Genomic DNA, 142,776 nt, shown 5'->3' with positions numbered 1-142,776 from the left:
AGCAATACCACTCCTGGGAATATACCCAAGAGAGGCCTTATCACACAACAAAAGTATATGCTCTACTATGTTTATAGCAGCATTGTTTGTAATAGCCAGAACCTGGAAACAACCTAGATGCCCTTCAATTGAAGAATGGATGAAGAAAGTATGAAATATATACATATTAGTGTACTACTCAGCAGTAAAAAACAAGGACTTCTTGAAGTTTGCAGGCAAATGGATGGAAATAGAAAACACCATCCTGAGTGAGGTAAGCCAGACCCAAAAAGAGGAACATGGGATGTTCTCACTCATATTTGGTTTCTAGCCATAAATAAAGGACATTGAACCTATAATTCGGGTTCTTAGAGAAGCTAAATAAGAAGGCGAACCCAAAGAAAATCATATAGGCTTCCTCCTGAATATTAACCTTCATCAGGCGATGAAAGGAGACAGAGACAGAGACCCACATTGGAGCACCGGACTGAAATCTCAAGGTCCAAATCAGGAGCAGAAGGAGAGAGAGCACAAGCAAGGAACTCAGGACCTCGAGGGGTGCACCCATACACTGAGACAATGGGGATGTTCTATTAGGAACTCACCAAGGCCAGCTGGCCTGGGTCTGAAAAAGCCTGAGTCAAAACTGGTCTCGCTGAACATAGCGGACAAGGAGGACTACTGAGACCTCAAGAACAATGGCAACGGGTTTTTGATTCTACTGGACCTATTGGTTTCGTGGGAGCCTAGGCAGTTTCGTGGATGCTCACCTTACTAGACCTGGATGGAGGTGGGTGGTCCTTGGACTTCTCACCGGGCAGAGAACCCTGATTGCTTTTTGGGCTGACGAGGGAGGGGGGTTTGATTGGGGGAGGGGGAGGGAAAGGGGAGGCGGCGGTGGGGAAGAGACAGAAATCTTTAATAAATAAATAAATTAATAAAAAAAAAAGATGAGGAGTGGCTGAGGGCAGCACCTGATGTTGACTTTTGGCCTCCACATGCACTGTGTGTGTGTCCCCAGAAATAAACTAGTAACAGTAAGAAATAAATAATGCACACACCCACACTTCTCAGTTTAGAGTTTGAAAACGTAGCCCTTCTGGCTGTTACAGAGGCTCAGGAACGTTATGGGCTGTGCTGCTCTTCAGAAGCCTGGTGTCCGCTGTGCAGTTGAGGGCCTTGGCATGCCTGGGCTAGAAGTGGATGATCTCAGAAGATAACGGCAGTGAGCTGACTGATTTGCTATAGACAAAAGGAAGACTCACAGATCTTTGAAAAGAACAAGCAAGTGACTCCCAGGCACTTGACATTATTGTCAGGGCAGTAACTTTCATAGAACCCAAATCTCACATAGGATAGACCCTAGGTATCATGGGATTTTCACAGCAAAGGAGCTCAGCGGTGAAAGGGGATTTTCTCAATGAGAAACAGAAGCTACCCTGACTTGCCTAAGGTCACAGTTAGTATTGGTGCTAGGATTTCTGCCTTTGCTTTTTTTTTTTTTTTTTTTTGTCTGCCACTATGATTCAGACTGCCCTGTAGGGTTGTGTCCTGCCCTCCTGCACCGTTTTGCTCAGTTGGTATATGCCACTCCAGCAACACATCCGTGCTTGCAGCTGCTGTATGGCATTTGTGACTCTGCACTCTGCTACCAAGGGGTGTCTCAGCCTGCTGACTTGTGTAATTTGCACAGATTTTGCACACATTTTCTTTTGAGTAGCATACACTGTGATAAGGCTTCCAAGGTCCTCTTCCACTGCATGGTTCATTTTAGCAAGATTGGAGACCAGTGCTGTGCACCGGTGCCTTGGGTATGCAGACAGCTGTGCAGGTAGGAAGGAGGGTCCCTGGCAGCCTGACAGCTGCCTCCACTTGTGGTCTTTCTAAAATGTGGATCTAGTGTTCCTAGACTTTATAAAAAATCAAAAACATAGATTTTGGTAATATATTTAAAGATGTTTTATGACACTGTAAAGACCAAATAAAGCACGAGTTAGTCCAGGGTGTCACAGCTTGAGTCAGTTTATGAGTAAAATAGTCGTTACAATTTTTTGAAAGGTGGGACTATTAAGATTACAGTTCTAAATTTTGGTGATACAATTAGTGAATTTTTTTCTCTCTCCTCTCTACCTCTGTCCACTTCACTCATTCACACACACACAATGAGAGGAAAATAGAATTGTGAGCTCTTATTAGTTATTTTTCCTTGACACCCTTTCTTGTAAGAGTCCCAATTTTAGGCTGAGGAGATGGCTCAGCACTTTCCCCACAAGCATGAGGACCGAAGAGATTGCCAGAATCCATGTACAACCCAAGCCAGCATGGTGGTCGCCTGTAATCCCAGAACTTGGGGAGCAGAGGTGGGAGATCTCCAGGGCAACCTTAGCTAGACTGGCCAGAATTGGTGAGCTCTCTGTTCAAGATCCAGTCTCCGTAAACTGAGTAATCAAGGCAGATACTCAGCGTCTTCACAGGCACACACATGCACAAGCAAAAGCAGAAAACTTGAGTAAATTTGTGCATGTTTAAGACATGCGTTCCACCCCCAACTCACTCAACTGCGGTGCAGAGCTGTTGTAGGAAAGGTCAGATAGGTGCAGAAGCTGCTGGAAAGATGGCCTAGCTGCAGATCCTGGAGGACACTGAATCTTTTCAGTGATTCTTCACCAGGAGCAACTTGCTCCACTTTTCTAATCTTCCCTGGCTCCCTTGACTCTAGCTGTGCCTGAAACAGGCTCATTTCCTGCCTAAACTTACCCACCTGTCTCCATCTGCTGGCGGCAGAAGCAGGGAAGACTCATCTGTGGCTTGTTGACTACTTAAACAGCGCCACTAAAGTGCACTTTGTCCCAGAAGTAGCCCCCTGTAGCTTCCAGCCTTTAAATAGGTGAGCAAATAAGGTTGCTCTAGGGGCGGTTTTATCACTTTCCAGGGCAGGGGGACCCCAAGACTTTGCACATGTTAAGCAGGTGCTCTTCCACTTAGTTTAAGTTTACTCTTAATTAGTCATTACTATTAATAGTAATGACTGGTTTGTAGTGTGCCCTCCTTTATAAAACTTTATAGGTTTCTTGTATTGGTTCTTCAGTTTCCACTTCAGTCTAGGAATACTTGATAACATTTCTTCCTGCAATGGAGATTCAAGCCTGCATTCTCAGCCTCTTTCCCACACCTCTGTAGGAAGTCTCTTAGGAGAGTCCAAAGAAAACAGTCTTATCACCCAGCCCCAGGGACTCAGGGGCCTCATCTTCCCTGTGTTGAGGATGACGTCATGTCACATCCTAGTGGCTCCGTCAGGCAATTTTAAACCAGCAGTAGTGATTGCCACAGCTAAGGATGAAAGGATTGATGTTCCCTAGCCAGAAGCCCCCAGGGTCTCTTGATTGGATCAGACAGTGCAGTGACTGTTGGGTGTGGGCTTACCACAAGCATGAGGCAAGAGGAGGGGCTTCTTGAACCAGAGGCGTCTGTAGAGCCAGAGCTGTGTAGAGAACTTCCCAGCACTGAGCTTTACATGGACATTCTTCTGTGGTGACTGCAGGAAGATTGCCTGCATGTACAGGACTAGAAAGACATCTGCTTGGCCTCTTCAGAGTGGGGGCAAGCAACCTAGAGCAGAAGGAAAGTGGGATCTGGGGCCTGCAGTCTTCCAGGAAGCAGTGTTCAGAAAGCAGGGAGGAGCAGGAGGCTGCCTGCTTCCCTGCATTCTCTGCCTAGTCTTCAGTTTTAAAGTAGCTACTCAAAGTGACCTATATTCCTTTCCGTGAATTTTCTATATGTAAATATAGTTTAGTACTTATATAAAATGAAAAGCACCATCCATAAAAATGTGAATGTACTTTTGTGAGTGTGTGTGTGTGTGTGTGTGTGTATCAGGATATATTGTATAGTTTTATATTCTTTTATGTAATCAATTTCTTTAAAAATAAGAGCTGGTTTTTAGTTTTGATTTTTTTTTCTATTTTTTTTGTCCTAGGGATTCTTTTCCATTTGATCAACAATTCAACATTTTAATGAGATTTATTGTGGATCAGACTCAAACTCCAAACCTCAAGGTCAGTGGATGATTATCTTGCTTTTCTTGTTCCCTTTTCCCTGTGTGCCTTGTGATGTGTCAGATTCTGCATAACTGGGAGCATCTCTGTTCAGCTCTCTGTTGACATGCTCTCGTTTCTCTTGGTCCCAAATGACTAGTTCCTTGCGTAGGCAGATGCCTAACTCTTGTGCCATATTCTGTTCTTGCCAACAGTGTCGTCACCAACAATTGTGCATCAGCCTTTACACAGTTGATGCTGTGACTAGGGGATCAGTGCCTTGTTAGAATACCTTCAATAGAATGTTCTTAACATTCATAACCCTTGGTCTCTCAGGTCAAAGTCGCAATCCTGAAATACATCGAGTCTCTGGCCAGGCAGATGGATCCCACAGATTTTGTAAACTCCAGCGAAACAAGGCTTGCTGTTTCTAGAATCATAACATGGACTACAGAACCAAAGAGTTCAGACGTGAGAAAGGTATGTTCACAGAGCTGCAGCAAGACTGCAGACTCTTCTGCCCCATACACCTGCGTCACCAAAGCTGTGCTGTTTCTGCTTCTCTGTCCTCTGCCCATCCTGGTCTGATGGATCAACCGTGGCGGTAACAAAGCACTGATGGTTCTGTGTCTGCTGGTAGGTGCTCTGATGAGGGACCGTGATCTGGGCTCACTGGCTTTAAAGGAGCCTGGGAGGGAATGTAACTGAAACATTTAAAAGACACAGCAGACTCCTGACCTAGAGCATACCCTCTTTGATTTGGAAGTAGAATGGGATTCAGGTAGAATTCAGATTATGTGTGTGTACATGCTTGTTATAATGAGGCCAATAGTTTGTTTCCGGGACACCCAGCTGCTAAGCCCCAAAATAATCACACAGAAACCATATTATTTAAATCACTGCTTGGCCCATTAGCTCTAGATTATTGTTGGCTAACTTTTATATCTTAATTTAACCCATTTTCATTAATCTGTGTATCGCCACGTGGCTGTGGCTCCCTGGCTAAAATTCTGGTGTCTCACTGTCCCTGACTTCTGGCTCACGGGCCCCAGCTTTGAGGAAGCTTCACTGTCTCTGAGCCAGCAAAGAGCCCTGAGTGACCCCTCCCACTTTCTAATATGCCCTGTCCTCTTCTACTCGCCAGTCCCAGCGTCAGCGTCAGCGTAGTCGAGCAGGGGAGGATGCCCCTACTAGGTCAGTTCCTACCTGCTCTGGGCCTGGAGAAGGAAACTGGGAAGAAGGTTGTAAACAGGTAGATGGAGCCCATGTACTAATTCCAAGCTCACCCTCCTGTCTGCCTTTACATTGTCCATACCAGTCACTCTTGTGAGGCCACTGAAAATAATGGAATGATGTGTGTGCCTGTGTCTAACCATCTTCCCAGTGAAATGGTTTCCGAGTGTAGCTCACTGCCGTATTTAATAGAATAGCAAGGGAAAAGAAAGACAAAATCATAAATATCCAGGTCTTAGAGATATTCATCTGAGCTAGGACCCAGTTAGATTGTTCCCTGGATTATGGTGTTTGCTGCCATGCAGAGGAGGTGAGACAAGAAGCTTCCCTAGACAGCCAACCTAACCTGCTTGGTAAACTCCAGTTCACTGAGTGACCCTGTCCAAAAAGCAAGGTAGACAGCACCTGCAAAACCTGGTGGTAGTCCTCTGGCCTTCACATGGCACACAACACACGCACGCACACACACGTACACACATGTACATACACGCACACACACAAAAATTGAAGATTTCACAATACTTTGTCTTGAGTTGTTTTGTAAAAGCATGTTTACTGTTCTCAGTAAATGAGAAAACTCTGTGTCCTTCTCTCCCCATCTGAAGTTTTACAACCGAGCATCAACACTGAACATTTGCCAAGGTTTAATTTGTGTCTGCCAGCTTGGCAGAATTCCTTCCTCTGTGAGGTGTACAGCTATAACAGCCTTATGATAAAACTTAGATTTGAAATCTTTTTAAAAGCATATACTTAAGTTATATTTTTAATTTCTGCCGTTTTGATCTGGTTGTAAGAAGACTGTACTTTGTAAGCCTCTTTAAGCCAAAGTTTGACTTTTGAGCCCCGGAGATGTGGCTTGGTAGCTGAGAGCACTCGCCGCTCTTGCAGAGGACCAGAGTTCAGTTTCCAAGTACAGCATCAGGTGGTTTACAATACCTGTAACTCCAGCTCCAGGAGACACAGCATCCCACACCATACCAGTGCCTTCTTCTGATTTCTACAGACATATGCACACTTGTGTACATGTGTATACACACAGATAAATAATAAAAATAAATTTGTTCTTAAAAGTAAAAGGGGCTGGAGAAATGACTCAGCAGTTAAGAGCACTTACTCTTCTTGCAGAGGACCCCACTTTAGATCCCAGCACCTACATTAGGTGGATCACAACTACTTGTAATTCTAGGAATACAATAATAGTAATCTAACACCCTATTCTGGCCTCTGTAAGTACACGCACATACATTTGCACACTCACCAACTAAATCTGTACATGTACATATAGTTTTAATTTATATGATATATATTAAATTTAGCATTGGGATTATTTGGAAAAAGAGGCTAATGGGTTAGAACTTAAATTATTGTGTACTTTCTTTCCTCAGATAAATATATTCATGTTACAAAGCCAAGGATTTGCACATTGTCTAGGGCTGCAGGCCTGTTGTTCTTAAAAGATGCTGCTTTTTAATCGGCATCATGAAGAACTCATTCATTGGTGGTGTTATGTGACATCATCCCAGGAGGAAATACGGTCTCCTAAAGAAAGTGGCGCATTTCACAAGAAGATAGACAGTTCAGGGATAGTAGGGCTGGGGCTGTAGCGCAGCCAGTAAGTCTCAGAGTGCTTGCTTAGCATGCACAAGGCCTGTGCCTTGTGTGGTTCCATCCACAGCTCCTCAACGTCTGGGCATGGTAGTGCACAGCTGTTCCCTTGCTATCCTGGCACTTGGGAGACGGGGGCAGGGAAAGGAGAAGTTCACAGTCGTTGTTGAGTGCATGTGGCAGGTTCAGAGCAGACTTGAGGCCAACTCCAGAACCAAGAGTGGGATGCAGCAGTAGATCCGTGCAGTTCCCGCACGTGAAACCCGCATCTCTGCCTGCTTGCTGCCGTGCCACGCTGTATTTGCTTGCTGAAATCCCTGTCTCCTGCCTGCTTTGCTCCTTTTTCTGCATGTGTGTTTTTCCCTAATACCTCATTGAAGGTTTTCAACAGTACAAGTTAATTTGCACACTATTTGAAGTTGGTTTTGTTATACGAATCGCCTTAACAGTGCCTTCATTTGTTGGGAAACAGATAATTTTGGATGATGCTTAAATCCAGGAAAGTATGTTTTACTGTAGGGCAATCAGTAATGATGTTTCTCATTCGTGGCTACAGTAAGTACAATGGCCACTGTGGTCTGGATAGAAAGGCTGACTGATTTCAAGATCAGGAGAGGAAATGCTGCCCGGTATATTTCTAAATGAATGGTTCTAGAAAGTTGGAAAATATTTTTTTTGTCCCACAAAGAATATCATTCTACTTAGTTTTTATTTGAAAAATAAAAATATAGTCTCTGAAAAACTGTCATATAGTTAGTTAGAATAAAATAGAAATCATTTCTCAAAAGCTTAAACAAACTTGTATCTTTAGAAACAGTTTTGCATAATATCTTTTCCTTTCTCTTGACTCTTAGAAATTAATAAGAAATGACCATTGGCATTTACCAGAAGTATCATTCCACTTAGTTGTGGGTTTTTGTTTGGTTGTTGTACTTTAATACAAAGTCTCTTACTTTACCCTTGACTGGCCCGGAACTCACTATGGTAGACCAGGCTGCCCCGAACTCAGAGATCTGCCTCTGCCTGGAGTCTTGGGATTAAAGGTGTGGCCACCAGGTCCGCGTTAGCAGTTATAAGTCAGCATCCTTATTGGTTCCTGAGTCTTTAGGTTTTAAGTTCAATTGCACATGGCTCACTTCCGTAGGAGCACTTTGCTTCTGGGGAAGCCCCTGTCTCTTGTTCTAGCTCATTGCTTTCCCATGTGCCACCATCATTGTAAATGTCCCTGCATTGTTACCTCAGTTAATAAAACCCTTCCCCAAAGGTAATAGCGGCTGCTTTTGTCTACCATCAGTATCCCATTGGTTTCCCCAAAGTCTCTTTATTTGGGGGGTTGGGTTTTTTTGTTTTGTTTTGTTTTGTTGGGGTTTTTGTTGGTTTGTTTGTTTGTTTTTTTTTTCAGACAAGGTTTTTCTCTATGCAGCATTGGAGCCTATTTTGGAACTCACTCGTAGACCAGGCTGGCCTTGAACTCAGAGATCCCCCTGCCTCTGCCTTCTGAGAGCTGGGATTAAAGGCGTGTGCCACACTGTATTCATGTGTATTTCATGTGTATTTAAAATGTGTAGTTTCTTAGTCAGGTACAGTGGGTGAAGTGTCCCAAGATAAACCCAGCAGTGGTTTACCTGGAAGCTCCCTCTTTCCAGGGTGCACTGCGGGGCATTGCTAAGCTGTCCAGCTCTCCCTATAGTAAGAGCAATCTTAAGTATTTAGTGTGTTTTTATTGTTCTTTTTGCTGGCTTCCTTCCTAGTACTAGACAACCAAAGAAATGTGTTGGGCCAGGGCATTAAAACAGAAGCAGGGAATGTTCCAGATTAAAACTGGGCTCTCTGTGCTGCCATTTTCTCCAGATTTCAGTTAAACAGAAGTTCTTGAGAAAGAACGTCAGGGAACTCTCTGTTGAGACGTGGTGACAGACGTTTCTGAGCTGTGCTTCTCTTTCCAGGCAGCACAGATTGTGCTCATCTCTCTGTTTGAATTGAACACTCCTGAATTTACCATGTTACTTGGTGCCTTGCCAAAAACATTCCAGGATGGTGCCACCAAACTCCTGCATAACCACCTCAAGAACTCCAGTAACACCGGTGTGGTAAGTGCCCTGGTTGTGGTTTGGTCATGACCTGCCAAGTGACCCTCACAGCTGCAAAGCTGATGGACAACAGCTTTGGTTAATAGCCTGTGAGCCTATGAAGGCTGGGGTCCTTTCTGATGCTGGCATACGCCCTGGAGGGGAATGGACTTGGTGCTCATCTGTGGCCTTTTTTTTAGGGTGAGGTCGTTGAGTCAGTGCATTGTTTACAAGTTGTCTTCCTATTTCGTTCGTTCATTGGATCTGTCTCAGATATTTTAACTCTGTAATAAGAGAAATGCTTAATTCTGTATATGACTCTAGCCCAGCTCTATTAGCCCCTTTTTTGTTGCTCTGACGAGAGGAACTGAAGGAAGGGAGGATTTGTTTTGGCTCACATTTCCAGGGTGGTGCAGTCATCGTAACAAGGATGGCAAAAGCGGCAGGCCTGAGGGGCAGCTGGTCACGCTGTGTCTGTAGTTGAGGAGCAGAAAGTGGTGACTGCTGCTGATGCTCAGCTCACTGTCCTGCTTTTGTCCAGCCTGGCAACCCAACCTGTGGGATGATACTGCCGGCACTCGGGGTGGATCTTTTCTCCTCAGTTAATCCAGTCTTGAAAGTTTCTCACATGTCTAGTGATTTGTCTTCTATGTGGTTCTGGATCTGGTCACTTTGGCAGTCAGTGTTGGCTGCCGTAAGCTGACAGTTGTCAGTAAGCTCCAAGGATTCCTACAGAACAATTATCCATCCATGCAACTAATGATCTGTGGAGGTGAGGGTGGGGGTCCTACCCGTTTACATACGGCTTAAGAGACAACAAGTGGAGTTGGATTTGAATTTTTAAGAAAGCCTTCGGACAATGATGCCTACACTCCTTTGCTCTAGGGATCCCCAAGCAATACAATTGGCCGGACGCCTTCCCGACACCCCAGCAGCAGGACCAGCCCCCTGACCTCACCCACCAACTGTTCCCATGGGGGACTGTCTCCAAGGTAAGGTCATTCCACAAGTGAAGAATGAAGATGCCCTGCTTTCTGTGCAGCCTGGCTCAGACTTAAGCTTGAGAGCAAAGTGCCAGGAGTCAGGGGGAAGTTCCGCTCTTCCCTCTGCCTGTGACTCTGTGGTCTTCGGCAGTGGACAGCTGTGTTCCGTGTTCTCTGAACACTGAACCTGGTACCTCATAGATTGTAAGACTGAGGTCGTATGAGTTCCCGAGGAAACCTGTCAGCTGTCCTCCAAGAGACAGAAAACCCTAATGGTATTTATGGAGTTATTGATAAACTTTTTAGAGTCTGCACCAAGCCTGGTGTAGTTTTCCAGTCAGGAAGCCGCTCCTCTTTAAAGCAGATGCTGCTCTGATAGACAGTACCTGGGGACCTGAGCATCACAAGGTCCAGCATGTGCAGATTCCTGTTAATCCTTACAGAGTCAGGGGCCTAATCTCTTACTTATTTGTTTCTATTTTTGTTTTTGAGACAGGGTCTACTAGGTGGTCCTGGTTGGCCGGGAACTTTCCATATATATCTTTTCTCAGCCTCCAGGTTGCTGAGATTACAGTCATCCACCACCATGCCCAACAGTGGGGTATGACTTCAAAGGAGAGCATGTTCTATCTCAGGCTTTGTTAGACTCCCTCACGTGGGTTGGCATTACCTGGCCCCAGAGTGGTGCCTCTATGAGGCCCCAAATTTTCTAGCCCAGCAAGGGCCACAGTTGCTGAGTTTTGCCTGTGAGAAGTCAAGATCTTTAGGCTCTGAGAATCTCGAAGACTTTTCCTGAAGGTGCTGTCACAAGGTCTTAAAACGCAATGCGAGCCGGGCGATGGTGGCGCACGCCTGTAATCCCAGCACTCGGGAGGCAGAGGCAGGCGGATCTCTGTGAGTTCGAGACCAGCCTGGTCTACAAGAGCTAGTTCCAGGACAGGCTCCAAAACCACAGAGAAACCCTGTCTCGAAAAACCAAAAAAAAAAAAAAAAAAAAAAAAAAACGCAATGCGAGTGTGCCAGATGGGCCCCTCCTTCCTGGTAAAGGTCTCCATCTGCTGGAAAGATGGCCAAGTTTATTTTTGTTTGCAACTTTTGTCTTGGTTTTCATTTTGAGACAGTGTCTCAGCCAGGTTGTCTACTTGCAGAAGATAGCCTTGAACTCGTGATCCTGTGCCTTTACTTCCCCTGATGCTGGGGTTACAGGCATGTGAGACCAAGCCTGGCACATTAGTGCTTTTAAATGTAACTTTTTATGAATTCCTTTCTCAGCACTAGAGTTCTCTTCAGGCCCCAGTTGTACAGCAGTATTATGGAACAAAAGAAGTCTTTTCTCTTGGGGAGAGTGGTTTTTGTTTGTTTGTTTTTTGAAAGCATGTGTGAGTTGTTTCAGCACCTTGCTGGTTTTGGACTGCTTTGTATGTACTCCCTGACCTGTAGTATCTAGTCTGATGTCACATCTCCAGATTCAATCTGTGTTGTCAGGTTCTCAGTGTGTTGTTAGACAGTTGTGACAGAAGCTGATGCTAGGATGTCTGCCCCTCTTAGTGTGATTGAATACTAAGATCTCTGAAATCTATGTTTTGTCCTGAGTGACCAGGTTTCGATCCAGACAGTGTTCTCTCCAAGTGTTTGTTTATCTAGACACGATGCTCTGCACTGTAGTTAGGAAACCTGCTCTTCCACAGTGCGCAGTTCATATGTATCTTTTAGCTATTGTATATTAGCTAATAAGAAAGAGTGCGCCTCAAACTAATATTTTATTACTTTATTAAATGCCTAAGTTTAAAAAATGGGTGGGAAAAATTAAAAAAAAAAACGGGTGGGTGGGTGTCCTAGTAGTATCTGTCAAAGAGCTGGCTAGAAATTAATCTTCGCAGATCTATTAATTCATAACCATAGCTCTTTTTTTAACTCCTAGGTAAAAGAAGTGAAGAGATTTTTTTTTTTCAGTACCAAAAGGTCTGGCTGTGGCCGACACATTTTCCTGTGGCCAAATCTTCTTTAGGGAATACTTAGTTAATGTAGTTTCTTTCTTTCAAAAAAAAAAGTGTGGAAAAATTAAAACCCAGGATTGGGTTCTAAAAGTCTTGATCCAGTCAACAAAAACTGCCCCTGTTTAGTGCTCAGCTAGTTGACCAGCCTGAGCCCACGAGGAGAGAGGGTTTGTCCCCTGGTGAAAACTGCCCTGCCTGGGAAGTGTGTCTTCTGCTGGGGAAATTATAAAAGAAATGCAGTGTTCACCTAAGCGGCTGAGGTCCACAGCTTGCACCCCCCCCCCCCAGCGCAGCCTCCCAGTTGCCAGGTGCTGCCCTTTGAGCATGACCTTGACTATAAAGTGTTAGCTTTTCATTCTGGAGACGGAAAAAGTGAGAGGATCTAGGACTTTTAAAAATTTTTTTGTCTAAAAGTTCATGGCAATAATAAGGGTCGGTTTAGAAGTGGCGACAGCTCTGACATGACGGTAGCTTTAGATCTGTCCAGTGAGGAGGCTCTTTCCATCAACCCAGTGGGGTCAGAGATGCCAGCAGACTAACACCTTGTGAGAGTGGGATGGCTGACAGCTATATTTGAACATAGATTTATGACCTATGTTTTTTTCCATCGTTTAACACTTATATTTTAGTTCATTCTACCCATTATGATTTTGTGGTAGAGAATGAACTGCAGTTCCAAGTGTCTGGGGTATTGCTGCAGTCTGGTGGGTGCTCCTGGTGAACTGCATGGTCACCTCTGGTGCCATGGCAAAGTCGCCCTGCAGATGGCGCTTGTGTTTCTCCTATCAGAGTGAAGCAGCACCTATAGAATATTGCAAGGATTCACAAGCCCGGCCCCACCCGGACCCAGCCTGAGTATCACCTCTATTCCTTTACCCCTTCCCCCAGCCCTGAATGTGGCTTGAAAGTCTTTAGACCCTGTACCACGATGCCCTCTCATCTCCAAGATGTTTTTTCCCTACAGAATGGGTTCTGTGACCCTCCTCACGGGCACTAACACCTAGGGACACCTACTGTGAAAGCTGTGTTGGTGGGCACTGAAGGTCAACCTTGTGCTTTTTAAGCATGAGGACTTGAGTTCAGAACCTGTTTTTAAACTTTCCTAAAAAGGCCAGGCACATGGCGCACACATGTACTCCCAGCAATAATGAGATGAGGGTAAACACGAATTCCCAGCACGTGCATGCCAGCTAGCCTACCTAGCCTGCTTGGTGAGGCTCCAGACTAGGGGGAGGTCTTGTCTCATACAAAAAAAAATAGAAGGCACCTAAGTACTGGTGCCCCCTGAGGCTGTGCTCTGACCCCGTACATACACACATGTTCAGACTGCAGCAGCAGCAGCAGCAGCAGCAGCAGCAGCAGCAGCAGGATGCTGCGAACTCTGCCTCGTGTTCTCACTCCATCCTCTGCTCTTGTAGCACAAGTTAGAACTTTCCCTGAGGACCTCCGCAAGCCCAGGCCAGGTAGTGACACTGTGGCAAGCAAGTGGACACCTGTGTTCCCACATGTATTTTAGTTTCCTTTAGATGGTATAGAAGCAGAGGAAGCCATTTCATTCCTTTATTCTATTTTCTCCCCTGGGACTTACTGCTCCCATGTACCACCCTCCAGTGGTCCTCTGCCCTCTGAACTCTCACCAGATCCCCGGCCCAGGAGCACGGTCTGTCTCTGGAGTGCTGAGGCATAGCAGTGTGCTCTTGGAGCATGTCCTCGCTTCTGTCCCACTTGAATTAAGTCTTGAGAGCACCACCTCTGGTCCTTTCTGAAATAACCTCTAGGGTGGTAAACTGAGCATCCTTAGTTTCTCCTCAGTCTTCCAGTTGCATGTCCAGCCCAGGCAGACAGGTGCGCCCTCTCACAGGTATGTACACAGCTAAACTTGGGATCTCAGTCGACTCCTGATGACGTCAGCTTAGCCCATGGTTGGGATGGAAAAGAATGAAGCCAGTCTTACTGAGGAGCAAAGTGTAAAATGAACCTGTTCTTTTCTTCTATGTATGAAGCTCTAAATGTTGCTCCAGCTAATTTGATGGGCTCTATGGAGTGTCTTCCTCTTCCCCTCCCCTTTGCTTCTGTGTTTCTCTCTCTGATTTTCCTCTTCTGATCACTGCAGTCGGTTGTGGGGTTGGAGTGCCGATGGGCTATCGAAGCCCCCACCTCCCTTTTCTCAGCCTAACTCCATTCCCACCGCTCCCTCCCACAAGACTCTCAGGCGCTCTTACTCTCCCAGGTAACATGCTCCTGTTAAATTTGTTCAAAATGTCACAATATTATTGTGTTTCCAAGGTTGCCCTGGGTCTTTTGAAAAGCATCTGAGCTCCTCTGGTGTAATTCCTGCTTCCGTTTAGCCTTGCAGGATTGGAGCCAGGGTGAGCTGTGTGAGCAGAAACAGGCTCGGGAGCCAGACTGCTGCTCTGTCTAAGGACAGTAACTTCTTTAACCACCCAGCCAAACCCATCACCATTTACCCTCATGGGCTGTTTGGCCTGGTGTGGCATTCAGAACTCATCATGATGTCCAGATAGCAATGGAGATTGCAGTTCCCCTCATAGGAGTGCCAGGTACAGAAGAGCTGGCGTCTTAGTGTGCTTTTCACCGCTGTGATAAAGCGCCATGGCCAAAAGCAGTTTGGGTAGGAAAGGTGTTGTTTCCGCTTATAGCTTGTAATCCATCTTCCAGAGAAATCAGGGCAGGAGCTCCAGGCAGGAGCCTGGCTATGGGAACTGCAGCAGAAGTCATAGAGGATGCTGCTTACTGGCTGTTCTCATGGCTTGCTCAGCCTGCTCTCTTATACCCCTGAGGACCCCCTGCCGAGGACATGACACTGGTGGGGGTCATAGTGGGGGGCCTCCTACATTGATCACTGGTCAAGAAAATGCCCTACAGAGCTGCCTACAGGCGTGTGATGGAAGCATTTTCTCAGTTGAGCTTCCTCTTCTCAGATAATTCTAGCTTAAGTCAAGTTGACAAAAACAAACAAAACTACCAGGATAGGTAACTTCATTGTCCCATCTCCCTTCAGATGCCCTACCTAGGGCTGAAATGAAAGTTTCGTGGTGAACCTAGCATGCCTGAGGCCTTGGGTGCAGTCTCCAGTACTGCTAAACAGACAAATGCATTAGTTGGGAAAGATGCTGTCCTTTCAGACCAGGCATTATTTGTCCCTAGCAAGCATCGTCTGTTGGTGGGAAATGCTGCCCAGCACTGTGACCTTGTACAAGTCTAGAAGGACATGGTTTCCATCAGGTTTTAAGGCAGTTACGCTTGTGAGCCCAAGAAAGTTCTATGTATTCCTCCAGACACCTGTTCCAGGCCTCTTGAACACTGTCGTAAAGATCCGAAGCTAAGAGCATGCTTTTCCTAGAAGCCTGTCATCTCATGGGCAGAACACGGGAGGCCCGGCTGTCACTGGGCTCTGTAAGAGGAGTGTGTAGCCAACTGTGTAGAAGAATAAGAGATTTTAAAGAGAAGAGAAAGAAAACCCGAGGGCCTGCAAGGTGATATGCCCCTGCCCGACCACCTGAGCTCAGTCCCTGAAACCCGCATAAAGGTGAAGGTGAAACCCACTTCACAGAGTTTCCCTCCGACCTCCACGCGTGCATAATGGTGCCTGTACACACACGCATGATAATACATTTTAAGAATTTAAAAAACGGGGCTGGAGAGATGGCTCAGTGGTTAAGAGCATTGCCTGTTCTTCCAAAGGTCCTGAGTTCAAATCCCAGCAACCACATGGTGGCTCACAACCATCTGTAATGAGGTCTGGTGCCCTCTTCTGGCCTGCAGACAGAATATTGTATACATAACAAAGAAAGAAAGAAAGAAAGAAAGAAAGAAAGAAGAAAGAAAGAAAGAATTTAAAAAACGAGCCTGGAAAACAAGGCGGCGGCAGCCATGGGTTCCTGTGACAGCTGAGGCACAGACTTGTGTGGTCATGTTAGCCTTGTCAGCGGTGTAGATCTGCGTCATCCACTGTCCCCCAGAATGCTGGCCTGCGTGCCTCATTCCAGCCATCTTCCAGCTGGCCACCAAGATTGCCATCCAGAAGATTCCCTCTCCAGAATCCTCTTTCCCACAGCACATTCTAACTCACCCACTGACAACAGTTAATACACACTTAAACTGGGAGGGTAGAGTGCTTCCCTCTGCTGCACAAGGCCCTGGGTTCAAGGTCCAGTATTGGGGGGGGGTGCACATAAGAACTTGTGGTAAGCAGCCGAGGAGAGAAAAATGAGTGAAAACAGGTCTCTTTCTCTATATGGTATTCATCTCCTAAAACAACAGAAAAATAGTTTCAGAGGGCAGGCTTTCTCTCTGTTTGGTTTCCTCTTGGCATCCTGACCCCGTGTCCCTTCCACCACCTGGTTCTCCGCAGGCCAGTCACTGTGGAGTGGCTGCAGTGGACTGTTGACTGACGGAGTTACTCTTCCTAGACTCTCAGGAAGCCCTCCGAGTGTAATCCGAATGTTTACAGGTGATCAAGGCCTGGCCTTTAACCCAGAAGATTATGTCCTAGGATGGTCTCCAATCTAAAACAATGCATTATGGGTCACAGCCTCTTCACAGTCTACTTTTAGGCCCTCCCCCTAGTCCCACTGTGCCATCTTTCAAGTCTCAGGGTTGGGGGTTCTATCAGTTTGAAGCCTAGTGCCTACTTCAGGTGGCTCACAAATGCCTGTGACTTTAGCTCTAAGGAGCTGACACCCATTCTGGCCTCTGTGAGTACCTGTGCAAGCATGTATATGCACATGCATATACATACTCAAAGTTTTTAAAAAGTCTTTTTAAAAAATAGTTTTAGGGTTGTTTGTCCAACCTACTTCCTAATGACAGCCTTCCTGGGAAATTCTATTTCCCCTAAGAAGTGAAGGCTTAAAGGGTATTGATCTTAAAAAGGACTGAGCCATAGAGATCCTGGAGAAAGCAAACGGGAAAGCTCTCACACCTCGCACTCATGATGCCGGCTTCACTCTGAGGGCACCTGAACAGGTGACCTTCGGGGATGGCCGCAGTGGGTATGGACACGTGCTGCTCCCAGTTGGCAGCTAGAGTCAGGGAGAAGGGAGAGCAACAGCTGGCAGAGCCTTCATTTTCTTATCTTCAAAAGAGGCCATTGTGATGGCGCAGTCGTTTGAACTGAAATGAAAAAATTTAAGAGCCTTTGGGTAGAAAATCATGGGGTGAATTTATCTGAAAGCCAACATTCTCTGAAGCAACACATGGAACATAATATTGTGACATACCGTAAAAGATTGAACATCCCTCCAGACCACCTCTTGTCCATACATCACTCTTTCAATCTGTTGGTTTTTATTTTCTTTTGCATGGGCTATGCTATTATCTTTGGTTGTTGTGATTAAAAGTATTTAAGGCATTCTTTTACATCTTGTATATATATTTATTTGAGTCATAATACTCAGCTTTCTGTATAAAAACAGTGTACTGGTCAGATGTATAAACACTTCTGAAGGTAAGCTGGAGTTGCAGAGTGCCGAGGAAAGGGACATGGACTCCCTCTCCAGTCGTGCTTTCAACACTTCCGGAGAGTTGCCTTGGGGACAGCCTGTGAGCCGAGAATGCTCTGAATTAACCTCTCTCAAAAAAAAAAAAAAAAAAAAAATTAGTTGGTGGTGGTGCATGCCCTTAAATTCCAGCATTCGGGAGGCAGAGGCAGGCGGATCTCTGTGAATTTCGAGGCCAGCCTGGTCTACAAGAGCTAGTTCCAGGACAGGTTCCAAAGCTACAGAGAAACCCTGTCCTGAAAAACAAAACAAAAAAAAAAAAAAAAAAAAAAGTTCTCATGAGTACAGACATTGAGTTTCAGCTGCAGATGTGTTCAGGGTTCGTGTTTCTTTTCACTGAGTGCCAAGGCCAGTCTTTGAGTTGGCGTGTGTTGTCTGAACTCTTCTAACACAGCTGATGTGTGTGTGCTTTCTTCCGTTTAGCAGGAAAGAAGGATTCTGTCTGGACCAGTGCTAGGCTAGTAGCTTCCACCCACGGGAGTGAACTCAGGACTGTTGCTGTAGCCAATCTTAGAAAATACCCTCCAGCAGGCCACTCCGTGACAGGCCCTGGGGGAGGAGCTTAGTCAGTTCTGATTGTGTTTAACTTAAAGGAAATTTATTTCTTGTGCTGGGCATGGCTTGGTGGTGTTGCCATTGGAACAGATTTCACCAGGGGAAGAACTGACAATACTGCTTGCTTGTTCCTGCACAGCCAAGGGTTGCCAAGTGCACCAGCTCCTCAGCTTGCTCAGGATTTTCTGTATGTGAAATTAGCTTACAGCATCTCATCCTTTCTTGATACTGTGTTAGTTGCCTTTTAATTGCTGTGATAAAGTATCATAACCGAGCACTTGGAGAAAGAAGGGTTAATTTGGTGCTGTGGTTCCAAAGGGATGGTGGCAGAGGAAGCACGGAAGCAAGTAGCGGTCATGGCGGCAGAAGCAGAGAGAACAAACTGGAACAAGACTAGCCTACCCCCTAGTGATGTGCTTTTTCCAAGAAGAACACAACTTCTAAACCTCCAAGTGGTGCTACTAACTGGGGATCAAATGTCCAAATATCAGAGCCGATGAGGGACATTCTCATTTAAACTATTAAATTCCACTCCTGGCCCTTATAGGCTTGTTGCCATATGGTGATACAAAATGTATTTAGTCCAACTTCAAAAGTTCTTGTAGTCTTTCATAAAGCCCAAAGACTCTTCAGAGACTGTAGGCAATCTCTTAATTGTAGCCCCCTGTAAAACCAAGACAAGGTACATATTTCTAATATATAATGGCACAGAAGAGATACTACCATTCCAGGAGAAAGGAACAGTTAAAAATACTGAACCAAAACGAGACTGAAACCATCAGAGCAAATGCTAAATCCTCTAACTCTTATGTCCGTGTTTGGGGTTTTCATTTCAAAGGATTTGGATGGCTTTGCCTCTATGGCTTTGCTGCCTGTGATGTATGTCTCTTCCTTAGGCTGATTCTTCCCCCTGTGTGCTGATCTGGGTGGGTCTTGACTGAGGGCATCCTTCTCGTTGTCTCTGTGCAGAGCAGGGGCTCTCCTTACCTGCTACAGTCCCCCACCCCCACCCCCACCCCCGTAGCACGAGTCTCAACTACAGCATGACGGCAGTAGCCCAGTTCTGGCACCAACTTCTGTTTTAGTTACTTTCTGTTGTTGTGATGAAATGCCATGACCTAGGGAGCTAGAAGAAAGTTTATGTGGGTTTACAGCTCCAGAGGGAGGGGAGTCCGCCATAGCAGGGAAGCGTGGTGGCAGGAGCAGGAGACTGAGTACACATCTGCAGAGGCAGGCCTGCTGCAGAGGGCAAACTGGAAGGTAGGAAGACTTTGATTCTCAAGGTCTATAGCCAGTGACACCGTTCCTCCAGTAAGGCCACACCTGACAAACTGTGGACCATTTATTCAAATACCAGAGCTTCTGGGAGACAGTCTCATTTAAGCTCCTACAAATGCTGTAGTGTTTAAAAGCAAGCAGTGTTTAAACTGTCCTTAGTCGATTGTCCCACCATGCTTTGCTCTCACTGTTGTCTGCCCATCCTGTGCTTCGTGGTCTCTCTAACTCTCAGTGAGGAGGGGTGTGACCCTCTGGTCAGCCTCTTCTCACACATCTAAAGAGCATTTACCGACAAACTACAGGACACCAAAAGGCTTTCTCTTTTTCTTTTTTCAAACCATTTCTGTTTCATGTTTTATTATTAGTGTCTCGGAGGATAGCAGTTGACATCACTTTCCCATGAAGGACAAGTATTGTTTCTAGAAGTGTTTTTACCTGCTCATCCAGGAAGGTGGCTCTTTAAGATTTGCTTTAAAAAAGAATTTCATATTCCCAGCAAGCTCCTGGGTTAGACCAGTGGGAAGTGGAGCTCCAGAAGCCTTGTGAGGGTAGATCCAACTCTGACTCCCAAGCTGGTGTCTTATGTTTTTTGAGGGAGAGTCTTAATTATTTCTCTGTATTGGATTCTGGGGTGCATAGCCAGTCTTGTAAAGTCTCTCTGTAATCCGAGCTTATTTCCATGTGCCTGTTCCTCTAAGAGTTTGTACATTTGAGACCAGTAACAACCAAACTACCTTTTTCATCTCTAGGATGAGAACGTTACTTTTCCACCGCCATCACCTGTGCGTTCCGTCACCAGTGTCACTCCTGAGTTCTCCCATTCTTGTGCTCTTGTCGTCCTCACTGGCTCCCGGTGCTGTGGGATGTGTCTGGGGCAGCTCTGACTGGAAGGTGGACAGTGGCCGTGCCCTGACAGTAGCTGTCCCCTTCCCGTCTCAACTAACCAAAGACCCCAAGTACAATTAGTCTCTCTCTAAATTACTAAATCATTTAGGCCTGTGTCTTGGTTTTATGCACACCTCAGTTTTTCAAAAGCTGCTTTTTTGTTTCCTTTTAAATCATAGCATGCTGGACTATGATACAGAAAACCTGAACTCTGAAGAAATCTACAGCTCTTTGCGTGGAGTTACAGAAGCCATCGAAAAGTTCAGCTTCCGAAGCCAAGAGGACCTAAACGAGCCGATTAAGCGAGATGGCAAGAAGGACTGTGATATCGTGAGTATCCTGGGCCAGCGGACAACTATGTCAGCAGACTTGAGTCTCTCCCACACTGAACTCCCTGGTGACAGCGTCTTCTACTCTGGTGTTAAAATAATAGTACTTTTAGGGGCGAACATAACCCCAGTGTGGATCAGCAGGTGCAGGGGTGAAGATGTGACAGGCAGCCTTCCAAAGGGCAGAAGTCTGACCCATGCTAGACCCTAGAAGAACTTTAAGTGCATAATGCCAGTTGAAACAAGCCAGCTGCAGAGGGGCTAGTATGCTTTTATTTCCTTTGCCTGAGATGCCTGGCATAGGCAGATTAGTAGAAAATAGAATCAAGGTTTGTGGGGGCAGGGGGAGTGTTATTTATTGTGTGTGGGTTTGGGGGGAGAAGGGATAATGTGAAAGACTGGAGTATACATGATGTTGTTGGTTACACAAAATAGCGAATGTATATAATGTCACTGAACCATATGATTATGGATGGTTGAAATGATAGGGTATGTGTATTTACCACAACTTTTAAAACCATATAAACATAGAGTAAGAGTTGTATCTTGTTAGCAGCACAAAACATCATCAGTATGTTCCAGATTCCTGGGACTCATGTCCAGGTGAGGAAACAGGCCGCCCACTGCCAGTACCTGGCCCAGATTTGTCCCCGTAGTGCTGTCCTGTAGGGGCTGCCCAGGCTAATATGGCCAAGGTGAAGGTCTAGTACTGGGTTTGGTTGCATTTCTATTGCTCTGATAGGACACCATGAGCAGAAGTAGCTCGAGGAGGAAAAGGTTTGTTTCTGCTCGCAGTTCATGTCACAGTCCGTCCCAAGGGAAGTCAAGGAAGCCAGCTGATGCAGGGCCATGGCGGAGTGCTGCTTACTGACTTACTTCTCATGGCTGGCTCTGCCTTCTTATAATACTCAGGGCCACCAGCCCAGAGGTGGCACCACCTGCGATTGGCTGGGCACTCCCATATTAATTAAGAAAATTTACCGCAGGCCAGTCTTCTAGGGGTACTTTTGTTTTCAGTTGAGGTTCCCTCTTCCCAAATGACTCTAGATTGTGTCAAGTTGACATAAAACTAGCCAGCAGTGCAAAACTATCAAAACCTGCCCGAGACCATTGAAAGACCACTGTGAAGACAGACGTAGGAGAAAAAAGTTCAGTACTAGGTATCCAAAGAGTGGAGAGTGGTTGTGGCCTGGGAGACACTTACTATGTCTCTCAAGGTTAGAGGTAATTTTAGGATAATCTGGCTAAACCTCATTATTATCTCAAAAAAAAAAAAATCAAGAGGCTGATTTGTGGATATTTAGACTGCTTTAGGCTCTGAGCAGTACTTTAAGGTGTCATTGAGAAGTCCTTGCTATTGGCATTAGAGCCAGAGGCCACAGTGGTCTGAAGCAGGCTTCTCAAGCATGGGGACAATGAAGGACATATTCCTCCATTTCCAAGAAGCGCTTGAGACTGCATGGTAGTGATCCTTCAGAAACCTTGTGAGTACAGTGAATCACCAAATAACAAAGAAAAATAGGCTAAATATATACTCAGATGTAGGAACGTTCTATTCAGATGGAAAACCAATAGCCCGGAGCTGGACAGATGGCTCCATGCTTAAGAGCACTTGCTGTGCTCCCAGAGTTCAGTTCCTAACACCTATATCAGGCAGCTCACAACTACTTGTAACTTCAAGAAGAGCACCCTGATGAGGCTTCTATGGGTACAGACAGACAGACACACATATACACTTTTTTTTAGTAAAATTAAATCTCAATAGCTGTTGTTGGGTCAGTGGCCAGCTTGCAAATGGAAACCCCTGACCCCTCTAAAAAAATTCCTAAGCATTAAAGAAAAAGTGTGGCCAAGTGTGGTAGCACATGCCTTTAATCCTAGCACTGGGAAGACAGCCTGCTATGTGGGTTTCTGAGTTCAAGGCCAGACTGGTCTATGTAGTGAACTCCGGACTAGCCAGAACTACATAGTGAGACCCTGTGACAAAAAGAGGCAAAGGGAGGGAAAGAAGAGAGAGAGAGAAAGAGGAGGGGAAGGAAGGAGGGATGGAAGACAGACAAATGAGCAGGTGTGTCAGGAGGTCCCTGAGTGACTGTGCTGTGTTCCAGGTGTCCCGAGATGGGGGAGCAGCCTCACCTGCCACCGAGGGCCGGGGAGGTGGTGAGATGGAAGGAGGAAGGATGGCTTTGGACAACAAGACCTCCCTGCTCAACACGCAGCCTCCACGTGCCTTCCCGGGGCCGCGAGCACGGGAGTATAACCCATATCCCTACTCGGACACCATCAACACCTACGACAAGACAGCGCTGAAGGAGGCGGTGTTTGATGACGACATGGAGCAGCTCCGAGACGGTCTGTCTGCCTGCCCACCTCTTTATGTCCCCTACACCTTCCCTCAGTCACCCTGCCTGTGGTCCATGGACACAAACAGAAACATGGGGTCTCCTGGTCCATCATTTGCTCAGACCTGCCTATTGAGTCCCTGCTATGTGCTTAGTCCTGAGAAGCCCCCTGTGAGTAGAAGCCTATTTGTTTTTACCCTCTGAGAGCCTGCAGTCTGTCCATGAAGTCTCTGCTACTGGGGCTTCCTGGAATGCTCCCTGAGGGGAGTGGTTGACCAGGACGTGCAGCAGGGCTCAGGCACTAATAGTTGCTTCTGTGAAGACCTTGGCCCACACTGCCCCAGCTCTCTTAGCCGTGAAGGTGAGGTCCCAAAGCCATGCCCTCTTAAGCAGTGTGGCACCCGGGGTCTTCTCTGGCTGTGCCCTGCTGTGCCAGAGGAAGGAGGCAGGGCATCTGATGGTAGCTACTTGCCTATCTCATGCTTGGGGCTTTGCTGAGACCCATATGCCCATTAGCTCCTAAAATTAGAGTTAGCAAAAAGATTCAGAAAGATTAAGATACTTGCCCCAAAGAATAACTTAGGGATGTGTCTGGGGATTTCTTCTGAGTCACGTCAAGACCAGTATCCAGAGCCTGTGAATATGGCTCAGGGATTGAGTTGTGCTTAGCACATGTGACGCCCTGGATATAATCTGCACGGCCAAAGCAAAATCCAAGCCCAGTGTCCACTAGCAGGTGGCCAGTGAGTGACTCTGCATGGGTTTGACGGTGTTTGGAACAGCAGCTTAAGTTTTTCTTTTCCCGCCTCACTGCTTACATCGACCTGCTTTGTTCTCTTGCAATTTCGTGTGACTTTGCAGCTTATAGTAGATCTGTTTTGTTTAAATAGAGTGGAGAATTGTGTAAATTATAATTAAATAATTAATGACTGCTTGAGTACTTTCTGTAATCATGGAATAATCAGCTTGTTCTGCTGGAAGGAAAGGAAGGCACACTTCCTGGCATGAATGCTCCAGCCTGTGGGTTACAGACTCAGAATGAGCACACTTCGGAGGGGGCTGCCACATGAGGCAGGGGGCTTATGCATGAGGCAGGGGCAGGTTCAAGGCATAGAAAGCAGAAGGGCCTGGCGCTGTGCAGTGCTGTGGCAGAAGACAGTTCTGCAGGTGTTCAGCACAGAGGGGGCATCAGTGGTCAGAAAAGAGCCCTGGAACTGTCGTTCCCCTGGATTTGCCGAGTGCCAGTCGTGCCCCCAGTCTGGAGTGGCCGGTGTTTGCTGTGACCCAGGCTTTCTGGAGAAGTGGGTGATTTTTCCCTTGCATGTGGGGTTGTTTCACCACTTCCCCTTTATTTCTCGTGCCCAGAGAAAGAAGTGTCAGTTCTTTCTTATCCACTGCCTGTGTACTGAAAGCTTATGGAGAAAGGAGGGATGGCAAGGGGAAATGGCAAGTGTGCAGGGTCTTGAACTTCCTGTGTGCTCACCCCCTGATCTCAGAAGCTAAAGAAGTTTGTAAATGTGCCTCAGGAGAGTGCTGGTCATGGCTTGTCTCCACAGCTGGTTCCCATGCTCCCTGTTGAGAGCGGAGTTTTCAGGGTTGAGGGTTCTCAGTGAGCATGGGCAGGGCGAGAGGGACCTTCAGGCCATCTGATGTAGTTCAGACCCTGCTGGTACCCATGCGAGTAGAGGTGAGCAAGCTTTCCAGTTTTTGGATGGCATCCATACCAGTCACTTTGATTGGCATCAGTACTGTGTTGGTTCCCAAGCCCTGCACATCCAAGAATGGACCAGATATTAGTCAGTATGATAGTCTTGAGGGGATGTTTACGGTTGGAATGGAACAGATGTTAGTCAGTAAGACGATGGGAGTGCCTTGGGGAAATCCAATTTGTGCACAGAGTGGTTCTCCTACCAGCAGGAGGCTGTCCAGTAGAAAGCCTGGCTCAAGACTGTGGAAGTAGAAGAGAGTTTGGGAAAAAATGGGGCTTAAGTACTTGGATGTTTTTTAACCTCTGTGTAAAAATAGAAAGGGGAGGATGGTAAGAAGGGAGGACACACGGCACACTGGCGTTGTGCAGCTGGCCTGGCACTCTGTTCTCACAGCATGGTAAGAACGTCAGGAGTACACAGGGGAGGCTGGCAGCCAGGCAGGGCAGAGGAGGAGGGGAACTCATAGCACCCATCACTCAAAGAGTCGTGGTAGGAAAGGAACATGGCAGGAACCTATGGCCCTCGCCTCCTGAGGTTGCATGTGTGTCTCCCCAGTGCCCATTGACCACTCGGACCTGGTGGCTGACTTGCTGAAAGAGCTATCCAACCACAACGAGCGTGTGGAGGAGCGGAAGGGTGCGCTGCTGGAGTTGCTCAAGATCACCAGGGAGGACAGCCTGGGCGTGTGGGAGGAGCACTTCAAGACCATCCTGCTGCTGCTGCTGGAAACTCTAGGGGACAAGGACGTAAGCACTCTCACGGCCCTTCTGCATGATGCCTTTCCTGAGCAGGGCTGAGAGCTCTCCTTTGTGGCGTCTGCGCCTGACTTATGTGCAGACCCCGGTCTCCCTGTCACTGTGTGTACCCTTCCTGAGCCTAGATACTTTACACAGGAGTTGCCCAAACCCATTAGTGTAGACAATAGCCTGCCAGGCTTCATCTCCGCATGAGTTTCACTTTTATCTCATGTGAAATAAGGTAATAGAAAAGTTTATTTCCACATTTTTTAACTAATTTGCCAGGTGATGGTGGTGCACACCTTTAATCCCAGCACTTGGGAGGCAGAGGCAGGTGGATCTCTGTGAGTTTGAGGCCAGCCTGGTCTATAGAGAGTTCCAGGACACTAAGGGCTACACAGAGAAACTCTCTCAGAAAACAAAACAAAAACAAAAAACAAAATAAAAAAACTAATTCATGTGGTCACACAGTACATGTGTGGAGGTCAGAGGACAACTTTCAGGGGTCACTTTTTTCCTGCCTCCATGTGAGTTTTTGGGATTAAACTCAGGTCATTGAGCCCTCTTGCCTATCCAGAGTTTATTTTTTTTAAAGGCCTTATTAAGTGTTGCATTTCATGAAATTCCATCTTGATTCATCCTGTGCCTGTGTTAGAGCTAATGTTTGCTAGCATGGCAGACAACAGGTTCCCATGGTGTATTCGTGGTTATAAAACAAAACCTTCATGCTGGGACATTTGAATGTGACAGACCAGGCTTTGTAGCATGCATGGGCTGTGACTACCCCTGATATGCTTAGTTGCTAATATCAGTGGAGGTGAGTACAGTTGGGGGAGGTGATCCAGTCCCAGTCTTGCCTCCAACCTGTGGAGCAGGCCCGCAACACAGAATTGGGAGGGAACAGCTGGGATTAAGCTTCCTAAGTAATGGTCCATCTTTCCACATTGGTTTTGCATGGCCTAGCAGACACAGCTGAGAGGAGTTCCAAGAAGCTAGCACAGTGTGAGGTCACAGGCCAGACCCAGGGTCACAGAGGTGGTGACTGAAGGCAGCAGCAGGGAGTGGGGGAAGGAGAAGCAGTAAATGCTGCCCTAGAATTGTTTTCTGACTCTCGGGGTCAAAGTCTGGTTTAGGGGTAAGTAAAGATTAGGAATGTTAACAAAAGGCCCACATTAACTTTTCTTCAAAGTCCTGTGCCTATGGAGGCAGTTACACTTGGCTGAGCTCCGCGGGGAGATGGGGTGATGTCACACGGAGGGCAGGTGCTTTCTGTGTGCGTTTGCACAGTGCACAGTTGAGTGACAAGGAATCAGGATGTGCTTCTTGGCTCTGTTTGCAGTAAACTCCGCTCTCTCTTCTTGAGATTAGGCGTCTGTTTGGAATGGCTTTTCTCCAGACACATGACTTGGGCTTTAACAGCTTGAGGCCTATTGCATGGGTGACCTCATCACCCAGAAGGTCAGGAACAGACGCAGGTCTCCAGCAGACCTCAGAGAGTTCACAGCCTGGCAGGCCTCTGTCCATGACAGGGTCCCTGTGTGTGTCTCACAGAAAGGTGACTCAGGAACCCAAGCTTCCTTTAAGTCTAGAACATGTAGAGAACTGACCTTGAACTTAGGTCTGCAGTACAGAGTTCATTCTAGAAGCCTTTGCCAACCTCTCCATGTGGTGGGTCCTGAAGATGACACCGTGCATCAGTGCCTGCCCTCTTGAGGTTGACTGTCTAGGAAACATGTGTTGAGTAGACTTGTTATCCATGGAGAGGGGCCCAAAAGAGGCCAGGCCACCTGGAACAGGTTTAGCCTGTGGGCCCATGCACTCTGTAGGCATGAACAAGGGCATGTACTGTTCGGTGACATTTCTTTTCCGCTCACACCTAGCATTCCATTCGAGCTCTGGCACTGAGAGTTTTACGGGAGATTCTGAGAAACCAACCAGCAAGATTCAAAAACTACGCAGAACTGACGATCATGAAGACCCTGGAAGCCCACAAAGACTCCCACAAAGAGGTTGGTTTAGCCCTGTGACCATGCACAACAGAACTGGGTGGAGGAGGGCAGAACCCAAAATGAATGTTGAAGCTTATGAGTCTTTCCCTTGTGAACTGGCCTGGGTTGTACTGAGTAAGATTCCTACTGCTGACATCAGAGCTAAGGAACTGCATGTCTAAAATGCTTACAAAGTGCATCTGTGGTTCCCAGGTCCCAGCATCTCCATTGTCCTCAAGCGAGCAGGCAGGCTATATCTCTGTGCCTCGTACATGTGGTATAGATGATGGGCTCTCAGCAGTCACTGGCCAGTTACTTGGTGGTGTGTTGAGCCCCTGTGATTTGTACTCTGTGGATAGGCTAGAGACCTCCAGAGTCTAGTCCAGGGCTGGGTACATGGCCTAATGACTTGGGAAAGTGTCTGTTATACAAGGATGAGTACCTAGGCCATCTCCAGAATCCACATTAAAAGCAGATAACCCAGTACCGGGTAGAAGGAGACAGGTATATCCATGGCATTGCTAGCCTACTCAGAAAGCTGGAGCAAACGAGACCCTGTCTTGGGAAAGAGGGAGGAGGGGAGAAAAGATGGACAGCTCATGAGGATTGACAACGGAGATGGCCCTCTGGCCTGTGTGCACTCTCACACAAGCAACAACCTCCATCAACACACACGTGGAAACCAGAATGGCAGACTTAGAACTGGAGCAAACTCAAGATGACAAAGAGTAGGTATGAGCCCACCAAGCCATGACTGCTTTTCCAGTGCAGCCTCTTGGTTCTGCATAACTATTGTGAGAATGCTCTGGATGAGGACTTAAGTAGGGCAGTTCTTATACCAGCAAGGGAATGAGACCCTGAGGGTAGTTTTCCTCCTGGCCATGGATTGACTGCTTGGGCCGTTGCTGCTTTGACCTCCTCAGATCGTCATCTGGAGGAGGGGTCTCTGTCTCTCTCTGCATATAGGCTCTAGGAACATTTCCAACAAGGGACTGAGTCTCTAAAACCTGGCTCGGTGGCATGATGGTGACACTCATGTTTGAACAGAAGGTGCTTCGCTTACAACAGCTCACTTGAGCGTGTAAAGCAGACAGGCTCATATGGTCAACTTCATTGTTCCCAGATGAAGAAGAAAGGGCCCAAAAAGTCTGCCCAGTAGTTCAGAGCAGAACAAGTAAGGACCAGGCCTTGGCTCTCTTAGGAGGGACAAATTATCTTGCAACAACTTTGTTTTTTAAATAGCTTGTCCTTAAAATCAATGATAAAAAATTGAAGTGAACTAGGATTCAGGTGTGTCCAACCAGCAGTTTGGATTCCAGACTAGCTATAAATGCAGTGTAATTCACACAAAATTGTAAGCTTACTTAAAAGACTGGAAGAGGCACACACGCGTGTGTGCATGCGTGCGTGTGTGTGTGTATGTGTGTTTGATGTTTTTCTTTAGTTATACTATGTTCTGTGTATACACGTGTGTATGATGCACATATTGGAAACCAGTTCCTTTCCTGCTCTCATGTAGAATCCAGTGGTTCAAACTCAGACCATCAAGCTTCAGCAAGCACCTCTACCTGCTGGACCTCACTCTTCTTTAAAACGCAACTGTGCCATTCTCAAGCATGTGCTTTGTAGATAGCAGTGTTAAATATGGCAATGTCAAAAAGTTTGGCTATTTGGTGACAAAGGACAGGCTTGAAATGAGATTAAAGTGAACTTAAAGGGGCTGGAAAGATGGCTCTGTGGTTAAGAGACTTGGCTGCTCTTCCATATGACACAGGTTAGACTCGTAGCATCTATATGACAGCTCTCAACCAAATCTGCAGTTTCTGTGCCATGGGATCTGTGACCCTCTTCTGGCCTGTGGGGCCCTAGGCATGGCGTGGTACACATGCATATGTGCAGGCAAAATACCATACACGTATTTATTTATTATTGAACATTTAATTAACTAAGTTAATGTGATATTTGAGTACTTATTATCCAGCTAGAAGCTATCTCTTTAAACTGAGCATCCAGTTTAAATATTGAAAACCTTTACAGTGGACTCTTAAATATAAATTAAAAATTCACTATTTTCTTTTCCTTGAACATGGTTTAGTAAGTATGAGGTTCTCTTAAATTGCCCAGGAAAAGCGTGAAAAGATCTCCTGTTTCAGATACATTTCCCAGTATTCTGTCGGCATGGGCGTCCTGTCACCAGAAGGTGCCACACTGCCATCACAGTGACCTGAGGGTGCCAGCGGGACATAGTGTTCTGAGGTCTGTTGGCAGGCTCTCTCTGCTTTGCATGTCTGGGCTCACCTTGACTCTATGTCCTTGCCACTTCCTCCTGCAGCTCAGACTGCCACATGCCCAGGAGCGGCTCGGGAGCACCTGTATGTTTAGGTTTGGGGTTTGGTTTTTATTTTTCTTGAAAATTCTTCAACTCTCTCTCTCTTCCCCTCTCTCCCTCTCTCTGACACTTACGTATGTGCACATATAAATGTGTAGGCAAATCAGCCTTAGATGTCCTCAAGTACACCTTTAATTTTGAGGCAGAATCTCTCACTGGCCTGGAACTTGACCGGTAGTCTATGCTGACTGACAAGATGCCTGCCAGCATCTCCCTAGTCCTGTGACTGAAAGTGCCACTGCACCTGGTTTTTATTATTGTTGTTGTTGTTATTATTATTTTTATTTTATTTTATTTTCAATAAGTGTGTATGGGTGTGAGTGTGCTCATGCCTCTGGGTACATGCAGGTGGAGGTCTAGGACAGTTTCAGAGGTCACTTCTCTCCTTTCACTCTGGGCTCCAGGCATCAAATCCAGGTCATTGAGGTTGTACAGCAAGTGCTTTTACTTGTTGGAGCCATCTTGCCAGCCTGGCTTTTATGTGGGTTCTGGAGATTGAAGCTAAGTCCTGCGCGAGGTGTTACCAACTGAGTGCCCTACACCCCTCCCCCTCCCCCCCGCCAGACACACACTTGTTTTAACCAACTTGTCTCCATCCCTGGTCTCTGGTTCTCAGCATTCTTCGAGATAGTTAGCTGAACATGCAGTTGCTGTGGTGGCCATGCTGGTGGCTTCATTTTTGTCTATTGTATTGTCTTACATTTAGTACTTAGGACTCCAGCCATGCTTAGATGGGATCAATGGTGCTTTTAGGTTTCTGTGTCCATCATCCAAAGGCAGAGTCTGTTTTCCTGTCTGATCAACACTTCCAAAGTGTGCGCATCCCAGGGGGCCTCTCTTAGAACTACTCTCTCCTAAAATGGAAGTGATTTTACCTTCCCCAACAAAGCCCGGCCTTAGGAGGAGATGAACACGCATCCTGGCTGGCTCACACAGAACTGCTCCAAGAGATGGAACACCAGCCATCTTCCCTGTCACCTGTGGATGTAAGGCAGAGACCAGAGAATCTCTGTAAGCTCACAAGCCAGTTAGGCTAGCTCACAAACAGCAAGCTTAAGAGAAACCCTGGTGGGAACAAGGTAGGAGGTGGGCATGATGCCTGGAAGTTGTCCTCAAGCTCCCTGTGATCACTGTGACACACACACACACACACACACACACACACACACACACACACACAAGTGGGGGATGGACACAGAGAGAGGCAGAGCAACACACGCACAGTGCTTATGTATTAGTGTTTAAGGTGGGGATGCTGGAGAGATGGCTCAGCAGTCAAGAATACTTGCTGCTCTCGCTGTAGAGGACTGAGTTTCTTTCTCAGCATCCATACCACCATCAGTAGCTCCAGTTCCCGGGGACCCGATGGCTTCTTCTGCTGAGGATACTGCATACATATGGTGCACATATATACCTGCAGGCAAAATGTTCATACACATACTTTCTTTAAGAGTTAAGAAAAGGCTGCTATTCAACATTGGAAAGGTAGGACTGGCAGCAAGATGGCTGGTTTCCTTATCCATGAGCTGAAGTCAGCTGTCGTAGGTTCCTAGAAGAGCTGTGATAGCCGAACATGGTTCTGACACACACACTGAAAATGCATGTAGTAACTTCTCTGAAAGCCACCATCCACAGCGAATGACAAACTACAGAGACCAGACACAGGTGGGTTCAGAGCCCAGCTTACAGCTGTATTTTAAAGGCTGGTGTTGGTCATCTTAGACATAGTTCTTTCATAGTCCTATCTGAGTAAGGCATTCTCTGCCAGGATCTCGGCTGTCTGTGTAGTAGATACTGCTGAGTTTTTGTCCCTGTCACATTCGTGGAGTTCCTGAGTGCTGTGTTGGCGGCCGAGCCTGATGCAGCGGGCTCTGTGCTAATTTCACTCCTGTGAGCACTCTTCTCCCTTTACATCTGTAATCTGACAGGGAGCTGACTGCGAATCTCTTCTTCGTCAGTCAGTGAGGGTTTGATAAGAGAACGAACAGCCAGGCATGCTTCTGAGGCCTGCGTCTCAGTAGAACCTGCTGCACCCTGCTCCAAGGATAGGTAGGACCTATTCCTTCCTATACAACCTGCATATACAGGACCATATGAAGTCAGAGCAGTCTGTCTGTCTGAATGTTTTATTTTGTTTTGAGCACCTTCTGTTCAAACATGAGTGTCACCATCATGCCACCGAGCCAGGTTTTAGAGACTCAGTCCCTTGTTGGAAATGTTCCTAGAGCCTATATGCAGAGAGAGACAGAGACCCCTCCTCCAGATGAAGAAAAACAAAATCAGACCAAAGTCACTTGAAAATAGAAGGTAAAAAAAAAAAAAAGCTCCTCAGCTGCCTGGCCTTCCCCAGAAGTAGGGTGCACTTGATCAGTCCTTTGAACAGATAGCTGTGGCCAGAGGAAGCTTGTTCTGAGGGGGGTCCTCCTTGAGGTACCTATTAAAATTCCCAACCAGCCCCATCTCCATGGCCATCTGCAACCTCCAGGGTAGCAGAGCCTAGAAGTCACTACCCCTCTGTGGACCTTGCTTTGTCTTAGCTGGTAGCCCCAGGCCCAATCAGAGGGTTATCGCTGTCTCTTCCAGTTCCAGGATATCAAAACATCAATAACAGCATCGGCTGTTGAGTAACAAACCGAAATCCTCACAGATTCTAAGTCTCTTATGTTTTCCATGAGTCCAATGTTGGGATTTGACCAGAAGCCCCATTTCTTTTGGATATTCTTGCTTTTTAATGAACAGACAGAGTCAGAAACCTAGATAGCATTGTTGTGCGGTCCCTAGTTGCCAAGCCAGCAGTCTCCTCAGTGACACCCACCCCTCTAGGCACCTAGCCAGGGCCGGGGTGGGGGAGGGGGGCAGTACAGCCTTCAAGTCTGTGGTTAGTCTTAGTTTTTTACAGCAGAGATCATTCTGTGGTCACTAGCAAGGGACCCTGGGGATGGAGCTGACTAGCAAGGTCAGGGTGGACAGCCTGGACAGCAAGAAGGACAAGGAGAGAGAAAACTGGAGCTGGGAGCACAGTCTGGGATGTACACCCAGGCCAAATCCCACTTATGGGGACTGCAGGAGTGCTCCCCATCAGGGAGTCAGTGCAGTTTCCATGGGGACATAACCTTTTCTACCTCCAGGACTGTCAGAATGGGCCAGGCCCAGGTGGCATGGCTTCTGAAGGCTGCTGCTGTCGAGGACAGAGTAAGTCTTCACTGGCCCCTCGAGAGCCGTGACACCTGCCCCTTAGCTGACACCTGCCCCTTAGCTGACACCTGCCCTTGAGCTACACGGCTGCTGAAGGCCGCTGCTGTTGGGTGATAGATGGTTTTGCACACTGCTCAGGGGCTGTGCCTAGACAAGTCACCAAGGCTCTGATGTCCAGGGTATGACATGGGGAGAAGCTGCCTTGGGCCCCTCCCTGTGGTGAGGTGAGGTGACTGGCCCAAGCCCCCCACCCCCATCTTCTGTTGAAGAAAATATGCTCATTTAAAAGAAAATAGAAGAAAGGTTATTACATTTGTTTATTTTCTTATTTTGTGTGTGACACACACAATAAAGTAAAATATAATTTACCTCATTTCATTGGCTAGATCCAAGAGGACATTTAAATTCAACTTCAACAAAGCCTCTATCTAAATCACAGTAAAAATGACTTAGTCCCTGAGGGGCTGCCTGCTTTCAGTCTGTTCTGCTATGCCAGCCTTGCCAGGCCAGTGTCAGGGCTGGCACTGTAGCCTTTTAGAGATGGACAGTGGAGTTAGGGTTGCAAAGAGGGGTTCGCTTCTCAGTTACTTCCCTGTGCAGCAACTTTGGGGTGGTCTTGTACCCTGCCAGTCCCCACTTTACCCTCCCATTCCACAGCATTGCCCCTGATGACCCCAGGCTACCCAATGAGTAGGTAGCTCTCTTGTTTATTATTAGTGAGAATGTGAGTGTGGGGGGAGGGGCATGTGCACTCATCACTGACTATGTAGAGGTCAGAGGACAAAGGGTAGGAGTCATTTTTCTCCACCAAGTGGGCCCCAGGAGCTAACTCAGGTCATCAAGTTTAGCAGTAAGTGCTGTTACCCACTGAGCTGCCTCCCTGGTCGTGAGTACACTGCTTTTGGCTTCCTCCCCTCGGAGGGTTCTGAAGCCCTTACTTGTCTGTGTTTTTCAAGGAGAAGCACCCATCAGGTTGTGGTGAGTGATAAGATTACATAGTCCCAGATAACATAACAATGTTCCAGTCAGTCCTTCCGATAGCTTTCCTGGGGAGAACAGGCATGGACATGGGAAGGGTTCTACCTCAGCCTCTATTAGCTGCTGGGTAACAGAATTCACTCCAGCTGGAGCCTCCAGAGCCTGAGCTTGCTTTGTCTCTCCCTCTTGATCTTGGCTTGTCTAGATGACACCATGTTAGGGTGGACCCATAGTTACACTCCACTCTTGGTTACTCTAAGTCTCAGCTCCTAGCTGTGCCATTTTGCCTCATTATTATTAGTAGTAGTACTAGCATTAGCATTAGTATTAGTAGGGTGTCTCTATGTAGCTCTGAACTGGAGCTCCGCATGTAGAGCTGGCTGGCCTCAAATGCACAGAGATTTGTCTGCCTCTGCCTTGAGTGCTGGGATTAAAGACACATGTGACCACGCCCAGCTCTGACCATATGTCTAATGGACACCTAGACGCCATGTCGGCTGTGTTTGTTGTGAGGCTTTCTGACCACCCAGAAGGTGGCATCAACATCTTTTTAGCTTCTAAATGCTCCAGGAGCTAAACTCCGAGTGCCTTGGGGAAGAGCTCTTGGATTCTTGCCATCGTTGTTTTTGGATGTCTGCTTTTTTTTTTTCTTTTCTTTTTTGTTAAACCGCTCTCAGTTGTTCCCATGCATCTGAGACAGGGCCAACTCAAACTTGGTGCACTCCAAACCCGCAGTCCAAATGTCGAGAACTTCTGTGCCTTAGAATTAAGAAACCTAATCCTTAAGCAAACATTCATCAGTATTTCGAGTCATGATCCCATTTCCTTAAAAAGCTAGGAGCACAGGGGGATGAAGAGATCGAGGCCAGCCTGGGCCTGGAGCTAGACCTCACTGCGCAAACCAGCTACTGTGACAGCCTTTCCCTAGCCAGGCACTTAACATCCTTAACAATGGACAGGACGAGTTCCTGTGTTTCTACAGACAGAAGCAAAATCAAAATACAGATGTGAGCTTGCTCCTGCTGTGAGCTTGCTCCTGCTGACGTGCGTGTCTTCCCCCCACACCCTTTTTAAAGCACACTCAGCACTGGAAGCCACCTTGTACGCGGAGCATGCTGCCTCCTTTCCCTCTGTTACTTGTGTTTCCTTTTGTTCTCTATTTGCTTACATTATAATCTCACGTCTTATGTTACAGAGAACATAGGGCAGAACCTAAAGTTCACCCTGATACAGGCAGCCTGCCAAAGCCAGGGTTTGGCATATGGAGGGAAGTCAGAACACTACCTTCTCTGCCAAAACCAGTGTCTGTCTGTCTTGAGGAACTTGCTCTCACCCTGGGGGAAGAGAGGGCCTTCAGCGGCTCATCTTGATGTGCAGTCCCTGGCAGTGGCTTTCCAGATGGTCTCCAGAAACCTGGTGCACATGATATGGTTGTTGAAGTGCTTCATGCCTGCGCCCTCTAGAGCCCCTGATGTCCCTAGAGGACACACTGCTGGAGTGGGCTCCCTGCAGCTTCATGCCTGCGCCCTCTAGAGCCCCTGATGTCCCTAGAGGACACACTGCTGGAGTGGGCTCCCTGCAGCTTCATGCCTGTGCCCTCTAGAGCCCCTGATGTCCCTAGAGGACACACTGCTGGAGTGGGCTCCCTGCAGCAGACCTGACAGGGTGTCTTCCCAGCAGCGCACTGTATGGCAGCTCACTTGAATCTCATAGCAGCAGCCTGAGAGACGGTCTTCCCGCTGGAGGCACTAGAGGCTGGCGTCTTTGGGCCTGACTGGCAGAGACTGGGACCTGACTTTCTCTCTGTCTACAAGTCTCTGTTTATTCTACTCTCTACTCCTGGTGAGGTCTTCAGTTCTGCTCACCACACGGCTGTGTTTCTTAGACAGCTCAACCATGTGTATGTCTGAAACTTGGTTTCGGTGCTGGTGATGTTACCTGTGGTCGAGTGCTTCCTGGGCATGTGTAAGGCCCCTGGCTCAATCCTCTGCACCACCACCACCACCACCACCACCACCACCACAGCAATAAAGACAACAGTGGGGCTACAGAGTCCCGCCTCGTGCCCGCCCTCTGGTGTGCTGTGGTTGCTCTTCAAAGCGTAGAATTAGGTCTCCACAGCAGCCTTGCTGCTGGGTCAAATCGGAAAGAGAAGCCTGCTTCCTGCCACAAGCCTCTAGCCCAGTTCTCCACAGTGAACTCCTGCACGTTGGTCTTAAAGCAACCCCATGGCTAGAGGGAAACTGAGGGATGATGGATCCCTCTCTCCTTTCAGGCAACTGGTTGTTGGGGAAATGACCTGGGATTAGTCTCTCCTAAGAAGTAATTTACTTTTGGTGTTGGCCTAGAATGCATTTCCTGGACCTTCTTCTTGTTGTTGTTGTTTACAGTGTGTGTGTATGTGCACATGTGGGGGGGTGCATGTGTATGTGTGTGGTGTGTGTGCTGCGTGTGTACATGTATGTGGTGTGTATGCTGTGTGTGCGTGCTGCATGTGTATATATCTGTGTACATGTGTGTGGTGTGTATGTGGTGTGTGTGTGTGCGCTGCATGTGTATATATCTGTGTACATGTGTGTGCGTGCGCGCCATGATGTACTTGTAGTAGAGATCAGAAGACAACTTTGAGGAGTGAGCTCTTGCCTTCCACCATGGAGGTCCTGGGGATTGGATTCAGACTGTTATTCTCAGCAGCACAATTCTAACCCCTGGAGCCATCTCTCTAGTGCCCTCCTCAGAGGTTCTGTGACTCGTTTTCATAAGGCCATTGAAATCGAGGCTTGTGTCCTGCTTGCTCCACATGTGCAGGCTGGTTCCTCACTGGAAATGTAAGCAGTCAGAGGTGAAGGCACCTAAGGTGACGTGTGCACTCTGGGAAGAAAAACTTGTATATTACAGAAAGATGAATATGGCAAACATTCTGACTGTGTGTACACGGAACTTTGTACCCAGCCTGGGCTACAGAGAGATGGCAGAGTTGGGATCTCGCCTTCAGGAAACTCTTTGTCTAGTAGGAGAGACATATCAGCAAGAAGATTGCATGGGCCTCACAGACTTCTCCAGAGCCATGAGTCTCAGAAGATGACTTGCCCAGTTGGGTCAGGGATATGAGAGACAGACAGGGGTGTACAGGGAGGCAGCTGGCCAGGAAGACCCAGCCCCTGCCACAGGTTGATATTTTAGAGGTCTGGGGAAAGCTAACCCTGTCTTGATATAGCCCCGGAGTGTGCTTCCCACTCAGGATACTGGGTGGAGCACATGTCCTTTGGTAGTCGGGACAGTGGGGAGACAGGAGCCTGAGCTCCGCTTGCTAGCACCCAGTAGCTACAGATCAGTTCTTGGATGTATGTTGGTTGCTTTTCTTGTTGCTCTGACAGATGCCTGGAAAAAGCTACTTAGGGGAGGAAGGGCTTCTTGGCTCTCAGTTTGGGGTACACAGTTTATTATGACAGCAAGAGAGTAAGGGGTGGGGCGCACTGCACCTGCTGTTAGAAGTCAAACACATGAGCCTGCGCTCAGCTCCGTCTTTCCATTCGGTCCAGGATGCCAGCCCATGGGCTGGTGCTGCCCACATTTAGAGTGGGTCTTCCCGTTTCAATTAGCCAGTCCAGAAACTCTCAGACTCAGACATGCCTAGAGGCTTTTATCCTAGATGATTCTAGATCTGTCAGGTTCCCTGTATTAACTAGCAGACTGCCAGGTCACTTCACCTGGACCCCAGCTATGGCATGTTCCAGAGCTAGTTACATGATGTTCACACAGCTGAACATAGGGAGTTTTTAATCCCAACACTGAGTTTGAGACAGTTGAGACTGACTGAATAAGTATCTTTTATTTATTTATTTATTTATTAAAGATTACTGTCTCATCCCCACCGCCGCCTCCCATTTCCCTCCCCCTCCCCCAATCAAGTTCCCCTCCCTCTAAGCTGAATAAGTATCTTGACAGCTAAGGCCTGTCTTCCACACCGCTCACCCCTCTGTAGGCCTTTCTGGAACAAGGAGCCATACAGCTTACAGAACGCCCATGAATATCTTTTCTACTTCCCAACCCTTGGCAGCCGCCTCCAAACCCCGCCCTGTGCCACCACTGCCTGGCTAAAAGTAACTTTTAAAATATATTTTTAAAGGCTATATATTTTTTAACTGGGTAGGGTAGAGCACTTGGGAGGCAGAGGCAGGCAGATCTCTATGGGTTCAAGGCCAGCCTGGTCTGCAGAGTGAGTTCCAGGACAGGCTCCATAGAAAGACTCTGTCTCAACAAACAAAAATTCATGGTTGGCAGGATAGTTCAGCAGATAAAAGGGCCTACTGACCTGAGTTGTCCTGTGGCCTTTATACACATAGCATGTCCATGCCCACTGCCCCAAAATATGTGTGTGTGTGCACATGAGTGCGTGCACGTGTGTGTGTGTGTGTGTGTGAGAGAGAGAGAGAGAGAGAGAGAGGGGAGAGAGAGAGAGATCATCAGAAGGGTGAAGATGATCCAAGCTTCAGGGTGTCGGCTTGTCTTGTTACTGTGTAAAGATTGGACTGAAGAATTAGTTGCAGAGGAGGAGGGTTGAAGATGAATGTGCAGTCCAGGACTGGGTCAGGGGAGAGCAGCAGATTCTCACTGTACTCCCTAGGAGAGCCCTTGCCTGTGTGCAGCCTGCTGTCTTTGTTTACATAGCATTTACCTAAGGTGCTTCCTTGTTGTGAGTCATCCCATTTTACAGATGAGGAAGTAGAATACTAGTTTTCACAAGGGTGTGCATAAGAGCTTTCCAGAAGTCAGAGCTGCTCCTCAGTCATGTGGCAGTCACTTATGCACTTCCTAAGAAGTGCACGGAGGGAGCTGAGAATGTAGTCACTCAGTCGGGATGTTTGCCTGATGCAGTCCTGGGCTCCATCTCCAGCACTGTGCAAACTGGGCTGGTGATACCTGTGTGAAATCCCAGCACTTGGGAGGTAGACACAGGGATCAGAAGTTCAAGGTCATCCCCAGCTATTTAATGCGTTAAAGCTCAATCTGGGAGACAGACTTTTTCTTAAATAGGTGTATGGATATAATTAGTTAATTAAAAATTAAAAATTCAATGTAAAGAGCATCATGAGCACAGATTTCTGGTCACCAGCTTCCACAAGAGATTCCCTAGGGGGCTGGAGAGATGGCTCAGAGGTTAAGAGCACTGTCTGCTCTTCCATAGGACCTGAGTTCAATTCCCAGCAACCACATGGTGGCTCACAACCATCTGTGATGGGATCTGGTGCCCTCTTCTGGCCTGCAGGCAGACACACAGACAGAATATTGTATACATAATAAATAAATATCTTAGAAAAAAAAAAAAGAGATTCCCTAGGAAGACAGCCTTCTCCCAGATCCAGCCCCTCCCAGGGACACCAGTCTAGAAGACTGATTTTCTCCAGGCTTTGTGTCAGAGGGTCCCATTGGCCATTGGAAAGTATTGACTTTCAGGTCCTAATCTCCCAGGGTAGAGATTCTCTACTGCTATGGTAAGAATTGTCCAAGGGGTCCTTCTCTGAGACAGCACCCTAGGGAAGGCTGAGAAGCCACGTTGCTAAGGAGATGTCAAGGTGGTGGGGCAGCTGTGAATACATGTGCAGTTGCTGCTACGTGAGTGGGGACACATTTGGAGACCACCCTGCTGAAGTTTTGACCCCAACCCCCAGGCCTGTACTTCCTTTTTCCACACAACAACCCAGGTTGTTTTAATTTTCCTTAGCAGTATTGGAGGAAGTGGGTCATTGTATCTGAGTTCTGGAGTGGTGTTGGTCTTTTTCAAAACTCTCGAGGCAGGCCCCACTCACTCTGTGGTCCCCTTTCAGGTGGTGAGGGCTGCCGAGGAGGCTGCATCCACACTAGCCAGCTCCATTCACCCCGAGCAGTGCATCAAAGTTCTGTGCCCAATCATCCAGACGGCCGACTACCCCATCAACCTGGCTGCCATCAAGATGCAGACAAAAGTGGTGGAGAGGATCACCAAGGAGTCCTTGTTGCAGCTCCTTGTCGACATCATCCCAGGCCTGCTGCAGGTACGCATCCCAGTGAGGTCCAAGTCAGCATGTTCAGCAAGAAGAGGGGCAGACGGAAGCCCCAAGTGATGACACTGTCCTTGGGACCTACAGGTTCTATTTGCAAAGGGTTTTGTTTGCATATTTTTAATAATGAGTTTCATTGTGGCCTTTTCATGCTGTGCATTTTGTCGTGTCTCCCCCATGTCCTTCTCCTGTCTCCTGAGGATCCCTTCCCTCATCTGCTCTCATGTCTTTATTTCCTTTTTTGCTAGTTTGTTTGATTTTAAAAACTCAGGTTTTACACAAGAGAATATTCTCTAGCTGATGCTTATTCTAACTTATTAAAATCAAGCAAAGCCCATTTAGACATAGTGTCCTTTGGTAACGAGGCAGAGGGTCTCAAGAGCACGCGTCCACTGATGACTAGACAACCTGGCGCGTTTCCTACGGGTTTCTTCCAGGAGTGTGGGTGAGGGGTTATTCACAGGAAGATGAGTCCCTGCCAGTGCTGCACTAATGGAAAAGATGTCTCTCCCTTCTCCTACCCCCGTGACAGGAGTTGACAGGCCCAGTTTTGCACAAACACCATCTTAGCCTACGTGCTCCTCCATGCAGCAGAGGAGAACTGACAGTCCACATCACCCTGTAGCTCCAGGAATGAGCCTTCTGTTTAGTGTAAACATGTGCTGTGCATGGCTTCTACAAATGCCTTTTGCATACCTTGTGTGGCTCAGCCCTGGGCCAAAGGGGCACAGGGAGTATTTATCATGCATGCTTTGCTCTCCTGTCTGTGTTTGATGGAGCTCTCCTGCTCCAGCGGCTTCCTAGCCTTTCATGAGACATGGCGGGACCACATAGCAGCTGAAGCGACAGTGTCACATACAGAGCAGGCATCAGTGGAGAAAAGTAGAGAAGCCAGCTTCCCGTTTCGTGCATGCTGCTGTCTGCAAGGGTTTGCTTGGACTTAGTGTCAAGTAAGATTTTAAAAATAAATAAATAGCCCTCCCAAGGCTATCTTTCTCTGTGTAAAAAAAAAAAAAAAAGACTAGATTGTCCCAGGAGGAGGAAAGACGCAAAGGCCGTGCAGGGCTATCTGCAGAAAAGCACATGGCTCCCGTTTTAGGTAGGACATGAGGGACACAGGAAGTCCCTGCAGTCCCTGGACAGTAGAGAAATATTGCTTTTAGGTGGTATTTTTTAAAGTGTGTGTGTGTGTGTATGCGTGTGCACACACACGTGTTGGTTGGTCAGAGAACAGCTTGGGGGCACTCTGTTTTCCCCTTCCACCCTGCGAGTCCTGGCACCAGGCTTGGCAGTACATGCCTTTGCCTCCTGGGCTTACCCCCAGCCCTCTCTTTTCTTTAAGCCATTTCCTCAGGCAGTTTGCTCCACTACCAGGAGGAATCTGGATGAGGTATTTGTGTCTCCACCGCTCCTCCCTCTGCCATCTGTAGTGTCGGCACCCTGTAACAAAGCAGCCAAGCTGGCACCCACGTCCCTGCCCCTGTGTGCCACTCCTGCAGCCAGTCACTTTGACACTGCACGGCCAGAGCTCTCTGGATTCACGCGCAAGTCTGACAAGTTCAGGGTTGCACTGAGGGCGTCTGGATGCTGAAGCACTGGTGGGAGGCACAGCTTTGATCTTACTCTGTCCCCTCCACTCTCTAGGGTTACGACAACACTGAGAGCAGTGTACGGAAGGCCAGCGTGTTTTGCTTAGTGGCAATCTATTCCGTAATCGGAGAAGATCTGAAACCTCACCTTGCACAGCTCACAGGGAGCAAGGTATGTATAGTATTACCTGCTGTTGCCTGCACCTGGGCCACCAGCTCATCATGAGCCCCTTGGTGGCAGCTCTTTTTGTCGGGTGTGTTTAGCTGTGTGACTTCTCTGAGGTGAAAAGGACTGGCTATGAGGTAAAGCCATGGGAAGGTGGTGCTGAATGACATACCACAGGCCATTCTAACCGATTTTAAAAAGACAACTAGGGGGCTGGAGAGATGGCTCAGTGGTTAAGAGCATTACCTGCTCTTCCAAAGGTCCTGAGTTCAATTCCCAGCAACCACATGGTGGCTCACAACCATCAGGAATGAGGTCTGGTGCTCTTTTCTGGCCTGCAGACATACACACAAACAGAATATTGTATACATAATAAATAAATATTTTAATTTTTAAAAATCTAAAAAAAAAAAAAAAAAAAGTAAAAAGACAACCTAACTTTCAGTGTATTTACTGAAGGAAGACAACCTTGCTCAGAAACAGGTTTCCCCTACTCTCTTCCCCCATGGAATTATTAAAGAAATTTACCTCAGGGTGGGCAAGTCATTTCAGTAGGTAGAAGTGTTTGCCATGAAGCCTGATCCCAGGAACTCACATAAAGGTGGAAGGCCCTATCCAGCTGCCACACACATTCTGTGGCATGCACATGTGACGCTGTAATAAATTATTTTAAGATTACCTCATCCTTGAACAAATTGCTGAACTGGAGTTGAGTGCCTTGTGGCCATCAGCAGCAAGAATGAGAGCCTTGCCCTGGGCCTGCTGCACCTCAGACCCTGCTCCATACACTTGGCATGCCAGTAGAGAGCAGAATCCAGGGGCACAGGGCCCTGCTCCTTCTCAGAGGAATCTTCTAGTGAGATGCCTTTAGAGTTGGGCTGCCACTTTGACACAGCTGGGGAGCACCATAGCCAGAGCCTCACTGCCCCAGAATGTGGACAGCTCCAAGCCCTACTACAAGACAGGATTCCCTCAGGGGCAAGAATAGTTAGTTATTCAGACCCTCCAGCCTGCCTGAGGGTGCACACTACTGCCTGAGAAGAAATATGTGGGCAGTGGTTCCTTCCAGTTCACTGCTGACAAGCATCATAGCCAGGTCTCTTCCCACCACCCTGGGGCCTTGCTTATGGAACTCACCTGTACAGTGTCAGAAGTTCCATGGCTAGCAACCCCAGCCACCATCTACATGCCTGTAGCTCTCCCTCTGATTGTAAGGTCATTACCCTTACTGGCTCTACACATGGTCAGATGTCCCCCGAGAGCAAAACTAGCTGAAGTTGAAAACCACTAGTCCAGAGGGCATACTTGAAGACAGATGGAAAGAGGCAACAGAAGCACGTGGGGTAAGTTAGGACGAAGCTGGGGAGTGTTGCCTAGCGGAACAAAGCCCTGGGTTCCACCCCACATTGCACAAACTGGATTTGGTGGTTTTCATCTGTAATCCCAGTGCTCAGGTGGAGGCAGAAGGATCAGAAATTCAAGATCATGTTCAGCTACATGATTAAAGGCTAGCCTGAGTTACATGAGACTGGATGGATGGATGGATGGATGGATGGATGGATGGATGGATGGATGGATGGAGTTAAAGGCTAGTCTGAGCTATATGAGAAGATAGATAGATAGATAGATAGATAGATAGATAGATAGATAGATAATAGATACATGGATGGATGGATGGATAGATAGATAGATAGATAGATTGATTGATTTGCCTTACCTGACCCAGTCTCCATGTCTTCCACCTTCTTTCTGTTCTGCCAAGACTCTGATCAGATCACTTTTTTCCCCCAAGACAGGATTTCTCTGTATAACCCTGCCTTTCCTGAAACTCACTCTGTAGACCAGGCTAGATCTCAAACTCAGACTTGCCCCTGCCTCCCAAGTGCTGGAAGTAAAGGTGTGCAACACAACACCTTGCTCCGATTGCTCTTTTCACTGTTAATGAAATTGGTAGCCGTAGTCACACAGCTTTCCCTTCCTCCTCACCTCCTATGCCTCCTCCACAGGGATTCAGGGGTGACTTGGCTACAGTGGCCACCATCAAGGCCCGATTTATAAACTGGATTGGACTTACAAATAAATTAATCTAAAAATATTCCCAAGCCTTTTCTGATATATATGATTTGTGCATGTCTCTTCCCTCATGTGGGTTAGATTCTTGCTCTGTTAATTGTACGTTGGTGCACACAATTTTAATTTTAAGGAATAAATTTGTCTGTTTTTTTTTTTTTTTTTGTTTCCTGGGCCTTGGGAGTCCATTCGAGAAATCATTGCCACATCCACTGTCACGAAGCTGTTGTCCAGCTTCCGTGTGAGTGTCAGGTGTTACGCTCTTCCATCTCTTAGATTCAGGTTTGTCATTCGCTTGGGTTGTGTTTTCCTCTGCCCCTTTCCATCCTGTTTGTTTTGTCCTCCCTCCCTGGCAGCTTTGCTTCTGCCTCACTGTCATGCCATGGGCACATGATTTCATACTCCCATGTAAGGTCCAGGAACCCCATATGAGAGAGAGGTGTTTGTCTTTCTGAGACGGGCTTAATTCCCTTAATATGATTACCTCCAGTTGCATCCATTTTCCTGAAAATGACATAACTTTGTTATTCTTTATGGCTGAAAAAATTCCATTGTGTATGTGAACCACGTTTTCTTTATGATTCCTCTGCTATTGGCTACTTAGTTGGCTCCATTTGGGTTAATTTTTGTCTGTGGTGTTAGGTAAGATTAAACTTGATTCTGTTGCAGATAGCTGTCCATCTCTCAGGATCATCAGTTTGCTGTAAAGATAATCTTTCTATCACAGTCTTGATACCATTGTCAAAATATCTGTGGGAAGGGTTCCTTCTGCATAAGTCCTTAGGCTCGGCCCACATGCTTGGCTTTGCCATTCTTTGTGTAGGTTTTGCTTTGTGTGTGTGTGTGTATGTGTGTGTGTGAGCCGTCCTGCATGTGACCTGGTACCTGTGTAAAAATCAGGACAACTTGCCATTTGGTTCTCTCCTTCCACCATATGGGCCCTAAAAACCAAACTCAGCTCATCCAGCTCAGGAAAAGTGCTTTTTCCACTGCGCCATCTCACTGGCCCCGGTGTTTTGGGATGCTTGCGATAAGGTCTGACTCTGCGATAAGGTCTGACTCTGCGATAAGGTCTGACCAGCCCAGACTGGCTTCAAACTGGTCCTTCTGCCACAGGCATGAGCCACCATACTAAACTTAATTTTCCCTTTTTTTTCTTTTTCTTTTTGCAGTTCTGGGGAAAATCAAAACCAAGGCCAGCATAGGTTTCGTGGGACCAAGCACACTAATCTCAGATGTGGCTGGCATCAGCAGGTGTCTGTAGGAAGGGCACAGGGGCAGAGGCATCCATCTAGGTCTTTGTCTGGGCTGTGTTGGCCCTGCCCCTATGCGCCTTCCTCAGCAGCTCTGACAGCCCAAGCTTCAGGTCACTTGTTCTCTGAGCTAGTCAAAGGCAGAGCATCTGGAAACCAACTGTCTTTAAGCACCGGCCTGCTGACCTCTTCCCTGCTTCTAGCCCATCTCCCCTGCTCACTCGTCTCTGTTTTCTTCTCTTTGCAGATGAAGCTACTCAACCTTTATATCAAGAGGGCCCAGACCACCAACAGCAACAGCAGCTCCTCCTCCGATGTGTCCACACACAGCTAGTGGCTGTGCCGGTCTGTGCAGACCCACATGGTGGCGCCTCTGAGAAGCCATCAGCCGTCTAGTCCTTCAGGGGCCGCACATAATTTATTACAATCAGTATTTTGGTCCCTTCCAGCTTTTGTGTAGATTTCGCTGGTATTGAATGTAACGGGAGCGAGGCCTGTTATGCAATCTCCCTAGAAACAAAAGGACTGAGAACAGAGCCACACTCACACGTGTCTTGCACCGCCTGCTGACATCACCAAACCATGGAGGGCACAGTTCTTAGAACCCAGAGCTCTCCAGCCCGTGCTTGGAACACAGTAGAGTATTTTTTCATCCCACACAGACCTGGGGTGGTTTGGGGTGTTGCTGTGTTCTTTATGCCTATGTTCCTAGAGCGTGGTCAGATGGGACCAGACCCCCCACCTGTGGTCCACCTGACCCTGAGAGAGGCTGGGTGTGTCTTTAGGTTTTATCTTAAGAGAACTTGTCAGAGTGGGACTGCAGTCTGGGCACAGAAAGAACAACAGCCTGGAGCTGGCCTCATGACAAACAAGTCTGCCTTTGGGGACAGAATCAGTAATGCCACCAAAATTTTCATGGTTGCATTAAATAAAAGGTGACTGTAGAATGTCAAGATTGGAAACAGGCTTCCATCGTGATTCCTGCCCAGGGAATCACTGGCCTAACCTCTTGAAGGTCTTTTGACCCAGCAACTAATGTAGAGTCTGGCTAAATATATTTTGATTAAAATCCTTAAGCCAAATGACAATTCTTAATGCAATCATGCAAACTTTTTTAGGCTGGCCTTGGACTTGGTATCCTCCTGCCTTTAGCCTCCCAAATATTGGGTTTATAGACATGGGCTAGCAAAAGATTCTTTGGGGGTGTTAATTCTAGCAGAGCGTGCACCCCTCCAGTGCAGAGCCCACTTCAGCTACCAGAGATGAAAGGAGAGGTTGGGCACTTGAGTTCTCAGCCCTGATTCCAGCCCTGCTCTCTGACCCGCCAAATGACTTGGTTGGCCATGGTGGTGCACACCTTTAATCCCAGCACTTGGAAGGCAGAGGCAGGTGGATTTCTGTGAGTTCTAGTCCAGCCTGGTCTAGAATCAGTTCCAGGACAGCTGGGGCTGTATAGACTCTGTCTCAAGAAACAATCAAAAAGAGGTAGGGAGGTTGAGAAAGACCTATGCTGTATTTAGAAATACACTGAAAATGAAGGCCGTGTGTGTGTGTGTGTGTGTGTGTGTGTGTGTGTGTGTGTGTGGAGTGGCTCACACATGTAACTGCCCCCACTGCTGCTGTCCGGAGAACTCAGGGGTGCATTTTAAGGATTTACTATTATTGACTGGTCTGAAATCAAAATATAGCAAGACCAGACCTTCGTTTTAGTTAAAAACAAACAACAACAACAAAAAATCCTGTCTGTTAAGAGTTTATTAATGAAATTCCTTCTCACCCTCCACCAGGGTCCCTGTGTTGTAGCCACTGCCTTGTAGAATTGTGCATCTCGGCCTGGTTACTTAGGAGTTGTCTTATGTCTGATGCAGTTAGAAGGGCCCTTCTCTGGAGGTCTCTGCCCCACAGATGGTCTCCATGTCCCCACCGTAACTGGACAGTTCCAGAATATTGCCTGATTTCCTCATGGCACTTGCGAAGGGCTAGCCTCGAATGTCACGTGCCCTCTTCCCCCTGAGTAGAAAGAATGCAGTCATTTCACAGGTCTCTTGGGCTCCATCTGAAGACTGCTGCCCGCAATGCTGAGGAGACTCGCATGCCACCACCACCTCACGGAGGGCGACAGCGCCGCTCTGGAACCCTGACAGCTACTGCTGCCTTGCCTTGCCTCCACCTCCCCAAAGGACTCTGCTGGAAGCACCTAGTCCCTGAAGGACTCTTGACGACTCCCAGAACTGTGTTTGCCTCCCCATCTATCTTGACTATCCAGGGCCTTGAAACCCCCTACCCTGTATCCAGGGGGACTGCTCATCTGACTTCCTGCTTCCTGGCAAGCTGCCCCTCCCTTACTGGACAGGCACTCTCCAGGTGCACTCGTGTGCTGTGCGGCCCTGGTGCCCACAGATGGCCTGGGCCCGCCCGCCGTATCTATGGCTCACAATAGCTTTTCACCACCTGTACAGCTCACGCAGCAGGTTTGTCTCAGACGTCTTCTGTTTCTTTCTCTGCCACCCTTACGGAAACTCACACTTTAAAAGACAGATTAGAACTTCGTAGACCCCCAACCAGGACTCTGCTAACAATGTTTGGAAGAAATAAATGCTCTGAAAACAATCAGCCACCAAAATAGCTCACACGCATGGTCCCTGCGCCCCCAGAATGGGTGTTGTTTGTTTTGGGTTTTTGGGGGGCTTTTTCATGTTACATCCATAATCTGTATTTATATCTTATTGTTTCACCTTCCAAGTGTATCATGGCAAATGTACAGATTTTTTTTGTTGTTGTTAATAATGTGCTAGGATTTGCTAAAAAAGAAAATTAAAAAAAAAAAAAAGACGTCGAGTTTGCCCTGGAATATGCGACAATCCAGTTAAAACTGTGTGTGTGGTGCTGTGAGAACCCTCGGGTGACCTGCAGTTTCTTGTCAGATTGTCATCATCCTGCTGTGTTCACAGAGACACTGAGAGCACACGTCTTTGTGACAGTAAAGGGTCAAACTTAGTAGTGCAGCCAGTAATGGCACTTGCTTTGTTTCCTGACAACCTGAGTTTGATCCCCAAACCCATGTAAATGTAGGAGAGCGCCTGCTGCATCCAGCTGCCCTCCAGTCTGCACATGACGGCCACAGTGTGAATCTCCTCCTCACGTAATCATACAATAATAATAGATTTAAAAAAGAAAAAAAGGTCAGGCATGCCTTAATCTCAGCACTCTCTGAGGTTTTCTCTCTGCATGAGTTCAAGGCCATCCTGAGCCAAGTAGTGAGTTCCAGGAGAGCCACAAGCTGTCAACAAAACAAAAGACCAAGTATTGGCTTGATGGTGCACAACTTTAATCCCAGCACTCGGGCAGATGGATCTCCGTGAACGACCATGTGGGTCTACAGCTTGGTCTACATAGCAAGTTCTATACTAGCCAGAGCTACATAGGCAGACCCCCTATCTCAAAAAAAAAAAAAAAAAAAAAAGCCAGGTAATGGTGGTGCGTGCCTTTGATCCCAGAATTTGGGAGGCAGAGCCAGGTAGATCTCTGAGTTCAAGGCTAGCTTGGTCTACAAAGGAGTTCTAGGACAGCCAGGGCTACACAGACCCTGTCTCAAAATTAAGAGAAGTCCAACTGTCCGGAAACCCCCCCTCCATCCAGTGTCCCGTCAGCCCCTGCTGTGTGATGAGACAGGAAACTGGGGGCACATGGGGTATGAGTCCCCAGCCCTTCTCCAGAACAGCTACCTGAGTGAGTTCCTGTCTGAACCCCATTTTCCCAGCCAAGCAACAGCACTCTTCTAGAAGAGCTCAAAGCAGGGAGGAAACTGACCCTGGCTCCGAGACTGGACCAGACCTGGTGAGAGCGAGTGCTGGTCTGTGCTGCTTGGCTCTGTAGGCCTGGCACTGACTGCTGGATGCCAGCAGTAGTGTGGCCCTAGAAGTGGGCACAGTGGAGTGACTCCACAGCCTCCTCGAAGCCTGGTAATGTAACATTTCCCGTGTTGGCACCCACTACCACTGAGCAGTTCCCATCCCTGCTCTCCCTGAGGGCCATGTGTGGTATGCATGCAGGCCAATGGACAGCCACAGGTGGTCGTCCTCGAGGGCTGGCCATTTCATTGTTTGAGAGAGGGCCTCTCACTGGTTGGATTTCACCAAGTAGGCTAGGCTAGCTAGTCATTTGCCTGTCCCCACTTCCCCTGCACTCGGATTACAAGTACACAGTTCTGTGTTTGACTTTTTAATGTGCGTTCTGGGAACAAACGCAGGTACTTACGCTTGCAAGGCAAGAACTTTATCACCTAAGTGGTGACTCTGCCCTGACTCTGAATGTAGCTTCTACATTATATGTAACTCTGAGAAATAGTCAAACATAGAATTCCACCTTTTTATATAACTGCCCTAATTTATTTGATTGGTCACAATGTCCTCACAGTTCTTCCATGATATAGCAAGTGTCACAATTCCCTTTTAGAAGGCTGAATAACACCAATCTTGGGGTCTCACAGAGGATTTTGAGGGCCCAGTTTTGAGAAGCTGGGGTAGAATTGTGAGCTCAAGTCCAGTCTAGGCTATGTAGTAGGCACCCATCTCAAAGAACAAGACAGAAAGGAACTGCTTGACAGAAGCGCTGTGTGAATTTAGAGGTGATGTCAAGCAATTCTTGGCTGCTGGTCACCTGCTCTGCTCCCTCCATGGCCTGGAGTATACAGGGTGGAGACATCGCCCACACCCCTCCGCACATACTCAGGTTCAAGCATGGAAAACCTTGAAAGAAGGACGGACTCAATGTCCTCTGTTTGGTTCTCTAAGCCCAGCGCCACTGCTGTTTTTCCAGTGGGCAGCCGGGCAGTGCTTACTATGCCAGGAAGATGTCAGGCTGGCAGCAGGCACAGAACCTCCAGCCGTTCCTGGTTCTGGGAGTTAAACTTGCTGTCTGCTCGGCTTTGAAGGAAGTCATAGAAGGGATCTGAACCCTGTAAAACTGCTGAGGGTCTCAAGATGAGAATCTCTGGTATAAAGTCCCTTCGTGGTTATGACAGTCTCCCATTAGCAGGAAGGGTGACTGAGAACTCAACGTCCTTTGTGAGGTGTTTGGTGCTTTTCAAAAGGTTTAAATTAGGGCCAATGAGATAACTCGGCCAATGAAGGGGTTTTCCACAAATCCTGGGACCCCCAAGGTAGAAGGCGACGACTGACTCAAATGTTATCATTTGACTTTCACACACACACACACACACACACACACACACACACACACACTCGAGAGACGGACAGACAGACACAGAGAAGACACAGAGAGTGACAAACACACACACAATTTTTTTTTTTTTTTTTTTTTTGTTTTTTCAAGACAGGGTTTCTCTGTGGTTTTGGAGCCTGTCCTGGAACTAGCTCTGTAGACCAGGCTGGTCTCGAACTCACAGAGATCCACCCGTCTCTGCCTCCCGAGTGCTGGGATTAAAGGTGTGCGCCACCACCGCCCGGCCTCACACACAAATTTTTAAATGTAAGCAAGGGACTGGAGAAATGGCTATTGGCAGTTAAGAACACTGGATGCTCTTTCAGAAAACCCGAATTCAATTCCCAGCATCCACACTGCAGCTCACAGCCATCTCTAACTCCAGTTCCAGGGGGTCAGATGCCCTCTTCTGACTGTCCGGGTACCAACCACGCATGTGATGCTACATATATGCATGCAAACACTTATGCACATAAAATATAAATCTAAAAAAAAAACTTTACAAAATAGAAATGGAAATAAGGCCCCTTTTGTTTCTGTCATTGAATGGCACAAGCAAGTTCCCAGCCAGGTGTCCTGCCTCTGGCTCCCATCTTGCCATAGGAGTGCTGGGATGAAAGGCTACCAACTGACTTTTTACTTGGATCCAGGAGTTGAACTCAGGCCGTCTGGCTTTTGCAGCAAGTATGTTTTACCAGCTGAGCCATCTCACCAATCCATACAATGTTTTTGAAGAATTCTCATCTGTGACTTATTACAGATGTGCAGATACTAGAACTGCTGTCCTCCAGTTCCAGATGAGGAAACTGAGGCACAGGAAACACCCCAGCTAGAGAGTGACAAATGGAGCCAGGACCGGTCCCAGGCTCCTCCCTGCCAGCTTAGTGGCTTCCTTTACTCCTCACTGGGCCATTCACTTTCCCTGCAGTTGTGGAGATATCTGGGTCCTTGCATACATCAGAACCCTATGGAGCTCCAGCCCCCTAGAGCAGTGGTGAGCCTGAGAATGGATTCCTAGCAAGTGCCCAGGTGATGCTGAGTCCGCTGGCCTGTTTCTCAATGAACCTTCCTGGACCTTCTAGAGTCTAGAATCTAGACTGTGGCAGAAAATCTAGATGAAGCCTCAGGAAACTTAGCCTAGAGGGCCGCCTTGCCTGATGCTATGGGTAACTATAGCAACAGCCAACAACACCGTAACTAGGACCACGGAAAGTGAAATAGGCTGGGGAGAGATAGCTCAGCTGGTAAAGTGCTTGTCAAGTTCAATGCCCAGAACCTAGACGTAAAATGTCAGGTGTGGTGGCACACCCTTGCAACGCCATCACTGGAGAGGATGCCTCGGGCTTGCTGGGCAGCCAGTCTTACCTAATGTGTTAGCTCCAGACCAATGAGAGACCCTGTCCCAAAAGGATGGTGGGGAGCAATCCTGAGGTTCTCTTCTGGTCTTCACAAATGTGCGCACATGCATGTACACACACACACACACACACACACACACACACACACGCACAAATTTTAACTGAAAGAGGTAAATGTTAGAGCCCAGGCAGACGTGTCCAGGCATGCTGGGCACAAAGCTGTCTGTTCAGGGATGGACTTCCTCCATGAGCTCAGCCCAAACCTCCCTGCCCCTCTGGTTCCTCCTGTATTTATTAACTCACACTTTGGAGGCTCCAGGCAAGAGCGGACAAAGGTCATGGGAATGGGGATCTAATGCTGGGTTACGTATTGAAAGGCTCTGAAAGGCAGCCCCTCCACGTCCTCTTCTGATGAGTCCAGAGGGACTGACTAGTCAGGGAGGTGTGGGATGAAGCACGAAGGCATCTGGTTCAGGCTCTGAACCTCTTCGGCCTCTCCCCAGAAGAGCCTAGAGAGCTCCTGAACCTGTCTGATGCCTACCTAGTCAGTGCCTATTGGTCCTCCATTCCTGGCCTATGCCTGGACACCTCAGGTTGCAGTCTCAGTGATGAGAGTTTGCTGTCTGTCAGGCTTTGGTTCAGAGAACCATCTGTAATCAGGAGCCTGATCACTCCTATTTCATAGACTGGAAACAGGCACAGCAAGTTCAGGTAGCCTGCTTGGGGTCACATAGCTAGTGAGAAACACAGCTGGGATTCAAATGCAGGAAGTCAGGCCAGTGAGCAAGGGTTCTTGCTGCCAAACCTCACCTCATGGCCTGTGTTCTATCTATCCCTGGAACCCATAGTGGGAGAGAACTCCTGCTAATTGTCCTCTGGCCTCCAGATGTGTACTGTGGCATGCGCACGCGCGCGCACACACACACACACACACACACACACACACACACACGTGCGCACACACAGAGGCCTCCTCTCACTTTCTCTGACATACCAGTCCATTTCATCCCTGACTCTTGTTAGCAAATTCTTGGGCCCTGGCTGGTCTCAAATGAGCTCAGTTGGTCAGGCCACCAAACTCACAACCTCCTGCAGAACCTCTTAGGAATCTCTAGCAGCCAGGCTCTGGCTGGAAAAGGGGAGCACTCACTAGTTTGGAAGAGGATGGGGGTGGAGAGAAGGAAAGGTCAATTGATTTCACTGATCGCTTTAAGCCTGTGTGTAGAAGGAACAGCAGGCTGCATTCCTGCCGCCCTGCTCCCTGCCGCCCTGCTCCCTGCCGCCTGGCTAGCTTATGCCCCAAAATAACAACACACAAATTGTATTCTTTTAAACACTTCCTGGCCCATTAGCTCTAGCCTCTTATCGGCTAATTCTCACATCTTGATTAACCCATTTCTAATAATCTGTGTAGCACCATGAGGTGGCTTACTAGGAAAGATCCCAACCTGTGTTAGTCTCAGGTTGGAGAATCATGGCGTCTGACCTCACTTCCTTCTACCCAGCATCCTGTTCTGTTTACTCCGCCTACCTAATTTTCTGTCCTATCAAAGGACAATTCATTAACCAATGAAAGTAACACATAGACAGATAACCCTCCTCCATCACCTGGGTCTCTTGTATCTCAGGAGTCTAGAACTTAATACCTAGAGTAAGATGACCTTGAACCTCTGGGCCTCTTTCTTCTACCTCAAGTGCTTTCATTACAGATGTGCTCTGCCACGTCCTGTTTATTTGTGTTGTGCTGGAACCTAGGGCCTTATATATCCTAGGCAAACACTCTATGCAGTCTTAACTCTAGCTGCAATTTCACTGATGTTGATGGGCAGCTTCCTAATTTGGTTTCAACAGGTATTTATTTATTTACCTACTTATTTATTTATTTATTTATTTTGAGGCAGGGTTTCTCTGTGTAACAGTCCTAACTGTCTTGGAACTCAATCTGTAGACAAGGCTGACCTTGAACTCACAGAGATCCACTTGCCTCTGCCTCCCAAGTGCTGGGATTAAAGGTGTGCGCCACCATCGCCCAGTAGTACTTTTTTTTTATTATTATATATACAGTGTTCTGCCTGCATGTATGCTTGCAAGCCAGAAGAGGGCACCATATCTCATTATAGGTGGCTTTGAACCACCATGTGAGTGGTAAGAACTGAACTCAGGCCATCTGGAAGAGCAGTCAGTGGTCTTATCCTCAGAGCCATCTCTCCAACCCAGCTCATGAATATTTTATGACTGCCTGTAATAACTGTATCGTTTTCTTTTGCATATTATAATTTTTTACAATTTAGTCATCATAAATTATTATTAGTGTGTGGTGTATATATATATACATACATGGGGGTGCCCCCATCCACGACATCTTCCACAAGAAGACATTTGGTGTCATGCCTTATTATCCTCTCCCTTATTCCTTGAGACAAGGTCTCACACTTAACCTTGAGCTAGGCTAGCAACCGTCAGGCTCCAGATCTCGGGCATCTCGAGAGTGGGCTCCTGGGCTGGAGGGATAGCTCAGTGGTCAAGAGCTCTTATACTACTCATGCAGAGAGCCCTGGCTTGGTTCCCAATGCCAACATGGTGACTTACAACCACCTATAGTTCCAGTTCCAGGGGGCCTAAAGCTCATTTCACCACCTCCTACACACATGTGACACACATAAACTCATGGAGGCATGCACACATACACATAAATAAATAATAAATCATCTTAAAGAATGGGATCCTGGGAAGAGGGTGGATTTGGCTAGCTGTCTGCCTCTTGCTTCCAGCTTGCTGTCTGGTGCAGCTTGCCATGTAGCATCTCCACATGTTATGACGCAGCTGTCTCCTGCCAGAGCAGATACCATGTTCTTGACTCCCCAGCCTCCAGAACTAAATCTCTATTTGCTGTAGGGGTGCACACACACAAGTGCACGTGATTAGAGGCTAGAGGTCAACTTCTGGTGTCGTTCCTCAGGATAGTATCTACCTGGTTTGGGTTTGCTTTTGGAACAGGGTCTCTTAATGGCCTGGATCCCACCAAGTAGGTTAAGCTGGCTTGTAGTGAGAGCTACAGGCATGCCTGCTTTTTGTTCCACCTGGCTCCCGCACAGCTAGCTTTACACCAGAAATAACAACACACAAATTGTGTTCTTTTAAACTCTGCTTGGCCCATTAGCTCTAGCCTCTTCTTGGCTAATTCTCACATCTTGCTTAACCCATTTCTAATAATCTGTGTAGCACCACGAAGTGGTGGCTTACTGTGAAAGTTTCAGCATGTCTGACCTGGTGGCTGGCTCCATTGCATCTGCCTCACTGCCTTCTTTTCTCCCAGCATTCTGTTCTGTTTACTTCACCTACCTAATTTTCTGTCCTATCAAAGGGCCAAAGCAGTTTCTTTATTAACCAATGAAAGTAACACATAGACAGATGACCCTCCTCCATCATTGGCTGGCCAGGGAGTCCCCAGGAATCTGTCTGTCTCCATCTCCCCAGTGCTAGGATTACAAGCACATATGCACAACACCTGGCTTTTTTTAAAGTAATTATTTTTCACTATGCATGTATATCTCTGTGTAGGCGTGTGCACATGAGTACAGGTACCCAAGGAGGCCAGAAGAAGGCTTCGGAGACCGTGGAGCTCGAGTTACAGGAGGCTGTGAGTTGCCAGTCCCGGGTGCTGGGAACTGAGCTCAGTTCTCTGTAAGAGTGTTATGCACTCCTAACCGCTGAGCCACCTCTCCAGCCCCAGTCCTGGCTTTCTCTACACAGGGCTTCTAGGTATCAAGCCCTGGTCCTTACACATACACTGCCAGCACTTTACCAGCTGAATCATCTCCCCAGCCTGAATTTCTGTTACAGTGACAGAAAACAGACAGGACAGCCCTGCACGGCAGTGGCTTGCCAACTCGTCCCCTGTAGCTCCTGTTCCTATCAGCCTGTTTCTCTCCCACATGATTTTGCTTCCTAATAACAGCCAGGGGTTCCAGGCAGTGGAGTGGTACACACCGTTAATCCCAGCACTCGGGAGGCAGAGGTGGGCAGATCTCTGTGAGTTCGAGGCCTGCCTGGTCTATAGAGCCAGTTCCAGGGCAGGCTCCAAAGGTACAGAGAAACCCTCTCTCAAAGAACAAACAACAAAACAAACAAAAAGTAAAAAAATAAAGTAAAGGCCATGGGGAAACAGTCCCGTTGTCCAAGCTGTTACCAGTCACAGAGGCTTTTCCAGCCAAGTCTGAGGTAGAGGAAAGAGGACCCACGAGAGACCCACTGAAACAGAAACTCACCAGCTCTTGGAAGTAACCAGAAGCACAGGGAGGGACTGAGGAGACGCAGCTTGCTCGATGTCCTTCCCAGTCAGGCTGCTTCCCTACCACTCAGCCCAGTCAGCTAAGCTAGTGGCACGTTTGAGAAGAAAGCCACGTTCACAACTACAGCATCCCTACCTAAACTCTACTCCTGACCCACTGCCTTAACTCTTTAAGTGTTTCCTAACTGAGGTCTGAGGAGGCTCAGTGGTAGACTCTTGCCTAGCCCACATCTGAGTTCAATCTCCAACACCACCGAGGGGCAGGTAGGGCAGCGGCGGGGGAATCCAATGCCAGGGCCAGTGGAATATCAGGGCACCACATCCAGTGTGTAACAAGCACCCGTTCACCGAAACAGCACTGACACAGAGGTGACTTGCCTGTGTGTTTATCTACTTAGTTAGTTTGCAGTACTGGGGATGTAACCTGGGACCTTGTGCACCTGGGCACGTGTTCCATCACTGAGAAGTCACACACACCTGCAGTCAAAGCAAACGGTAAAGGAGGCCGGACAGAAGAGGTGAGGACTGATTCCCAGGACCCACAAGAGGTAGCTCCAGGGGATCTGATACCCTCTTCTGCCTCTGTAGGCACCTGCACTCACTCCTACATGCTCATGGCCACACATATCCACACGTAGTTACAGTAAAATATAGCCTTTTTAAATGTTTAAAAAAGGAGTTATTGAAAGCTTCCTGGGGTAATATTATTCTGAATTTTATTAATTTATTTACTTACTGTGTGTGTGCACGCATTTGGGTGTACACACTATGGGATGTTTGTAGAGGTTGGAATACAACTTGCTAAAGTTGGTTCTTTTCTTCTACCCTGAGGGTCCCCGCTTCAAAGTCTGGTCATTGGGGCTGGTGGCACTTTTACCTGCTGAGCCATCTTGCAAGCCCTGATGATTCCATCTTAAGGCACTGCAACAGGGCCACTTTGAAATGCAAGTTCAACTTTTGAGGGGATCTAGAGGGACCAGGGACCACCATAACAAATGTTGTCACTTGTTAAGTTATGAACACAAGTTTGCTATAAGGTCAATGCCAATTCTTGAAAATATAAAGCTAGTTATGATCGTTCCCACCTATGATCTTAGTTCTTGGGAGGCTGAGGCAGGAGGATCTCTAGTTTAAGGACAGCCTGAGCTACACAACAAGACTGAGTCAAAAAGAAATAAAGGGGCTGGAGAGAGGTCTTGGTGGTAAAAAGCACTTGCTGCTCTTGCACAGGACCCAAACTTGGTTCCCAGACCCGCATCTGGTGGTTCACAACATGGTAATCCAGCTGCGGGCGCTGACACTGTCTTCTGGCCCGTGTCGGCTCCTACATAAACATGTGCACATATACTCACACACACACACACAACAATAATAACAACAACATAATGATGATGATGTTAGTGATGAATGTTTTTTAAAAAGAAAGAAAATATAAAGTAAAACTCCAGTCAATGATCATGTCTTTCAGATTTTCCCTCCTAAAGAGCAGAACAACAGCTATGAGGGTCATCTTGAGCTATTTTCAGCCCTAACCTCTGCAGAGGCACTGGCCAATGAGTGCTCAGACCACTGGCCCTGCAGAGAGTAGCAGAGCAGAGCCAAGGGCCCCTTCATGCCCTGAAAACAGTTCACATGCTGCATGGAGGCTAAGGGTTCCTACAGTTGTGCCCACTATCTCCAAATTTCTGTTTCAGGGTGTGATTGTGTGTGTGTGTTTCAGGCATGAGTGTGTGTATTTCAGGTATGATTGTGTGCATTTCAGGTGTGATTCTTGCGTATTTCAGGTGAGATTGTGAATATTTCAGGTGTGATTTTTGTGTTTCAGGTGTGATTCTTGTGTATTTCAGGTGTTATTGTGTTATTTCAGATGTGATTCTTGTGTATTTCAGATGTGATTGTGTGTATTTCAGGTGTGATTGTGTGAATTTCAGGTGTGATTCTTGTGTATTTCAGGTGTTATTGTGTTATTTCAGATGTGATTCTTGTGTATTTCAGATGTGATTGTGTATATTTCAAGTGTGCTTGTATGTATTTCAGGTGTGATTGTGTGCATTTTGGGGTGTGAGTTTGTTTTTAAAGCTCCTTCCCTGAATACATGCCTCCTGGGTACAGTGAACAAGAATACGTTGAAATTCTAGCTGTGGGAAGTAGTCCACACAGTGCCCGCCCGTGAGAGGCCTTGCTTTGGAGGACACACTGAGTCAGCTCACCTTCAGTGGGATTCTCCCATAACCTCTACCATCCATGACACGGAGGTCAGAATTGCCTTATATACTTGTTCTGAGCAGGTCCGGTGAATGTAGTTTTGGTTTTTTAGTTTATTTTTTAATCTAGGTGAATATTGCTTACACCTCAAGATCAGGATTCTCAACTGGGGATGCAGCTCTGTGGTAGAGAGCTTCCTTAGCAGGGGCCGGGCCTTGGACTCTGGGAGCTCTATCCACGTGGCAAGAATTCCTTCTGGGAAGACGTGATGTCTACACCTACCCCATAAGGTCATAAAGACAAATGAAAGTACAATCCCACCACAGTCACCCTGGGGAATTGATGCATTTATTGGGCGTCCTCACGAGCACAGGTGGGTCACCATCGTGAGTGTGGGGGTCCCCAGAGCAGGGCCAATGGAAAGTTTTCACTCAGCATGGATGCTGGCTTCCCCTCAGGTACACAGAGGAGTCCGTCAACCTTCCCGGCATACCTGCCCTAAGACCTCCGGGCTAATTAGTCAAGAATGCATACAAATGGCTGGGAAGAGTGACCCGAGAATCTCAGGTGAAAGCCCAACAACCATCCCGGCCCCACCCCCTTCAACGAGAAAATGTCAACAAGTTCCTTGAGCCTGATTAGGATGGACTCTTTGGGGCAGCACTGGTGAATGTGGAGGGTTTTTCAGAAAGGTCCTTGCTATATAACCACACCCCAAAGAAAAATCAAATGACACATAAAACGGGCAAATAAATAAATAAATGAATAAATAAAAATTAAAAAAAAAACAAGAGAGAGGTCTTCTGGGGACCTCTAACCTCCCCAAAAGACTTTTATCTCCTACAGAATTTCTAGAAAGAGAAAGATGGTCCATCATGGAAGCCAGGGTGCTTCCCTCAGCAAAGCAGAATGGGAAATGTAGCGGGTTTTGGTTTTTGTTTGTTTTGGTTTTTGGTTTTTGGTTGGTTTTTGTTGCTTTGGCTTCTTCTTCGTCATCGTCTTCCTCCTCCTCCTTCTTCTTCTCCTTCTTCTCCTTTTTTTCATTTATTTTTAAATTCAGGTTGAGGACCAAGGTGTACAAATCCCTGGGTTCAGTCCCCAGTGTCACATAGTCAGACATGGTGATGAACCCCTCCAGTCCCAGTGCTTGGGAGATGGAGACGGGAGGATCCTGAGCCCAAGGTTGTTGTTAGCCTGAGTTTGAGGCCAGCCTGAGCTACATGAAACCCGTAAATCAGATTCTAAGGGGGCAATCTGCCCCACCTCATCCCCACCCCCGACACACACACACACACACACACACACACACACACACACACACACAATTGAGTCAGTATAGCTCATTGATTCTCAGACATGAGGTTTTTCCCCCCCCGCATTTCCTATTTCCACAGTCAGATGTTGCAGCTGACATCTGGCAAAACTTTGTTGGTGGGTTGTTTTGTGATATGCTTGGGTGTTGTCTGCAAACTCATAAAATTTCCTTGGAGGACTGAGGGAGTCCATCCTCAGTCCTGAGGAGAAAGGATGGTATTAACAACTTCAAAGAAACTGCCAACCGTAACCAAAGCCAACAGTGAAGCTCTGTCTGTGTGTGATGGCCACACAGTGCTTGCTCTTCTGGAGGGTTTGCAGTTAAGATGCCCTGTAAGGACCTTAACTAGAGATCCTTCTGCCTCAGCTTACTGAATGCCTACCTGTGTTGGCATCTTATCCCGTGATTTAATTTAGAAGAAAAAGGGGTTTTTTTTAGAATATCTTTTTATTTATTAGTTGTATACAGTTTCACACCTGTATACAATGCACATGGACCCTACCACCCCAATTCCCCTTCCACTCCCAGGCTCCCCCAGCACCCCCACTTCAGAAACTCTCCCTTTTTGTTGCTAACCCACTGAGTTCAGCAAGTGCTGCCTGCTGGAATGTTGATTGATCGCACTGGCTGGGTCTAGTGCCGGGAATAACAGCTGCTGTGAGTTCATGGGCACAATGGCCACGCTGCGTCCAGAAGACGGCATTTCCCAGCCTTCCTGCCATCCTCTGGCTCTTACGTCCTTTCTGCCTCCTCCTCCATAGTGTTCTCCTCTCTGAGACTGGGAGAGGGTGTTGATACAGAGGACGGATTTAGGGTTGAGCACGTGACAGTTATTTGTTCTTAGCACTTTGGCCAATTAGGAGTCTCCATATTAGTGCTGTTCGCTGTACCCCTTGGGTTTTGGTTTTGTTGTTTTGTTTTTTGAGGGGGTCTTATTTAGCCCATGGTGACCTCTATCTTAATTCACTATGCTGTAGCCACAACTAGCCCTAGACTTCTGATTCTTCCATCTCTTCCAGTGTTGGGGTCACAGGAATGTGTTATCGTGTCTCTGTCTCTTATCTCTTTTTCCTCTTTCTCATTCTTTCTTTCTGTGCTGAGATACAGGGTCTCATTCTGTAGCCCAGGCTAGGCTGAACCCACAGTGAGCTCCATGGCTCAGCAGCTTCCTAAATGCTGAGATTACAAGAGTGAGCCATCATACTTGGCTCCCCCATGCTCTTGGTGGCCCAAAGCAGAGCCCAATTTCCAAAACCAGCAACATGCACAAACTGCATTAACATTGGGAAGAGCCGGGCACTGATCTGGGACCTCTGGGATTGCTACAAATGCCATTAACCACTGAGCTATCTCTGTAGCCCATAAATGATATCTTTTAAACATTTATTTATTAATTTATTAAATATACAGTGTTCTGCCTGCATGCAAGCCTGCAGGCCAGAAGAGGGCACCAGTTCTCATCACAGATGGTTGTGAGCCATCATGTGATTGCTGGGAATTGAATTCAAGACCTTTGGAAGACCAAGCAGTGCTCTTAACCTCTGAGCCATCTTCCAGCCCCATCCATGATATCTCTTAATACGAACAAGATGCTGGGCCAGGCAAGTCTCCCAGTGGGCGGAGTGCTTGCTAAGTCTGCACTAAGCCCTGAGTTCCATCTCCAGCACTGCACAAACTGGATGCAGCACCCTCAACCCCAGCACTCAGGATTTGGAGGCCCAAGGATCAGAAGTTCTAAGTCATCCTTGGCTATACAATAGAGTTCAAGGACAGTGTGGGTTCAACTTGGCCTCAGTGAGAATTCACAGTGGGGAGGAGGGGTGGGCAGAGAAGAGGCACATTTAATACGAGAGTGTCTTTATGTTCCTCAAGCCTTGCAGGTCTGGACAAGCCGAGCTTCTTCAGAGTTTGGGATTTCTCATCAGTGACATGGGACAGTGATACCCTCGGGTATGTGAGGAGGTGCCAGGGAAGTTCGTGCCTTCCATCCCTCCTCCTGTGACCTGGGGAGGGGTTCCTACTGTTTCCCCAGACTTCCTTCCCACTGCCCTGTCCCTGAGGAAGAGATGCTGCTCGTGGTCTCTCTCAGAGGCTGGCACTTGCAGCTAGGGACATTTGTAGGGGATGTGAAGTTGATAACAGGCTTCTTGTTCGGCCCCAGAGGGGAGGCACTGTGCCAAAGTGCAAGTGGCCAACTCACCCAGGACTGTTTGCTGGGTCTGCTCAAGAGGGCATAGCAGCCCTATGAGTATGAGGAGTTCTGGGGCTAGGGTGCAACTCAGCCGGTAGAGTGACGGTCTTGTATGCTTGAGGCCTGGGCTTCATTTCCACTCTGTAAATGTGGTGGTGGCAGTTGTCTGTGGCAGTGGGAGGTGAGGCAGGAGGAGGTGGAGGCAGAAGGTCAGGATGATCATCAGCTCTATAAGAACTCAAGGCAAGCCTTGGCTACATGCGACCCTTTTCCAAAAATAATCATCTCTTCTATGATTGGCATATGAGTTATTCATCGATTGTGGTATAGTTTTGTGGGGTTTGTTTTGTTTTTGTCAGGCTGGGGGTGGACTCAGGGCCCTGTGCATTCTAGGCTCGCGCTATCCAAGTGGGCTATATCTTAGCCTGTTTCTTTATTCACGTCTTTGCAGTTTGTGTGGACTTCACATTCCCAGTATGGGTCGGTGGCCCTTTGTGGCTAGTGGGTACCATGGTGAGTGGTTCTGACTATTGACTTCTAAAACTTGGTGAAGGGATACCTTTCTCTGCCATTTAAACTATTGTCTATTTTGAAGTAGTGTCTCATGTATCCCAGGATGGCCTCGAACTCTCTGAGGGTGACCTTGAACTTCTGATACCCAGAGTTCTGGGACTATAGCCATGCATCATTGGCTGGTTCTGAGGATTGGATCCAGGGCTTTGTGCACGCGGGGCAAGTGTCCTACCAACTGTGCTACATTAAAAGCAAGTGGAACACAGAAAGTCCCTTTTTTGTACACAAATAAGTTCCTTATACTTATTGATGGTTTCTTTCTTATTAAATTTTATGATTTATTGTGTGCCAAAATGCCCATCTGACGTGTTTCATCCAGGACAGGGCACTTGGCGCCCTGCTGCCATTTGGTCTCTGGGGTCCCCAAGGCATCCACTAGGAGGCCTTTATGTCTTGACTGGACCCCCTGCCCACTGCTTTCCCGACTCCTTCACTGCTGCAGGCCCATGAGCACCTGATACCTCCATAAAAATGCCTGGTCTAGAGAGCTAGTTCCAGGACAGGCTCCAAAGCCACAGAGAAACCCTGTCTCGAAAAACCAAAAAAAAAAAAAAAAAAAAAAATGCTTACACATTTTTCCTCCAGTTCAGTCCCAGCCCCTTCCCAGGCCTCCATGAACTCCCAGCACCCAGTCAAATCATATTCTTAGGGTACAAGCTTCAGAGTCATGGTGGTGTCCAAGAAAAGCTAGGAGACCCTTGGGAAATGTTAAATGGGTGACCATAGGGACTCTGCAGGAAATGGAGGGCTTATTTTTGTTTTTAAAGGACTCTGGGGTTGATTCTCGGAGCAGACAGACACGTTGATCATAACAAGTTTTTCCCAGTACCAGGTGAAGACAGGAACTCAGGGCATGAGGACAGGGACTGCAGGACCGCGGGTGCACAGGCCAGTCCCAAGTGCCAGCAGGACCGCGGTGCACAGGCCAGTCCCAAGTGCCAGCAGGACCGCGGTGCACAGGCCAGTCCCAAGTGCCAGCAGGACCGCGGTGCACAGGCCAGTCCCAAGTGCCAGCAGGACCGCGGTGCACAGGCCAGTCCCAAGTGCCAGCAGGACCGCGGTGCACAGGCCAGTCCCAAGTGCCAGCAGGGACCTGGGTGCACCACTGTGGGATCCACCTCCTGAACCTCATCAGATTCTTTGTTAAGATGAGAGAATGTGTCAAGAAGATCCCAGCCATTGGACTGGTGAGATGGCTCAGTGGGTAGGGTGCCTGCCTCCAAGCCTAACAACCTGTGCTAGAGCCCTGGGACCCACGTGCTGGAAGGAGAGAATTGACTCTAAGCAAGCTGCCCTCTGACGTCAAGTGAGGGCTGTGCCACGCCCCCTCCCACAAATAAATTAATTTTACAAAAGCAATCAAAAGTCAATATTCCGATCATATGCAAATCGCATACATTTACAAAGTAAAGACAGGAAAAGATGGTTCATCTGCATATCGGTCCTCTCTATAGCAGACTAATTGTGTCCCAAAAGACTGAAAAGTTAAAAGCTCAGAAATTCATTATCCTCCCAGCAGGAATCAAAAGGCTGCCTCTGCCCTCCGGAGAGGTTTTGCGGTCACCTGCCATACACTAGGACAATAGTATCTACATTTCTTTTCCCGTTAGTTCGGCCCAGAAAGAAAGCCAATTTTAGGTTCTCAGGGCCAGTATTTGGCAAGCCACCCTAGCCTGCAGTTGGGGAGTGTTAACATGACCTTTGTGTTTGCTGGAGTACCGAGGGGCCGGGATGCCTGAAGGCAGGTGAACGCCCCTCTCCCGTGAACTTACTGTTGTTTCAGAGCTGGGGCAGAGGAAGACGTTTCATGGTACCCTAGGGATGTGGTCGGACCTAGTCTAACATTACTTCCATAAGGCGTAGGGGCCCAGTTGAAAGGGAAAGAGAGAGAACCAACAGGGAAGTACGGTACAAACAATCTGGGGTGTATTAACCCCCCACGGGCCACACCTCACAACTCAGCAGTGAAGTCTGAGCCCTGGCCACGTGCTTGCCTTTTTGAATTCCCTTTCTCCGAGTCTTAGCACGTGATGTGTGCTCACCTGGAGGCCTTCCTCTGCGCATTGATACTACAGCCCATTGCTGCTGAGCCGTTTGCTGCTGACACCCTGGAAGCTCCAAAGTCAGACTGTCTCCCCCCCCCCCACACACACACCGTTCCCATAATAGTTTTTGCTTCTTGGAATTTTTTTGTTTGTTTCATCGTTCTGTTGTTGTTTTTTTTTTTCGAGACAGGATTTCTCTGTCTATTTCTAACTGTCCTGGAACTCGCTCTACAGACTAGGCTGGCCTCAAACTCACAGAGCTCTGCCTGCCTCCGCACCCTGAGTGCTGGGATTAAAGGCGTACGCCACCATGCATGGCTATTTTGTACTTTCTGCTCACCCACTGGCCTTGCTAGGGTGACAGGAGCCTCTGGAAGGCCTGGCTCGTTGGCATTTTCCTAGAGTGCTCTCCTCTTGAACACATGGAACTGTCATGGCCCCTAATGGGGCACTTAGTGGTCAGGATTTTCAATACACATTCTTTAGTGTCAGTATGAGGGAGAGTGGGAACAGCAGACAGAGGTGATGGCTTCTTCGATTCTTACAGTTTCTCCACGGGACCTCTGGGGCCAAAATGGCCTCTGCATTGTCAAACATCCAAAGAGATGGGTGTGATAGCCACAGGAATGCTGACCACCCTCTGGAGACACGTGACTTCCAGGAGCCGACAGCGCAGCAGAGGTGGTCCCTGAAAAGGCAGGCAGGGAGTGACGGTTCCTCACAGAGCAGCAGGAGAGACAGCAGGCCAGCACGGAAAGGAGGACTTGTGTATCTGTGCAGTCCCAGGTAGTGAAGGGCTCAGGTCTCCAAAGTCTCATAAGCCTTGGTGAGGTCCTAGGGTCCAGAGACCTGTGGGTCTAGCTCCAGGGACTGAACACCTTCCTACCTGCCCACCTGCCCCGGCCTTGGTTTACACTCAGCCAGAATATAAACATCAAAACCTCCTTTAAGATGGCACTTCAGTAAAGGTGCTTGCTGCCTATCCCCAAGACTTTAGTTCAATCCCCAGGCCCACGTGGTAGAGGGAGAAGTGCCTACTACCTTCTGAACTCCATACACACCAAGGTACAATGCTGCTACCGCCCCCTGCGCGCGTGTACACACACACATACAGACACACACACACACACACACACACACACACACACACACACACACACGAGAGAGAGAGAGAGAGAGAGAGAGAGAGAGAGAGAGAGAGAGAGAGAGAGAGAGAGAGAGAGAGAGAGACGGATGGGGTGGGAACAGAGAATTGTAAGCTAAAAGGCAATCCTGAAAGAAGGGGAGGGAGACAGTGGAAAGACCCCTGCCTCCTGTGGCTGCTTCTTCACCCTATTTCCTAAGCTTTTCTGTGGGTCACACAAGTCCAGGTTGTCAAAGCAGGGTTGTCACAAGCCCTGTGGGCTCTGTAACTCCTGTGTTTTCAGATTCTTCCCCGGCACATCTGAACTCCGACTGAGGAGTAACTGGCCTCTGAATAGCAGTCCCAGGTGTCTATTTTCTTTCCTTTTTTTTTTTTTTTTTATTTTACAGAAAGCTCTCCTGCTTTTCCGTCACTTACTGTGTAGCAGAAAATGACCTTGAACTTGTAGTCTTTCTGCACCCACCAAGGCAGGGATTTCAGGTCTGTTTTTACCCCACCTGGGCTTAGAACCTAGGGCTTTGTGTATGTTAGGCGAGCAGTGAACCACATAGATGCCTAGCAATGGGATTAAAGACAAGAAAAAGCAAAGGAGGAGAAAAAAATAAAAGGCCAGACCATCAGTGTTCAGTTCAAGGAAAAACAAAAGCAACATTAACGCGATCCAGAGTGCCTAGGTACTCCTGCCACTGACAAGCGCCCCGTGTCTCTAGGGATCTGCCCTGGGCTCAGAGTCGGGACTGAGAGGTCAGTAGGCCGCAATGGGGGTGGCCGTGTCCCCAGGGGCAGTGGCCAGGAGCGAGCTCCCGGAAAGGCACGGGAAGGTTCAGCCAGGTGCGGCCCAGCGCCGCCCTCCCGCCGCGCTAGCGGTAGGGGTGGACCGGCAGTAACCACGCCCCAGGAGCCACGCCCACCCGAGGCCCATAAAAGGCGCCGCCCGCTGGGTGCTCGGGTTCGAGTGCTGCTTTGGGGTGGACTGCTGGTGGCCGGTGTCGCCGCGTCCAGCTCGGTGCCACGCCCCGGCCGGTGCTGCGGGAGCCCCAGCCATGCTGTTCTGGCATACGCAGCCCGAACACTACAACCAGCACAACTCTGGCAGCTACCTGCGGTAAGACCGGACAGCACCTGCCTGCGATCGGGGTCAGGGCGCCGACGGACCAGTGCGGCCTTCAGGGGGGAAACTCTCCGGGAGACCCCCGGGGGGCTGATTGGGGAGGCGGCGCGCTGATGCCAGCGGGGCGACTCTGCGAGGTCTCCCGGTCGCTCGCAGCGTCCCCGGCCCGGTCCCGCAGCCTTCCCTCTCCCTTCTCCAGTTGGAGAAATAAACTTGCCACATCCATCAGACGCTCGCGTGTCCCAGGAAGCCAGGCCCCGCTCTTTGCTCGTCTCGGCTGGTGGGCCCACAGGTGGGTGGTGGGAGCCGGTTTGCGCTGCAGCCTCGAGGGCCCGGGCTCCTGTGGGCTAGCCGTCCCTGTCCCTGCCCGGGTGAGCTTGGTGTGGCCCCCAGGCCCCGGCCTCTAAATCTCTGGTGCGGGGATTTCTCTAGCGTGCATCAAGGGAAGAGGGTTCTGCGGGTGTCGCAAAGTTCTCTGAACTCCCTATTTTAGGAAGTAGACACCCCCCACACTCCCACCCCCTCTTTGCTTCGGTGACTACGGAATTCTTTTTTTTTCCACCGTGGTACAGCTGACTGGAGGGCCAATAGGCAGGCATTTCATTTTCTGAACTCGCCAGAACCAGCTTCAACCTGTCTTTATTTCCATCCTACTCACAGTTTATTCTATGTGCCTTACTTAACCCAAAAGGTGTTGGACGTGGGTTCAGGAAAAAGCGAGCTTGCAAGCAGAAGTCGATCCCAAATGCAGAACCTTACGTGCTTCCTTGGACCCCCAAATCTCCCAGCTTGAATTTTCTGTTATGTTTACTTTTAAGTTCCTATGTCCAGAAGCCCTCTGGGAAGACACCCCCTTCTTAGAAAGCCTAAGCCTGACCAGGTTTCGCTGGTGTAGCTTCAGTTTTTGTTTGTTTAACTCCAAGTCATAGAAAGTGGCAATCAGTCTGACTGCAGATCCTGGTGTGCTGAAGGTAATGCTAAGCCCACAGTTAAAAATGCTACATACAGAGTGAGTACGTGTTAGCTGTAATACCTATAAGGTTGCTGGTAGTTTCCTTTGATCTACTACTAGATGAGTGGCCACTAGGTAGCTCGTCCTGTCTTAATGCATTTGAAGGTGACCTTGAGTTAAAGTTGGAGGCACCTGTTAGGGGACAGTTTTGTGAGAAGAAAGGTGTGGTCTTGCATCTTCGCCTGAGATAGAAGTTAGTGAACTAACCCAGATACTTTTAGGATTTGGACTTTGCATGGAAGGAGGAAGTCAATCACTGGGGCTGAGTGCTACCAAGCTGCACTGGTTCCTTTGAGGGAGCACTGGGTGAAGACAGTCCATGCTGCCTTCTTGGAAGCTGCCTTTTTTATTTTTTTTACTTTCAAATAGTTTTTGACCTCCTTGAAGGCCTGTGGTCCGTGCTAGAGTGAGGATATTTTTGTTTTGCTTTTTTCCTCTTTAAATTTTTTAATTTAATTAATTTATTGTTGTTTTTGTTGTTGTTGCTTTGTTTTTTCTCTCTGTACCTTTGGAGCCTGTCCTGGAACTTGCTCTGTAGACCAGGCTGGCCTTAAATTCACAGAGATCCCCCTGCGTCTGCCTCCAAAGTGCTGGGATTAAAAGTGTGCGCCACCGCCGCTTGGCTAATTTAATTTTTTACAGTGCTGGGATGAACCCCGGGACTTTCCATTTTGATAACTTCCGGCCCTCCTTTTTATTATTATTATTATTCTGCTGGAAGTTCTACAAGCCATCTGACTTCACCGAAGAGTGAGTGGCCTTCAGGTCCCTCCCGCTCCTTTCTGTTTGATGTTCTGGTGACTTTTATTCCTTAGCAAATAAGGACACCAGGCCAGAAACAAGTTAGTGTTGAGTGACGGTTCTTAACAACCCCCCTCTTTTTTTAATTTAAAAGTAACAGTGCATGGATTATTAACTTAACATGGTCTGGGCAAACATGAAATTATGCAATTCCTAGGTGAGCAGGACGACTTGTGCTCCTTCATAACTGCCCAGGCTGGAGAAGGGGAAAGGGAGGTTTGCTTCTGATGAAGGTGCAGCTAGCTGGTCAGCCCTGCTCTGTCTCTCTGTCTCTGTCTCTCTCTCTGTCTCAGCAGCAGACAGGAATAACAGAAGAGTCCACATAGGGAAGGTTTCCCAGGTGTGCCCACAGGCAGGCTTTCTGGGAGTTAAACACTGTTGGGGCGTGTGCTGGGTTGTGTTTCATGGACACTCATTTATGATGCTGTACAGGGAACACATAGTCCTGGTGACTACGCAGTGAAGTTGGGTCAGCTGATCTGATTCATGGCCCAGACCCATGGAGGGAGGAGGGTCATCAAGATAGGGCGGACACCCTCTGGTAGCTGTTTCTGTGGCAACATAGTTTAGAACCTTTAAGCAAGTCTTTCCTGCCTGCGGGTCATTCTGATCCTCAGGGATTCCATTGGTCTTTGCAGTGGCATTCATCTATAGTCCTTCAACTCAGTGGACAGTTCATTGAGTCTGGGAGTTCAAGGCTAGCCCGGGCAACATACTGACTAGACCTTTCTGGAAAGGTCTAGAAACAAGTTCCTCTGCTACAGGATGATTGGAGGCTGATGTGTACATGGATGTGATGATCTGTGCATGTGTGTAGGAGCCAGAGGACTACCTTCAGTATTGGTTTCTTGTTTGTTTTGTGTTTTTTTGAGATGGGGTCTCACTAGGTAGTTCTGCTGTCCTGTAACCCTATGTCGATCAGGCTGGCCTTGGACTCACAGAGATCCACCTGTCTCTCCCTCTCAAATGATTAAAGGAGCGGCCACAGTGGCCAGCTAGTCTTTAGTGGTGTTCCTCTCGCTGGGTCCCCTGCTGGCCTGAAATTTGGCAGGCAGGCTAAGCTGACTGGCCAGTGAGCCTTGGGGGTCATCCTGCCACCCCGTCTCTCCCATACTGGGGTCACTAGTGAACGCTACTTCATTCAGGTTTGTAGACTGGGCTCTGGAAGGTGACTTTAGGTCCTCATGCTTCCACATACTTTGCTGACTGAGCTGGCCCCCCAGCCCAGGGCTGACTTTTTGCTGTAGGGAACATTATTTAGTAGTGAAGGAAACAACTCTTAAGCCTTTTAAGATTTGCTGCTTGGGTAAGACTGAAATCAAGGTTTTCTATCTTCATAGTATTTTGGGTAAATTATTAGGAGCTTGAAAGCAGGACTTTCGGACTGGCAACATGGCTCAGCAGGTAAAGGTGCTTGCTACCGAGCCTCATGACCTGAGTTCAATCCCAGGAGTTCACACACTTAGGGGGAGAACCAGCTTCCAAAGCCCTCCCCTGATTTTGGTGTTAGCGCACTCTGTGTACGCACGTGTTCACATGTGCCTGTGCACACACACATATGCAAATAACTAACTAAACAAACGTGTCAAATTCAAAAACCAAACAACAAAAAACTCCAGGCTGGGTGATGGTGGTGCACGCTTTTAATCCTAGCACTCTGAAGGCAGAGGCGGGCAGATCTCTGAGTTCGAGGCCAGCCTGGTCTAGAGACTAAGTTCCAGGATAGCCAGGGCTACACAGAGAAACCCTGTCTCAACTCCGCCCCTCAAACCCAAAACAAACAAGCCAAGCCAGTTGTCCCCCTTTTGGGAGAGATGGGGTGCATGTTCATGTGGATGAGGAGGTACTTGCTCCTCAGCTATGCAGTTTATAGTTAAGGAGTACTGCTGAGTGTCGGTATATAGAGTTGATTACAGAATAAAAATTGAGGCTGATGAGGTGGCTCAGTGGGTAGGGGTGCCAAGTTTTACTACCTGAGTTCAGTCCCTGGGACCCATGTGATAGGAAGGAACTCATTTTTGCATGTTGTCCTGTGACCTCCACATATGTCGTGACAGGTGTATTGCTCACACCACCCACTAAATTAATAAATAATGTAAAAAAAGCAAAAATTGTCCAGATTATTTTCAAAGCTGTCTTGAGTGTTTTGCTTACAGATGGGAAGCAGGTGCCCTTGTTGGGCTGTAGCTCAGTGTGGTATAGCATTTGCTTAGCATGCACACAGTTCCTGAGCACTATATACCTCCCCCACTGAGAAAAAGGAGGGGGAAAAAATCAGCTCTCCAAGAGAAAAAGAAAGAAATAGTTGCTGGTTTCTGTCGCTTAGGCCTCAGGAGGTAGACAATTTTACACTTTCCCGTCTCCAGGCTTTGGGTGACTGGATCTCACGAGGGCCATTGAACGGGGCTGGGACCATGCCCTAGTGGTTGCACCTGAGATTTGGACCGTGTTTGGTACCGTGGCCTGCATCTCTCGCCCGACATAGCTCTGTGTTCCTGGACTCTACTCCTTACCACCGCTTCCTGTGTTTTACAGTGATGTGCTGGCTCTGCCCATCTTCAAGCAGGAGGAGCCACAGCTATCTCCTGAGAATGGGGCCCGCCTGCCACCCCTGCAGTACGTGCTGTGTGCTGCCACCTCCCCAGCTGTGAAGCTACATGAAGAGACCTTGACATACCTCAATCAAGGTAGAGACCTCCTAGGGGTGGAACCCGGGCTGGCCTCATTAGCTGGGACTCTGGAAAGAGGTCAGGCATAGGCTCCAGTTCTGTGGCTTAGCTGTGTGACTTCCCAGGACTGCCATAACTTCACTGGGTAAATGGAAATATTGAAAACTGAGCTGGAGTAGTGACGTGGGCCCGTCGTGCAGCGGCAGCCTAAATGACAGAACAAGAGTCCTGAAAACGAGGGAAGGAAGGGAAGGCCAAGTGTGGGTCATCTTGTAATGTTTCTTCCTCATGCAGCCTCCAAAAGTCGGTGATTGGTGGTTGCTATTACTGGTCTGCTATCCTTCATGGACTAAGAGCTGGCCTACATCCTTCTCAGCACAGGGTCTAGCTTCCACCCACTGGAGAGCAGCTGCCCTTGGCTGCCCAGATCATTGTGCCTTCAGCACAGAGACCTGCTATTTCTTATTCTCAGAGCCTCAGTGATCCCTCCCTCCCTCCCTCCCTCCCTCCCTCCCTCCCTCCCTCCCTCCCTCCCTCCCTCCCTCCCTCCCTCCCTTCCTTCCTTCCTTCCTTCCTTCCTCCCTTTCTTTTTCTTTTTTTGATANCCCTCCCTCCCTCCCTCCCCCCTCCTCTCTCCTTCCCTCCCTCTCTCTCCTCTCTCCCTGCCACTCTGGTTTTTCGAGACAGGGTTTCTCTGTAGCTCTGTTCTAGAACTTGCTCTGTATATATGTCAGGCTGGTCTCGAACTCAGAGTTCTACCTTACTCTGCCTGACTGCTGGGATTAAAGGCCTACACCGCCACTACCCAGCCCTCAGTGATTTCTTACGTAAAATAAGAGTCTAATTTTGGGGGGCGTTTAAAAGGGTGAAGGCAAGTAGCCTGGCATGATGGCAGTTGTGCAGCCACTAGCCCTTCCAATTCGTGTTTGTTTGTTTGTTGTTTCTTGAGAGTTGGAATCTTGCTAGGTAGCCCAGGCTAGTCTGAAACTCAAGGCCCTCCTGCCTCAACCTCCTAAGTGCTGAGACTAAGGATAGGCGTGTACTCTGTGTTTAGTTTTCAATAATTCTTTAAAAGTTTCCATTACATTTATGTATGTATGTTTGATTTCATTATGTATATGTATAAGTGTATGTGTACATTTATGTATATTTGTGTGTGTGCGTGGGTGTTTGCACACTCGAGTTCTGAGGACCTTGTTCTCTTCAGCCAGATCACTGATTTTACCCAATCAGCCATCTCACCACCCCATGTTCCTATTTTTGAGTGTTTCGTTCGTTAGACACATGAGCTGTATCCTGGTGGATAGAGTGTCCCAGATCTCTGTCCTGATGCTGGGACTGTGTTTAGCACCGTCTCCTGGGTGCCTCAGAATCTGGTTGCCATCACCCATGCATGCACTGGTCCCATGCATGCACTGGTTCCTCTGCTGTGAATTGCAACCTGGGAGCGGCAGCTGAGCCCTGATTAAAAACAAAAAACAAAAAACAAAAAAAACTGCCTCCGTTCTGCGGAATTGCCTCTTGGATTTGACCTTGCCCAGGTCTCTAGTTCACAGTGAATGGAAGTGTCTGGGTTACTCCTGCAGGGAATCTGCCGGTCTTGCCTCTTGCTAGTCTCTCCCCAGGAAGGCAGGGTTCACCCTTGTGCACTGAACACTCACTACTCTGGCTGTGGTGCTGATGTCCATTGCTGGCAGGTGACAAGCCAGTTGGAAGCAGTCCCTTGTGTGTTTGCACAGTGGCTTCTCTCATTGTCCTTTCTTACTTGTTGAAGGTTAAATGCTGCCAACTTTCTCTTTGAGCAGTTTCTTTCCTCATCAGCGCCCCCCCCCATGCCCTCCCTACCACCCTCCTCTTGCTTAAACTTGAGAGTGAAGTAATGAGGCCACTGAGCTGATGTGGGTCTTGTCTGGGGCCATGTCCTGTGTGAGCAGTGTGAGGTCTTGTTGCTGAACAGGGACTTTGTTTTGTCTCCTGCCCCCATTTTAAGGCCTTTCTTTGGCTGTGTTCATCATGCCCCTCCCTGTTACTTAGCCAACGGTAGGAAGTGTTTGATGGCATACTAGGTCTTATTAATAAGTTTAAAGAGAATGTCCTCTTCCCCATCACAGACAGTGACGGGCTCACCCTGTAGTTCCATCCACCTGCCTGAGTTAACTTGGTATCTTTCCTTTGGATATATACAGATTTGTTTACTATTTTACAACAAAGGAAACGGAGCCTAGGGCCTCACACAGCAGGCCAGTGCTCCAGCACAGAACCACATCCCTCCATCCCTACATACTTTTCTGTTTTCTTTTTTGGTTTTTCGAGACAGGGTTTCTCTGTGTATCTTTGGAGCTTGTTCTGGAACTCACTCTGTAGACCAGGCTGGCCTCAAATTCACAGAGATCCACCTGCTTCTGCCTCCTGAGTGCTGGGATTAAAGTCTGTTTCCAAGGTTCTTATGGAACCTCCTGTGCATCCCGAATTGACCTCTAACTCCATCTTGTCTCAGTTTTGCAAATGCACGATCTTGCCTGAGGAGTAAGATAGTAGATGTTTATTACAGAAAGTGTAGAAGATCAAACTGTTAAAAGGGCTTGGATCAAATTGTTTAGGAAGGACTGGGACCTCGCCCAGTTGCCAGAGCGCTTGCCTAGCATGCAGGAAGCCATGGGTTTTATCCCCAGTATCTTATAAACCAAGTGTGGTGGAACACACTTGTAATCCCAGCTCTCTGAGAGGCCAGAGGGTCAGAAGTTCAAGGTCATCCTCAGCTACAGAGAGTGAGGATAGCTGGGGGTGCTTGAGACCCTGTCTTTAAAAAAGAAAGGAGGGAAGGGAGAAAGGAAGCTCTTAGAATTACAGTTTTAAAAATGAGTTATTTGGGTTTGGTGTGGTGGCGCAGCCTCTAATCCCAGCTCTCAGAAAGCAGAGACAAGGGGATTTCTGTGTCTGAGACTAGCCTATTTTATATTGTGGGTTCCAGGCCAGCCAGAGTCACATAGAAACCCTGTCTTTAAAAAAGTTACTATTCAACAGCCAGGGCTCTCTGTAGTAGCTTCTATGTGACAATATCCACACAATATGCATAATATATTCATTGTTGCTAATTTGCATGTTTCTGCCAAATTAAAAAAGTATCCAGCTGAAACTCAAAGTAACTGAAAAACAAAAGCAAAAGGCAGAAAAATTCAAAGAAAAATCAAATTTAAGTTGCCTATAATATCGTGTGTGTGTGTGTGTGTGTGTGTGTGTGTGTATTTAATCCATTTATTTAGTGTGTGGGGGTACTTTCTTGCCACTGCACACGTGGGAAGGTCAGCTTTCTCCCACAGGGGTCCTGGTGGTGGGAGGGTCAGGCCTGGCAGCAAGTGCCTTTACTGTCTGAGTCATCTTGCCAGCCTGGCAACTAACCTTCTAAGTATATATATTTTAAAATTGGAATACTATAGTGCTATATCATAAACTCTTTCTCTGGCCAGCTTTATATTGTGAGCAGTCATTTTTCTATGGTTAGAAATTAAACATTTAAGGACAATAAGATGACTCAACACATAAAGACAGCTTTGCCACCAAGACTGATAACCCGAGTTCAATTCCCAGGACCCACATGGCAGAAGGAGAGAACTGATTATTTCAAATAGTTGCCTTCTGACTTCAACATGTGTGCCATGTACATATACAAATACATGTAATAATTGTTTAAACAACATGTGTGCCATGTACATATACAAATACATGTAATAATTGTTTAAAAGTTAAACTGGACAGTGGTGTTATAACTTAGTGGTAGAGCACTTGTCTAGAAATTAGACATTGATAAACATCCCTGTGGATACAGCTTGATTATTTTTTAGTTGTAAACCTAACAAATAGAATTAGAGCATTAAAATGTTACACACTATCTTGGCAGACGGTTTCACGCCTCCCAGCCTGGTGTGTCTTACTGTCTCTCTCAAAGTCAGGTGTTGCCAGTTTTCACAGGAGAATTTATTTTATTTTTTTATTAAAAATCTTTTGTGTAGTATCTTAGCCACTGTTTAAGGTGAGGTCCCAGTCTTTATGGAACTTAGTCTAGCCTCAAACTTGTGGTCCTCCTGTCTCAGCCTCGAGTGCTGGGATTATAGGTGGTGAGCACCAGCTTGGTTAAGTTCTCTGTGCCCTATAGTAACTAACATGATGAAATATCTAAGATACTGTAGTCTTTTAGGATGTATGCGTAATTTTACTATGTCCTTTGTAAATTTCTCTTTGATATTTATCCCTTCCATCCGAAGAGACATCATTTATGAACCATTTAGCGGCCATGTATTGCAATGTTTATTTTTCCTCTGTCAGTCATCTAGCTGTATTTTGCGATAATTACACTTGTGTGTAGCATGTAAGACCTGAGGGTCCTGAGCATGCTAAGCGAGCACTCTCAGACCAATGACTAAATTTTGTATGTATGAATATATGTTCATATGTATGCATGTATTTATTCATTTGTGTGAGTGCCTACAAACACATGTGGAGATCAGAGGAGAACTTGTGGGTATTCTGTCCTTCGACTATATAGGAACTGTATAGGTCCTGGGGATCGGCTTAAGTTGTCCAGCTTGGTGGCAGAGACATTTGGCCTTACCTGCTTAATGATCCTGCCTGCCCATGGCTTCTGTATTTATTGTTTGACCTGCATTTTAAGCATTATGTTGGATGCCTTATGGTACATGAGCAATAATTACTCAGAAAATGTATGCATCTTTCTTCCTTTTGCTCTTATCAATAGCATACTCTGTGTCTTTTCAGCACACCTCCCATCCAAGTACTTAACCAGGGCCTGCCTTGATAAGCTTTAGATCAGATAAGATTGGGTGACTTCTGGTTAATCTGGGTTAATCTTGAGTTGGTGGCCAGCCTGGGCTATATAGTAAGGTCATGGCTAAATAAATGTGTCATTATTATCATATTATAAATAGCATGACATTCAAGACCCTTTTAGCCCATTGAAAGGTTTTCTCTTCAGTTATTTATGTTTATTGTATTGGCCCTATGATATTTATTGCTGTTTTTCTTCTCGGCTGTACTGAGAACAGAAGCCAGGGCCTTGTGTGTGCTAGGTGAGTGTTCTGTCTTTGAACTGTGCCCTCAGTTGCTTGCTGTTTTATCTGTGGGAAGCCCATCCAAGTCCTTCTCGTGGAGGGCTGTGTTTAGTTCTCTGAGAGCAGAAAGAACACTGTAGGTATATTGTTTCTTCCTGAACCAATGGACCACCACTCCCTGCCGTGCCCGAGGAGTGCCTTGGCAATAGTCATGCCCCACAGGGGTGTGTGCTGGTCTCCAAACCTGGTGGCTGGTTTTGGACGTGGGGAAAATGGTTTGAAAACAAATATATTCAGAGAGATGTAAAGGACCGAACAACTGCAGAATAGACTGAAGGCTTGCAAGTCCCCTGTTGGGGTCAAAGTTCCTTGTGGACACAGCTTTCCTGACCCAGGAGCCTGAGGGGGAGGGAGGAGAATCCCAGGCGCTTCTGGCTTGGTGATAAGAAGCTCTTTTCAGAGTGCTTGCCGAGGAGAAAGCATTGGTATTTTCCAACCAAACGACTCTTAATATTTTTTTTTATTGAATTTATTTATTTGTTCGTGTGCTTCTGAGATCAGACAGGATAGGGTGCATTAGTTTGTGTGTGTGTGTGGGGGGGGGGGGGCTTTTGTGCTTCAGGGAGCATGTGTGGAGGTCAGAGGACAACCTGCCAGGGTTGGTTCTCTCCTACCATGAGGGGTCCCAGGTAGAATTCAGATCATCAGGCGTGGTGGCAAGCACCTTTATGTGATGAGCAATCTCAACAGCCTCAAAACGACTTTGAGCCTTAAACCTAGTGACCCAACGTCACTGGACCTTGATTTCATCCACCCAGGAACTACAGTCGTGGAGGGTGAAGGTTCTGAAAGGAGGGGAAACCGAAGGAAAGGCCAGCATGGCTGATACATCTGTCTTGTAGCCAGGGGACCTCTCCTCTTCCATAGAGGCNTGAGCTGGAGGTCAGCCGGGGCTGCACAGTATGACCCTATCACCCTTTTTTTTTTTTTTTTTTTTTTTTTTTTGAGAAGTCTTGGCCTCAACCTGAGGATGATCACACACTTCTGATCCTCCTGCCTCCACCTCCTAAGACCTGGGATTACCTGAAGGGGCTTATGTAGTTAGTGCTGGGAATCTAACCCACAGCTTTAAGTATAGCAAGCAAGCACTCTGTGGACCAAGCCATATCCCCAGTCCCTAAAACCATTTCTAACACTGCTATTGAATGGCAGAACACATGCCCTCTAGGGCACAGGAAGCCTGCTCACCAGAAAAGCACTTTCTAAGCTGTGTGTGTGTGTGTGTCCCGCTGGCTGAGGCGCAGGCTCAGAGCCTGAGTCTTGGCCTTGCCCTGATATTCTCTTCTAGGTATATTCTAAAATACATTGTTCTCAGCTTTTTCAGTGACAACCTGGTGTCTTCAAGTCCTTCCTTGGTCAGGCAGGGTCTGGGAAGTGATGGCACTCACTGTAGTGGGTCATGAAGAAATTTCTGGAAGGGGAAGAGTCATGGGCAAACCAGGATTTCTTTTGGGTAGGTCTAGGCCCTTCATTTTCTCTAGCCTCTGAGGACCTGTGGGGAAAATACCTCCCGGGAAGGAAGAAAGACACAGCCTCCCTTCAGGGATGGAGATTACAGCCCGGCTGCACAGCTCCTGAAAATGGACTTCAGCTTTCCCGCAGCTCCTGGGAAGTCCTTTCGTCTCTGGGCTCCTGGCTGTTCTCTTTAGGACAACCTCCCTGCGGCTGTTGTCTGGAGAACTGAGTGTTCCACAAATGTCTGGTTGCATTTTTCCTTCTTCCCAGGTCTCTTAGTGACTGAATTTAGAGAATGAGGTGGGATTAACACCTGGTTGCTGACTTTCCCCCACAGCTGAGTTTCCTTTTTCAGATTAATTTTTAGCCCGAAGTTTGGGGATATAAACTACAGAAGACAAATGACCCTGAAGCACAGTACTTAAAAACAAAAAATACTTTTCATCTTCCTTTTTATTCCTAAAGGGGTAAGTGCTGCTTGTAGCAGTGACTGAGCGGAGAGACACGCCCACTCCAGAAACCATCTCAGTTGCCCATCTTTTAGATTTGTTTCTTGGTCATACTAGCATGGCTTGGGCATGTGTATATCTGTGTGTTTGTGTTTTTGAGACAGTGTCTTAGTATGTAGCCCTGGCTAGCCTGGAACTCACTATATAGTCCAGGCTGGTCTCAAACTCTTGGACATCTGCCTGCCTCAGCCTCAAGAGTACTGAGATTAAAATCACAGGTCACCACGTCTGGATGTACGAATCATGTATAAGTTTTTTATGATGTGAGCTTTTTACCCTTTTTTTTCGCTCTAAGACAGAGTTTCTCTGAATAGTCCTGGCTGTCCTGTAACTCACTCTGTAGACCAGACTGGCCTCAGAGATCTGCCTGCCTCGGCCTCCTAAGGACTCAGGTGTGCACCAGCATCACCTGGCTTGATTGATTTTTTTTTCCCTTTTGAAGATAAACAAGGTTATTTTATAAATACCACCTAAAAATTGCACGCCACCAAACATTCCTATTCCTGTCCTAAGGGTACATTGTTGTGTTGGAGGTGTGGCTCAGTGGCCATTTGCCTTCTGTGCTCAACTGGAAGAATTTGCTTGTTTGTTTTTTCTCCATGTAAATACCTTGGCTATCCTGGAACTCACTTTGTAGACCAGGCTGGCTTTGAACTCATGAGCTCCACCTTCCTCTGCCTCTTCAGTGCTGGCATTAAAGGTGTGTGCCACCACCACCTGGCTAATCTTCTTACTTATTTTATATGCATAGGGTTTAAATCTCTGTTTAACTAATTTATTTCTTATTTGTTAGTTTCTAGTTTTTCAAGACAGGATTTCTTTGTGTAAATAGCTCTGGCTGTTCTGGAACTTGTTCTGTAGACTAGACTGGCTTCAAACTCAGAGATTCACCTGCCTCTGCCTCCCGAGTGCTGGGATGAAAGGCTTGCACCACCACCACATGGCTACTTTTTAAATTTATTTTTATGTGCATTAGTGTTTTGCCATGGGTTTCATGTCCCCTGGAACTGGAGTTACAGGTAGTTATGAGCTGCCATGTGGATGCTGGGAGTTGAATCTGGGTCCTCTGGAAGGGTAACCAATGCTCTTAACCACGGAGCCATCTCTCCAACCCTGTGCTTTTTTAATTTTTGAAAATTACATTTATTTATGTGTGTTTAGGGGGCAGTGTACTGTGATCCCATTATGGAGATCTGAGGACAGCTTTAAGAAACCAAGTCTCTTCTTCCACGATGTGGGTCTCCAGGATGGAAATCTGGTCACCAGTGCTTGTTGGGAGGCCTCTCTCACCAGCCTGCCTCTCTCTCACCAGCCTCTGCTTTTTTTGAGACAAGGTCTCATGTAGTCCACGCTGTCATTGTCGTTAACTTCTGGTCTCTCTGCCTCCAAGAGCTGGGCGTACAGGAGCGTCCCACCATGCCCAGCTCTGTTCATTAACTTTTATCTGTCCAGCTACATCTTCGAACTCACTGTAGCCAAGGATTACTTTGAACTCCTTTCTGCCTCTGCCTCCTAAGTGCTGGGCTTACACCAGGCTCAGTTTACATGGTGCTAGGGATCACACCCAATGCAATAGTGTGCTAAGAGGTGCCTTACAACTGGGCTTCATCCCCAGTCTCTTCACATGGCTTTAATTAAAAAAAAAAAAAGATTTATGTTTAGGTGTCGGTGAGTGGATGCCCTGGAGGTTGAGTTGTGAACCACCTGATCGCCTTGGAACAACAATCTTAACCACTGGTTATCTCTCCTGCCCGGCCCCTTTACCTATCTTATCATAGGAAAGTCCTTTGAGTGACCTGAGAGTCTCTTCTTTTAACCCCACACAATTGATGAAAAAACCGAGGCCTGGAAGGGGAATAACACTTTTAGCTTACACAGTGGGGTCCTGACCGTCTCTGAGTACAGTCCTGGCTCCTCGCTGGGGTTCAAGGGTGGCATTCATTTGGCTCCTAGAGGGTGGGCTTTCTTTCTCTGTGCTTGAGCCCCGGGAAAGAATGCTAGGGACTGTCTTCTCTGTGCACTAGAATGGGGTGGAGAAGGTGGGGCTGAGCACACAGTCTGTTCTCTCCCTTGGCTCAAGACCACTCTGTGCCTAAGAGAACCTGAAGTGTTCTTGACCTTAGCATTCTCCAGCTTGCTACTAAGGGTTCTGTGGGTGCAGAATGGAAGGGAGAGGTCAGGTGTTCTAGGATTCCAGAGTACAAAAATGAGACCTCCCACCCCCAAGCACAGGACATTTACACCGCCTTGCTCTCAATGTCCCTGCGCTGTCCCTACAGAAATGTAGAGTCCCCTGGTGTCTGCCACCAGGCCAATCGATCAGAACCTGCAAATTGCTGGTGCTTTTAAATGTATTCAGATTATAGAAACATGACTAGCCCTTGTGCCTCAGCCATCCGTTTCATAGGCGGGTAAACTGAGGTTTAGAGAGGTGGTATGGCTTGCCCCGGAACATGCAGTGGTACCCCTCCTTTTCCTTCCCTCCCTCCAGGTCTCACTTTTACCTTTCTCTAGGGTCTCATAGCCCAGGCTAAGGAATAGCCTTGAACTATAGATCGTCCCAAGTGCTGGAATTGTAGGTATACAGGCCACACTCACTTTTATGAGCTTCTGGAGATGTGCCTGCCACCACACCTGGCTTTGCTTGCCTTTTTTTTTTCCTTCAGATTTATTTTACACACATGAGTGTTCTCCCTGTCTCTTAGTCACTGCTCTATTGCTGTGAAGCTATTGCTATGACCAAGGCAACTCTTACAAAAGAAAGGATTGAATTGGAGGCTAAAACGTACCATTTTAGAGGGTTGGTCCATTATCATCCCTGCAAGAAGCAGAGAGGCATGGTGCTGTAGCTGTAGCTTTTTACAACCTTGATCCACAGGTACAGAGAGGAGGGGGTGCTGGAGAGGGCTTTTGAAACCTTAAAGTGACACACCTTCTCCAACAAGGCCTTGCCCTTCCCTAAAAGTTCCCCTAACTGGGGACCAAGCATTCAAAATGAGCCCAGGGGAGGGGGGGCATTATCATTCAAACCACCACACCCTGGAAGTTTGGATGTGTACCATGTGTGCCTGGTGCTGGTGGAGGGCAGAAAGGGCCTCAAATCCATTGCAACCCGAGTTGGAAATGGCTGTGAGCTGCCTCGCTGATGAAACCAAGTTCAATTCTCTGTAAGAACAGCAAATGCTCTCAACCATTGAGCCATCTTTCTAGGCCTTGGTCTGTTTTTTAAAGACATCCTTAGAAAACAGCTTTATTGGGATGTAATTTCTATAGCATGCAATCCATCCATTTAAAGTGTACAATTCAGTTGGGTGTGGTGGCAAATCTCAGCATGTCACTTTTCCTGGACAGGAGAGGCAGAGGCAGCAAGATTTTCGGTCCGAGGTCATCCTGGACTACATAGCAAGACTATCTAAAAGAGATAATTTAATGTTTTTTAGTGTGTTTGACTAAATACGCCAACATCATTTTGATTAATTTTAGAATATTTTTGTCCTTGGCATCCATGAGCAGTTGGTCTTCACCACCCCCTGCACCAAAAGCTCAATGAATACACCGCACCAATAAACGGGCATCAAGTTGAGTTCCACCTACTGCGCAGAACAATAATTCATATCCTGTCTATGAAATTTTCCTTTTCTGGTGCTGGAAAGATGGCTCAGATGGTAAAAATTGCCAGGGAAGCCTGAGGACCTGAGTTCAGTCCCTCAGAGCCCATGTGGGAAAAGCAGACTGGATGTGGTGGTGCCCCAGTAACTCCAGCACTGAGTCAGTGAACGACCAAGAAGAAAGAGAAGAGTAAAGAGGAAGAGTGGCCGAGGAGGACCCCTGACCCTGAGTGCTGGCCTCCCCATGGGCACATTCAGTTTGGCATCAGTGCTGTCCTAGAAATGTTGACCACTTGACAGACTCTTTAAAGTCAGCTTAGTGTTTACAGCTCAGCCATTATGACCACATGTCAGAACCTTCTCTCCTGGAAATCATAGAACCATCTTCTATTGTGCCGGCAATGTATCCATAGCTTATTTATTTATTTTTTAAAATAATTTTATTTTATATTAATTGATGTTTGCCTGCATGTATGTCTGTGTGAGGATGTCAAAACCCTGGAACTGGAGTTAATACAATTGTGAGCTGCTATGTGGGTGCTGGGAATTAAACCTGGGTCCTCTGGAAGAGCAGACAGTACTCTCAGCCTCTGAGCCATCTCTCTAGCTCCCCCATATCTTATTTGTTATTTAGTTGGCTGTGTGGATGTGGGTGGGTATGAGTGGGTGTGTATAGGTGTGGTTCTGGGGTCTTGTTCATAGTAAACAGCTGTTCTGGCTCTGAGCTAAATTCCCCAGCCCGTGTGTGTGTGTTGTGTGTGTGTGTGTGTGTGTGTGTGTATGCTTGTGTATGGGGGCCAGAGGACAATCATTGTTCATCAGGTGCTAAATATCATAAAATGTCTTTCAAATCACATTTATTTATTTATTTATTTATTTATTTATTTATTTATTCCATGAGCATGTGCTATGGTGTTTGTTCATGTGAAGGTCAGCGGACACTGGGGTCCCTGCAAACCAATGCCTGGAACTTGCTCTGTAGGCCAGGCTGGCCTTGAGCTCCCACAGACCTACCTGCTTCTCCCTTCCGAGTGCCTGCTGGCTTTGTCTCTCCCCACTGATCTCCCAGCCTCCTCTGAGGTCTCCTATGCATGTTTGTATGTGTGCACATAATGTGCATGTCGAGGCCAGGGGATAACTGTGGATGGTCTTCCTTCAAGCTTCCACTTGCTTTTTGACTTCGGGTATAACACTCTCCCGGAACCACACAGTCAGTCTGCCTAGTCAGCAAGCACCAAGGACTCCGTGTCTTTTTTTTTTTTTTTTTAAAGATTTATTTATTTATTATGTATGCAGTCTTCTGCCTGCATGTATGCCTTCAAGCCAGAAGAGAGTGCCAGATCTCATTTTAGATGGTTGTGAGCCACCATGTGGTTGCTGGGAATTGAACTCGGGACCTCTGGAAGAGTGCAGCCAGTGCTCTTAACCACTGGAGCCATCTCTCCAGTAAATTCCCCCCACCCACACCAATGTCTTGTTTTGTTGACTGTTTTGGTTTGGGTGTTGGTCTGTTTGTATAGCTCTGGCACCTGGAACTTGCAGAGAGCTGTCTGCCTCTGGTTGCTTACTGCTGCCTGCCTTCCTTCCTTCCTTCCTTCCTTCCTTCCTTCCTTCCTTCCTTCCTTCCTTCCTTCCTTCCTTTCCAAAACAAAACATTGGTTCCAGGGATCTTAGGTTCTGTATTTCTGCCCCGAATGCTGTGGAAGCTACAGGCGCCTTGCAGGACACATTACTGGAATCACTATGCTGTGTTTCTTAGTGTTAATGATGCTAACCTTGAAGATTGAATTAAGACTGTCACTGTGTGATGGGTTTCTGTGTGGTGGAATTGCATGTCCCCCTGTGCAGCTAATAAATACCTGAGCCGAGGAAGACACTTAGCTTGAACCCCTTTCTGCCTGCTGTCTAGTAAACAATTATTGCTATAGTTGCCTGACATTGCTTTCCTATTTATTTCCTTCTTCCTGCACTTGGATTAGAAACACTTTTGTAAGGAGTTTTCTAAGGCTGGGGAGATTAAGATGGTGCAGTCAGTAAAAATCTTGTCAAGCAAGCGTGAGGACCCAAGTTCAAACCCTAACACCCATGGGAGGAAAAAACAAATCCAGGCATGGTGCATACTTCCAATCCCAATGTTGGGGAGATTAAAAACAAGGGACTCCCTAGAGCTCACTGGCCAGCCAGTCTCCCCAAATCAGTGAGCGAGAGACCCTATAAGGTGGAGAATGATAGAGGACAACGCCTGACATTGACCTCTGGCCTCCACACCAAATAAAAAAGAACCTAAAAAGGAATTTCCTTTGTTGGCAAGATGGCTCAGCAGGTAAAGGTGCTTCCTCCTGGCCTAATGACCTGAGTTCAGTTCCTGGGACCCAAACATTGATGACTCCCTTTGCTTGTCCCAACTCCTTATATATATTATGTACTCTTTTGCCCCCTAAATACATGTATTTCATAAGGACCCTGGAAAGAATTTGTTGCTGTCTTTTCCGCACTCTGGCACATTCAGGTATACGTTTCAGGGCTCACATTGTCCTGCCCACGCTGCAGGGAGTCCCTCTGCCTGGCTTCTGTCACCTGTTCCTTGAACATTTCCCCCTCTTTGCACCACAAGGTGCTTCATGTTCTTCTGGTGTTTGCCCTGACCCCGCCTTGGCAGCAGCCCCTTCTCTAAGTGTCCAGGCCATGGTTTTCTTTGTGGGCGGGGCTATGTGCCCACATAACTATCTGGCATATTCTGACTGGGGATCTACTGTGTGCCAGGCATGATACCTCATCCATGACACTCATAGAAGGAAGGAGGTTAAGGCCTTCCAAGGTCACATAGGTCATGGGACCTTCTAGGTCAAGACTTGGGTCCTGGACAGAAAGGCCTTTGTTGCTGATGTGTGCCATTTCCTTGAGTGCACTTGGTCACAGTCACAAGTGCTTGCATAGTGCCGCATGCATGGGGTGACAAGCTGCGTTACCCATGCTGGGCTGCTTGGTCACCTCACCTTGCTTTTCCTCCACTGTATAGGACTCTTGGCACATTGCCCTCCTTTCTCTGGCATGATAATGGCCTCTTATATATTTTACGTGGCATTCATTACCCAAACCAGCAACTGTTGGAAAGCAAACAACCTGTAAATCTTGGCTGGCCCGGGCAATTGCCTCCTGTTCTTGGGAACATGGTGATCTGGGCAGAAGGCCCTGCTCTGGGTTCTGCCCACTGGGAAGAACTATTCTGGTTTGTATGTTATTCTTGTAAAGGCACTTGGTGGGCTCTGCCCTTTGGAGGGCAGCTGGGATAGGCTGCTGCTCTGGGCAGCACTGTGTACACACAGGATCTGGCTTCTGGGAGACAGTGGCTGCCTGGTGAGGTCTAAACCCTGGGGATGGTCTCTGCTACCCCCCCCCCCCCACTTATTGACCTTGTGTGCTGGGGTTACTTGGGGAACAGGGTGATGACGGCAGGAGAGTTTATTTGTGCAGTTTAGAGCGGCTGCACGGGAGTGGAGCAGGTGGGAAAGCACTGTTCTCACCTCACTGTGGTCATGCAGCACGCTAACAAGAAGTGCTACAGACATTATTCTGCGGGTATTAAGAAGGAGACACAGGGAGGTTGAAAACTTGGCTTTGGAAGCTATGGAAATGGCTCAATGGGTAGGACACTTACTGGGCCAACATGAGGACCAGAGTTCAGATAGATTTATAGCGCACACGTAAAATGATGGGCGTGACCGCACCTGCATCAGTAAGCCCAGTGCAGTAAGGGGTGGAGACTGGAGGATGGCTGGGTTTTCTGCTGACAGCTTAGCTCTAGATGAGACCCTGTCTCAAGGAAATGAGACGGTGATAGAGCAGGACACCCAGTGTCCTTTGTGGCCTCTGTGTGGTGCCCAGGAACCTGGACGCACATGCCTCTGCATACATACACACTTAGCTAGTTCTCGTTCTCTCTCTCTCTCTCTCTCTCTCTCTCTCTCTCTCTCTCTCTTTCTCTCTCTCTCTCTCTCTCTCTGTCTCACACACACACACACACACACACACACACATACACACACAACTTCACAACTTGCCTGTAAGACTAGTGTGTAGCTCAGTGGTACATGACTGGCCTAACACACATGAGGGCTCCGTTTGGTTTTATAACAATAAAAAAGTCAAAACCAGAACTGCTTGGTCACACAACAAACCTGGGAGGGTCTGGGCTCAACCCCAGGGAATCTGCACTGATCATGCCCCACTTTTCCCTTGCTTCAGCTAGGCTGCACACCGCTGAGTCTCACCACTGACTTAAAATACACCATGGCCGTAGGTGTATTTTACCCCCTCCCCGGCCCTGAACTCCTTGTCACATTGCACTGTAGGCTTTTGGTTTTTTGAGACAGGGTCTCATAGAACCCAGACTGACTTAGTGCATTGTAGTCTAAAATGAACTCCTGAACCTCTTTGCCTCTCCTGACTTCTGGGACTACAGGTGTGCACCTTTATTCCTTGTTTGTGCAGTGTTGGGAAGCAAACCCAAGGCCTCTGCACACTGGGTGAGTGCTGGACCAACCGGGCTGCATTCCCTGTGGCTGCCCTGTAGAGTCTTAGCTCCTTGGGTGGGAGCCTCCTTCTGTCTGCTTGATGTGTCTTACTCATGTCTGTGCCTCTTAATTGGTTCCATCTTCTCAAATGCTCCCCTGTCTGATGAGCCTTGGGGTACCAACTTGGCTCTGAAAGAATAAACAGCAGCCATTGTTACTCTGCACATTGTCTGTGGACTGGAGTGGCTCAGACAGTCTTCTTGGTTTGTGTTTCTTCAAATTTACTCATAATATACCCCAGTTTTGTATGTTCTTACTGTTTTCTTAAGGCATTTTGAAGTTGTATTTTAGTGTGTGTATATTTGTAGTTGTCTGGGTATATGTGTACGCTGGCGACAGATGAAGGTCAGAATAGATGGTATGAGTCTGTATGTATTTATCTGTCTCTGCATCTGTAGATGGAGTGTGTAGATGAGTGTGTGTTTGCATGTGTATGCATGCATATTTGGATGTGTGGGAGTGCAAGTGAGCATCTGTGTGCCTGAGTGTGGAGGTTCGAGGCTAATGTCAAGTCATTCCACAGTTCACTGCATCCATAACCCTGTATTCCCTTCACCATGTGTTTCTCCAGGGCAGGACTTCTTGATACTTTTTAGGATTTATATGTGTGTGAGTATACATGTACAGGTCAGACAACAACCTGTGGGTATTGGTTCTGTCTTTCCACCTTGTGGGTCCCAAACTTGAGCTTGGGTGTTGGGCTTAGTGGCCGGTGTCTTTAACAGCTGAGTCATCCTGATGCCCCCAAGGACATTGTTTTATGTTCACAAACTGAGGAAGTTCAGCCTCAACAGTGTTGATAAGGCCCTGGCATGGTGATAAGGCCCTGGCACGGTGCTCAGGAGGCAGAGACAGGTGGGTCTTTGTGAGCTGGAGGTCAGCCGGGGCTGCACAGTATGACCCTATCACCCTTTTTTTTTTTTTTTTAAAATAATACGCTGGGAATCAAACCCAGGGTCTCGAGCATGCTAGTGAGTGCTCTTTCACTGGGCCAGACTCCAGCCCTAGATCGCACTGTTGGTAGCAGGTTTCTGGCTTGTCTGCAGTCTCTCCAGCAGCTGGCTAGCCTATACCCGTTTGGACCCCTGTCTATCATAACACTGAAGGAGGCAGACCAGGTGACTGTACAGTGTTACTCCACTTAGGTTTGCCCCTTGTGCCCAGATGATGCCAGCTTAGACCCTAAGTGAATGTGTGTGCCTTGTTCTCTGCTTCTGCGTTACAGTTTCCTGAGAACCCAATGTGGGTCATTTACTGTTTCCAGGGTTAGCTCTCAGTACTGTTGCTTGATGCAGCTCTGTGCAAGTATTGTGTTTGTGTGTGTGTGTGTGCATATGTATATATGTGTATGTATTATGTATGTTTGTATGTATGGGCATATGTTTGTGTATATTATATGTTTATGTATTATCTGAGCGTGTATTGTGTGTGCATGTGTATGTATTATGTATGTTTGTGTATTTGTAGATGTCCAAGGCAGACTGATGTCCAGTTTCTTCGTCATGCTCCACCTTATATATTGCAGTCGGGTCCCTGAGTTTGAGACTTGGCTTCTTTGGCTAAGCAGCTTGCTCCAGGGTCTCCACCTCTCACATGCTAGGATGGATGGGCTTCCACGCTCACCTGGCTTTTATATGAGCAAGGGCTTTACTGGCTGAGCCATCTCCCTAGCGCTGTGCAAATATTCTTAAGCACCAGTAAATTAGTGTCCTGTGTCTTGTAAATTAGTGTCTGGTGGGGCATCTGAGGCCATTAGTTACTTGTCTCATTGCTGTGACATAAAAAAACCAATAAAAGCAACCTATGGAAAGAAAGGGTTGTTTTGGCTCATAGTCCATCATGGCAGGAGGCAGCTGGGCTTGCTGCCAGGAAGCAGGGACACTCTTAGACCCCTGACCATGAAATGGTGCTGTCCACACTGGAATATGCCTGACCAACTCAGCCTAACCTAGAAAGTTCTTCACAAGCACATCCAGAGATTGGTCTCTTGGGCGATTCTAAATCCTGTCAACTTGACAATCGGTATTCCCCATCACACTGAGGACTGTCAAAATGTCAGCTAGAATGTGTGACCAGTCTTTTTCCAGCGTGGTAAGACAATGTTCCTCCTGTATCCCACAGGACACTAACAGTCTGTGTTTGTTTCCTTATTGATAACCTGATGTGAACCAGAGTCTGTAATTTTTACTGACCATTTGTTGATCATTCATGGGGGTAAAGAAGATTTCATGGTCTTCTTGGCTCAGCAGCTCCAGCTCTTATTTGCATTAGGGGTTATGGTGAGATTGGCTATATTGGGGGTTATGGTGAGATTGACTATATTGGGGTTATGGTGAGATTGACTATATTAGGGGTTATGGTGAGATTGACTATATTAGGGGTTATGGTGAGATTGACTATATTAGGGGTTATGGTGAGATTGACTATTAGGGGTTATGGTGAGATTAACTATATTAGGGGTTATGGTGAGATTGACTATATTAGGGGCTATGGTGAGATTGACTATATTAGGGGTTATGGTGAGGATTGACTATATTAGGGGTTATGGTGAGATTAACTATATTAGGGGGTTATGGTGAGGATTGACTATATTAGGGGTTATGGTGAGATTAACTATATTAGGGGGTTATGGTGAGATTTCGGCTATTAGGGGGTTATGGTGAGATTTCGGCTATTAGGGGGTTATGGTGAGGTTTCGGCTCTTAGGGGGTTATAGTGAGATTGACTATGAACAAGAATCTTGAAAGCTGTTCAGGACAACAGGTAGGCTTTGCCTGGGACAGCTGCCACTGGGACCTGTGACTTCCATGATGCCTCAGTAAGGACCAGCAGGGGACTGGCAGAAAGGTGAAGAAGCAGAGAGAAGGAAGAGAGTTCACAGGAAAGATGTAGGATTGTATAAAAATTCACATTGCGGGCCAGTGGGGTGCCTCAGCAGGTCCAGGCTCTTGTCGTCAGTCACGCCTGATGACCTGAGTTCAATCCCAGAACCTTAGTGGGAGAGGGATAGAACCTACTCCCACAGGTTACCCTCCGACTGCCACCAGGACGCCTATAAATTTTTTTTGTTGACGCTCAGCTGTGCCCTGTCCCCACCTGCAGGGTCCCAAGCTGCTTCCTCATTCTAATGGTGGGGTCCTAGCCACTGGGCCTGGCTGCTTCCTGGTCCTGATTATAGTCACTGCCTGAGGAACTCTGATAACTGCCAGGGATGCTATGAGTTACTTTAAGGCAGTGGTTCTCAGCCTTCCAGATGCTCATGTCATGACCCCAACCATAAAAAAATTACTTTCATTGCTACTGTAATTTTGCTACTGTAATGAATTGTAATGCAAATATCTGTATCTTCTGATGGTCTTAGGCAGCCTCTGTTAAAGCCTCACTTGACCCCAGAGGAGTTGTGACCCACAGGTTGAGAACTGCTGCTTTAAGAAGAAGCTAAGATTTACTGTGTGTGTGTGTGTGTGTGTGTGTGTGTGTGTGTGTGTGTGTTTCACTACCCCTTCTGTCGCCTGTCCTCATAGGTCAAGTAAGGAAAGGAAAGGGTAAGGGGGCTTGCAGGCAAAGCCAACAAAGAACCTGGAGATTTCCATGCCCTTTCTGGAGGCCCAGCCCCTTTGAGCATGTTCCAGGTCATCCCTCTGAGGTAGAGATGAAGTTGGACTGAACTTAAATTACTTCAGGGAGTCCCCACCCCTCTTTGGGAGGGACAGACAGTACTCCTTAGAGCCCAGAGATTGAAGAAGGAAGGGGCCATCCGGCTCAGCCACCACCGTGAGTGGGTGGTGTTGAGTCCTGCCTGAGTTCCTGCTACTCCCAGGTCACCTTGGTTCCCTGGGTTGGGCTGGGAGCTGCCTGCCAAGGGCTAGTTTGAACACAAAGTGACCCGGGGCTCCTTCCCTGCATCCTTTGGCAGGCTTTTAACAATTGCAAGTAAAGGGCTGGGTCTTCTCAGGGAATTTCCTTGAAGCTGTTTTCTGATGTCACCACCTGTTTTTTTCATCTACTTCCTCCTCTGAGACTGGGACCCTCAGACTCCCAGCATCAGATTCCCTGCTGGCCGCAAATGGAGACCAGGATGGGGAGGTGGACTCCTCAGAGACCCCGCAAGAACTGGCTCCCCATTGGTATCTGCTTATGGTGCATAATTATTTTGTTTGTTTGTTTGGTTGGTTGGTTGGTTGATTTTTTTTGTTTGTTTGTTTGGTTGGTTTTTGGCTTTTTGAGACAGGGTTTCTCTAGCTCTGGCTGTGCTAGAATTCAGAGATTGACCTGCCTCTGCCTCCCAGAGTGCTGCACCGTCTGACGATTATGCTTCCTTACATGTGATTGCGCCTTAAAATATAGATCCAGGTTTAAAGCCACAAGTGGTTGACGGTGTAGCTTGGTTGGTTGAGTGTTCACCTGACATGAACAAAGCTGGGGATTTGAACTTGTTGTCCCATTACCCCATAGATTGAGGGTGATGTATGATCTTGGTACCCTGGAGGTGGAGGTGGGGAAAACGAAGTTCAAGGTCATTCGCAGTTATCTGGGACCACTATGTCAGAAACAGACGAATAACAAGTGTTTCATAACTCTGAGATCAAAATTTTTCATTTCCTATAAGACTTCTCTCCATTCTCAAATGGATCCCAGATCTTTTGGGATGTTGGAAAAGATCTTAACTTGGCAGAAAGATGTTGTAAGGTAGTTGGGGTAGCCTTAAGCACATAACCAATAGGAACAGTTGAAAGAAAATCACACACAACTGTCTGGCCCTGTCACTAGGTGTTGAGCTTGTCCTGGGAACCTCTGTTGCTATTGGCCAGTTGAGAGACCTTGGCAACCAATCAATAACTATCCCAGGAGTCTTTGCCAGCCGTATGTTCCCATGAGTGAAGCTGTCTATCATTCTCCAGAGAAATCCCCATGCCTTGCTGGGCTTTTGCTTGGAGTTTCTGTCATTTGTCCCTTTCCTTGACCATGGACACCCTGACCCTCCCGGTGCTCCCCACATCCTCCAGCCTTGCTTCACGTGTCCTGTCATAGTCAGGACTAGTGGACCCGGCCTTCCAAATTCCTTTTCCCTGTGTTGTTTGGGTACCTGGAAAATCACAAACCTTCGAGGGCCAGAGTGTGTTAAACCCTGTGGCACACAGAAGAGCATTGTACAGAATTTAAAATCAGGGCTGGGGGAATGGCTCAACTGGAAAGATGTTTGCTGTGCAAGCATGAGGATTGAGGTGGAGCCCTAGACCCCACATGAAAAGCTGGGCATGAGGCAGAGGCAGGCAGATCTCTATGAGTTCAAGGCCAACCTGCTCTATATATAGAAGTCCCAAGCCAGTCAGAGCTATATAAGAGAGACCTGTCTCAAACAAAATAATATCAATCTACCAGCCAGTCAAACAAGCCATAAACCAAACCAGTCCAAAAGATAAGGAGGTTGGCAGGGAGGACACCGTCTAGCTTCCATGTATGTGCACGCATTTGCACACAAGAGCAATATACATATATTTTGCATATAAGAACACTAATATACATATAGTATGTGCATGTACACACCAGAGTATGAAATCACACACTCTTTTGCACAGCACCTACTGTGTGCCAACTGTATCTGTGAGCAAACATTAGGCCAGACGGTGGTGGTGTACACCTTTTTAATCTCAGGACTCGGGGAGGCAGAGGCAGGAGAGTCTTCCAATTTTAAGTTAGCCTGGAAACCAACCCTCCCCTCAAAACAACAACAGCAATAAACCCCCCAACAATTACACAGAGACCTCAGACATGGTCCGGGCCGTCAGAGAACCTTCTGCCCATGCGAGTGCAAAAGCGTACAAAATAGTACTGGTCAAGTCACCCAAGGTGAATTTGGTCTATGTGACCATGCTCACCAGCTAGCTTGTGAGGGGTGGGAGGACAGCCTGGTCCTAGTGTGTTAGCCTTGAGGCACACATGGGACAGGCTGACTTGGAGGGGGCAGCTAGAGAGCATCCTTGGCAGTATGTTTGAGATGGGGAAGACCAGGAAGATGGCATGGGAAGAGCATAGGCTGGATTCCCATTGTGATGAAGCTCACCATGTGATCCTGGCCCACAATCCGCGCAGTGGGTCCGACCTGCCAGTGCTGCCTCTTGGTGCAGACTTGGAAACACTTCTCTACTGGCCGGAGTTACCTCTGCTTGACCTGAGTAGAGGTTGCCCTGCAGAGCCTGGGGCCAGAGCTAATTGACTCCCTGGGGCTCCTGTAAATGCATGTAATGACCACTTGGGCCTTGGGCCTCTGCCAAACACCATCTACATTCTTCAGCAAAGGCAAGGACACTGGAAAAACCAGTTAGGGTGTGGAAGGCCCTCAGTATGTCCAGGCCAAGGGAGTGCTGGACTCTTGGTTCAGGGGCCTAGAATCGGAGCTTAAATGTCTGAGTTGCTAAGAACATAACTGATAAAAATGCTTGGTGCTGAGTTTGGTTCCCAGCACTCACATAGGAAAGTTGAGCATGGTGGCCATGGTGGCACTCTCTTGTAGGTCAAGCTCGAGGGCAGCAAAGACAGGTAGGTCTATGGGGCTCTCTGGCCAGTCAGCTTGCCAGTCAACTCGGCAAGCCACCGGCCAGTGAGAGAGACTCTCAAAAACCAGACTGACTGATGGCCGAGGAAGGACAGCTGTTGTTCTCTGACCTCCACACGGCCAGCATCGGGTCCAGGCCTAGCCACTGTGGTCAGGAATCTGGTGCACATGTGGCTGGGGCCCTTCCACTCACTCTCAAAGCCCCAGGGTTTGCAGAGTGCTCCCTGTGTACTTGTTACTCAGCAAATATTTGCACCGAATGGTTTGATTTCCGGTTCTGTGCCCATTCCGGCATCCTCGCTTGGCTTGTTTCCTTGGCAGCTGGTTCTCATAGCTCAGAGCCTGGAAGAGAAGCATCTCAGGGAACTGGGCTGTTTCTTGGGCAGAGGAGCCACTGTTGTCCATTAACCTTCTGGCGTCTCCAGGCAGTTCTTGGCTTGTGGCCACGTCACTTTCCTCCACTCTGATAGTCTCCTTTCCCTCTCTGTCACTGTGTGTCACTGTACACGCCATTGGATTTGGGGCCCAGGCTTTTCTCCAATTGTCCCCTTACCTTAGAATCCTTAGTTTAATCATCTGCTCAGATTGTCTGTCCTAATTTAAGGCCACATTCCCGTTTCCATAACTGGATGAAGGAGGGTGTAGGTATTGATCTGACTAGTTGCCTCTTTTGTTTAAAATGTTTTATGTGCATGCACGTGCATGCATGTGTGAATGTGTGTGTGTGTGAGTGAAGGTTAGAAGACATCTTGTGGAAGTTTGTTCTTTGCTTCTACCACCTCACCAGCTCCTCGTTTTGTTTTTTTGACAAAGAATCTCACAAGGCTTGTGCTGTCCTTGAACCGCCAATCCTTCTCTCCTGCCTCAGCTCTACACTGGGATTCTAGGCTGCCCTGTGGTACACAGACATCCATGCCTGTGAAGCTGTCCAGTAGTCTCCGGGCTTGCTGACACTGCCTTGTTTTAGGTTCACATTGTATACATGGGACTTTAGAGCCGTGTCTCCTGTTTGTCTCTGACTTCAGGTTGGGGAACTCTTTCCCTGGTAAGCTGCTCATAGAAGCTGTTCATGTTAAAATGAAACTTTGAGGAATGGATTGTTTGTTTATTCTGAGTCCGTGTCTCACTGTGTAGCCCTGGCTGGCTTGTAACCCATAGTGGCCTGCCTGCCTTTGCCCCCATGAGTGCCAGCCAGCATGCCTGACGGAGAATTTGATTTTTAACTTTTTAAAATCACTTTATGTTTATGGGTATTCTGGCTGCATGTATGTCTGTGCACCATATGTGTGCCTGTTGCCTTCAGAGGCCAGATCCTTGGAACTGTAGGTTATATATGGTTGTGAGCCACTATGTAAAGCTGGGAATTGAACTGAGGTCCTTTGGAGGAGCAGCCAGTGCTCTGAACTGCTGAGCTATCTCTCTGGTTCTGAGAAATTGGTTTTTTAAAATAAATTAAAATTTTAACTGAGTATGTAAAGTACTCGCCGTGCAAGTATGTGGACCCGATCTTGGAGCCTTGCAACCCGTGAATAAACTGGCTGTGGCTGGGAGGCAGAAACAGGAGGACTGGGAATTCATGTTCCTCTTTGCCTACACAGCAGTCTAAGCCAAGCCAAGGCTACTGAGATCTTGTCTCAAAATAAAGTTACAGAAAGAAATGGAAAATGTATTTCCATTCTCCCTCAGGTCAGTCATATGAAATCCGACTGCTGGAGAATCGGAAGCTAGGGGACTTCCAAGATCTGAATACGAAATACGTGAAGGTGGGTGAGCACTCACATGCTGGAGGGGGAGTACTGTGAAGGTGGGGGAGCACTTGCATGCTGGAGGGGGAGTACTTTGAAGGTGGGGGAGCACTTGCATGCTGGAGGGGGAGTACTTTGAAGGTGGGTGAACACTCACTTGCTGGAGGAGGGTCTGAATGCCTGGGGGCTGGGGATGGTCCCAGTTTCTGGAGTGTACTGTCCCCACGGAATGGGTAGGCAGTGGACCAGGGTAGCGTGGCTTGTGTTGGTGGAGTGTGCTCTGGGTTGCCTCATTTTGCCCCCCACTGAGCCTTTCTTCCCTGCATGAATAATAGAATAGTGCATTAGTTAGACGTGTTTGTGAAGCTGCTCAGAATAGCAGGAGCCATGGAAGGCAGCGGCACCCTTCTTACCCTTGTCCGTGTCCTTAGGGTTCCCAAGAAAAGGGTCTGTCTGGAGGGGGTGGCGGGCTCTTCCTGGTCAGGGACAGGGAGGCCCGCTTTTCTTGGGGCCCCTCAGTCCCTGCACATAGTCACCTCCGACATCTGCCTTCCACAGAGTATCATCCGTGTAGTTTTTCATGACCGCCGGCTGCAGTACACGGAGCACCAGCAGTTGGAGGGCTGGCGGTGGAGCAGGCCTGGGGACCGTATCCTGGACATTGGTGAGTCTCCCCAGCCAGTGGCAACCATGAACACTTGGGCCATGTGGGGGTTCTTTGTGAATGCCACTTGGAATTATGCTCACAGGGAAGCCCAGCATGGCGGCACATGCATGCAGTCCCAGCACTGGAGATGGCTCAGGCAGAGACTGATGAGATGTCTCGCTAGCCAAGTGCACGCATGAGGACCTGAGTTCAATCTCTAGAATCTGTGTAAAAAGAAGCCATGTGTGGTGACAAGCGCTTGTGATCCCAGCTTTGGGGAGGCAGAAACAAGCAGATCCCTAGTGCCTGCTGTCTGGCTAGCTGAGCTGAGTTGATGAGCTTCAGACACAGTGAGAGACCCTGTTCTGAAAACTATGGCGAAACACCCAAGGGTGGTCGTCATGTATGTGCTTGTATGTGTCCATGCGCGCACACGCACACACTGGCACAAATACCCAAATATACATATGCAGCAGGGAGAGGGAGGGAAGGAGAAAGGAGCTTTCATTGGTGACCCAAGCCACTCACTGGGTGCTGCCCTCAGGGCGTTCTCTAAGGCCAGTCAACCTGGCTGGCTTGAAACTCTTGTAGGCCATGTCGAATTCAAACTCACAGAAATCCACCTGCCTCTGCCTCCTGAGTGCATCATGTGCCGCCATGCCTGGCTCTCTCAAGGATTTTGATGAGTGGCAAGGGAAGGGTGGGCATATCACAGAGCTGGAGGGCTCAGGTACTGACCGCCCCGCTTCCACAGCCCTCAGCTGTGCTTTGGGAAAAGCTGCATTGATGATAGGGTGTGCAAACCAGGGCCACAGCCAGCCCTTCCACATGGAAGTCAAGAGGAACTTTCCATAAGAAAGGATGGAGGCATCAAGCAGTTCCTGCCAGGCTGTCTGCCAGCAGAGATTTGAAACTTAGTTTCAGATCAGCAGCGGGGTTATCTGGGATCTAGGATCTGACTTCGCACTTTGTGTGTGTGTGCAGATGTTCCACTGTCTGTTGGTATCTTGGACCCCAGGGCCAGCCCAACCCAACTGAATGCTGTGGAGTTTTTGTGGGATCCGGCAAAGAGAGCATCTGCATTCATTCAGGTAAGCAAACCTGGGAGCTTTGGGAAGCACCCATCGGCCTGTTGGAGGGATATAGCTGAGGGAGGACAAAGGATGGGTGGGCTCAGGGTCGCATGTCAGGAGGCTGAAGCGAGGACTTGGAATGTTGGAATTATGTTTGGGTTCTTGCTTACAGAATGCTGTGAGGTTGAAAAAGATTTGGTATTTTCAAGGCTAGGGAGATGGCTCAGTCTGTAAAGTACTCATCACAAAAGCCTACAGACCTGGGTTCAATCCTCCATATAAGAAAGACTGGAATGGTGGTGGGGCGGGGGGTGGGGGGGGGGAGTAGGTGAGTGCAGCCAGCCTAGCTCAGTTAGTGAGTCTCAGGCCTGGGAGAGACCCTGGCTTAGAACATCAAGGTAGACTGAAGTAGATCTCTAATCTCTATGTAGATGCACACAAACGCACTGTGTACACGCGCGTGCGCGCACACACACAAACACACACACACACCATTAAAGAAAAATAAGTATTTGGAATCATGAGATGGCCTGAGGTACAGGCACCCGGTGCTAAGCCAGATGGCCTGAGTTTAATTCCATGGACCTAGATAATAAAGGGTTGAGCTGACTGTCAAAAGCTCTTCTGGCCTTAGGCACTCACCCACCCAAATTTACACACACAGTGAATAAAAATGTAACAAGTTGGGTTTTTCGTTTTGTTTTCTATTTTTGTTTTGAGACAGTGTTTCTATGAAGCCCTGGGCTGTCCTGGAATACTCTGTCAGTGGTTCTGAACCTGTCTTGTGATCCTTTAGCAAACCTCTGTCTCCAAAGATAGATTCCTAGCAGTGGAAAATTACAGTGATAAAATAGCAGGGAAAATAATTGTATAGTTGGGGTCACTACAGCCTGAGGAACAAACTGTGTTAAAGGGTCACAGCACTAGGAAGGTTGAGAGCCACTGCTCTAAGTAACCCACGCTGGCCTTGAACTCACCAGAGACCCACCTGCCTCTGCCTTCCGAGTGCTAAGTTGAATGGGGAGCAGCTGAAGAAGAACCACAATGCTAACATCTGTGTTCCAGGTGCACAGGCACGTGTTTGCACACACACTTTGGAACACACTTGAGAGTCTTTTAAGAGCAAGTAATATGCTTGTCACAAAATTTAGTTATATTTGTATTGCAGTAATGCTATCTTTTATAACAGTATAGTATCAGAGCACCACACAGGTATCCAGCACCTTCTCTGTTGTAAGCACTCAGAAGGACAGAGATGAGTTGGGCATTCTGACTATGGCTGTAGACTTGCTCAGTAACCAGGATACCTGGATTTCAGAGAGCAACAGGAATGTGCTCTACAAGTCCAGGATATACCAAGTGATGGGTTCCTGGGTAAAGACTGATGCTGTTTAGTGGACCAAAACAATGATAAGGCTTTAGCTGATCAGATAGGGATAGAAGTGGACATTGTGTGTCTTTCATGGATAGAGAGCAGGGAGGCCTTGCTTGACCTGATGTGGGGGTTAATGAGAAGTTAAACAGAGCCGGGAGTTGAAGCATGGATGGTCAGTCCTTGGGGGAGAGGAGGCTTAGGGCATTCAGACTCCTCCCCTCCCTGACTTCTGCCCCCCCCCCGCCAGGTGCACTGTATCAGCACAGAATTCACCCCCAGGAAGCATGGGGGTGAGAAAGGAGTGCCTTTTCGGGTGCAGATTGACACGTTTAAGCAGAACGAGAATGGGGAATACACAGAGCATCTCCACTCTGCCAGCTGCCAGATCAAGGTGTTCAAGGTAGGTGTTCAAGCCAACCCCGATCAAACCCGCCTGCCAATGGCGCTTTGCTATATGCCCAGAGCATGGACCCTGCTGGGTGTGTGGCCTCCTGCGTTTCTCTCTTGTGGATCTGGGCCTGTTCCTGCCCAGCCTTCTCTGGTTACTCAAAAGTGTTGGATGGGGTATCTCGCTACATCAGTACAAGGCTCTGCTTTTGTTAAGAATGACTGACTTGGCATCTTTTTAGAGTTGTATTTTCCCAGACTCCAAGAATTTCACAGGAATTCATATGATCTCCCATGTAGCATCTCCTTAAACATGAGGGTAAACGCCGGTGTACCGGTGCCTTTAATCTGAGATTTCAGACCAGCCTGGTCTACAAAGTGAGCTCCAGGCCTGCCAGAGCAGCAAAGTGAGTGAGATCCTGTCCCAGACAAAACAACAAAAAAGAAGTAAACATGAGCCCAAGGGGCCATTCTTGGAGGTCCAGCTCAGTGCTGTTTTTCTCTTCATTGGTTGGTGTGTGTGTGTGTGTGTGTGTGTGTGTGTGAGAGAGAGAGAGAGAGAGAGAGAGAGAGAGAGAGAGAGAGAGAGAGAGAGAGAGAAAGGAGGAGGAAGGGAGGGAGGGAGAGAGGGAGAGAGAGACACACACACACATACACAGAGAATACTTTACAGATGTCAGAGGACAGAAATCAGCTCTCCTTCTACCATGTGGGCCCTGGGGATTGAACTCATGGCATCAGGCATTGCCTCTATCCGCTGAGCAATCTCTCCACCTGAGCAATCTCTCCACCTCTATCCTGAGCAATCTCTCCAGCTCACTGTCTGCCTTAGTCTTTGAGACAGTGTTTCTCACTGAACTCGGAGCTCACCGATGCAGTGTGGCTGCCCCGACCTCCTGGGATCCTCCTGTCTCTGCCTCCTCAGCACCAGTATTATTCCAGATGTGTGTGTCATCACACCTGGCTTTTTTCCATGAGTATTGGTTCCACACTGAGGCTCTCACACTTGCATGGTGCGTATTTCACAAGAACTCTACAAATGAGAAGACTCTCAGGTGGTGTGGGGCTCAGTGGTAGAGGGTTGGCTTTAGCATGCGAGGAGGTCCTGAGTTCTGTCCCAAGTACCAGGAGAAACAAATTCATCTTAGAAAGAAACATCTTCAGAAGACCATCTAGCCTCTTGCTGTCCTGATTCACCCTGCAGTCTCTCACCGCTGGTTCTTACCTCCTCAGTCTGGATTATTTCCTGAAGGTGGGAGCCAGTGTTCTTATCCACAGTCCCTTGTGGCCTCAGGGAAATGGAAGGTGCATCAGGTCCCTGCCATTCTTAGAGCCGAGGTTAGCCGTGACCAGCAGGTTAAACTGCTTCTGTTTACCTGTAGAGAATTGGAGCCCCCTCCCATTAGAGGTCACTTTAGATGACCAGCCTTAATATCTGTCCCAGAATCCCCTTCTTCACATCCAGGTGAATTTGGAACCTGGTGGCACTGGAGACCAGGGAAGAGTCGATTTCAGCTAGGGATGTGCTAGAGAGACAGCAGGCTCAGGCTGCTCTTCCTGAGCAGGGATAGCCATAGACCTGGAGGCTGAGCAGTTGAGGCTGCCCCCCAACTGACTTAGTGAAACTGTGAGGGGCCCAGGGTCATGGCAGCCACATCTAGCTCCCTGCTCTAATACCCCCAGAAAAGCAAGACTGCCATCGTCCTCTGTGTGTCCTGGTACTTTGAGTCCATGGCAGGCATGTTACCTATAAAATACCTTTTCTCTCTGTATGTATAAGGGGTGTTTGTATGTGTATGTGGGGGTTGAGTATACATGTGTAGCACGTGGAGGTCAGGGGTCAACCATTAGTCTGAAGGATCTATTGGTCTGCTTCCCCACCTCTGGAATTTTAAGTGTTTGCCCATAGTTTATCCAACTATGCCATGGCCTTTTTATTTTTACATAGTTTCAGGGGGATCAAAATCAGGTTCTTTTTTTTTCTTAAAAAATATTTATGTATTTATTTTCTGTATCTGAGTGTTCTATTTGCATGCACACCTTTATCCCAGGAGAGGGAATCAAATCACACTAGAGATGGCTGTGAGCCACCATGTGGTTGCTGGAAGAGCAGTCAGTGCTCTTAACTGCTGAGCCATCTTTACAGCCCCCCAAAATCAAGTTCTTGATGTGTCATGTTTCTGAAAAGAAAGCCAACATGTTCTGACCAGCCAGCCCCTTGAAGGACACACGGTGGAGAGCTTTACCCCATGCATGCTAGTTGACGATCTGGCTACACCTACCTCACCTGTGGCCTCTGGAGGCAAGAAGGAGAGGCTAGAGTTGGTATTAGAGCAGGGAGCTAGATGTGGCTGCCATGACCCTGGGCCCCTCACAGTTTCATCTGTTCACATAGTGAATACTCTGCCTGCTGTTAGTGTCCCTGTGGAGCTCACTGCAGGCTTGTCTTGATCTGGAGCTGGTGTCACCCGGAGGAGGCTTCCCTAGAAGCCCTTGAGCACGGAACCGAAAGGCATGGCCTGAGGAAGGCACACACTGGCCTGGGAGTTCTGGAGGCCACTAGACCTGAACTAATTGCTGGTATCTGCATAGCACAAGTGTGTAATAAAACTGCTCAGGCTGAGGGGCTCTGAGTCTTATGCCAAGCAGGATGGAAGCCATAGGGGAGGGACAAGGAATGGACTGTAGCCTCAGGCTGCTGCCAGCAGCTCGGGCCCTGAGCCTATCTGGTTTGGCTGTGAGGCCAGGGCACTGTTGAGTATCACGGAGATTCTGCACTGCCATTTAGCCACAGGAGAGAGAGATATACCATTGAGGTTGAGATGAGTTGAGGGCTGGGTGTGCTGGGCCTGAGTAGAGGTGAGCATGGCACAGGCTGCCTGCCAGTAGGCACTCTCCCCTCCATCAGTCACCCCAGCACTGTGGTATATCTCTCATCTTGCTTGGTTCTCCATGGCTCCTCCCAGAAGCAAGTGGCCATTGGTAGCCATCTTTCCTAAGTACCTACTGAGCTGCCAAACAGTTGGCTCAAGACCTCAGGGGAGGTGCAGGGCTGTCCTGCCTGCTCTTCAGGCGCCAGGTTGATGTGGGAGCCCGAGGCCTTGGTCTTCCTTTCCCAGCCAAGGGACCCTGTGTTTTGTACTTGCAGCCAAAGGGAGCTGACCGGAAACAGAAAACCGACCGGGAAAAGATGGAAAAAAGAACAGCTCAGGAGAAGGAGAAGTACCAGCCATCCTATGAAACCACCATCCTCACGGAGGTGAGCTGCGGCTGGGAGTGGGCTTGGAGTGAGCCGAGGACATGGTGCACAGCAGGTTGGTAGTGTAGGCCCTGGCTTCTGTTTGATACTGGGTCCTCTATGTGTCCCTGGCTGTCCTGGAACTCTCAATGTAGACCAGACCAGGCTGGCCTCTGACTCACAGAGATCCGCCTGCCTCTGCTTCTTGTCCTGGGATTAAAACTGTGCACCACAATGTGCAGCAAGCAAGCACAGACTTATGGTTCAGTAGAGTAAAAGTGCTTGCTGCATAAGTCCAGCAACTGGATCCCTAGGTCCAAGGTGGAAAAAGGAACTGACTTCTACCACAAGCCATGCCAAACACACACACACACACACACACACACACACACACACACACACACACCATATATACTCACATAATACAATAAATACACAAGTAAATTTAAGATTCAGTGTCAGAGCTGGACTCTGGCCAAGATCTCAGGTGCATACAATGCTCGGCCACTGAGCCCCAGCCTGTCCCCAGCACTGGCTAGTTCTTCTTCGGATAGACACAGACATGCACTTCCTGACACCACAGAAGCAGCCCTCTGCAGCCATCTTTGGGTTCAGAGAGCTGCTCAGAAGCCATCGCCAGCTCTCCTTGCTTCCTGTCACTGGCTTTACTTTTGCTGGCCTATTTTCTTTTAAATAGCCAATCCTTACTGTGTTGGGGATTTTTGACTAGTTGGATTCCCCTTGAAGGTGTGTATAAGACCCAGGATGGCCATGCAAGGTCAAGGCTCTGGTGATGGTGAGACTTGTGTATAGAAATCCAAGAGGAGGGAGGCCATGTCCTAGCTGTGCGTATGCCTATGTGTGTATGTGTAAGTCACATGTGAGGCATGTTTGCATAAGCTGGATAAAAAGCTAATGAGGTTTGCAAGTACGTACTGGCACTTTATTTTCCTGAGGGTGACAGTGGGCAGGGAGCCCAGAACAGGAAAGTTTCCGCATGCTCCCTGCCAGCGGGACACAAGGACTGTTTCATGCAGTTTCTTCCCATGCCTGGTCCATGCCTGGCTGATGACGTTGCCAGGAATACCCCATCTAGTGATGTTTCTCATCCTGGCTGAGCCCCAATTCTCTGTTCTAATCCTGACTTCCCTGAAAGAAGAGAGTGTGCTCTGTGGCTGTGCAGGCCCTCACCACAGCACAGCGTAGCTGGCACAAAGAATCCAGGCTGTGACCTTGGGATGCCAGCGTGCCCCTTCTATCAGCTCATCAGATTTCCTCCCTCAGTAGGATTTAGCATCAACAAATTCCAGCCCACACTCACAATGGTTAAATATTTACCAACCTGGCATTTGGCGGGGGATAGTCAGTCTTTAGGAATGCTTCAGGCTGCCCCTCTCCAAGCCTCCGAGAGAGGGAAGGGAAGAAAACTCAGGCGTGGGGCGCTCCCTTTCCCTGGAGGTCTGTGTTCTCTCCCTAGCACCCCTACTGGCCTGTGCATTGGAATGTCCTCCAGGGGAAGGCTCGCATTATACATGTTTCCATCTTTTGGAGCCCAGATGGGTCCTAAAGTGGAGTAACTGTGCACGTTGGCTGGGAGGAACAACTCTTGGAAGAATTCCAGGACCCCTCCAGCCTGCTGCAGCCCTGCCCTGCGTGCTGTCTCCTCACTTTATAGAGTGGGTTTTAGCTCTGAATTGCACTGTTTTCTTCTTTAGAAGTTATCTATCTTCCTTATATCTTCCACATGTATTTCAACATATGTGACTAGTTGGGGTTTGATTGTCTGCATTTGTGGGTTTAGGCATTACATGATGCTTCTTTCCTCCTTCGGGTTGACTACCAGGAAGCTGAAAGGGGTGCACTTCTTGGTTTGCCTGCTCCATGTCATGTTGGGTGGCCATGCAGTGTGGCTGGTCATGGCTCTTTGTGAGTGCTGTCAGTATGGGCTGTGCTGACATGTCAGTACTGATTGCTTACGTCAAAGGACCTAAGGTGCGTGGGCCACTCTCTTGAGCTTGTTCTAAGACAGCTGTTGAGTCACACTGTCCTGTATCTCTTCCCACAGTGCTCTCCGTGGCCTGATGTAGCCTACCAGGTGAACAGTGCTCCATCCCCAAGCTATAATGGCTCTCCCAACAGCTTTGGCCTCGGTGAAGGGTATGTCCAACCTTCCTTTCCTTGGGGTTCTGGCATGCATTGGGGTAGAGGTTCCTGTTTGGGTCCACTTCCTTCATCCCATGGCCTGGCATCTATTTGGGTTTTAGTGTGGCTAACTGGTATAGCAATTGCAGCCATATTTATCTATTCCTTGTCTGACCCCCATGTTGGGGGTGGAATCCAGGGCAAGAGTCCTACCACTGAGCTACACCCTCAGCTCCCTTATTTAGCCTTGGGTTCCTGAGGTAGGGTTGTGTATAATCCAGACTGGCCTTGAGCTTTTGGTTAGCACAGGCTGGCCTGGAACTTGGTTGGAGTCCTACTTTGCCAGCCTCTTGTGTATCATCACACCTGGTTATGTGGGGAGAGAGAGAGAAAGAGAGAGAGGGGGGTTTGTGAGAATTTACCTTGAAGGCCAGTGTTCACCTGAGGTGGATGCTGGGTGGCTGAGGCATTTAGAAGGTTCTCCTTGGTTTTCTCTCTAACTCTTGTGTATGCTTCCTGAGGGACTGTCGAGGTAGGAGCCTCCACCCTGGGTTTCCGTGTTTGTTGTACCAAAGCTAGTTTTGCTGAACCTTGGCTGAATTGGCCACAGATAGGCCTTGAGGCCCTGGCAAGTGCAGACCGAGGCTCTTGACATTGCTATGATGGCTCTGTAGTAATGCCCTGGTAGTGAGGAGACTCCAGCCTGGATGCTGTTAGCCGGTGTGGTTTGTGCCTTAAGCCCCTGCTCAGCAGTCCTCAGCAGTCTTTAATGAAAAATCAGTGTTGGGGATGGAGCTGGAGCTCATTTGGTAGGGGAAACGCTGGGTTTGATCTTCGGCACCTGGTGTGGTGGCACCTGTGATTCCAGCATTCTGGAGGTGGAAGAGGATCAAGAAGTTTAAGATTATGTAGCAAGTTAAAGGCTAGCCCAAACTAAAGGAGATATGATCAAAAAAATTTTAAAAAAAGAAAAAGCAAGGCTGCCTGTGAGCCTGGTTTTACCATTGTGAAATATCTTCTCATGAGTATAGAATAAAAAGAAAAGGGCCATTTAGTTCAGACAAACCTGCTTTTTAATGTGTACACTCTGGGGAGCAACTTCCTTAACTTCCCTACACCCTGCTTTCCCTGATGCAGAAGGGAGCTAGGGTTCAACACAGCGATGGACCTGTGATACAGACAGTGGAAGGCTGCTGATGACTGGGATGAGGGTCATCTCTGCAAGGGGACTGTATGTGTGTGTGCACGTAAATATGTATGTGTGTGCACGTGGAAACCAGAAGTTGATGCCAGGTGTCTTCTGCTCACTGACTTGGTGAAACTGGCGGCCAGTGCTCTCCAGTAAAGCTTCTGTCTCGTCTCCAGCACTGGGATTAGAGGCATGCCCTGCCACACGAGTTTTCATGTGGGTGTTGGGACTTGAGTGTGCTTGCATGGCAAGCACTTCTGTACCTTCCTACTGGGAAAACCCAGGCCATGATTTTCTTCCTAACTGGGTACCAACCTGTGTATTCAGGTTGTGCCCCTGAATGTGCCCTTCTGGCTAGGATTCAGTTGATGATTCTGGTCCAACTGCAGCTTCATAGGTGCAGATTTCCTGTAAGGAGTGTGGCCTGGTCACCTTGTCCTTTCCTTAGACTGGAACTCTTGGGTATTACAGAAATTTTCTTGCACTGGGACAAAAATTCCTGACAAGAAGTGTTTTAAGGAAGGATTTATCTCAGCTCACAATTCAAGGAGGTACAGTCTATCACTGTGTAGAAGCCACAGCAGCCAGAGCACGAGGCATTTGGTCACACTACATCCAGTTAGGATGCAGGATGCAGAGATGGATGCTCATCTCAGCTCCCTTTCTCCCTTATAGTCAGCCCAGGACCCCAGCCCATGGGATGCTGATGTGGAGTGGGTTTTCCCACCTCAGGACCCCGGCCCATGGGATGTAGATGTGGAGTGGGTCTTCCCACCTCAATTAGCTTGATGTAGAAACTTGCTCCCAGACATGCGCAGAGGTTTGTTTCCATGGTGATTGTAAATCCTACCAAGCTGAACCGTCGCAAGGGTAGCCCTTTTTGGTTTTTGCTGCAGACTACACAGGTAGAGTAGTTGCTTGAACATGCTGAACTTCCCATGCAGTAACAGGTGAGTTCAAGAGACATTGTGAGAGATTAGGACAGTTTGTCTGATTCAGGCAGTCACACACCTGCTGGAATGTAGGCACCTTGTAGGTAGGCTCTGGAATCTTCTTCATGCCCCTGGAAGTTCGCATGTTCATCTACCATCTCTTCCATTACAGCAACAGCTCACCTACGCACCCCGTGGAGCCCTTGCCCCTGGGCAGTGATGTAAGTATGCATGGGTGTTGGCTTGCTGGTGGTCCCTCTGGCTCTGTGACCATGTTGAGCCTTCTTTCTCTCACTCACAGCACCTGCTCCCCTCAGCCTCTATCCAGGATGCCCAGCAGTGGCTGCACCGCAACCGCTTCTCACAGTTCTGCCGGCTCTTCGCCAGCTTCTCGGGTAAGCGTTGTGAAGTTAGGGTCCCGTGGGCCCGTGGCTGTGTCCAGGGGAGCCCTCAGTGTGGATTCCCTTTCTCACAGCTTGTGGTATGACATTTTTGGCTCTACACAGTTTGAAGATAGAGTTCAAGGCGGGGAAGTCAAGGCAGCAAGAGTGTGAGGCAGCTGCTCATAGGTCATCATCCACAGCCTAGAAACCAAGATGGATGCTGGAGCTCCACTCCCTTCCTCTCTTTATTCAGTCTAGAAGCCCAGACCATGGGTTGGTGCTGCCCACGTTCAGGGTGGATCTTCCCATCTCTGTTAACCGAGTCTAGAAACTTTTCACAAACTTGCCCAGAGGCTTGTTAGATCCTGTCATGTTGGCAGTATTAAAAACCGCAGGCCCTCTTAGCGAATCAGGGCAGTGCATACCTGTCATGCAGGCCCTGACGTTGTACGGCTGTGACCTCCTGGGGTTGTTTAGCCTTATGCCATTTCTCTCTGTGGAATGTCTAGTGCCCACTAAGGGTGGGGCTGGACCTACTTTGCCCCAGCCCTGCTGTGGGGTCTGGAGGTGTATGCCATGTAAATGGTGCTGCATGTCTCCGCTTAGGTGCTGACCTGCTGAAAATGTCTAGAGATGATTTGGTCCAGGTTTGTGGCCCTGCAGATGGGATTCGACTCTTCAATGCCATCAAAGGCAGGTAAGTGCCAGTTGTAGAGAAGCCAGCCAAAGACTGGCTACTAGGCTGCCTGTGTATAGCAAGAAACCCCACCGCAGCCTTTTGAACTGTGGGTGTGCCTGCTGGTGGGGCCAGCTGATGGAAGGAGTCCCTCCATACCCCAGCACGGGTAAATGCTGGAGGAGGCGTTGGGAGGGTGGATAGTGAAGGAGATGCCATGTGGAAATCACGCGACACGGGGCTGCCGTGGTCCTCACTCACAAACACCTCAGTATTAGTTCCTTTTCTCTTTGCCACGACAATGCCTGGCAAAGGCGGCTTATGAAAAGGAAGGTTTGTTTTGGCTCGTGGTTTGAAGGTACAGTGCCATATCCAGCACGGCTCAAGGGACGGACCAGACTGGGGCCACTGGGGAATGAAGAAAGGACAGACACACATACAGGAAAGCCAGGCTTGGAAAGACTGGGCTTCCTGATGGAGGCAGGCTCAGTGTGTTTATTAGAGCTGAACAGAGGTGGGTGATTGCATACAGCTGAACAAGGGTTAGTGCGTACAGATAAGCAGGAAGGAGGTTTGATGGTGCACAGCTGAGGAAGGATGGTTTAGCTAACCTCAGTGGGAACAGTCTCTGTAGGGGAGCAGTCTTCAGGCCGGAAAAACATCAAGGGGGTGAAGCCACGGTGTTTGTTGGAGGACACTGGACACCGGTTGTTTGTCCCAGCCGCCCAGAACCAAAATAACCACACAGAAACTGTATTTAAAACGCTGCTTGGTCCATTAGCTCTAGCTTCTTATTGGCTAACTCTTACATCTTAGTTTAACCCATTTCTAGTAATCTGTGTATCGCTACAAGGCTGCTGTTTATGCTGTGGCATCTGTGTTGACTACTCTCTAACCCCCCCACTTCTTTTCTCTCTGCCTTCAGACCAGTCTTCCCCTCCTAGCTCTGCTCCGCCCCACCCTGCTCTGCTATAGGCTCAAAGCAGTTCCTTTATTAACCAATGATATTCACAGCATACAGAGGGGAATCCCACATCACATGGTGGATATTTTCTGAACTCACTATCAGTATTCACACATGGACTCTGAGCCCCACTCCAGGGCAAGGCTTTGCCGTTTTCCCATGGGTCTGAGGCTTGAGTCCTTGGCACGGCCAACTAGTGGCAACAAAACACATTCACTCAGGGCTTCCTCTACTCCTCACTATACAGTTCATCAAGGAAGTCATGGCTGCAGTAGCGGGAGGTGGCTGGTCACACTGTGTCTTTAAAGTCAGGAAAGAGGAAGAGAAGAACGTTCAATTGCTTTCTTCTTTGTGTGGGGTAGGAGATGCTGGTTCATGAGATGCTGCTGCCTATGTTTATGGTGGGGCTTCTCACCTCACTGACACCAATCTAGAAACTCCCTCCCTCACAGAAGTTTGTTCCCTACATGATTCTAGACCCTCAATTAATATTAACTATCACAACCTTCCTCTCCTCCATTGGACCCAGAGCCTGTGGATCTTGGCCTTTAGTCAGTAGCGCAGAGTCTGGACACTTGCAGAGTCTTGGCTGAGAGCAGACAGTGCAATCTTCACGGTGATGCTGTCTGACAGAACTCTCCACCGCCATGGAAACGAAATGTTCTATGCCAGTCCAGAAACTTGCTTGGCCCTAGAGTTCACACCACAGTCAAACCCAGTTTAAGTTCCTACTGAGATTTTGTGCTCCTTATTCTTTCTGGTACTGAGACTGGAACCCAGAGCTTGTGTATGCCAACATGTGCTGGGTTGTTGAGCTGCTCCTGAACCCTGATGTTCAAACCAAATAGCCAGCTGGAGACAGCACAGTTGTGGAGTGAGGGAACACAGTTGAGGAGGAGCCATAGATCTGCCTCCTAGGAGCTGTGCAATGAAAAAAAAAATAGTTTCCACAAACATCCATCAGCGCTGAATTCTATCCCAGGAGACCATGAGAAGCACTCTGCACCCCTAACACCCGCTTTCCCTAAATCCCTCCACACTGCAAATTCTACTCAAGGTTCCAGAACATTCTAGAGCATTCCAGAACATTCTAGAGCAACAGCCTATCATATTTGTGAATTATTTTCTTTTCTTTTGCCAGGAATGTGAGGCCAAAGATGACCATCTATGTCTGTCAGGAGATGGAGCAGAACCGACTACCCTTGCCACAGGAGCAGGATGGCAGCGGGGACAATAGCCTGTTTGGTAAGTGGGGCGGAGCCTGCAGCTGTCTCCTGAGTCTGTTCAGTTTTTGCTCTCGGTGTTTTAGTTACTTTTCTCCAAGCAACAGCAACTTCAGGAAGGAAGTCTATTATGACTCACAGTCTGGGGGCACAGTCCATGTGGCAGATGCACCAGGTCACATGGCATCCACGGCAAGGAAACGGAGCAATGAATTCTGGTGCTCAGTTGGCTGGTTCCCCAGCATGCACTAATAATTGTCTTTAAATATCCTTCTGCCACCGAGTAACCCCTGGAAGGTGACATGGCGCGCTCTCCTCCTGTGGTGCAGGGGGTGTGCCCTCCAGGCACCGCATCTGAATTCCGTTGCTCCTCTAGGCCTCCCCTCCCCTAGTTGGGTACATTGGGGTCTGGTTGGGTCTGTGCTCTTGAGAGACAAAACCAGCCAGGCTATGCTTACCTGTCAGTAGGCTCTACCAGCCTCCTCAGCTTCCAGCAGAATCCATGGCTCTGGGCATGAGTCCTCACACGGAAGCTTCTCATGATGGGACAGGTTCTTGTTCATTTAATGGCCCCTTAAAGAAGGCACTTGCTCCTCCTCTCCAGTGTACCACGCCATCTTCCTGGAAGAGCTGACCACCCTGGAGCTGATCGAGAAGATCGCCAGCCTGTACAGCATCCCCCCACAGCACATCCACCGGGTTTACCGGCAGGGCCCCACTGGCATCCATGTGGTGGTGAGCAATGAGGTGAGCTGACCTGGCTGGCCCTAGGGAGGAGCCCCAGATCCCCCACATAGTAGCAGACGCTACAGCAGCGGTTCTCAACCTGTGGGTCACAACCCCTCTATCAAACCGCTGCCTCCAAGAGTTATGATTCACGATAGCAGCAAAATTAAGTTATGAAGTGACAGCGAAATAATTTTGTGGTTGGGGGCCACCACAGCATGAGGATGGCAACGTTAGGCAGGTTGGGAGGGCTGGAAAGTTCATTGGTCAGGGTTCTCGGTGTTTTCTACGTGTGTGGCTTGCTCAAAGCTGGATCTGTAACAGCCGCCTGCAGTGCAAGGGATGTTCTGATCACAACTGCGTCTAAAGGGCTGCCACATTGACGTCGCGAGACTTTTCCCGGGGAAGCATGAACAACTGTCTTCTCCCCTGAGATAGGGCATCAACCACAGATTAAAGTAACAATTCCAGGACTGATTAATTTATTAGGTTCACTTAACAGGAGTGCAGGTGACCCCAGAGTCTCTCTTTCAGCTACCCTTCCAAACTAATTACATAAACCTGGGAGGGACCTGTAGGAAGAATCAGCTTCACGTGAGGAGCCAAGAGCCCTTCTCCTGCCCTCTCTCTATAAGGGACTGGCAACAAGCCCTATAATTAAACACATTTTATTACATGTATTTCTTTATTTTGTGAGGGATGCCAGGTGGGTGAGTGGGTGCCCAAGTGCCACTGCACACAGAGATGAGAGGACGGCTTGCTGGGTCAGTGCTCTCCTTCCACCACATGCTACCTAGAGATCGGACCTGGGGCAAACACCATTATTAGCTCAGCCATCTCCAGGGCCCAATAGGCTTGTTCTTGCTCAACACAGTCCCATGGAAGGAAGCTGGAAGCAGCTGCTAGCAGAAGGTCTAGGAAATCACAGAGTCCTGTTGGAACCTTGCCCCAGCCCTTCAGGGAGGAGGAGAGATGTGTTGAGCAGACTTGCTCACCAAATTGGGTATCCTTTGCCCATGATGGATCAGATAATCTGAAGCTTGTGGCGTCCTGGATTTTCCTTCCACTGACTGTTCAGAATGGAAACAGTTAGCTTTCTGGCACTGTAGCAAATACCTGGGATCGCAAACCTAAGAAGAAAGGTTCAGTCTGGGGGAAGGCTCGGTAAAGAGCTCATCTGAAGTGTGAGCACCTGGATTCGATCTCCCGAACCCATATCAACAGCTGGACACGGTGTATCCCCCAGTGTAATCTCGGTGCCGGAGAGAAGGTGCACACACACACACACACACACACACACACACACACACACACACACACGACTCTGTTTCACAGTTTGAGAGATTTCGGTCTGGCAGTTTCCTGTTATTGAGGCCTGGTGGTGATATTAGCTCGTCATGGTAGGAGAGTGAACATATTGTTCTCAGTATGACCAAGAAGGAAGGGGGTGAGGGCGGGGCACAGGTCCCCATATCCCGTTCAACACTAAGCCTTATTTACTGGGCTCCACTTCTTACCCCAGAATCACCAGAGGCCAAGACCAAGCATTCAACACTGGGGCCTCGGGGAGACACTGCAGATCCAAACCAGCCAATGCTGCTGTGCCTTGCTGCGCTCTCTCTCTCTCTCTCTCTCTCTCTCTCTCTCTCTCTCTCTCTCTCTTTCTCTCTCTCTCCACGTACGTACACTGAAGTCCCCACTAGGATCCCATGTCACACATAGGAAACAGAGACACTGAGAGGTTGCCCACCGATGTGACAGCTGAGATGGGGTGGAGATCTGGTGGAAACCCAGATGAAGAAGCCGTTGGAGGACTGGGCAAGTAACAGATTCAGCCTCTTGAGGAATGGGAGCTGTGGTTTGGTTTGGTTTTGCTTTTGTTTTGTGACAAAGTCTCTTTATGAAACTCTAGTCATCCTGAAACTCGTGATGTAGACCAGACTCGCCTTGACTTGTGGCAGGGCTCTGCTTGCCTCTGCTTCCCAAGGGCCAGCGTCCCAGAAGTGTGTCACAGGCCCAGCTTAATGGAGTTACACTTCTTCGTCCTGTTCTGACTTCAGTGTAGAGCCCTGACCAGCCCAGCACTCACTGTGTAGACAAGGCTAGCTGTGGTCGCGCTGCAGTCTTCCTGCCACTGCCTTGTGGGCACTGAAGCTGCAGCCATGTGCCACTGCCAAGTCTAGCTTAAAGCAGCTTCCATTTCACAGAAAACGGAAGTGGAACCAGAAGTTCCTGAGTGAGGCGGTGGAAGGCCCTGGAGGGGGTAGACTGCTCAGTGGAGTAGAAGACATGCCACTTTGTGCCTCAAGAGAATTGCTTGTTTGAGACAGGATCTGTAGCCTAGGCTGGCCTTGAACTTGCTGTGTAGCCGAGAATAACCTTGACTTTCTGGTTTTCCCACCTCCAGCTCCCTAGTGCTGGGGTAGTAGAGTGTTGGGATTACCTCTCCTACTGTATCACACCTGGTTTCTGTAGCCCTGGAGGCGGAACCCAGGGCATTGTACTTGCTAGCTAAGCAAGCGCTCTAGCAGTGGAGCCACATCCACAGGCCCCCGAAGATTTCATTTTGAGAAGATAGAAACATTGAGTGTAAATGCTTTGCAACTTCCCAAGTCCCCGAGGAAGCCCCTCCTCCACTTGCCCTGTGCCCTCAGCAGCAGGCCGTTAAGCAAGTGAAGCAGAGAACAGACCTCAAACGCCACCTTGGCTAAGTAGGCCATTCTCATTCCCCCAAGTCTCCTTCCCACTCAAGCCGAATCAATTTGGAAACCTTCTGCTCGGAATTACCCAGAGTGCTGGAGGCAGCCTGGCCAGCAAGGAGCCAGCCCCTGGGGCGCAAGGGCACTCAATTAAACAAGGGAGTTACTGATTAAGCCCTTGTGGGCCCTGGTTTTTTCATGCCCAAGTGGCTGGGCGGCCAAGAGTCCGAGCTGGAGCAGGCTGAGGTATAGAATAAATGTTCTTCACGCACCATTAGGCCCTGTAGGGAGGGGCAGGGTCGACAGGTGGGTGCATTTGTAGGATTTGAGGCAGTAGTCCAGAGCAGGCAATAAAAAGTGGGTTGCTTTTTTGTTTGTTTTAATTGAAAGGGGCTTTGCTACTTGTTGGTTTTGGCGTGTGTGTTTATGTATATGTCTATATTTTACCTGTTTCTGAAGTACATATTGGGAAATGCAGCATACACATGCAAAGATTTCATACAATCTAATCTTGTTTTTACATGTGTGTGCACGTGTGCATGCAGGTATTTGTATGCTGTGGTGTGTGTATGGAGATCATAGGACACTATGTGTGAGTGGTTTCTCTCCCTCCTCTGTGGGTTCTGTGACTCAAACTCAGGTCTTCAGGCTCACACAGCAGGTGCTTGACCCACCTCACTGGCCCTGACTTTTATAAGTATCCAAGTGCCTGTACCCACTTTACTAGACTATGATGGTTATGAACCCCTCTGTGGACGCGCATCATCTTTGACCTTTGCCTGTTCATGTGTGTTGTATAGCAAAGGTTTCTTTTTTTCTCCTTAACTGGAAGGATGGTCTTGGCTGTTGTTTCTTGGGCACCACCCACCATGGTCTTGGAGACAGGATCTCTTCATGCCTTAGAGCTGGCTAAGTAGGCTGTGATGGCTGCTCAGGGAAGCTGAGCAATCCTCTTGTTTCCATCTGCCCAGCCCAGAGTTACAAGCCCACGGCATCATGCCTGTTTTATTTGGTGGGTTTTTAACCTGCGTTCTGGGGATCAAACTCCTGCAAAGCAAGCATGCTACCAACCGTCCATGTCCTCACGCCAGTAGGCCGCTTTCTTCCGCCTACTTTAAAAACTTACAGGTGTGGAGTAGCCATGCTCTCCTCCGGGGCATCTCCCATTTCTTCACTCTTACCGTATGCTTTTGATTCATGAATGCTGATGTGTGTAGCTGAGGCTCACTCTGCCTCTGAGTGCCATGATTGCTTAGATCCCACTTGGCTCACACTGCTGCCACTGGCAGTGCCAGGGATGGTATGAGCTTTATTCATCATAGTGTTGCTCTCACTATTCTTCAGCGTGTCTTGAGGGTGCACATGGGGAGGGGTTTGTCTAGTTCTCCATGCCTGTTTCTGTGCTTAGTTTTTAAAAATCGATTTTTTGTTGTAACATAAAACCTTCCTTTAGTCTAGTACAGAGAGTAGATGTCCCAGCAAATAAATAAATGTTCTGTCTTTTACTAACTTTTGTCTTGTGCCCGTGGGCATGCGGAGGTCAGAGGAGCCTGGTGCTGCTCTGGTGCCGCCCTCAGGCTCACACAGCACCTACTGGGCTGCCTCTGCAGCCCCCCCCCCACCAGCCTGCAGTACTGTGAAGACACCATTGAGAAGAACGTGTCTCTCTTTTGCCTTTCAGATGGTTCAGAATTTCCAAGATGAGTCTTGCTTTACGCTCAGCACGTTGAAAGGTAAGCCCCTCCCTGCTTTCCTGATTGAAGTGTGGTCTGTGTTCCCTGTTGTCATAGGGTGGCAGGTGGCATCTGCCTGGGCAGAGTCCCTCCACAAGATGCTGAACTTGGAGCAGCCCCTGGGAACAAGAAAAGCCCAAGCTTCCTCATACTTAGTCCTGGCCATGACAGGATGAGAGGCAATCTCCAGGGAGGCCTGGGTATTTGTTCTCCGTGGCCATGGTGCTGGAGCTTTCATAGACGGTCTCTGGGAGCCCAAGCAAGGACACCAATGGCAAGCAGAGTGAATCAGGGGCTTGGAGAGTCCATCGGAGCCAGGTATCTTGAGATAGTGTCAGGATGCCTATCCTCTGCTGGGAGTGAGCCTACATACCAGGAGTGTGTAGCCTGGGGACCGAAGGCTGGCTCAGTGGATAGAGCACACATTGCTGTTGCGGGAAGTCCAAGTCTGGCTGCCTGCACCCATGTCTGGTGGATCACACCCACTTGTTACTCCAGCTTCATGGGACCCAAAGCCTATCTCTGGCCTCTGCACATACACACATACACATGCATAATTAAGCCTGAAACAAGTCTTAAAGAAAATGAAGAACAAGAGACTGGATCCAGACTATGTTGCTACCACTCCCTGCCCCATTCTGTGAATCTAGGCTATGTCAGTTAGCCGTCTGATACTGTGGAAATGCCCGAGATAACAAACAATGAAGACTGGTTTGTCTGGGCTCAGTTTCGGAGGTTTTAGCCCATGGTCAGTTGACCATGTCACATTTGGCCAATGGCAAGGCAGCTTGTGATGATGTGAGGTTGGTGAACTGCTCTGCTTAAGGAGGAAGAGCTAAAACCCAATGTCTTCTCTGAGGTCACTTTCTCCCACTAGGCTCCACCCCTTCAAGGTCCCACCATCATTCACTAGGGCTATAGGCTGGAGACTAAACCCGTCCCGACATCAGTCCTATCCTGAATATGCACAGACAGTGGATCTTACAGGCCCTGAGCCATAGCACTGTCGAAAGCCATAGTTTGCCTGTGCCTCCTTGGGCCTAGGGTCATGGTGAGAAGGCTCATTGTAAACACCAGAGTGCCTGCAAAGATCACTCGGTTGATAAGAGTGCTTGCTATTCGAGCCCAAAGATCCGAGTTCAGTCTCCAAGATCCATGTTTGTTTTTTAAAAACTGGACATTATTTTTTTTAAAGAGTTAAATCAATTTTAATAGAAAAGAAGTTATTAGCCTGGAGAGATGGCTCTCTCAGAGGTTCTGTGTTTAGTTCCCAGCAACCATATGGTGTGATTCCATGACCATGTATGGGAGATCTGGTGCTCTCTTTTTACATGTAGGCATACATGCCAGCAGGATGCTGTATGCAAAAAAGTTTAATCATTAGGTCCACTTAACAGGTCAGATTTTATCCAGCATTATTATTATATATAGAGGCCATTTGGAAGATGGAGTGGAGGTGAAGGGGGTACAGTGTTCAGTTTTTAACAGACACATGGGTCACACTGAGTGCTATTTTTAAATGTAAATATTAGCAAAGAATGTTAGCTAAGACGTTTTTCAAGGGGCTACTAACTTCTTTGTCCAGATGATCAACAAACCAAAGTAATGCCGTGCCATATTAGGTGGGAGAATGTTCTCATCAGTGTTATTAACCAAAACTTACGTACATTCCAAACTAAACAAGGATATGCCGAGTATAACCTTAAAGGCTTGACAATTTTTAGTGTTTTCTGGTAAGTTATTATATACTGTTTTATATCTTTACTATTAGGCTGAGATTGTACAAAAAACACATTTGGAAATTCTGGGTTTTATGTGTAACAATATATTTGAATAAACTTGATATTTTATTGAAAAGAAAAAACTGGACATTAGAGGTGCATGCTTGTAACCAATCCCTGGATCCCTGGGGCTCACTGGCCAGGCAACCCAGCTTACCTGGTGAGTGAGCTCTAAACCATCGAGAGACCCTGTCTCCAAACACAAGATAGATAGAGCTAAGGAGTGACACCTGATATTGGCCTTTGACTTCTTCACAGATGTGAACACACAGTAATTATTTAGAACAAATGCCTGGTTGAAATCCCCGCTTCTATAAATATAATCTTCCTTATGTAGCTATTTAAGTGGGTTTGTTTTTGTGTTAATACACGCTTTCACGCCTTTCAGGACACCTAGATCCCACTGTACACATGCCCACGCCAGTGTTTCTCTTGCAGCAGAGAGCAATGACGGCTACCACATCATCCTGAAGTGTGGACTCTGAGCAGCCGCCACCTGCACCTGTCCCCACCCCATGGACCCCTGGCTGTAGAAGTCACACCAATGCCAGCTGCTGTTTCACCTAAGGAGCTCAGACTAGGAGGGGCTCTGCCCAGACCAGGAAAGCTAACGACAGCCGTGGACACCAAGTCTGCCATGCAGAAAGCCAGTGGCTGCCTTCTTTCTTCTCTTGGCTTTCAAAAGTCCCTCGTTCTGTTTCCCAGGCAGACAGTGGGGGCATACATCTCTTACACTGTAGGTGGCGGCTCCTCAGTTGATGCTTCCCCTGTTCCGCACCTCCTTCTTGGGCCACTGGCTTCATGGCTAGCTCTGCCAACCAGGGACACCTTGCACAGCTCCCCTACCCTAATGCCGACGTCCCTTCCAGGTGACCCTGGTGGTGACCTCTCTCCTGTTCTTGGATGAATTACTAGGACTGGGGCTATTTATTTTGTGCCTTCCAACTCTTTCTCGGTTGCCTTGTTTCTAAAGATTTGCTCCAGTCAAACCTAGCAGCCTGTGCACGTTTCTGCCTTGACATGGTAGATTCCACAGTGCACCTGTGTGACCTCTCATGGGCACTGTGTTCAGTTCATTTTCTGTGCTATAATAAGGTACCCTGGCAAAGGCAACTAAACCAGCCAGGGCTTGTTTGGGATTTTAGAGTGTTAAAGTCATAGATTCCATACACGAAGGATGCAGAGGGGAGAGAGAATTGTATGTGAAAAAGAAGTAGTACAATGTTACAGGCCCTCAGTGCCCACCCCCAGTGTCATACGTCCTCAGACAACACCCCCAGCTGGGACCACGTGTTCAAATACACGAGCCGATGATGTATTTCACACCACACCTTTTGCCCCATGTGACCTCTCCCAGATGCTAATTAGGGCGGCAACTGCTTAGGAGGAGATAGCACAGAACTTGCTCACCAGCAAAGCGGGATGAGAACAAAATGATTCTTCTTGGGGTACTACAGTGTAGAATACCGAAGAGATGTGGATTGCATTGGATCCAGTGACCTTGACCATCAGTTTAGAACTCTGGCTTGGAGCGTGGCTCCTAGCAAGTATGCAATACTGGGTACTATCCCAGTACTGCAGCAGGAGGGATTTGTGGAATTTCTTTTTCTTTTTTTTTTTTTTTAGGTTTTTCAAGACAGGGTTTCTCTATTTAACAGTTCTAGTGGAACTAGCTCTTGTAGATCAGGCTGGCCTTGAACACCTGCCTCTGCCTCCCAGTGTTGGGATTAAAGGCTTGTGCCACCACTGCCTGATGGAAGTCCCTTGAGACAGCCTTGGTGGGTCAGATCTCCTAGGGGAGGTGTCTTCTCTGCATTGTTCTAACTTAAGAGTGTCTTAATTTTCCCAATTGTAGGTGTCTATTTAGGGTACTGTCTTGTTGCTATGCTTAAGTCACCTTTTAAAAAATACTGATTTTTATTGAGCTCTACATTTTTCATTGCTTCTCTTCCTTCCTCTCCCTTCCCTTTCTACCCTTTCTCTTGGTCCCCATGCTCCCAGTTTACCCAGGAGATCTTGTCTTCTACTTCCCATGTAGATTAGATCTATGTAAGTCTCTCTTAGTTTCCTCGTTGTCTAAATTCTCTGGGATTGTGGTTTGTAGGCTGGTTTTCTTTGCTTTATGTTTAAAAACCACCTATGAGTGAGTACATGTGATAATTGTCTTTCTGGGTCTTGGTTACCTCACTCAATATGATGTTTTATAGCTCCATCCATTTGTCTGCAAAATTCAAAATGTCATTATTCTTTTCTTCTGTGTAGTACTCCATTGTATAAATGTACCACATTTTCCTTATCCATTCTTCGGTCAAGAGGCATTTAGGTTGTTTCTGGGTTCTGGCTATGACAAACAAGGTTGAGCACATGCCCTTGTGGCACAATTGAGCATCCTTTGGGTATATACACAAAAGTGGTATTACTGGGTCTTGAGGAAGGTTGTTTCCTAATTTTCTGAGAAATTGCCAAACTGACATCCAAGAGGCTGTACTAGCTTGTACTCCCACCAGCAATGCAGGAGTGTTCCCTTCACCCCACAGCCTCTCCAGCATAAGTGTTTTTGATCTTGGCTGTTTTTACAGGTGTAAGATGGAATCTTTGATTTGCATTTCTCTCATGTAAGTCACCTTTCTTAACCATGGGACGTCTGAGGACTGGTAGCTGTGGTAGACTGAGGACTCCTTCCTAATCCACGTTCCCCAAAACATGGTGAGCCCTCTGACCACCAGAGCTCTTGTGGGATACACGTCTAGGCTCAAAGGTCACCAGGTTTTGGCAAACATAGTTTTATAGGCAGAGGAACTGTTCTTACAGTGAGGCTGGGCTCTCTGCCTTTTGCGAGTGTGTGGGTGGGGCCAACAGCTTTATTGAGATGTTGGGAAAAGTACTTAGTTCCTACAATAACTTTGCCTCTTTGTGAGAAGCTGCCCCATGTTTCCCATATAACTGTACCTGTTTACCTTCCCACCAGCAATGGACGGGTTAAGTTTCTCTGCCTCCTCACCCTACGGAAGCTGTGCTTGCTCTCCCTCTCCGTCCCTCCCTTTCATGTAAGAGTTCAGTCTGGCCTCTAAGTCACCAAGCAGAAGAGGGTAATAGAACTTGTGACCCTTCTAACTGCACCTAATTTATTCAGCACTGGATGGGATCCAGGGCTTTGTGCTTGCTAAGCCACTAACTTGAGTCTAACCAACTAAGTCACTCTCCTTGAGTTGATCTTTTTGATACAATATCCTGCAGGTGTCTTGTATTTCTCGGATGGCTAATGACGTTCAACCAATCTCTTCACATGTGGATTGGTCATTATGTCTTTGAGGAAATGTCTGTTCAGGTCCTTTGCCCATTTTTAAATTGTGCTGTGTTTTCATTGAATTGTCCAAATTTTTGGGAAATTCTAGGTGAGGCCCTTTATCAGTTTTGTTCTATTCTGAAGGTTGTCTTCACCGTCTTAATGATGTTCCTTGAGGTGTACAAGCTTGTAACTTGGTTGGACTTGGTGGTATCCACCAACACTCCAATACTCAGAGGCTCCCAAGCCCAAGGCCAGCTCAGCCTACATAGTGAGACCCTGACTCAGAAACAATTATTATTATTATTTTAGTTTGTGATGACTGAGTTACCTACGTCTATTGTGCTTTTGATGTGGATGCTAAAAAACCATGACCTAATGGAAACTCAGGAAAATCAGTGTCTGTTTTCTTCTAAGAATTTTTGAAGTTTTAGTTGTTAGTATATTCTATTCTCTGTTTCATTTTAAATTGGTTTTATATATGTGGCGTGTGTGTGTGTGTGTGTGTGTGTGTGTGTGTGTGTTGGGGAGGGGTTCAGTTCCATCCTTTTGCTTGTGAGCATCTGCTTTTTTATCCCTAATTACTGAAAGACCTGGACTTTCCCATTGCCTGGTGCTTTTTCTGGAGGCCTGTTTCCTGGATCTCTCTGGGATGGTGTAGTCTCTGCTGCTCTCTTCCTGGGTCTCTCTGGGATGCTGTAGTCTCTGCTGCTCTCTTCCTTCCTCCTTCTCGTCTGCACCTGGGGCTCCTGCTCTTACAGTCACCTCACTGCCCTGTGTTCTCTCTGTCCTTGTCCGCAGGGCTGGGTGACACTCCTCTGTTCTACTACCTTTCCTGGTGCACGACCTACCCTCCCTAAGGCCACAGCCAGTCATTTCCATGTTTCCACGTTTTCATCAAGAGGCAACTAAGTCACTTAGAACAGTTAGCTCAGGGTCCAACACTGGAAGGAGCAGAACTAGATTTTGGGCCTCTGACTTTCAGCCCATCGAGGTATCTGTGGCCACTGTACCCAGGTGATAGTTCTACATGTGCCACGTGAACAGAGACTAAATTTTAACTCTGAGAAACGGGGGTGTTGACACCTTTCTTTCTAAGTTCCAGATCAGGCCTAAATGGAGAGCAAAAGTGGCAGATGGTGTGGGAAGTCCCAAGTCTTGTCCTGGGCTCTGTGTTAGTTATTTTTCTCACTGTTGTTGTCTGACTTAAAGCAGCGTAAAGCAGGAAGGGCTTGTTCTGGCTCACAGTCTGAGCCTGCAGCCCATCCTGGCAGGGAAGGCAGGCGGCAGGAGCCCTAGCCCAGGGAACTTCAGGGTGGGTCCTCCCACCTCAGTTAGCTAATCCAGAAAGCGCCTCACACACTTACCATGACCAAGAAGATGGTTTTCCCATGGGGAGGTTGCCTCTTCATGCTCTGGATGCCTGGCTTCTGATTTCCCCCAAACACAGAACTTGACTGCATAGTTTTTCTTGCTCTCGCTTAGTAAATTAAAAGGATAGAAATGAAAACCCTCACAGACATACCCAGAGGTCTGTTTCCATGGTGATATCAAATCCCACCAAGTTGACAAGATGAATCATTGTGGGGGTCTAGAGAAAAGTCAGGTGTTGTCCTAGTGACCTTTTACCCAGTCTGCCTGGAGCCCCTTGAGCAGAGCTATTAACTTAGAGAGATCCTTACCGGGAAAAAGCAGGAACCCACACGCTTGTCACCAGTTCCTAAGTCCAGCGTTGCTTCAGGGGCTGGCCCAAGTGACTGAAGTTCTGAAAATCATTAACATGTTAGTGTAAGAAATAGAAAGCCTCTTTAGCTGCTGTCAGTGGAAAGTTGAGGTTGGTGGGGGCATGAGGAATTGAATGTGGGCACTGTTCTAGGTACACTGGAGGGACAGGACCAAAAGTCAAGGGTCCCAGGCTGCATCATGAGTGACGGTCTCCCTTTATAAAAGGTGAACAGCATATCCCCTTGGTAGAGTGTTTTCCCTGGGCTTGAACCCCAGCTCTGCCCCCCAAATGAAATAAGCACTGACTTGGAGACCTCAGAACGTGGAAACAGCAGGTGAATCTGAGTGGGGTCAAGGCCTTAGCGTTGTTTCCCATTCATCAAAGTCAGGCGTAGGCAGGTGAGGCGACCTTGGCTTGTCCTGGGTGTGCACAGTAGCACTGGTGCTGTGGCTGCTCACCAAGCCCCAGGCCTTCCCCACCGACTGCGACTGCAGCTACATGAGTGTGTGCGCGTGCGGGCACACTCACATGTGCACCTCTGAACACGGGTGCTGCTGTCATCCAAGCTAGTCTATTTGGCCAGTATGGAAAGTTCTTACCCTTTTTCTCCTCCACTTTCCTTCTCTTTACCCCTTAAAGACAGGGCCACTAGGCCCGAGAACCAGTAAGATCTTGGGAAGTATCCTGGTTCCCTGTCAAAGCCAGTTCCCTTTACAAGCTCCCCAAATCCTACCAGTCTTAATGGAAGATTCTGCTGCGGTCCCCGCCAGCCAGGCACTCCTGTAAACCCATGGTAAAGCACTAACACACCCTGGCCTGCACCATCAGGCTGTTTTTCCTAAGGGCTAGAATGATGGGGTCTCTGCTCCTTTCCTTCCAGGAAGCACCCCCAGCTTTCTACATGTTCACAAGTCAGTCTGTTTCTGTCACCGATTGGATAATAGAGAACATTGTCTTCAAACCTAGTTTAGGAAATGATAGCCCTGTCATCAAAAATTATACTAAATTACTGTTGTTTGAATTGCTTATGTTAAATCATGCAGGACTGGGGTGTGGCTCATGGCAAGAGTACTTTCCAACTGTGATTAAGGCCTGGGTTCTATCCCCAGCAGCATACATCTGTGGAGAGCTGGGTGTAGTGGTGCAAACCTGTAATGCCTATCTCGTGGTGATGCTGGGACTGGAATATAGTACTGTAATTGGTTTGAGGCCAGTCTGGGCTATTTTAAAAAATAGAATTTTGTTTTCTCTTGTGCCAACATAATTTTACCTCTTGGGCTTTAAATACTGAAAATATTTACTCCCTAAACCCTCCTTCTTTATATTTGTTATGTTTTGTTTTGCAGTGATAGGGAGCAAGCTAGAACCCAGGGGCTCACACTTGAGGCAAGTGTTCTACCACTGAGCTAGTTCCTAGCTCCTGAGATTGAACCCAGAGAGTCTCAAACCTGCAAAGTAAACCCCCTGCTACTGACCTGCACACCTAGCCTCTCCCCTTTGGATTATTTAAAGACAGTCTCAGGTGTTAGGGACTTTCTTAAATAACAAATGCATTCTGTATAAACTTAGAAGTAGATGGTATATTCAGAGAAGTCTAGAATGCTCCTTGTCTTCTGTGTGTCTCATTCTGGAAAGTTCTGAACTTCACTTAGCTTCCACGGACTCTGCCCAATCCCTCCATGGGAGTACAGAGGTCTCTTCCTCAAATGCCCCCGGCTACCTGGAGCCCTGCTCAGCCTTTGTCATGGTTCCCTGGCCAGGGTTGGATAGAAGAAAGGACTTTTTGTGCAGTATTCACAAGCTGTAAGGGGTGGCGATGGTCTGAGCTGCTCACTAGAGCCCGTCCTGGAACAGGTAGGCAGATTTTAACTGGTGCCTTGACTAAAGCCCTGTTAGCGTAGCATCCCTGGAGCCTGCAGACGCCTCCCATGTGTGCTGGTCCCTCCTGCAGGGTTGTGAGTGCCGGGGCAGCTTCCTGCCTTCCTTGGACCCAGATTTCTTCTGGGTCTGTTCTCACAGGACAGTGTGTGTCCTCCAGCGATGCTTATCTTTATCTTTCAACTTTTTTTCCCCTTGGCTTTTCCACCTGTCTCTGCCTCCAGGTGTGCTACCACTGCCCACCGGCTCTCTGTTTTCTGCCGGCAACAGGCACTCAGAACCTCCCTCTCCTGTGTTCTACTTAGACAAACCTCATCGAGTTTGCCCAGGTTTCTAGCCAAGGAAACCATTGAAAAGTCAGGACAGACCCAGGTCATTACACTACAGCAGTTTGAGCATCCTGTTTCCCAGCTCTAGAATTCCGATGCTAGGACTCATGGGGCAGGTCACATTTAAAACATGGGTCCACTATAAACAGAATTACCCTTGGGCCGTGTGCACAGCGTATGCAGAAACACAAATGGGTTTTGTATTTAGATGTAAGTCCCATCCCCAAGATAAACACATTATGCATCAGTAGCTAAGACCCAAACCCACCCTGATCTTGGGGTTTGATCTGGAATGTACAGCCTGTAATGGCCTGAGCCAGGATGAGTGAGTGTCTGGCATCCAGTCCAGGTCCCATCCAGGCCCTGTCTGTTAGGTGTCCGGAGGCTTTGTCCTTGGGCTGGTAGTACTGCTGGAGAGAGCTTTATGGGGCTGGAGTACTAAAAACAAGCAAAGGGGGCTGTCTCATGCACTGACCCATCTTCTGCTGGGTATTTACTGTCTTCTTTTCTATCCATGCTTCACGTGATTCTCTCCTGAGGCATACCTTCTTCCTCCAGATGGGGTGATTATTTTCTAACGGTGGTGGGGAATTTTGGGGAGTGGTCCAGATCCGTCAAATGTGTGCGACAGGTCATGGGGAGGTGGCCATGGAAACCCAAGTTGTCATAATGCTATTGTTGTTTTTGTACCTGAAATAAAGCATATTTTGCACTTGTAAATGAGAAATCTGTATGTGGTCTCTGTGCTGGGTCAGAATGCAAATAAAACCATTTGTACTAAACCCCTGCGGCTGGGGTCTCAAGTTGCTTTGTTTACTGAACTGCAGCAAATGAATTCACTGTTGTGGAGTGTCTGGAGACACAGCTCGGTAGCATTGAGTACAGTCGTGCCTCCCCTATGCAGTGTTCTTTCCTTCTTGCAGAACTGAAAGTCAGTAGCTGTTAAACAGTAGCTCCCCACCCCTTAGTAGCTCCCACCTACTGCAGGCCTGAATCTAGGGGCTTCGTTTCAGTGAAATCCGGTATGTGTCTTGTATAGATGTATTGGGATCGCCTCCATCTTTAAAACTGATGCTCCATTGTGTGGTTGGACCATGTATGTGTCTGTTCACTCTAAATGGAAACTGGTGACCCCCACTCTTGGGTATAGTGAATAGCACTGCTCTGCATATGGGTGGGCATTCCTGCTTTTAATTCTTTTGGGTACAAATCCAGAAAAACCCAGAGTTGAATGTGTCAGGTCATGGAAGACCTGTGACATCCTGCTGCCCCTTTGTCGCTGTCACACATGGCTCTTACCCTCCCAGAGAGATGCGGAGCTTGCAGAGCTAGCTCGGGAAGGCCTGGTTGGTACACCATGACATATGTCCTCTGGTCTCCTTAAATCTTAAGCCGGGTGGTGGTGGCGCACGCCTTTAATCCCAGCACTTGGGAGGCAGAGGCAGGCAGATCTCTGTGAGTTCGAGACCAGCCTGGTCTACAAGAGCTAGTTCCAGGACAGGCTCCAAAACCACAGAGAAACCCTGCCTCGAAAAACCAAAAAAAAATTAAGCCTCCTGTTTCATTATAATTATGAATTTTAAATGAGGACTGCAAATTTCTGCTTCAGACCAATGCATGTAGATAAATTATACTTAACTCTGACACGTTTGACCTGGAGTTCCCAATATGACTACAGTTACTCTATAGAAAACTTAATTTTTAGGACTGGGGACATAGCTCAGCAATAAAGAGTTTGCCATTTTAATATGAGAACCTCATTTAAAAAAGTCAGAGGTAGTGTCTCACTCTTGTAATCCCAGCATTGAGGAAGTGGACACAGCAGATCCCTGGGGTGCTGGCAAGTTCAATCAGTGAGCTTCAAGTTCACTGAGAGACTTTCAATAAATTAGGGGAGCTGGATGTGGTGGCATATGCTTTTAACCACCCCAGCACTTGAGATAGGAAGCCAGAGGCAGGAGCATCTCTGAGTTTGAGCCAGGCTGATCTACATAACTAGGGAATCCAGGGCAGCAAGGGCTACATAGATACCCTTTCTCAAAAAAAAATCAAATAATTGATAGAATAGGACCCCCAGGATTGACTTCTGACCTTTACAAGTGTGTGTGCACACACGTGCACACATGAACATGTATGCATGTTCATATACACATAAGAGGGTGAAGGAGGAAGGGAAGGAAGAAAAGAAGAACAAGAACAATACCAACGCTGCGTACACTGGTTCTGCATGGCTGCATTCTGAGTCTGGTACTGAGGTCCATGGCACCTCTATTTAGACACCATAGTCAGCCCTTCTGTGCAAAAGGAGGCTGAGGCTGGGCATGTGGTCCCGTTGGTAGAATGCTTGCCTAGCGTGTTCAAAGCCCTGATCCTCAGCACTGCATGAACTGGACACGATAATACATGCCTGTAATCCCAGAACTTGAGATAAAGGCCAGAGGATCAGCCATTCCTGCTCATCTCAGCTACACAGAGAGTTCAAGGCCAACCTGGGTTACCTGAGACCCTGTTCAAGCAATGACAACAAAACCAAGGTAACTCTTCCTTGGGGAGCCCAGACCGATGCTCTGAGATGTGTCCTTTATTTCTGAGCACCCCTCTTCTGTGCCAGCCTTCTTGCTTAAAATCTATAGTAAGCCAGGTGTGGGGGTGCACACTTTTAATCCCGGCTCTTAAGAGACAGAGGCAGACAGATCTCTGTGATAGATTCTTATCTATATAGCAAATTTCAGGTCAGCCAAAGCTATATAGTGAAAGCCTGGCTCTAACAACAACAACAACAACAAAGTTAAAATAATAAGTTACAATTCTGCTTCATTAAAAGCAGTGGGGAGGAGGGGCCATCGGAGCAGAAGAGCCTTAGCTTGGAAGAAAGGGGATGGGGAGACGAAAGAGAAGAAAAGATGAACTGTGAACAGGATGCTCTTTAGGGGCTATTTCATAATTCGTTCATTCTCTTTTTCAACCGGTAGTTCTCCTGAGCTCACAATGTGGAGTACCAGACACTACAGTAGCTAGCTAGCTGCTGGAGACATGAGCTGAGAGAGGGAGACTGTCTCCTACTTCCAGAATTTTCCAAGGCCCCTACTTGTGTGGCAAACTCAAACACCCAGTGTCACCTTTAAGAAAAAAGTGTGTTGCTATTGAAAAGACAAAGTGAGCGTGCAGTTTCCAAAGCCCCAAGGAAGGGCAATGTTTATATACAAAACAGGAGGGCAGTCCGGGGTGGCCAGGGCTGGACACAAAGAGGCCCACGGTCAGGCAGGGCTGAGGAGGATGGGCGCCAGGCTCCTGTGTGGCACAGCTGTGGCCCTGTGGTGGGAATTCCGACTGACTGCGCACCTGCAGAGGCGTGTTATGGAGGCTGGTAGCATGTAGACACAGCCTTCCAACCCCTCACTAGGAAAACAGCTCAGAGCTGCTGGTCTAATCTCTGTGACTCCTGCTGCTACTGGGGCAACTGAGACCCACTGAAAAGAGGCAAAGAGCTCAGGTGCCCACACCATAGGTCTGTAGGTTGAGCCACATTCTCCTTGTAGCCCGGGCTGGCCTTGAACTTCATTTGCAGTTAAGGGTGATCTTGAACTTCTGTTCCTCCTCCTCCACTTCCTGAGGGCTGTGATTATAGGAATGCATACTAAACCCAGTTTATGTAATGCTGGGGTCGGACCCAGGGCCATGTGCATGCTAGGCATACCAGCCGAGCTACATTCTCAGCCTGGACCCTGTTTTTCTCTATACCATACACAATGCTTGCCTCCTGGCACTGACCAGTGCTCCAACCCTCTAGACACCAACTGGGTGTCCTACGAATTCTCAGTTCATGTGGCGGGAGAGTAGAGCCTGGAAGAGCATCATCAAGATTAACATGATGCCAGTTAGTAGGAAAACAGGAAGCTCTTCCCCAGCTGGGCTTCATACAGCAAGCACGTGGGAGAAAGGCCTGCAGTAGCAAAGGAGGAAGTTGTGGGTGCTATGTAAGTGACCACAGAAAGGTCCTGGGTCTCTTGGCCCAGCACGCTTTCTTTAAGGGCACTTGTCTGTTTGTTTGTTTGCTATGTGGGTGTACACACACACATGCTACCTTATGTATGAGAAAGTTGGAGGAAAACTTGCGGTGGCAGTTGTCTCCTTCCGGGAATCAAACTCAGGTCTTCAAACTTGACAGCAAGCATCTTTATCTGCTGAGCCATGCTGCTGGCCCCTGGACCAGCACTTTGGAGTGTCTGCCTTCTCCCAGCTCATTAGCCTGCCTTCCTTTTCATAATAACCTGTCTCTATTCTGTTTCTATGTCTAATCATGTGTCTCTGGTTGAGTCCTTTGTCCGGGGACACAAGAGCCTGGAAATTTTCCCACTCGTTGTGAGACCTGAGTTAGTGCGCCAGAGAGGGAAGACAAGGTAAGGGCTGCCGGACTCCAGATGCCAGGCTCAAATGAGGCTCCAGATTACCCACAATGCGAAAGCGAGAAGGCCTCATGTCCCCTCTTCAAGTTCAATACCTCTCTGTTGCCTCATAAACTAAGATCACCAGCCAGTGATTTGTTCGTTCTATTTATTTAAAACAGTTTTGCTTTGTTACAGTGTGTGTGTATGTATGTGTGTGTCTGTGTCTGTGTGTATGTGTGTCTGTGTGTGTTGTGTGTCTGTGTGTATGTATGTATGTGTGTATGTATGCATGTATATGTGTCTCTGTGTGTCTGTGTGTGTATGTGTGTGCCTGTGAGTATATGTGTGTGTCTGTGTGTATGTATGCACGTATATGTGTATCTGTGTGTGTGTGTCCATGTTTGTATATGTGTGTCTGTGAGTGTATGTGTGTGTCTGTGTGTGTCAGAGGATAAGTTGGAGGAATCAGCTCTAGCCCTCCATCTTACCATCCCAGGGATTGAACTCAAGCCATCAGACTTGACAGTTGACACCTTTAGCCACTGAGCCATCACCTGCCTCTGTTTGTTCTATATTAAAATAATGAGACTAATGTGATAAAGGACACAGGTTGTCACATGAAAAGGCCCCTGAAATGTATCAGCTGAGTGTAAAGTCCAAGAGCTTCCCACCCTGGGAGGATGGAGTGTCACCTTTTGGCACATGGACAAGCTCACCAGCGTGGGAATTCTCTGAGCCTCCCTCTTTAGGGACTTGAGGGGAGGTGCTAAGGGTAGAATCCCGGACCTTGACTGTTTGGTAAGCTCTACCACCGAGGCCCAGCCCGCTTTATACGGGGGTCTTCATATTGGCACCGCCACATTGTCACGGTCTCTCCTCTCCTAGAGGATGGGGTGGGGCTGAAAATCGCCAGTTCCAAATTGTGACTGGACATCCTTGTGATCAAAATATGGGCCGTCTGGGAGGCCTCCATGAATCATCTTATTGTAGCAAAAGATGCTTCTGTCACATCAGAAATAGCATGGGTCTTATTTTCCAAAACTGTACTTATTGCTGGTCATGGCAACACCTTTAAATCCCAGCACTCAGGAGGCAGAGGCAGATCTGAGTTGGAGGCCAGCCTGGTCTACATAGAGAATTCCAAGCCTGCCAGGACCACATAGTGAGATTCTGCTTTAAAAAAAAAAAGTATTTGAAGTTACCGAATTATCATTGTTATTGTTGTTGCATATGTGGGATTGCGTGTCCCTGTGTGTGTGCCGACACCAGAGGAGATTGCCAGGTGTCCCACGGCCCACAAAGTGGGTATCTGTGGAGTCATGGTGATGCCATGGGCAAGGTGCACTACACCGAAGTCATAAGGGAGGCTTTCTCTGGGAGGGAGGAGTCATTGGAGGGGCTGAAGTGTGGCAGAAACACAAAGGCGTCTATTTCTGGGGTGGGTGACGACTGGGTGGCTTTGTGCTAAGTAACCGAGCTGTGCCCCTGTTTTGTACTTTTCTGCATGGGAATTCCATCTCACAATGGGGAGCCTGGCAGAAGAGGAGGGGACACGCAATGAATGAATCGAGCCTTCCTGCTGTAGGACCAGCCCTCGGGCTGTATCCAGTGGACTGTAGTTCCTGGGACATAGGGTAATTCTGACCTCTCATCACCTTCCTGGTGGAGGTGTGAGTGGGCTGCCAGGCACCTCCCACAGGGCCACACCCATCTCTGCCTCAAGCTCTGCAGTCACTCCAGGCCAAGGTTGTTGGAGTTTTTCCATTGTCCCTTCCTGTGGGTACTGAGAGCTCTGAAGCTGGGCCCTCACGTGAGTGCACACAGAGATAGCTCTTTATTGTCCTATCACATTTCATTCACCTGCTTTCTGTGTGTGTGTGTGTGTGTGTGTGTGTGTGTGTGTGTGTGTGCGCAGGAGTGTGTTGTCCACACCCACGTTTGATGTAACCCTCTCTCTGCTTCACAGGTTCAGGTTCAGCAGAACCCTTAACACACCTCACTCCTGACCTCAACCTGGTCCAGGTAGGTCCAGACACACCCTTAGATTTCGTGACCCCATAAGGAATCCCTGGATTAGAGACTTTCTTGGTCACCTGATCCCGGGAGCTCCTGCACCTACCAAAAGTCTGTCTATCCATCATCTTCAGTAAAAACAATCCCAGGAACCCAGATGTGCTGACTTAAGACTGTAATCACAGCTCTGAGGCAGGAGGATCATGAGTTTGCAAGCTAACCTGGGCCACACAGTGGCATGTGCATGTGTGTTCATGTGTGTCTACATATGTGTGTGCAGGTGTGCACACCCATGCGTGCACATGTGGATGCCAAGCAGAGGCTGACAATGGTGTCTTCCTCTTCTGTTTTCCACATTTTTTTTTTTTGAGAAAGGGTCTCTCGCTGAACCTCAAGCTATTTCAGCTTTGTCAGTCACTGAGCCCCAGAGAGCCTCCCGACTTCATCTCCCCAGCACTGGGCGTATACCTGTGCTGCCTGGCATTTCTGGGTGCTTGGGATCTGGACCCAGGTCCTCAGGCTTGTGCACCAAATACTTTTACTCTCTGAGTCATCTCCCCAGCCCCCACTTCCCATGAGGCTTTTCTTTCTGAGAACTTCTGTTCACAGTGTGAATGGCTTCCAGCAATCTCATAGACCAATAAAGGGCTCTCCATCCTTGACAAAGCAATCCTGCTGCCATCTCTCATGCTCTGTCAATCCCCTGAGTCTGTTTCACAGTGACATAGAGAGCGGTGTCTGTCATTGTCCCCATGGATTGGGGTTAGGATGCCAGCCCATGGGATGTGGGCCTTCTTTCTTACCCTGCTATGTGCAGCTACCTGGACCAGAGCCCAGATGAGAAGATGCTCACTAAAGACAGGAGTGACCAAGCTGGGGAGATGGCTCAGTATGATTGTTTATTGTGTAAAAACCGTGTTCAGTCCCTAGAGGGCCTGTGTACAAGCCTAGGTGCTACTGTGAACACAGGCCTGTAACTCAAGGGCTGGGGCGGGGGGAGGGCAGAGTCAAGGGGACAGCTGGGCATTTCCAGCTTCTGACCTGGCTCTAGGTCTGGCAAGAGACACTATCTCACAGGAGCAAGCTAGAGAGTGATACAGGAGGACACTTGTCCTGCTCCTCCGGGCTCCACGGATGTGCACCCTTGGGTGAGCCACGTGCATTTGTGTTCATGCAGGCCTCTGCCACCAACACACACCCAGAATGTCCAGGCTGGGCCTCCCCTCGTGTCTCACACTTGCCACGACTCTGGCTGACACTGATCCCCCACCCCTGTCCCTCCCCTGGCTGCCTGGCTCGAGTCTCAGAGGGACCCTGGGCTCTCCCAGAAACTGGTTCCAACTCACAGGGGCTGGTTGTTTTCAGTCAGGCGAGAGAAAAGGCACGGTCTCAAGGTTCAAGAGAGTAGGCCTTAAGTGTGGCTCTAAGGGACTCCCCTAGCCTGTGGCTCAATGTCATTTTTCTCTTTTCCCTGTCCACCTCTGGGTGCCAGGCACCATCAAACATCCTTAACTGTTGAGCTGTCTCTGCAGTCCCATTTTCTTACATCTGTGTGCGTGCACCTGTGTGTATATGCGTAGGTACGCTCACGTGCCTCTGTGTCCACAGGGACTCCCAGGTGGGGATCACGGGCGTCCTTGGGCCCTGTGTCCACAGGGACTCACAGGTGGGGATCACGAGTGTCCTTGGGCCCTGTGTCCACAGGGACTCCCAGGTGGGGATCACGAGTGTCCTTGGGCCCTGTGTCCACAGGGACTCCCAGGTGGGGATCACGAGTATCTTTTGGCCCTGTGTCCAGGATCCTACACAAAGCCAGGTTCCAAATTGAGCTGACAATCGCAGTCAACAAGGACCCTGGGTCCCCAGGTGGAGAATTGAGTCACTTGGTCCAGTGAGAACAGAATGTCCTCAAGCAGAGAACAGGGAGTGGAGGGCAGAAAAGAACATAAAATCAAGTCAGGGATGGCATCTGGCAGGTGCCAGGTCTGTTTTGTAACCGCCAGGTGAGTCACCAGTCTCTCAGGGCCGTCATCCTGCATCTGTCACATCACCTACCTACGGCTCGTTTTGTTCAAGCCACATCGTTCTCTCCCGTTCCTATTCACAGTGATAATGGTGGATCCAGGTTACTCAGGACTGCATTTAAATCCTCCTGGGCGGGCTGCTGTGTGAGCTTGGACGAGGACCCCTTTGAGTCCCAGTGTGGTGGGAACTCAGGGTGGGATGACAGGGGGCTTGTTTGGAGCAGCCTCAGACAAGCCTGTGTCTGTCAGGCTGGCCCCCAGGTGTCCCAGGGGGCAAGATGTCTACTTTCCTATTTGACACAGATCCCATCACATGCAAACGAGTCATTTGAGCTGTGGCCTGGGGCTGGCTTACCTGGATATTCTCTCTCTCTCTCTCTCTCTCTCTCTCTCTCTCTCTCTCTCTCTCTCTCTCTCTCTCTTTGTGTGTGTGTGTGCAAGTGCATGTGAATGCCTTTCTTTGCATTTGTGTGTGGAGACCACAGGATACCCCTGCTATTGCTCCCCAGGTGCTATCCACTCTACCTTTTTTACGTTTTTGTTTTGTTTTTGATACTCACTTGGCTGCTCAATGAACTGCCTCTGCCTCCCCAGCATGGGAGTTAAGTGCGCACCATCATGTGAGCTTTTTTTTTTTTTTTTTATCCTTTTCTTTTTTAATGTGGGTTCTCGGGATTGAGTAGAGAGAGGGCCACATGCTTGCCAGATAAGCACTTTATTCACTGAGCCAGCTCCTCGGCTGAGACATTCTCGCCAGGCATCAAACCACTTGGAAGGGACCCCTGCCTCTGGTGTAACAACTGTCACCCAAAGTTTCATTGAGCTAAACCATATGCCTAGGGCATGACAGCCTTGGGAAGCGCCACGTCTCCTGCAAGGTTGGAGTTGATGGGCGGGACAAAGTGAGCTCAGCAGTGCTGGGAGATGCCTGCACCCCTGAGGCTCCAGAGGAGAGAGGTGGAGCAGCAGCAGCCAGAGTATGCCTGTGGGCTGAGGAAGGAGGTCACAGCTGAAGCCACAGTGCAGGCCAGGCACTGCCCGGGGAATGGGAGCAAGCAGATGAGACGGGGAGGGGGCACGACACAGCCTTACCCCTGAACCCTGCCTGCCTCCCCTAGCTGCTCCAGTTGCAGTTCAAAGGTGATGTTCTGGGACCAAACCATGACCCTGGCCTACTGCCGCCACCATAGGCCTTGGTGCCAGCTACATTGTCTCTGAAAAACAAACAGCCTTTGCGGCCTTGGAGTCTTGAGGTTGTCAGCATCTTCACAGGTTAGCACAGGGAGGAGAAGGCTGGGGCTCGGTAGAGGCAGGTGCTCCTGGGCTGGGTTCTGCAGCCAGCCTGATGCCTCAGGCCAACTGACTGAGCCTCCGGGGCCCTTGGCTAACTCCTCTGTGAAATGGGGCTGTATTGGTCCAGCAGTGATGCTGTATTAGGTTAAATGGGCTCAGCCCTGGCCATCACAAGGATTGAAGAAGCTGGCTCCTTGACTGCCCAGAGTTTGGCTGTAGACATGGATGGCTGAGACTGGGTTCCAAGGTTGGTGCTTCTCCTCTAGACATGCTGCTTCTTGTAGTTAAGGTTTTGGGGGATGCTGAAATGAGTGGTGTTGTCTACCTTAGTTCCCCACTGCTGGGACTAAGCACTGTCTAAGATCCCCTTAGCTGAGACTCGGCCACCTTCCTGCCAGAGGATGAATGCTTGTATGTTTGGACCTTGAATGATGACTAAGTGGAGGTTTAAAGATGTGGCTTCTGGCTCCTGCCTGAGACAGCTCTGCAGGGTCATCTCCAACTCTCTGCCCCACCCTAGGAGATGCCACTCAGCAGCCACTCCTCTGTTCCCTTTACTCTCCCTGCCCTGCACATCAGCCCTAGAGTGTTCTTCAATCTTCTGAGTTAGTTTCCTACCCAGCCATCTGAACCCCAGGATGTTGTAATAAGGCTCCTTGTTCATTTCCTAGCTGCCCAGACTCCCAAAATAATCACACAGAAACTTTATTATTTAAATCACTGCTTGACCCATTAGCTCTAGCTTCTTATTGGCTAACTCTTTTTTTTTTTTTTTCGGATTTTTTGAGACAGGGTTTCTCTGTAGCTTTTGGTTCCTGTCTTGGAACTAGCTCTTGTAGACCAGGCTGGCCTCAAACTCACAGAGATCTGCCTGCCTCTGCCTCCCGAGTGCTGGGATTAAAGGTGTGCGCCACCACCGCCCAGCGTTGGCTAACTCTTATATATTAATTTAACCCATCTCCACTAATATGTGTATCACCACATGGCAGTGGCTTACTTACTAGGTTAAGTTGCAGCATCTGTCTCCAGCAGGGCTACATGGCTTCTCTCTGACTCTGCCCTTCTTTCTCCCAGCATTCAGTTTAGTTTTCCCCACCTAGCTCTGTTCTACCCTATCAGGACAAGCCAGTTTCTTCATTGCTATGGTATTCACTCATACAGAGGAGAATCCCACATCACCTCCACTTTTCTGTTTAAATAAAAAGGTTTTAACTTTAACTTAGTAATATTATATCTACCAAGACAGGTATCAAGAAAGAAGTATAGTTATAATATTTATATTTACTTTATCTTTTACCAAATTAACAAAAACTATATCTACTTTCTACCTATTCTTTAACACCATCAAAGACTCCAGAAGGATATATTACCTAAATGCCATATTTTGAAGATCTCCGAAATATTTGAAGATGATCTATCTAACTGAAATATATTTCTATATATCTAGAAAACCTAACTAACATGACTACAAGTTTGACTATTATAGATGAGTCTCTATTTACCTATATTTTTAAAATATACATTACATTTTTAAATGAGCTATACAGTCACAATACCTTAATCAAGAGCAGAAATTGACCTTAAATTTGTATCAATAAAGCAAGATCCGTACCAATGCAAATCTCTTTAGCATATCCTCCTTTAAATATAAACAAACATTTTAAAACAATATTTGGGAATATGGGTGTAGTTCTCTCCATACTGCTTCCTGATTTTTGTCTGGTGAAGTCGTTTTTGGGGGTGTTCACAGTGATCTCTTAGGGGGTCTTGGTGTATCAACCACATTAGTCTGGAATTAATTCACAGGTTCTCATCTTTCGTGGAAACGAAAGAAGAACCTCTTTTTCAAAGCCTTACACTCAAATTCTGAAGTCAAGATACCTTTAAAGTATATATGTTGGTTACTTTGCTCCTTCAAAAAATTCAAAGAAAACACAATAATATATATAATCCAGATTCTCTGTTCATATTTCATCTTTATGTGGCTTGTTTTTACTCTATAACTTTTTAATATTTATTTTATCATCTTTACTCCTTTAATATATGACTCTACTCTGTCTCTTTAAAGACTTTGTTTTATTTTTTTAAACCATTTACTTCTTTTCTAACTCTCTATATTCTTTTTCTTTTCTCTTCCAAGCCTACTACATTTATTCAACACTGTGACTCACTTAGAGGTCTTTTTATTCGGGTTTTGTCTTTATTGCATATCTGTAATTATATGACCAGAAGCACTTCTTATAATGCTAAGCCCTTCTCATGAACTTAAGCAGTGCCATTGCTAGGGGAAATACAGCACTGCCTGCTTTGCCCCACCCAGTCCATCATGGAGGAGCGGAGCTGTTTGCTGCTTCCAAGAGCCATGTACATTGCCCCATTTTTAGGCACACAGTGGGTCTATGTTGCCGTTAAGCAAGTTGTAGCACTCTGCTCACAAAATCCCATTTAAATGCTCCTTAGCTGGACCTCCCAAAAGACCCAGAGCTGTTTGTGCTGGCGAACCAGGAAGCTGCCACTTAAAAAAAAAAAAAAAAAGAAATCACACAGTTTTTACTGTATCTCTCTTAAAGTAGCTGTGGCACCCCTGCTTGCCACGAGCCCATCTAGAAAAAAAATTTGTGCCTACCAAAAGCCATAATTAACTCTGTTCTTTTATGTCTAGAATTCTTTTTTAAGCTTTCTCAGGTTTTACATGGATTTTAGTTGGCCACATGGACACCAATTTGTGTATTGCCACATAACAGTGTCTTACCGGGTAATGTTCCAGCATCTGTCTCCAGCAGGACTACATGGCTTCTCTCTGGCTCCACCTTTCTTTCTCCCAGCATTCAGTTTAGTTTTCCCTGCCTAGCTCTCTCTTCTACCCTATCAGGCCAAGCCAGTTTCTTTATTAACCAACGGTATTCACAGCATACAGAGGGGAATCCCACATCACCAGAAGCCCACAGATCCTGCTAACCTAAGTCCTGCTGGATGGCATCAGAGCATTCCTGTAGCCTTGGAGAGTAGGGCCAGGTGGGAGCAGTGCACCCACAAGCCTTTGGGCATCAGGGTAGTGCTGGCTCATTCTCCCCAGAGTTCCAGATGTCTGAAGCAGAGTCCCATTCCTGGACTCTGTCATGCTGTTGCCAGATGGTACTTTCTTTAACATGTAGTTCCTGGCTCCCATTGGTGGAATCAAGGCATGAGAGACTAGACTGACCCAGAATAAAGGGGAAGGGAGTCTGGGGCTTGGGTTAGGGAAGCACACTTCAGCAGTTCTGGGCAGGAACCACAAGCACTGTAGAGTTAGTGTGCACCAAGCTAATGATAGGAAACAGATGTCTTAAAAAAAAAAAAGTCTGTGTGTGTATGTATGTGGAGGCCAGAGAACAAACTCACCCATTAGGTTAGAGCAGTTGGCAGTAAGCTCAGGGATCTGTCTGTTTCTACATCCAAGGGTTCTGGTGTTAGACAGGTCCTCCTGTGTGTAAGGCTGAATCTATCTATATCTATATCTATCTATCTATCTATCTATCTATCTATCTATCTATCTATCTATCTATCTATCATCTTTCCAGCCCTGGGAGCTGCTCTTTAAAATTCTTCTGCCTTTGCTAATGTCTGCTCTCCATGATTTCAGTTATGTGGGCTTCTTGCTGTCATTTCTTGAACCCCTGTAAGGGCAAAGTATAGGGTCTGAGTTCAGATTTGACCCCAGACTGGGACTTCATACAGATTGGAACAGCTTAGGGGTAGCTGCAGACTAAGGTTATAGTTGGATTCAGCGCTGGGGAGATTCCTCCATCAGTGAAATGTTTGCCTTACAGGGTCCGGGAACTGAGTTCTATCTCTGGGACCCATGTAAAATAGCTGGGTGTGGTGGATGTACTGTAATCACAGTGCTAGGGAGCTGGACACAGGAGAACCCCCAGATCTCCATGACTGGCCAGCCTACTCAGTGAACCTCAGGCTAGAGAGAGACCTTCTCTCAAGGGAGAGATAGATGGCATCTGGGCAGCCAAACCCAAGACACACACATGTGTACATGCAACTGCGCATTCAAGGAACCTGCACACATGCATACTCATGCCCAAAGGTTCAACTAGTCAAGGTCAGAGGTCAGGGCTGCAGGTGCAGCTTGGAGCTTGGGTCATGTCCATACATCTTATGGGACGAGAGCATTGAGTTAAGGAGGATTTCAAGTCCTAAAGGGCCTGAGTGCCCAGCACAGAGCAGCTCAGGGGCCTTTTTATTGCACCAGTCAACTGGTCAGGGGGAGCCCTGCTGCATCTCAGAATTTACTATACACCGGCTGGTCTACCTGGGAGGTGGTGCTGGCTTCTTGCAGACAATGCCATGGTCTCTCCTTTGCTGGGTGTTCTTCCTCCTTTGGGCTCCGAGAGGGCTCTGCAAAAAATGCTGACTACATGAGTAAGGCCAGTGTCTCTGGGGCAAACTCCCTTCCTCTCGGGGGCCTTGCAATTCAATTTCATCTTATTATTTAAAGTTTTTATTGACTATGAACAACTAATGCAAATTCAGGAGCTTTCTCCACTTTCGCGTATTCTCTGTTTATGAGTCTATTCTCTCAGTGTCCACCCACCCAGAAGCAGCTCATTTGTTTTAGCTCTACAGTGTTCTGAGACTTTGCTGAGCCCCCAGGGACTGAGGGAGACCTGTGGCCTATCATCAGAGAGCCCCGCCTGTAGGTGGGATGAGAACACGAGCAGATGATGGGCCCAATAAGACAGTAAACCCTAGAGTTCCAAGGGACCTGCAGGAGACACCCCACTTGGCCTGGGGATTTTTTTTTTAATCTAGGAAGGTTCCTAGTATAATTTAAATACAAAATGCCTCCCAGAGACTTCTATGTTTAGACACTGGATCCTGGCTGGTAGGGCTATGTGGGACCTTTGTGAGGTGGAGCCTTGTGGGAGGATGCAAGGCCTTATGGATTATGGTCATGTTCTATTTCCTTAAGTTGTCAGATATTTGGTCCCTGTGTGGGGAGAAAAAAAAAACCACATTTCCCTAAAGGTGAAGTCTGAGGCTTGCAAGAGAAATAGGTGACCATTTGGCAGAGAAGATGTGAGCATCTTTGTGGACAGGAGCACAGTGCACCACAACTCATGGTGACATGGTGTGGCACAACCTCTGGGCATTGGTTATTATTCTTATTTGTATTATATTAAATTATACTATACCATTACATTATATTGTATTATTATATATTATGTATTCTCAAATATTCATTTTCTCATTATATATTATATACTATACCATTACATTATATTGTATTAATATATATTATGTATTGTCAAATATTCATTTTCTCATTATATTGTGACAAAATACTTGGCAAGAAGCAGTTTAAGGCAGGAAGGGTGTGCTTGGCTCACAGTAGAGGAGATACAGTCCATGACACGGGGAGGGCATGGCAGCAAGAGTCTGGCTGGTCACATTGCATTCACAGTCGGGAACCAGAGGGAACAGGAAGTGGAGCCTGGCTATCAGATCTCAAGGCTCACCCCCTTTTCACCAGCGTGATCAAGAACCTTCCCATTCAGGGCCACCATCTGGGCACCAAGTGTTCTAACATTCAAGATTATTGGGGACATTACACATTCAAACCAGAACAAGAGGAAGGTGGCAGGCAAGGAAGGGCTGTAGGGCGGGCCAGAGATCACGCCGTTTTTTGCCACTGATGGCCTTGGAAGGACTCTGACCACAGGGCTGGTTTGGGGTGGGCTTTAGTTTGCAAGTACCGTACCAAGACTCTCAGCGGTTGGCGAGCTCAGCTCTCAGCATTCCAGTAAGGAGGGGTAGGAGGCAGGAGAAATGTGGTCCTGACTCTGAAGTCCCACAGAGACCTGAGGCTTGTAGGTGCTGGAAGGCGGGGGGGGGGGGGGGGGGGGGGGGGGGGGGGGGGGGGGGGCGGGGAGGGGATGGATAGAGAGAGACCTCTCTGGGGAGATGCTTGTGGAACCTGACAAGGGATTGTAACTGAGTCAGGAATCCACACGGGTCAACAGCTCTCAGGGGGTTGTGTCAGGTGACCTGCAGCTTCAGCCAGAGGGCGTAACAGCCTGACCACAGACACCAGGCCTCATTCGTGCCAGCATTTTGACCTTCGGAGCAGCCAGAGGTGAAAGGCAGTTCCCATTGGTGGTCCTGTGGGTCCTGGTGTCAGCCAGGGCTAGAATCTGGCTCTGCAGAGTGTGGGTTCAGGTTTCTCCAGGCTGAGGACTTGTTGCTCATCCATGTGGACTGGCAGATGCCACAGAGGGGGAAACTGAGGAAGAGGACAGGAGGGGGCAGAGTGTTGGAGAAGTACCAGGGCCGTGTTGCTGGGTTCTGTGGCTTCTCCCCCTTTCTGAAAAGAGGGAACATGTTGCTCAAGCATGCCCTCGAGCGGGAAACCTGAGGCTTGTTGATCTTGAATGCTTGCCGGAATCTTGGCCCCAGATCTGGGCTTGAGACCCAGGGTATACATCATTTAGCCTGTGAAGGGGGAAAGATGAGGGCTGGTGCTGTGGGGGATTCTAGGTACGTGTGGTTTCCTTGCGTTGGACCTTCTAGGGACTCTACTTGCTGCCATTGCCCTGGTAACCCATGCAGACTTCAGATGGTAGTCATTTTGGTGTAAAGTGCTCCTATAGGGTGCAAGGCCAGGTGCAGAAGATACCACAGTTACTATTTTATTGACTCCAGGAGCTCAGTTCTATGTCACAGAGGGAGGAATTATGGATCAGATATCCAATGGTCAGAGCAGACAGGGCACACATCGTACGATCTTGCCCAGTGCTTCCTAAAGAGCACACTCGCTGTGTCGCAGACAGAAGCCTGAGACATCCCCACAGCTACTGTTCTCAGAGAAGCAGAGCTGACTGCTCCTGCTGCTGCTGTTGCTATTCCTTCTCTTTAGCCCAGGCTGCCCTTGAATCTGCTATGTAGCTGAGAATGACTTTAAAATCCCGATGTGCCCACCTTCCAAGTCCTAGGAATACAGATGTGTACCAGTATACTCCATTTATGTGGTACTGGGTCAAGTTCAGAGCCTCATGCTAGGCAAGCCTTCTACAACCGAGTTATACTCCAGCCCAGAGCTGATAACTTCCCGGTGGGGTCTTGTGAGACAGTGTGACCTTGGGGAAGAAGTCAGTGCTGTGAGAAAGACAAGGGTGTCAGCGCTCAGAGGCACAGCCCACACCTCGTGTCTGACTAGAACCACCCCCTGCTCTTGCCTGCTGTTCTTCCAGAGGGAGGTGAGTGACCTAATGGGAGGGCTCGGGGGACTTGTACACAGAGCTGTCCCTCAAGGACAGAGAGGTAACGAGAGCAGGTTACCAATGGCACGCTTGGGGTTTGATATATCGGGTTTCCTGTCTTACAGGTAGAGAGGCCCTGAGGTCCTGGAGGGCATCAAAGGTCATGCATCAGGGGCCAAATCAGGACTCGCTCAAGATCACCCACTTCCCTGTCCCTGTGGTGGCCGGGAGAAAAGGCAGGAAGGTTTTTTTTTTCTTATCGCTGTGACAAGATACCTGAGCAAAGCTACTGAAGGAAGAGAAGGGGAGTCTTGGGTCACAGTTTGAGGGCGCAGCCCACTGTGCAGGGAAGTAGACCGCAGAGGCTGCACAGTGCGTCCGCAGTCAGGAAGGGGGCGCTGACTGCTCACTCTTCCCTCTCTCCCCTCTTTCTCAGTACTGGACCCCAGCCCACATTAAGATGAATCTTCCTCTTCTGGAAGCATGCTCATAAACATACCCAGAGGTTCCTCTTCATGGCGGCACACAGTCCTGTCAAGTTGTCAAGAAGATGAAGAACCACCACACCCTCCTACAGTCACCCACACTAAAATGGTCATTTACAAACGGCTGCTGTCCTTTGCCCAGCACATCTCTGTGTCACTCAGTACAGCTTCCTAAATGTCTCTCATTGTTGCAAAACTATCATTGAAACCCTTTAAGGGTTTCCTATTATCAAGCCATCTGTATAAAATGGAGTGGTTAAGGACTTGTTCAAGCACACACAGCAGATAGAGTTGAGACTGAACTGTGGCTGTGTCTGACCTGAACCTGTGGCCCCTGGCCACTGCTATGTGCTGCTCTATAGACAAACCCTGAATGTTGTCAAAATCTGGAGGAAAGAGATGACACTTGAGTTATCCCAAAATGCCAAGGCTTCCTGGAAGAGGTGGTACCTAAGCTAAATGTTTTAAATATCACTTTTGGGTCTGGGAAGATAGCTCAGTCAGTAAAGTGCTTGCCATGGAAGCACTAAGACATGAGTTTGATCCTAAGCACCCGGGTAAAAAGAATGGCTGCATCAGTATGGCCTCATGTCCCTAGTATTAGGAAAGTGGAGGTGAGGGGACCCCTGGAGCATGCTGGTCAGCCTGTTAAGCAGAATTGGTGAGTTCTTGCTTCAGTGAGAGATACTGGCTCAAAAACCAATGAGAGACTGAGGAAGACACCATCGTGATGGAGGTGGGTCTTGTATCTTATGTGTTGCTTTCATTGGTGAATAATAAAGAAACTGCCTCGGCCCTCATAGGACAGAAAATTAGGTAGGTGGAGTAAACAGAAGAGAATGCTGGGAAAAAGAAGCTTAGTTATTGAGTCGCCATGATTCTCCCTCTCCAGACAGATGCAGGTTAAGATCCTCCCTGGTAAGCCAGCTCGTGGGCTACACAGAATATTAGAAATGGGTTAGAACAATATGTAAGAGCTAGCCAATAAGAAACTGGAACTAGCTGGGCCAGGCAGTGTTTGAAAGAATACAGTTTCCATGTAATTATTTCGGTCATAAGCTAGCCATGTGGGCGGCCGGGTGCCGGGGACGCAGCCCTGCCGCTCCTTATTTCAACACCATCGTTAACCTCTGACCCCAACATTCACACACACACACACACACACACACAACTGCACATCACCAGCATGTACACAGATGTTTAAATTGACATTTCCAAACACACACAAAAGTAATGACAATATGAACAGAATCGTGAAGGAATGAGGCAGAGGAGATGACACTAGAGCCTGGGACTGCCAATCTCCCTGGTAGGTGGGCCCATAAATCCTGAGCAGCAGCACCATGGGGTGGGGTGACACAGAAGTGGGGGACACACCTTGGAGCTGATTCGGCAGTATGGAGGATGACCACTCCTTGTCTTTGGATACTGCCCCTGTAGCATCTCCCTGTGGCTGTAGCAGATGAAGGGCTTGCAGCTTAGGGCAGGAGCAGCAGTAGGTGGGTAACTTCTGGGAGTCTGGCTCAGACATGTTCACAATGGGAACTTCAGTCTTTCAGCCCTGATAGTCCTAGAATGGGCATGAGAACCTAAATCCACAGAGACTTGTGGGTGACACTGTCCTGGAATCTCATAGGTGCTACAGCAGGCAACAGCTGACTCTTTGCTGGGGCTCAAGGTCACATTTGTTCACACAGCAGACACGGTTGTTGCTTGGACTGGAACATTTTATAGTAGGTGACAGTTTTTGACATTGAAATGTCCCCACATGGCATTGGAGAGGTGGCTTAGGGAGTAAAGTGCTTGCTGTACAAGTTTGAATTTCCAGACCCCCATCAAAGCTAGTCTTAGTAGTACCCTTCTGTAGTCCCAGGGGCCTTTGGGGAGATGGGAGGCAGAGACAGGAGCACCCCCTGGAAACTCTGGAAGCAGTTATGTGCCATGTACGCAGCAGTGGCATGTCCTCTGGCATGTGTGCTATGACATGCACACACACACACACACACACATGCACGCACGCACATGGAATGTCCCCGGGCATCATACAGCAAGCAGTTAAACCTCCCAAGGGTTAGAGGATAAAGACTTCCAGAGATGCCTCTGGCATCAGAAGTTGTCACTTTGCCTCAGCCAGGGTCACCGTGGATGTGGCCTACAAATAACCTTGTAGGTCTGGCCCAGGTATCACTCCTCTATTCACTGACATGTTTGTTGCCCTGCCTTCTTCCACAGTATGGCTCTTCCTTTTCCTGGTGATTCTTGTGCCTTTCCCATCCTTTCCCATCACCTACATGAAGAGAGAGATGACCAAGAAAGCAACTTAATCAATTATGTAATTTATTTATTGTGTGTGTAAGTGTGGTGTGTGCTGGTATAAGCATGTATCCATGTTTGTGTATGTGCGTGTATGAAGGTACCCAGGCATATGCAAACATTGCATGTGGAGATCACCAGAGGTTGTCTTCTTGATCACTCTCTACTTTATTTCTTTGAGTCAGGG

At 48.0% G+C, this 142,776-nt stretch overlaps 2 protein-coding genes across 3 annotated transcripts in view; both read left to right on the top strand.

The window, feature by feature from the left end:
* Clasp1 (cytoplasmic linker associated protein 1) overlaps positions 1–47,764 on the top strand; it is a 226,896-nt gene extending 179,132 nt beyond the window's left edge. The window contains 11 exon segments of the mRNA XM_050129375.1: positions 3,956–4,034; positions 4,350–4,493; positions 8,798–8,941; positions 9,806–9,912; positions 20,320–20,470; positions 22,578–22,821; positions 25,076–25,266; positions 27,138–27,266; positions 39,636–39,842; positions 41,493–41,609; positions 45,174–47,764. Of these exon segments, the coding sequence (XP_049985332.1) occupies positions 3,956–4,034; positions 4,350–4,493; positions 8,798–8,941; positions 9,806–9,912; positions 20,320–20,470; positions 22,578–22,821; positions 25,076–25,266; positions 27,138–27,266; positions 39,636–39,842; positions 41,493–41,609; positions 45,174–45,260 (1,600 nt within the window). The 3' untranslated portion in view covers positions 45,261–47,764.
* An 18,447-nt stretch (positions 47,765–66,211) lies between these two features.
* On the top strand, positions 66,212–123,582 carry Tfcp2l1 (transcription factor CP2 like 1). Of its 2 annotated transcripts, none has more exons than XM_050129377.1 (15): positions 66,212–66,376; positions 70,731–70,882; positions 94,379–94,455; positions 94,996–95,101; positions 96,068–96,174; positions 97,779–97,931; positions 101,067–101,177; positions 103,222–103,313; positions 105,592–105,640; positions 105,721–105,814; positions 106,409–106,499; positions 108,584–108,687; positions 109,270–109,412; positions 113,772–113,823; positions 116,043–123,582. In XM_050129377.1, exons 1-15 carry the CDS (start codon positions 66,315–66,317, stop codon positions 116,087–116,089), a joined length of 1,440 nt encoding a protein of 479 aa, XP_049985334.1. In that variant the 5' UTR covers positions 66,212–66,314; the 3' UTR covers positions 116,090–123,582. The 2 variants fall into 2 exon arrangements, with proteins under 2 accessions (XP_049985334.1, XP_049985333.1); XM_050129376.1 differs by having other exon boundaries at positions 115,993–123,582.
* Positions 123,583–142,776: the final 19,194 nt, after the last annotated feature.

Source organism: Alexandromys fortis, unplaced genomic scaffold (genome assembly GCF_014885135.2).
Source record: "Alexandromys fortis isolate MF-2015 unplaced genomic scaffold, M_Fortis_MF-2015_v1.1 scaffold_236, whole genome shotgun sequence".
Taxonomy (NCBI): domain Eukaryota; kingdom Metazoa; phylum Chordata; class Mammalia; order Rodentia; family Cricetidae; genus Alexandromys; species Alexandromys fortis.
The sequence above is the reverse complement of the archived record's forward strand: the minus strand, read 5'-3'. Positions and strand labels throughout refer to the sequence as shown.

Bases quoted from the DNA above. Each gene is read 5' to 3' on its own strand.
- Tfcp2l1 (XM_050129376.1), top strand. From the start codon at position 66,315: ATGCTGTTCTGGCATACGCAGCCCGAACACTACAACCAGCACAACTCT. The intron at 95,102-96,067 runs GTGAGTCTCCCC...GTGTGTGTGCAG, and splicing joins GGACCGTATCCTGGACATTG to ATGTTCCACTGTCTGTTGGT. The intron at 96,175-97,778 runs GTAAGCAAACCT...CCCCCCCGCCAG, and splicing joins GAGCATCTGCATTCATTCAG to GTGCACTGTATCAGCACAGA.